The sequence below is a fragment of the Sceloporus occidentalis genome, unplaced genomic scaffold (assembly GCF_023333645.1).
Source record: "Sceloporus occidentalis isolate IW3139 unplaced genomic scaffold, rSceOcc1.0.p SCAF_4, whole genome shotgun sequence".
NCBI lineage: Eukaryota > Metazoa > Chordata > Lepidosauria > Squamata > Phrynosomatidae > Sceloporus > Sceloporus occidentalis.
The window spans coordinates 146,322,306-146,466,484 of NW_028316984.1; the positions used below are offsets into that span (position 1 = coordinate 146,322,306).

The window sequence follows — 144,179 nt, forward strand, 5'->3', positions numbered from 1 at the left end:
TTTGAAGAGGCAAAGAGTTATGAGCATGGAGGCAGGACTTGCCCTAGGCATTTGTCGGTCTGAGGCAAAGGGCAAGATGGTGCCCAGTTGCCTGCGTTCCATATACAGAAGCCAACCAGACTGGCAACTGGATCTTACTTTGACACTGGGAGTGGGATAGCATCCTCAATGACATCTGAAAAGAAAAGACCTATTTATGAGCTTTCCTAAATACAGGAATGTTTGGGGGGCAAGAAGAATGAGTTGGGGGGCATTGCCACTACTTGCCCTCAAACATTTGGTACCTAAGGCAACTGCCTCTTGTCAGCCTAATGTCCAGAGCTTGGGGAAGTTACTATTTTGGATCGCAACTTCCAAAATCCCCCAACCTCCATAGCCAGTGGCCATTCTGGCTTCAGCAGTCTGGGAGTCGTAGTCTAAAAGTAATAATGTTTTGAAGCTCTGCTAATGGTAGGATGAGCCCTGTCCAGAGAAGGGTAAATTCTTTTCTGTTGAGGGCAAAATTCCTTCTGGGTAATCTGTCAGATGCTGCATAATGGTGATGGGAAAGGCCGTCTTTTTCATTCTCTCTCCTCCCAGCCTCCATCTACCAGAAAGATGCCAGGGGAAGGGTGAGGCTACCTTTAGCTCTGGGCCAGAAGCTGTCTAACCTTGGGGCTCCTTTATACCACACAGTTATAGTGCTATGATTCCAGTTCAGTTGTCTTGACAACATCCTATGGAATTCTGGCAACTGCAGTTTAGGAAGGGGAAATCTTCAACCATAGCATTCTAGTGTTTCTCTAAACTGCAATTCCTAGGATTCCATAGGTTTTGGGCAACTGTATTCTGGGGTTTTCTTGACAAGATTTACTCAGGAGAGGTTCTCCATTGCTGTCCTTCTCTAAGTCTGAGAGAGTGAGACTTGCTCAAGGTCACCCAGTGAATTTGTGTGCTTAGATGAGCATTTGAACCCTCATCACTCTGAATCCTAGTCCAACTGTCAAACCATTGCATTCTGTAGTAGTGCAGCAGTTTGAATGTTGGACTTGGACTCTGGGAGACCAGAGTTCAAATTCCCATTTTGCTATGGTGACCTACTTAGTGACCATAAGCAATCATATTCACTCAGCCTTAGAAGAAGGCAATATCAAACCTCCCCTAAATAAATCCTGCCAATAAAAGCCTAGGATAGGGTTGCCATCGGTTGGCATCAACTTGAAGACACATAATGACACAGCAGCATTTTAAAAGTTCTCTGTATCTTGATCAGTGGGATATGTTTATAGGCACGTGTGTAGAACTTAGACATGTTACTTTATGTTTATGCAGTGCCAACTGGTGTCTTCCATATCAGTGGAGTAGTGGCCATTTTTGTACACCTTTGCACCTCCCCTTCACCCTAGCAATATGACAGGAGCTGGATCTTACAGCCTTCAGTCACACTCTTGTGTAGCAATAACAATAGCATCTACATTTCTATATCACTTCAGATGAACTAAGCAGTCTTTAAGCGGTTTTCAATGTGTAAGCTAATTGCCCCCAACAAGCTGGGCACTCATTTTAGCCTGTGGGTGGAAGAGTCGTCATAGGGCTGCGATTCAGCCCTTATGATGGCGCAAAAAAGGAGCTGCTCTTGGTTGCAACGCTGCTTAGTAAAGAGGGACGGCGTTTCACCACCCATCTGTCCAAGACCAATGTTAATAATAATATTCAACATTTGATACTGCCTGCTCAATATTTTGGTTTCTCTTACAAAAATCAAGGTTTGTTCTTTGGAATTTATATATTTTAAAAAATATTTTCATGTTATGACTGGTTGAATCCATGGATAAAAAATCTGTGGATATGAAGGGCCAACTGTATGGTTTTTTTAAAAAGGGGGAAATGTTGCATTATAACTATATAGTTAAGTATTATCTTTTCTCTTTTAGGAAATTCTTCATGAGTGCTCCAGACCAACAGAGGTGAGCAGAATTTGTTGAATGACTATGAACAGCATGCTGCTCAACACTGTTAAAGATGCCCCAGTATATAAATGAATGGCTTCCTCTCTGCTATAGATTTTGAACTTTGCCTTACACTGTGTTCCTTATGTTTCCACTTTCCATCATTTTTAAGCATCTGGTGGTATACATTCTTTTTCCCAAATCCTTGTTGTACTCACCAATAATTGGATAACCCAAAAGGATTTCAATAATCAGATGAGTTACTCACTGTCTGCAAACAACCGGAAGCTACATAGGAGAATTGTAATGAATCTTAATGACCAAAATAGAAGTTCACCTTATTAAATATATCATTTTTTTAATGTGGAGGAGTAAATATCAGTGCACCTCTATCAGAGCTTGTAAAAGTTTATTTTTGGACTGTGATATCCAGAATCCCCTTTCACCATGGTCACTGGGAAATTTGGGAGTTGGATCCAAAAAAGGAACTTTTTACAAGCTCTGAATTCTGTACTTGTGTATTCAGAAGGACTTCCCACTGAGTTCAGTGGGCCTTACTGCTGAGTAAGTAGACTGCAGACTATCCAGTTCGTCATCATTATTCCCTCTCTCCTTTTCACACATATTACTCCATGTAGTAATTACTCCCTATCACCAATTTTTTCTTCTCCATCAGCAACCCTTCCCCTTATGGAAAGCTGCTTGACATCATAAGAAATTGGAGTGGTTTATGTGTGTTCTTAGTTATTTTGTTATTTTCTCTCCAAAAACTATGCAAACTTAGAATCACAGAAATCAAATCATAGGCAGTATCATAGAATCATAGAGTTGGAAGAGACCACAAAGGCCATCTAGTCTAAACCCCCGCCATGCAGGAACACACAGTATTTCAAAGTGTAGTTATATTTGGAGGATGTACATCCAATCCCACACCAGTTATTTACAGAACACCATTCCTAACCAAACCACATTCAATATACCTAATCCTGTCTGATTTTGAAAGCTAAGCAGGGTCTGGTCTAGTAAGGACTGGACCGCAAGGGAACACCAAAGATCTTTAGGTAGAGCTAATAAAAACAAAGTTGCCTAAAACACTGGAGACGTCTTGCTGCCAATCAGAGTTGATAATACTGGGCTGGATGGACCAATGATACCTTCCTATGACTTACTACAGCTGAAACAGGCAAAATTGCCTTTTCCCACAATTATGAAATGTGTTTTACCCCCTACAGTCATTCACATGACAACTGATCTCCTTTGTCTCGTTAACATTTATTACCATGGTTACCTGACCAAACCTCGTAAAAGACATGCAGCAACAAATAGGCTGGTGAATGATTTACCAGTGAATAATAAAGATATGACAGTCTTGTATGTATATAAACCCACCTGTAGCTGTATGCTCTAGAAGTTTTCCAAGTTCTAGTACACAAAGTCCTTCATCTGATCTAGCAAGAGAGCAGGTTTTACCTGAGTATTATCGCAAGCTGGTTGAAAAACCCTATGTACAATTTCTGCTCTAATCTCTTTGTTAGAAAGATGAATAATATTTTAAATACTGTATATATACATATATATCCATATAAAAACTAGGTATCAGAGGCAGAACTCTAAAAAGTTACTTTGGGATATGACAGCTCCCATAATGATCCAGTCAGCATGGCCAACATCTACACTGCTGGGGGTACTGGGAATTATAGTCCCAAACAGTAACTTTTTCACTCTCTGGTCAAGTGACAAAATTTGGCTACCAGTCCTGAGGAATAGCAAAATAAGGACTCAGCAAATGCAAATGGGAAACCATTCAGAGTCAGGGGCTTTCCCAGCAGATAATTGATCACCAATTAGCAGACACTAATTCTCTTTTGCATTAGCCTCCCAGCCTGAGGCCTGCCATCAGCAACAGAACAATACACATGCAAATCACTCCTGCATTCCCAGGCTCACACAGTATATATACACCCAACTTTTTCCAGGCAAAGCATTCTCTGAAGATGCCAGCCACAGATGCTGGCGAAACGTCAGGAAGAAAAATTTCTAGAACATGGCCACATAGCCCGAAAAAAACCACCAAAAAACATGGATGCTGGCCATGAAAGCCTTTGACTTCAAACATGCAAGTTCTTGCCTTCTCCCTTCATGACAGAAATATGTTTTCAACTCCTTCCAGAATGAATTTAAGTGATTACTGTTTCAAAGGCTTGGTTTTCAAGGAGATGACTTGCCCATTTGTTTCTATTTAATGGTTTATGAAGCAGCTTTCAGAAAGATTTACAAACTGAAGTGACTTACTTTCTTAATTAGAGACTGTGTCACCTGTATGGAAGAGAACTTTAAAGAGATTTTTTTTCAAGCCTGCCTGAGGTTAACTATACCTATTCTGTCTGTATTACCTATTTATAGGTTTAGCAAATATTTGTATCATTTGCTAAATGTTACATGTGAAATCATTAGTGCCAGACCTTCTTTGTTAGTTTTTTTTTGTGCTACTTAGTTTAGAGACCTTCTCTCTGTTAGGGAATAATGCCCAAAGTTTTCTTGTTGGGGGAGGTGCCTAAGTGAATAAAAATGCACAGCTTGCATGTTAAATTGCTTCACTAAAAAGTTGTTTTTTACTGGTTTTGATCCAGGAATTTGTCACAGAACTGCTCAGTCGACTGAGAGGTCTCAGGAAGGTGACCAATCCTCAGAAGAAATGATTCAAAACAGCAATAATTCCACTAAATCCATTATCCTGCAGAAGGTAACTCTCCATGGAAATGGAAATCCAGCAGAGACAACCACCCTCATCCTTCACCTTTGGATTTCTGCCTACTGGCAATGATGCATGCGTGTGGAAGAGGATGTAGCTCACAGATGGATCAGATGCTTTGCTTGTCCAGTGTCCCAGATTCAGTTCCACCTGGACATTTTCAATTGATAATCATGGAGCAGGAAATATCTTTCCCTGAAGTTATGCAGAGCTACTGCAGGCCAGCTAAATTGTGAAAAATAGACCAATGGTTGGACTAAATCCCCACTTCTGTCAAGAATCTCAAGGTGCTTTCAGACAATGCATTTGTCTGAATCCTAACATTTCCAGAACTTTATTGAGCTGGCTTCCATTTGTAACCTTTCTGTATTCTCCCACTATTTCTCCTACTTTTGTTCTTTCCACAGAAAATCTGTGAGGGAGATAAGGCAATATCTCTTGATTGGTAGTGCTAGGACCTGTCTGTCTAAAGCAAGAGTGGGCAATTGTGCCCGTTTTTTACCCCCATGCAACTCCTGGGCCTGCATGTCTGTACAGTGGACCCTTGAAATCCACTCAGGTTTGGTTCCAGGACCCCTGGGGATACCAAAATCAATGGATGCTCAAATCCCATTCAGTATAATGGCATAGTGAAATGGTGTCCCTTACATAAAAAGCAAGATTTGAAATTTATAGGTTTTTGGAATATTTTCATCCCATGGATGGTTTAATTCGTGGATATGAAAGGCCAACGGGATTTACCTGGAATCATTGCATCCAGTTTCAGTCACATGGTGGGAGAGATTTGCGAAATATAAGAAAAGGACAACCACTACATTTGTGAGTGGTTTGTCAGTGTTTGGGGGCGTTTGAAGGGGGGAAAGCCACTTTTTAATCGTCTCTGGAGGTGTCCTGGTAGCTTTACGAGACTCAAAAAGGAGTTGGGGACCACAAATTACCTACACAGTCCATTTCCCAAGAAGACTAAAGAGGCAAGAAGTAAATCCTTCTTGAAAAACAGCCAAGGAAAGTCAGCTAGGAAGACTGCAAAATTTGACAAAGGGCTCAGCGTTTCTTCCTCACTTGCCTTTTTACTTTAAATCATCCATCCCCATCCTGGTGACATCAGTCCCAGGTAATATGGTCAATGGCCAGGAATCATGGAAGCTGAAGTATAAAACACCTGGAGGGTACAAGTGGGAAAAATCTAAGATTTGCTTTAAACAGATAAGGCATAGCCTGCAAATAAATACATAGGGTGTGCCATCTTTGTATCTAGTTAGGCCTTTATGTTGCTTTGTGTGTGGGTGTTGATGTGTGTTGTTTACTGTTATTAACCTTTCCAGTTACCTTTGTAAATAGTTCATGACAAGATTCTGAGTACCTTCAGAAATCACCCAAGGTTTGTATTCTCGTTGACGAATAGGAACAAAATAGTTTGTTTTTAGTTTTATGCTTTAACTTTTTCTGCTGCTGCTGTCTAATTCTGCCTCTCTGCTTATCTTATCTGCTTATCTTGCACATCCCTAATGACTGCCTCTGGATAAAGATAACAGTAAATGAGCCATTTCTTATATATGCAACATACCTTGTTTGTAAAAGATGGGCAAACAAGGTATTAACAATGTTTCTCCTGCCATGACTGTTTACTTTATTAGAATTAATACTTAATGTTGAGCTGTGTGAATAAATACAGCAGCTGTGATGATGACTGAAGGAGGAACACTTCATTCTTACTTCACCATGGTCCTGTGAAATTAGTTAGATGAATTACAAAGGTATGTCTTTTGGAAGATCTATGCTCCTTCACCAGATACACTGCAAGAATATTCTAAGCTGCCATTGTTTGTTACCTCTCCAGACCAACTAATAGCCTGATCATATCAAAAGTTTTTTAATGTTTATAAATACCTTCAGACTCACCTGAAAGCCAATAAGGGAAGATGCCAAGTGCTATCCTCTAATTACTGAGAACATTCTATTGATTTTAGCCACCCGCTGTACTTCAGATGGTGGGAACACTTTCAAGACCACTTCAGATGATCTCAATGGACATTGAAAATATATATGCCAGAAAGTGTTTCTGAAGATAGTAGGACATAATGTTTTAGGGATAAAAACACTGAGCCTAGAAACAAGTAACAAGTGCAGATTAAATTTTCTTGATAACTGTTATGCTATTTGCACCTCCCTCCTTCCCATGTCCTGGTCCTGTTTATGAAAAAAGAAACAGACAGCATAGCCACCAATATTTAACAGATGAAAGCCAGGAATACGTGTGGTCAAATGATGCCAGCATGTGATCAAGATTAATGCTATTGCTTGCTATTATTTGGGACCCTCCCTGCCAAATCAGGACAGTTGGAGTTCCCTAGGCTTCCACAACTCTCCAGTAACTGGAATCATTTTCGCTAGTTTTTCAAACCACTTATTGGGCAGCATCCTGTTAATGGCAAACATATGTGTAAGTGTAGGTGTATGTCTTTTTGGACAAGGTGCAGCAAGTTACTGTTATTCCTTTGCTCCATCGAAAGCTTTCCCATCTTGGCATCCCAGGAGAAGCCATAACATTGCTGCTATAGCTGCGTATCAGTGGAAAGAGCCCTGGTGATGCAGTGGTTGAATGCTGGTACTGCAGCCACAAGGTTGTGAGTTCGATCCCTGGGCTCCACGGTTGACTCAGCCTTCCATCCTTTCATAGGTTGGAAAAATGAGTACCACCTTGTTGGGGGCAATTGGCATACAGACTGTAAACTGCTTAGAGAGTGCTGAGTTCACTATGAAGTGGCATAGAAATGTAAATGCTAATGCTAAATGCTAAAGAGGGAAAGGAGAAACGAATTAAGATAATACGAATATGTGGCTGCTCTGGGCTGGAATGAAAGGAAAAGGAGAGTGCATTCCGTCTGTGAGCACAGCATCATTTCTCCCCCCACCAGCTGAAACCAGTTGCTTCTTCAGCCCTCCCTTCCTAACAGGTAAGCAGTAGCAGGGTCCCTCTCAAGGCTTGACAGGCGGTGGGGCATGCAGGGCAGGGAGGACAGAGAACTGCAAGGAAGAACATTATGCTCCACTTGTTCAAGGCAAGATCTCATTCTCCCCAGAATCTTCCACACTGGCCTGTAGGAAAACGCATGTCATATAGTATCCCTATTTTGAGGGGAAAGGACGGGGATATAGAAGAAGAGGAAGAAGAAGAGGAACAACAACAATGTTGTGATTCATCATTTAATGATGGCAACAGTACACCATTCAAAATGCAAACCCACCTAGATTAGTATTTCCAGAAGAATGGATTGAGTGCACAAAACATGGAATAGACAAGTTGTTTTTCAGCAAATGATGGGAAAAGAAGATTGGACGTGGAAGAATGGTTTTAACAGAGCCCTATTATACAATAGTGTGGGTTTTTTTTCTCCTTCTCCGTGGAGAAATATTCTGATGTATTCACATGTGCTCCATTATCAGGGACACCAGAGCTTAGAATTAAAAGTATTTTGGAGTAGAAACATGCAACACATTTAAAAAAATGAAGGGAAAAAGCTGAAAAACCTGAGCTGCTGTAGAAGTGTGAGTATCATTTGGTTGCACACATTCTTTCAGGTAATTACAAGGTGGGGTTTCCTGCCCCTTCATTTCCTATGAGAAGGAATAGACATTGATGACTAAGGGGCTGGGTGTGCAGGTTACTTTTCTTTTTCCAGAACAGTGAGAATTACTTTACCAGACAGCAGTTTAAAATGTTACTTTTTGGTCTACAATTTCCAGAATCCCCCATGGCCAATAGATGGGGGATTCTGGGAGCTTTAGTCAAAAACATAACTTTTCAAAGTTCTGCTTCACCTAAACCAATGCTTCATTTCTTTATCCATATCAATAAATGTGATCCAAGTTATAACAGTTTTCTAACAACTGATGTTTCATTCTCCTTTTCCTAGACATATGATTACTCAGGATACATTGGGAATTAACACTCAAAACTGAATTGGTGTTTCATTGCCATCATTATGTATGTCCTGTTTCACTACCTGTCACAAGAGCCGCATAACGTGTACCATTTCTATGCCACAGGCATGTTCTTTCAAATATCACTCACCAAAGGATTGTGTTCTGTAAATAACTTACCCCTTTCTCTTGGTCTGCCCTGTTCAGTACAATGGGAATGGAGACAACTTCATGTTAGTCCCTTCTGGACTACAATTCCCATTAACTCCAGCTAACATTGGCAGCAGTGAGAGAATATAGGAACTGAAGTCCAAAATAGCAAGAGCAGTGCTTCTTAAGCTATCTGATGTGAAAGACCAGCAACTTCCTACCACTGATATTAACACCAGCCTGGGGCTGTGAAAAGCTATTAGGCAATCTGGGATAAAATAAAGAGGTTTCAATTTCCTTTGTTGAAGAGTAAGGCCACTGTGTGACTACCTCCTTGCGTGATCAGACAAAAAGAGCCTTTATGTTTTGTTAGTCTTTAAGGTGCCACAAAATTATACTTTAGCTAGTGGATATGAATGTCATTTAGAGAGACTGAAAGAAAAAGAAGTGGGAAAAACACAAGAGCCAACATGATGTATAGTGGTTTGAGCATTGAGCTATGATTCTGGAGGCACTCTGGAGATCTGGGTTTGAATTCTCACTGAGTCATGGAAACCCATTGGGTGATCTTGGGCAAATCACATTTTCTAAACCTCGTGATAGATTTGCCTTAGAGTCACCATAAGCTTGAAGGCATACAAAACAAGAAAAACATGTCACATGTGTCAGTGCCCATACCGGAAAAGGTCCCCAACCACACAAGGAACAATGACCACCTCTAAAGCAAAAAATAAAATAAAAAGTTTAGCAAATGATGGAAAGCATTGAGAGCCAGAATGGTGTAGTGATTTGAGGATTGGACTATGACTCAGGGTTCAGATCCCTACTCAGACATGAAAACCCACTGGGTGACCTTGGACAAGTCACTGTCTCTCAGTCTCACAGGAAGGTAATGGCAAACCCCCTCTTAAGAAGCATGCCAAGGAAACCCTATGATCAGTTTCCCTTAAAATAGCTGTAAGTCAGAAACAACTTGAAGGCACACAACACACATTTGCTCCTGTTCCCACTGGTCAATATATGTTGCCTATGTGCCACTGGATCATGACTGGGAAGAATGTGCTTACTCTGTACTTTTTTTGAAAACAAGGCAGACACAAATGTGAAGTTGTGTTAGTTAGGCATGTTTTATGTACCTCTCCTAGCAGCTATTTATACATGTGAACAGAAGTTTGGCTCACTTTGAATACTCCTGGAGTTGTATTCAATCTCAGGAGTAGAAATCCAGGTTATCCACACTATTATTTCGACATCAAAGGAAAATCTTATCTATTTTTTGAGGAAAATGCTGCATGCATACAACATCTGTGGGTAGATTTCCAAACATTCATCCTGTCTTCCTCTCGGTATACAATGTGCCTCTCTGCCATTACTCTCCCCTAAATACCACTAACCGGTTAGTTGTAATGCTGAAATTTAGAGTTTGAATCTGCCAAACACTCTCCACTTCTTTGCTTGCCCTTTTAACGACTCTGTGCAGTCAGTGATTCTTATTCTCAGTTTACAGATGGGGAACTAGGTCTGACATGGAGGTGGAGGAGTAAGTCATGAAAGCAGGGGCTTCAATGACTTATCTCTTGAACAAGTAGCACTAATACTTCACAGAAAAACAGAACTTCAATGCAGTGAAGACAAAAGTGGCTATATAAATACAGTAAGTAAATAGGCAATTTAAGAGCAAACAAACAGCACTTCTCACAAGTTTGTTCTGGATCCCAGAAGATTGCAGTTAATCACAATTGTTCAATTAATAAGGAAAATGGTTCAGGTTCTACTTTCTTCTGTTGCTTAAGGTAACAACTGCTGAAACTACAACCAAGAAAGACAAAAGCTGAAATATTTTGCTTATTAACTGAACTATTAAATTCTGGTTGTTCATCACTTTAAGTAAATAAGTAAATAAATGCACCATGGGAGGGTTTGCTCAACTTTGTGGTCCCCACACACACAAGACCGGGTTGACAAAGAGGATGTGTCCAGCACATTTAGAGGGCATCAACTGCCCTGTAACACAATTATTCCTATAAACTGGAATAAGTACACAGAATTGTTTTTGAAATGTTTATCCATTTTCTAACCAACTCTCTCCAAAACATGTTGTCTGTGTAGTACTGATTTTACAAGTTGGTTGAACACACACATGAAAAAAATGAGCAAACAATGTGTCAAAATGAAGTTGAAGTAGACATTGTGAGCTACAGGAAATATACCCAGAGCTTGGGAAAATGTATTGTTTGCGGACATACAGCTCCTAGAAATCCTTCAGCCAACAATACCAGTGCTAAGCTAGCTGGTGGATTCTGGGAGCTGTACATAAAAAGAAGCAACACATCCAAGCTTTGAATATCCCATTATCAACTGAACCTGATGTTTCCCTGCTTAGGCATGCAGCTTCGTAACAACCTCAGCATGAATGTATTTTACACCAGAGCTTCTCAGGCTAGCTGGTGTGAAGAACTGTGCCATGGACCAACACAATGTGCCCACTGGATACAATTGTCTTCTTTCCTGGAAACTTACCTGGGGCCAGCAGCTAACAGCTCAGGGACTGGTGACAGTCCAAGGTTTATTTTTCTGATCTTGAATTCTGAAGTGAAACCTTTGATGAGTAATCTGATTTACCCTATCCCCTTTCCTTCTCTGTTAAGAAAACTTTCTGATAAAAAGGACTAAACATGCAGAGGGAATGTGGGGGGGAGGGATTTCAAACCAAAGGCAGGGCCCAGAATTGCTAAACATCAAATCTGAAAAACTGGTTATTGAAATCATTCATGGAACAATAAGCTTGATGTCGCATTAACTGTCACTCCCTAGCAGACAGTCTGAAAAACAGAGAGGAGAAGCCAACTTTTTGTACAGCAATCCAAGGCATGAATCTGGTTGATTGTCCCAATTAAATCAGACTCATTTAATTAATAGGACCTACATAAGAGTCAGTCACAATTCAACAATTTATCCAAGGGATCTACCAGTTGGATTCAGGGCTAAATGAACCCCTGCCCCCAACAATGGCCTGACACTATAGTTCGGCTTTCTGTACTATCTTTAAACTGAACTGACGGTATATGGACCAAACACAACAGTGTGGTTCAGCAACTTTTGAGAGAGGTGGATAACTTTGAATGTGTTTAACATTCTTTTTTTTTTTTTTTTTTGCTTCATTTCACAGCAGCCTTCTAAAGTGGTAAACCAGTTTCCAGGGTTATGTTATTAAATGATTTTCTTCCTATGGTGGAAAAGAGCCAATCCCCATCCACTATGGACACGATGTAACATGAGATGTCATACTGGTGTTTTAGAGGAATGATTATGGAATCAGACCTCTGAATGCAGAGTGCAGCACCCTACCTTGTCCCCTCTCCTCTTATGATGGAGAAGACATTTACCTTTGCTTCTCTATCACAAGAAAAGGAGCCATCAGGTGGCTAAGCATATATAACTGGCCCCATATTGTAGACGGAGAACTGAAGCTGAGAAACAGAGTAATGTCCAAAGCCATTTGGGAACCCAGATGTTCCTCAATGGAGTTCACATCCAATGCACAGCAACTGCAATGCCCTGCTTGTTAAATTCATTCTCCTCTAGCCTGCTGCCTGCCTGATGTAGTCCAATAGACTATATTCTTTATCATCTCCAGCCATCTTTGCCATGCTGACTGGAACATACAGTCCCACAGATCTGGGAGGGACCAAGTTGGTGGAAAATATACTAGTCCAAAGAAGTGAAAGCAACATCTCATTTGGCTTCACTGGAGCTGGAGATCAACCAGGTAGAGTCCAATTAACTTACAAAGAACTTTAACAAATACATTATTTTCTGATGATGCATCCCCTCCCCATCTTGATGGATCCTTGTTTCCATCCAGAACTCCAAATACTCTTTCTAAAACCCAGTGACCGTGATTGCTGACCACCTTGGTGTTGGGTCCTGAAGCTCTTCCATTGAATTTTCTAGTTTTATTCAGAAATTTGATCACTATAATCTATTAAATATATTTAGGTAACTTATGACACTACCCAAATAAATAAAAAAAAAACTTTAAAAATAATGTTCATGACAATTTTTTTAAAAAAGAAGAGCTTCCACAATTTCCCATGACAGTGCCATAGATTAAAACAGCATTGTCTAGTAAGTGTTTACTTTTGTTTTAATCTTTCTAATGCTAACACACTACAGCCACAATCCTATTTGCTAACATAACAGGCCTAGTATGGGAGGTGATGCAGGTGGCGGAACAATGACAAGGGTAAAATAGCTACAGCAAGGTGAGAGAATGGCATCTGGAAAGAGAAGGCATATCTTTCAAGAGAGAAACCTGTCCTACCAGTTCCTGAGCTGCTTGGGAGCAATGGCCTTTCTCTGCCCATGGAGACAAGATGGCTTTCTCTTCCATTTCCTGCTAGTGCTGCATATCCCGCCAAAAAGTGTCTCAAATTGGCATAACAAAACATTACACAATCATAGGTCACTGAAAAGAATCTAGCCCATGGCTGCAATCCAAAGTACATTTCCCTAAAATAAGCTCACCGTGCACAGAGGGACTTCTTAATATACTAATTTCAATGATGCATGCATTACAATAGCATTGCTAAGTGCTGGGGTTATTTCCAGTTCTATTGATATACAAATTACCACACAGATTGAGATGTTCTGAATATAACTCTTTGTCTGCTCACACTTGCCTGCCAAATGTCTGGCTTCGCAAAGCAAATGGTTCTTTTCATTTACCTTTGAGGAAGATATGTGAAAAGGGCAACTATTGGATCTAAAACAGTACTGCAAAAAAGATGCTAGCAAATACAGCTCCATTTGTGTGGGGGATCCATTCCAGACCCAACCCCATGAAAACGGAGGCTTGAATAGGGTGCCCCCCCCCCCGTGTGTGCACACCATTAGAAATGACATAGGTCATCCCTCTGTGCATACATGAAGTCGTGAATCTCAGATCTGCAAGTTAGGAGGAGTGACTGTATTACATTTTTGCAGAACATCCTACAACCCTTTAAATTGATTGGTTCATTTCATTTCAATTTAGTTTGTTTATACACCACATTTTGTCAGTGATTGGTGCCCCAAATGGCTTACAACAAACTTTATTAACAAACCATACCATATTTGAGAGAGAGGAAGTGTGGTGCCAGGGGCCACAATGACTGGAAGATTCTGGCAGTTGTAGTACAAAAGCATAAATGTTAAAAGCACTGGTTAGACCAGAGATGACAAAGTTGCTCAAGTATCTGTTCACACAATAAAGCAGTCTGTTCTGTTCTGTTTCAATGACTCTACTGCCCTCAGTTCAGTCATGAGCTTAATCCATGTCGAAGACTGAACTTTGTATGAAGAAAAGCAAAGTGCTAGACACCAGTACAAGTCAATCAATAATCTGCTATATAATTTTATTTACTCACAGTGAGGCCACCATTTGAGTTTTCTGCTTTAGGTGAAAAACATCTTGGTCTTGCCCTTCACACAATTCACAGGAGCAAACTGGGCATAAATGTGGCTAATTTTAATTAAAAAAAGACACTGCTGGTTGTGTTTTACATTGTAATACGCCACAGTGTGATGTGCTGAAATATGTGTGAATCCCTACACTGCTAATAAGCTGTGGTTTAACCAGCCACAAACCACAATTTCAACCCACAGTTTTTTGTTGGCAAATTGTGGCTTATTTAAACTCTGGCTTGTTATGAAGTCCAAAACAAAGCATTTTATCCCAAGTTTCCTTAGCTGTCCACCTTGGCAGAAGTTGATAAAAATGGTGGTGAGAGAACAAACCAGAAACGAGGATGATAGCCATGGTTTGTATGGTTATTTGTTGTGCAATTTGTGGCTTAAGGAATACAAACCACAGGTTATTGATATATAACTAGGCCCAATGAATTCTCCAGAAAGAACCATTCTACCAAAATCTGGCAGCAGAAGCAGGGGTAGTGTACATCTGAAACAAAAAAGTTCTGTTCTGAGTCTGAAGTACTTCCTAAGCCTAAATTTCAACAGACTTTTTAAAATGCCCAGATGTTTTTCAAAACCATTATCTGCTTGTTTCAGCAAAAGACTGAGATAGGGAAAAGAAGACACAAAACCATATTCACTATCAGATTTTGAGATCAAATGCTCTGTCATACTATGCAATTATAGAGCTACAGTATTATGATTCTACTTTAATGGCCATTCTAAGGAATCCTGGAATTTGTAGTTATAGAGGGGTAGTTAGAGGGGTAGTTTGATGAGGTACTAGAATTGCCAGATCGTTCTAGTGCCTCACCAGACTGCAAACCCCATGTTTCCCAAGGGTGTTACCATGGCAGTTAAAGTGCAATCAATGCTCTATGGGTGGATCTATACTAGAAATAACAGTTTGACACCAATGTAACTGCCATGGGTCCATCCTACAGAATCCTGGATTTTGTACTTTTGTGAGGCATCAACACTCTTTGGCAGAGGCTAAATAATTTGTAAAACTACAAATCCCAGAATTCCACAGGATGGAAGTGATATCAAAGTGCACTATAAGTGATGATCAAGTGCATTACTTCTACAATGTAGATGCACCCTATAATTGTATGGGATAAAGGGACCCTAGGTCAACAAAACCACTTTACAGCTATCAGCCCAGCAAATTGTTATTTCATTCGGCCTTCTGCAATCTTTTTTTTTTTGCCCAAGAAAGACAAAACCACTTGACATGTTCTCTAGTAAAGAAAGGACAGAGAGGAGTAGGTTTGGATGTGAACAGCACAAAATCAGCTAGCTAGCAGACTGAGTGACCATGGGACAGTCCACAGGATTAACAGGTTACTGTGAAGAAAGAAAAGCATAGTCATTTCTTTTAGAAGTGCTATAAATCAAGTAACAGTGTGTGTGTATGGGCGGCTGGGGGGGGGTGGGTGGGTTCAAATTCAATTTTTAGTAAAAAAAATGAGAAGAGGAAAAGGAGCAATACAGCTCCTACATTATTCTCGTGCTATAATTTATTAACTTACAATATTATAATTGTTTATCTCTTCCAGTCAGAATCATCTGAAGAAAAAAAGTCCAGCTCTTCAAGCATGCTATTCTTCATACCCTTGACTCACAAAACAAATCACATTCTGTCTATCATTTTTCTTCATAGCAGTTGCCTTGTCCACCAATTTTGTCAGCACTGAGAAGTGGCTGTTCACAATCCAAGAAGCTCCCAGCTCATGTTGCAATGGCAAACCCTTCTTTCCCCTTCTCCTCCTCCTATTTCTCTCATTTTCTTTTTTCATTTTTCTCCATTTGTCTTTTGGCTCATTTGTGATCACGGGAAGGGTGATAACTAGCTGTCCGATGCTCTTTCCGATCGAACTCATCATGGCTTTCTCTGGAAGCCAAAAAAGGAAGCGTAATCCACGTTTAGTGAAAGTTGACCAGGTCAAGCAATTATTATTTATTTATTTGATTTAGATTCCAATTGTCACAATTTATGTTAAAACAAAATAGCTAAAATGATGTGTGGTACAAAAGTTTTTAAAAAGCATTAACAAGCCCCATTAAAACCTTAAATTAAAACAATTAAAACACATGAAACACATATTACAAATTAAAGAAACGGCATAGCTATAGCACATCCTTCTACTCCAGCAGTTAAATGGCCTGTTTAAGTTCTTTGCCAGATGGCAAAAAGAGAACAGAGAGGGGGCCCTCTTACTTTCTCAGAAGGGAGTTGCAAAGTCTCTAGGAGCAACCACCAAGAAAGCTCTCTCCAGTGTCTACATCAGACAAGCCTGTAAGGGTGGTGGAAGAGAGAAAGCCCTCTCCCATAGATCATAATAATCAAACAGGCTCAAACCTTCCATTCATCTGCCTTGGTCCAGGTCTCGGAGGTAGAGAGGAACTGCTGGACCTCTTACCCTTTCCCGCCACCACTCCCTTCTCCTTCTGTGTCACGTCTTTTTAGATTGTAAGCCCGAGGGCAGGGAACCGTCTAACTAAAAAGATTGCATGTACAGCGCTGTGTAAATTTACAGCGCTTCATAAATAAAGGTTAATAATAATAATAATAATAATAATAATAATAATAATAATAATATGGCAGGATTTGGGCTTTCAAACAGTTGGGACCCAAGCTGTATAATGTATGTATGTTTTATCTCACTTTACTTTAAATGAAGTCAGTGCTGTGAGGTAAGTTACACAGGGTGGGAGACAGACAGACCCAAACTCACCCAGTGAGTTTCATGATAACTTGACTTGAACTTGGATTCTCAGGTTCCACTCAAAGGCTCTAACTGCTACAACATACTGGCATAACAATAATGGCAAATAATACTGGTGGAGCTCTCACGCAGTGAAAAAAATTAAAGCAGCAGAGATGGTTGTGTGAGAATGTATGGACAATGTCTGGAGAAAAGTTTAAGGGAGCTATATACCACCTTGTGGAAAGGAGGGGGTGGCAATGCCATTTAAGGTGCATTGCCTTGCAACTTGAAAGCCAGGTCCTGCTAAACAAATGGTAAGGAAAACTTGATTTTACCCTCTGAGGCGACTGCCATTACCTGAAGCATCGCTGGCAGTAGAGGTCATCATCACAACCATGGCAGCGCAAGACAGCATCTTCATTGCATATACAGCACCAGGGCAACTCTTCCTCATCACTGTCTGATGCTTTAGCAGGCAAGATGGGAAGTTTAGCAACAGTTGGAACTTTGGCCTAAAGGAAAGAGTGGAAAAAATGTAACACAATCATAGACATAAACTCTACTTGTTGTATTTTTCTTCAAAGGGCAACTGTGGGGAATAAATGTTTGTATCCCATAAATCTCCTCTGACCCACCCCTGCTATTCTTTAATATAGTAAGAATGATGCTAGTCTTCTTTATAGGACTGTTACAAAGATTACAGTACTATGAATGAGAGTGAAGTCATTTCTGACGTCTGAACTGTCAGCATAAATATTAACATCCTACAGCAGATGGGGGCAACTGCAAAGGGTGACAGCCATTTCCCATCTCCTTACCCCGCTTTCAGCAGGCTGTACCTGCACATTAAATGTGACAGGGAGTGACATCACACCACTTCCAGTTTCATTTTCATCTGATTTTCAACTCACATTGCAGGAAGAGTTACATTTGGGGAATGTGGAGTGGCTTGGAGGTATGTGAAGGGTAAAACTGCTGCATTTTGACCCACTTGCATGATAAAAAAACCACTCCTTTTTTTAAAAATCTGGGGCATCTGGAGGGTTTGGGGGGTGCTTCAGAAGTCGTAAATTGGGGCCCTGAGAATCACACTTTGCCCAACCTTGCCTTACAGCAATGAGAACTAGGAGAAACTATATAGAACTATACATGGAAACTATATAGAAAAACAGAACTGTCTAGAATATGGTCCAAAGTGTGCTAGGAAAATAGGAGCTTTGCTAACTGCAGATAACTATGAACAGGTCTAGCAAGAATTACAGTAAAGGAGAAGCACAATTGAAATACCGAGGGCTTACAAATATCGCCTCAAGTCAGAACAGGAAATATGCAGAAAAACTGCTCATCATTTCACTCATCAACATGAATCATGCTTGAATGTTACTTATTTTCAAAAGCAAACACAAGGTCAACCACCTCTTCTGATTTGCTCACTCCTGGTTGATTCCCTTCCTTTGCATATGTGATCACCATCCCTACATTCTAGAGTGTTGAACTAAAATGTTACAGGATCCCTAGTAATTTTACAAACAGCTAGAGAGCTTTGAATTGGCCAAATTAATAGAGAATGAAGTTACAGACTGTGGGTTCTGAAGTCACATGTATTTTGCTTTTTGCCTCAGTAATTAAACCCAGAGGTAATTTTGATTGTTTGGTCAAATGTAGTCCCATTTGCTTTGTGGGAAAACATGTAAAGGAACCTGGCTGATAATTAGTGAACACTTGGTTACAATGAGCACACAGGTCTGAGACTGCTGCATATCTAGGATTCAACAGGCTGCTCACCTGTGCAGCTTTCTTGGCTGGTTTCTGCTGTGTAGTTAGTGGTTGAGTGGACTGATCTGGGGAGATGTTGAAGCCACTTGCTTCATCCAGATCAGCTTCCTCAGTAAGCTGAAGATAGACAACAACATACAAAACAAAGCCTTATTTCTTTACATAAAAGTTCTTCTTGGCTCTGTTCTGCCCCTTTAATTTTTTGTTTAACAGACTCCAAAATACAGTGCTGAAATATGAACCATGACCAACATGCTTTTACAACTAGCAGGTTTTCAAAAAATCACCAAATACCACTGCTGAGCAAGTAAATATTCTCAGAGGGCCTAGGTTCAAATTTCTACTTAGCCAAAAAGTTTACAGGATGATATTTGAATGGTCATAACCTTAAATGTGCCAAACAGTTACTAGGCGGCGGCAGCAATGGAGGGTGACACGGGCAAACAATCGCTCAGAGACAATGGCAGTGGCACCATAGCTAACACTTATTGGTACTGAATGGAACAGAGCACAGTAAATTCCTTTGAATGTATTTTACTGTGAAAACCCTACAATGAGCCAATCCAAAATACAGATAGCACTAGAAGATAACATTCCAAAGTCACAAGGTGCTCAACAACCTACTGGGGTACAGCAAAGGACAACTACAAGTAGCACTGGGGCTAATGATGCAACTGGACTCAAGTAGAAATGACATCCAGATGTTCCCATGCTCAGAGTTGAAGTCTAAAGCTGCATAACAGCATATTATAGGAACATATTATAGGAAGATAGACATAGGTCGAAAACACACTGCAGAAATAATCTAGTTTGAGACCGTTTTAACTGTCCTGGCTCAGTGCTAGGGAACCCTAGGAGTTATAGTTTATTGTCGCATCAGAGCTCTTTAACAAAGAAGGCTAAATGTCTCACAAAACTGCAGTTCCCAGAATTCCCTATCATCGAGCCAGGGCAATTAAAGCAGTCTCAAACTGGATTATCTCTGTAGTGTGTTTTGGACCATAGTAAAGCAAGAAATGGAATGTACAAACATTGCAATACTCCACAAGCTAATGTGGAGAGGAATGGGACATTTTGAATGAGATAGTCACATATTGTTTTACACAGGAAATGAACATCTAAGAAGACATGCGGTGGCATTAATAGTGAGGAGTGAAGTAGCAGAAACAGTCAAAGGATATAATGCAAAGTCTGACCAAATAATAGCAGTAAGACTTGAGGGAAAACCCATCAATATAACCTTAATCCAACTTTATCCTCCCAACTACAGAGGCAAAAGATGAAGAAATGAAAGATTATGTGCTGGAGTCCAGGAGGAACTTGATCACACCCCAAAATAGGATTTCTTGTTAATCATAGGCGACTGGCATGCAAAAATAGGAAACAGGTCTGACTCAAAGAATGTAGGAAAAATTGGCCCAGGGTGAAGAAATTAAGCAGGAGAGTGACTGATTTAATTTTGTGAGGCCAACTGGTTGTTCATCACAAACATATTCTTCAAACAACTCAAGTACATCACTACATCACTGTATACATGGATATCATCTGATGGAGACTACAGGAATCAAATTGGAAACAGATGATGGGGAAGCTCCATTCTCTCTGCAAATACAAGAAAGACCAAGAGCAGATTGTGTAACAGACCATGAACTGCAGATATCAAAGATGAAAATAAAGCTGAAGATGAACACTAAATCAACCATGGTGTCAAAATGCAACCTGAAGGACATCCCTGTAGAATTAATGATAATGTTAAAAATATATATATTTGCATTATTAAGCCTAATTGATCAGGAGCCAGAAGAACCTGGGCTGAAGATACAGTGTCAGGGACAGTGTCAGGAAAAAATTCAAAACAACATTATCTGCAGCCAAAAAGAGAAGCCTGAATGGATGATAGACAGAATTATTCAAGAAATTAAGGGCAGATGAGAAGCAAAAATAAAAAGTGACAGAAATAGGCTCAGAACACTGAATGCAACTGTTCAACTTCTTGCGTGCAAGAACAAGGAGAACTACTATAATAGTCAATGCAAAGAAATAGAATATAATAACAGAAGAGGGAAAACAAGATATCTCTTCCACAAGATCCAAGAAATCAAAGGGAAATTTAAACAAGTGTAGGGATGCTATGCAACCAGCCAGAAATGCATTATATGATCAAATACAAATAAAAAGACAATGGAAACAATACACAGTAGAATTATATGAAACAAGTGAAAGAGTCATTCGAGGAAGAAGCATTTGAAGATAAACCTACAATTTTAGAAAGCAAAGTAGAAGCTGCACTCAGAGCACCTAGGAGACACACCAGGAACAGATAATAGAATCATAGAGTGGAAGAGACCACAAGGGCCATCCATCCAAACCTCTGCCATGCACGAACTCACAAAGCATCCCTGACAGATGGCCATCCAGCCTCTGTTTAAAGACCTCCAAAGAAGGAGACTCCACCACACTCCAAGTAGGGTTGCCATAATTCTCTACTATAAACCGGGACAAAATGTAGGACAAAATTTAGACCAAAATATAGGACAATTGTAGGATAAAATTCAGCCCAACATGTAAGACATTTAAGAAAAATGGAAGACCTTAAATGTCCTACATTTTGGGCTAAATTTTATCGTACAATTGTCCTATATTTGGTCTAAATTTTGTCCTATATTTTGTCCTGGTTTATAGTAGAGAATTATGGCAACCCTAACTCCAAGGAAGTGTGTTCCACTGTCGAACAGCTCTGACTGTCAGGAAGTTCTTCCTAATGTTTAGATGGAATATCTTTTTCTGTAGCATCCATTGTTATAAGCAGGGCCCACTAAACACAGTGTGCTTAGATTTGTGTTAACATGCATAGGAATTGCACTGAATGATTCATAGCTTATTGACTAAGACTACAATCCCATCTACACCTACTTAGTATATGTCCCACATAATTCAATGGAAACAATAAACTTCTAAGCAAAGAAGCAGTGGATTTCATAGCATGATTTGCTTAATCACAAAAGAGACAAAACCACACTACAAAGCTTATAGACCAATCTGGGGAAGTCTTTTTTAACTGCTCAGAAGATGGAATTACCACACTAACAGTAGGCTAATTGTGCCAAACTACTTGCCTGGGTAGCTGGACAAAAATATCAAGACCAAGGCTAACAATGTAATTCCAAACCTGTTTTAAAACTCTCTGAATGGCTTCCTCCTCCTCCATTTCTTCATCACTGTTGGGAAGTTTGTAGTCATCCAAAGTAACTGCAAGAAAAAGAAAGGGAAAGAGATACCATTCATCAACAGCCTTTCATCAACTTATATCTCTGCACACATGGATAAAATCACACTGAACGATTCACGTAGGTGGATTTTCCTTTCAGATGAAGTTCATGAGGGATGAGCCAATCTGACTTCTCTTCGGAAAGAGTTCCAAAGTTGGGGCTCCTTTATAGAAAAAAGTAGTTTTGTGTTCTCACCAACATGACCTTGTAAGAATTGGTGGTATAAACAGCAGGGAAATCTTTGAGGATCTCAAGTTCTGGGTAGATTCATAATGGGGGTGGTTGCCCTTCAGATATCCTAGCCCCAAATATTTAGGACCTTTGCTCAATTGTTTATGTAAAAAACAGCACCCTGAACTGAGCTTAGAACATTGCAGAAACTGTGCAACTGACCCTAGAGTATCAACCAAAAATCAACAAAGGGTCATCATGGTCAGTGAGGCTAACAACAACAAAAAAGTCATGGTATGTTTCCACCACTACATCCTCAACATGCCATCCAGTAATTATTTCAAATGATGAGGAGCCTGTGGGGATAGGGCTGAAAGAAAACAGCAGAGGGCTGTGACAAGTTTACCAGGTACTTCAAAGCAAAAAGTAGCTCATATTTGCTCAGAACATGACACCATGGCTATTGCAGTTTGAGGACATGTCCAGTGCCCCATCTGATCAGGATTTTTGGGACTGGTTTCAGGTGTTGTGATGATGTGAACAAAACATTTAAAGTGGTCTGTCCCACCACTTATAATCTTGAGCCTTGCCATTTTGGCTAACAAAATATAGCATAGGTGGATTGTTCAGACAAGTACAGGAAGTAGTAAATGCGAGGGAGAGGTGCCAACTGTCTTGAAGAACTATTATGCCCTTTCCTGAAGAGGACCTCTCTGGACCCAGAGGAATGTGACAACTGCCATTCCATTCCTAAAATTACCTGTTGGGGCAAGGTGCTTGAGTGTATATGGCATTCATAAGAGAAACAGATTAATCAGGACCCACTTCAGTCTGGATTTTAAGTGTGGATAAGACACAATGAATGTATTGAATCTTTTTTTGTGGTGGTGATTGGGGGAGGGGGGCTGTTTAACCAAAGAGAGCTTTGTCTTCATAGTTTTCCTTGTGAAAGGAACTCAGAGTTCGTGTTACCAGTCAGTGCTGAGCTGTCTGCTCATATTAATTACCCGTATATACTCGACTATAAGTCGACTTCATGTATAAGTTGAGGGCAGGTTTGGGGAGCAAAATAATGGATTTTGATATGACCTTTGGATAAGTCAAGGGTAAAACTTATGGACATGTAACAAAGGATCTAAATGATGAAGCAAAGGAAAACAACGTCAAAGAACTTACAGAATTATGGCAGGCATAACTATTTTGGCTAAAGGCTGGATGGAAGAGAGAGTAGAGGGAGGTCAGTGCTTCCAGGAAAGATTGCAATCTTGTCTTTCACCAGTGGATGGTTCCCTTTTTAATAATAGTTAAAATATAGTATTTACACTGACCCATGGATAAGTCGACCTAGGTTTTTGGGGTCAATTTTTGACTAAAATTTCTAGACTTATACATGAGTATATACAGTATCTGCTCTGAAAAAGACTGCAGTACCCACACCAGGAAACAAATACATTTCTTGAGAATTACATATTGGACACTATGTAACAATATCCTACTAGTTAACAAATAAAGGTTTACATCTTCCAGAGAAATAATGCCCCTCAGCTTACTCCATTGTTCCTTGTTACACACCTGCATCAGGATCTTGGCCCTTGAGTGTTGCTAATCGCTTGGCTACTTCTAGAATCTTCTCAGCCCTGGTGTTTTCCTCCCTCAGTTCAGAAGCAGCCTCTGCAAGAAGCCGGTTTTTTTCCTCCTCCAGCTGTTTGGGATCCAGATCCATTATGCCAGCAGTACTGTCAGTTCGATTTAAGTCATTCAAGGTCTGCGTCCTAACTTCTGCAAAGCAAAGAATGAATTTGCTCATGCAGATCCAATTTGCAGTTACTGCAACATCAGATAAAGACCTGCATGTGCAAAACAAACTTTGCAGATCAAACAGCAGTTATAAACCTACAGTTATAAAACCATATAAAACTACAATATATTTCAGTAGTCTCAATTCATGCATTGGATTAATACCTATCATGTGATGAGATGCAGAGTGATCCACAAAACTTGTTAGCCCATGAATCTTTGTAACAAATGCAAAAAACTACAAGGCACTGAAAAAATAATATACTAAAAGGCACAATGTAGTAGTCATAATAATATGCAGTAGTAATAGCAGCAGTTTGCAGTATTTATAGCAAACTTTCCCAGCAAACTGTTTATATTCAAGAAACATATTAGCCTTGTTTCATAAGTAGCAATTTTGCAAGTTTTCAGAAGACACCAGTTGTAGATGGTGTCAACGGGCTATTGCCTGAATGTCATAAAGGACTCTGACCACTTGATCCACAGAATAGTTTTGCAATTCTTAAATCATATTTCTTATTAAGGGGGAAATTAAGACAAATGTACACATGGGTGACATTCTTTAAAAGAAGAGGATAATCTCCTTGAAATATAAAGGCAGTGTGGAGTGAGACTGCTTCTGAGTTACAGGAATGTAAATATGACACATGAAATGTGAGACAAAGCTCAGAGTTGAAAGCTTAAATATCTCCCCAGTGTACCATGAAAATGTGGATTAAATTAAAGAATCCATTATTATTTCCCTTATGATATACACATAGTTGTAGTGGTCAGATGCTACAAGTAATGATACGTGAGTTTTTTTGGAAAGTTAATCATTGTAGAAGTTACATTTACAGAAAGAAAAATGCCAACAAAACATTAACACAAGGCACCACAGGCTTTAATTAAAACAGCATGCTTCTATATTATGACTATTGTTATGATACCCCCCACATACACACACATACACACACACAAAGAGATCTATACTTGCTTCTTCATCTACATTCAGAGGATTCTGAAAAACTGAGCCAGAATTTTTTTAAAATCAGAAACCTTGAGGAGTAACTCCTGAACCACCATTCTTGTCAATGGCAACTTCCTCAGCCATCTGGTTCAGCAGGTCCTGTGACTGTTCGGTTTGTGTCCGGGTGTTAGAGAACTGGTGTACCTAACAAGAGCAAGTGAGACACTGAGAAACTCCCATCTTAGGAAAGCGCTGGAAGACTCCAAACTCAGAGCCTGAACATGCCCAGCTATGCAAACTGTCAAATGTCTCATTGACCTGGGGATATGCATACAAAATCCTGAGCATATTACGGCAGGGTTGGGAAAGACCCCTGTCTGAAATCCTGGAGAGGCACTGCTAGTTATGAAAATTTACACTGTGGATAGAACTGAGCTAGATGGACCATTGGTCTGACTCATTGTAAGACATTATTATGTTCTATTTTGTGCTAACACAAGGCATTTTAGCCTTATTTATATAGACCGAGTATCCCTTATCCAAAATGCTTGGAACTAGAACTGTTTTGGATTTTGGCACACTTGCATATATATAATGAGGTATCTTGGAGATGGGATCCAAGTCTAAACATAAAATTCATTTATATTTCATATACACCTTATACACATAGCCTGGAGGTAAGTTAATACACAATTTAGAAAGTAATTTTGTGCATAAAACAAAGTTTGTATACACTAAACCATCAGAAAGCAAAGGTGACACTATTTTGGATTTACAGATAAGGGATACTCAACTTGTAGAGAAGAAGGCTGTTGGTTAGGACCAAAATCTAACAAGGATAGGTATCTACAAACTCTAACTCAGTCAGCACCTCTGCAGTCTGAGTACTATATCCAACTGTGTGCCACTGCCCATGGAAGTTTCTTTTGTTCAGTGATGGCTTCTATAAACAGAAGGCATGGAAAGAGATTTTAATTAATTTACCCTTCCCTCTGCACTATGTAAATTTACTCTGGAAAGATAGTGGCCTCTTTGAGAGTTTTCAAAAACCTTCTCCCTCTTTCTTCTACTTATGGATGCCTTCTGTGAAGCAGAGGACCTTACAGGAATTGAGGGATACAATTTGACATAACCCTAAGACATAAAATCAAAACATCAAGAGACCTGCTCACAACATTCTGTATTCAATAAGACTAAAACAGTAGCACATCACCTGTAGTCAAGGGCTACCCTCTGTGGGGCATGAAACTGATGGGCCTCATCTACTTTTCTCCCCTGGTACACCATTTGATACACCTCTAAAATCTGAAAATAGCACTGATCCCTGGCAGTGGGAAAACAGACATCTCAGCAGAGACTACTGGCAGATAGAAGCATGATGGGTATGTGCATATTGTTGTGTACCTTCAAGTCATTTCTGATATATGGTAATCCTAAGGGACAGGGTTTTCTTGGCAAGATTTGTTTAGAGGGTTTTTTTCATTGGCTCCCTTTCACACTGATAAAGTGTGACTTGCCCAAGGTCGCCCAGTGGATTTCCATGGCTGACTGGGGATTTGAATCCTGGTCTCCAAGGTGGTAGGCTCTATGTGCATGTAGGTGAATGCACATGCATCACTGTGTGGACTATGGACCCTGCTCCCTCAACCAATGGGGAACATAGTCCTGGGATCAAAAACCTTATGTTGTCCTGAACTAGAGGAGAGGGGAAACTGATATCAGCTTATGCTTATATGTCTACAAGGGTGAAAAACCTGTGGCAATACTGGCTAATATTGATGGGAGGTAGAGTTTAATAAAATCTAGAGGGCCATAAGTTACATAAGAAGATCTGTCTCAACTTTAGGAAGAACTGCCTGATGTTAACAACTGTTTGACAGTGGAATGGAATACCTCTGGGAGGATGGATTTGCTTTTACTGGAGGTTTGTAACAGAGGTAGAATGGCTATCTGTCTGCAATGTGTGGAGTCTTGGGATCTCTTCCAACTTCACAGTTCGATGACAGCATGAGAGTAAGAGAGTACCAAGACTGAAGAAATAACATTTGACTTTTATTTTATTTGGTATTGAGTCTTGCCTTCACATGGCAATCTTTCTCAAAATTACAGAAGAAGAAAAAAACCTCAGGCTGTTCCAAAAGGCAATATGTTTCAACTTCACTGAGAAAAATGGCTTTTAGAATCATCACTAACATGTGGAATCTATACTTTCTTTGTATCACCGCTCCCAGAATTTCCCAGCCAGCATGGGTATGAGGGCTAGGGGTTCCTGACAGCAGGGACATAGCTAGGATTTTAGGAAGGGGGGTGGTCCAGACTAAGTGCCACCATTATAATGGGGCTTGGATGCGGCGGTGCAGCAGCACACACCATTCATTTTTCTAATGGAAGGGGGGGGTCCGGACCCCAAGAACCCTCCCCTTGGCTACGTCCCTGCTGACAGTAACAGTACACCAAAAGCGAATTCTCCAAGTCTTGGCTGTATGAGACAACAACATGCTCATTAAACTATTAACATTTCTCTTAAACAAACACGTATATATATTTGGACCTATAATACTTTTAACAGCTTTTGTGGTAAACTCCAAAAAGGCATTTACAAAAAGAGAAAAAGGGAATCTTACTGATTGGGCAGCTGTGGAGGGAGGCATTCTGCCCTGTAAAGCTGCCAGACGGTCTTCCATCTCCTGGGCTGACGGAATAGGTCTTGCAGGGTCATCTTTCAGTGCTGCCAGTCTAGATTCTATCTCAGCCTGCGAAGGAATGGACTCTGCACAATATAAAACAAACGTGTTTATTCATGCTGTCTAAGACTAGCTTATTTCCTCACATTTAAACCAGTGGCACAATAGTAACTTCTGAAGAACATGAGCTTATTCTGTCTGCACATACACACATGCACAGATAGCAGTATAGAATGCACTACCCACATAACTGGTTCAGCATACACCTTAGAGAACAAGCTGTATTGAATTCAGTAGTGTGTGCTTACTTCTGACTTTATACGTTCAAAGTTGTAAACCACACTGAGGCGGTTTACAGACCGCCCCTTTCCCCGATGGATCGGGGCCTCTACTGCCACAGCAGCAGCCCTGAGGCCCCGATCCGCTGCTTTTCCAGGCCGCGGGGAAAAAGAGAAAGGGGCCGCTCAGCCCCTTTCTCTTTTGTGTCGCTGGCGCAGCCATATAAAGGCTGTGCCAGCAACACAAACCCAGGAAGGAACTCCATTTCGGAGCTCCTTCCTGTCCCATGGAAAGGGTGCCCTTTCCAGAGGCGCCCTTCCACGGCACCAGGACGTCACGTCCGCGCCGCTCCGTTTGGAGGCGGCGTCCATATAGAATGGGCGCCGCCATTTTGTACGTACCCTGTACGTACTAGGGTTGGGGGCATCTGAAAGAGACGCCCCCGGGCAACCCTAGTACACACGGAGTACATACTAGGGTGCCCTTCTGGAAAGGGCCTGAGTTTTAACAAAATATCTCTATCCAGCTCAGATGTATCCTTTAGTTTTTCACATGAAGTATGACAGTGAAGCAGGTACCCCTCAAAGAAAACAGAAGGATCCACCCTATTTTTTGTTGTTAACTGCCCTCAATTCAATTTTGGCTCATGACGACCCCATGAGTGAGACATCTTCAAGTCCCACTGTCCACAACAGCTCTGCTCAGGTCCTGTAGGCTAAGGGCCATGACCTCCTTGATTGAATCTATCCATCTAATACAGGGGTAGGCAACCTTTTTGAGCCGGGGGCCGGGTTGCTGTCCCTCAGGCGACTGGGGGGCCAAAGCCGGGGGTGGAGCTTCAACCCTCCAGGGCGGGGCCACATGCAGGGGGTGGAGCTTCCACCCTCCGGGGCGGGGCCACGTGCCGGGGGTGGAGCTTCCACCCTCCAGGAGCGGGGCCGCATGCCGGGGGCGGAGCTTCCACCCTCCGGGGGCCAGGCCTCCCCATCTTTGCTGGCCCCTGACGGGGCCCCATGCCCCATCAGAGACCGGCAAAAAAGCTGGGGGGGGGGGGCCGCCAGCGCTGGAGGGCCCCCTGGAGGGCCCCAGCGACGGGACCAGGCCTCCCAGAGGCCCCCTGCCGCCATCAGAGCCCTCCTGGAGGGCCGCAGCGACAACAAAGGGCCCCCCAGAGGCCCCCTGCCGCCCTCGGAGCCCTCCTGGAGGGCCCCAGCGACGGGAGCGGGCCCCCCAGAGGCCCCCTGCCGCCCTCGGAGCCCTCCTGGAGGGCCCCAGTGACGGCAGCGGGCCCCCCAGAGGCCCCCTGCCACCCCCGGAGCCCTCCTGGAGGGCCCCAGCGACGGCAGCGGGCCCCCCAGAGGCCCCCTGCTGCCCCCGGAGCCCTCCTGGAGGGCCCCAGAGACGGCAGCGGGCCTCCTAGAGGCCCGCTGCCGCCGCGGCCGCCCATCGCAGCTTTTCACCGCTCTGGGCGCCGCCATTTTGGGCGAAAAAATGGCGGCGCCCATAGCCCCAGAGGCCGCTATGGGCACCGCCATTTTTTCGCTCAAAATGGCGGGGAAGGTCGCGCGAGACTTCACCGCCATTTTGCCGCCCAAAATGGCGGCGCCCATAGCAGCGAAAAGCCGTGACGGGCGGCCGCTGCGGCGGCGGTGGCGGCAACAACAGCCTTGGGGCGGTCGCCAGTCCTCCGCGGGCCGCTTCCGGCCTGCGGGCCGGAGGTTCCCGACCCCTGATCTAATATGATGCCTTCCTCTCTTTCCTAGCATGACAGTCTTTCCCGGTCTCTACTGACTGTGCTATTCTGTCATAAACAACAGCTAAACCGCGAAAGCCTTATTATCCACTCATTCTTTTGGCAGGATCTCTCTGTGCTCTGGCAGATAATGTCATTGCTCCACCTCTGAAAACAATCCTAGAGCTATACTGCACTTCATCCTGCCTCCACTATACTGGGGTGCATAGACTTTAGGCCTCCAGGATCTACAACCAGGCCCTGGAAAAAGCAAGGACACTTTGAATGAAAGAACTGTGAGCTCAGCAGTATGTTTTTAAGTATTAAGAAAAAACAGAACTCATAACTGTTCGACAGAAAATCCAGTCCTTAATGTCCCAACATTTTTCAGTTTGACCACTACAGTCGTCCCTTCTTATAAACAGATTTTTTACACACGGATTCAAGCATACACGGTTTGAAAATGTTCAAAAAAAGTATAAATTTCAAATATCAAACCTCGATTTTCCATTTTTTTTATCAGGGACACCATTTTGCTGTATCATTATATTTAATGGGACTTGAGCATACACAGATTTTGTTATCCATGGGGGATCTTGGAACCAAACCCCAGTGTATAACAAGGTTTCACTGTATATCCAAGAATGTGGATGGAAGAGGAGAAATCATGATGTTCCTGGATGTCAGAAATCCTTGTTGCTCTACTAAAAATCACTCAGTAGATCCAGATCTTCCTTCTCCCCATCCTTGCACTACTGAACTAGATTCAGTTGAATAAGGGGCAGAACAGACTGGCATAATACACTGGCTTGGGGGCGGCGTGGCAGCATGGTGTTTAGATGACGCATGTCCTGACGATGCATCCAAGCTGGCATCATGCCGCCCACCTGACCAGACGACAAGCAGCATTGCAGCGCTCCAGCGATGCTGTGTGTATACGCTGCATGTGTGCTGAAAAGGCACTGCCATGCATTTTTCCACCCCAAAAAAGGAGTGGCATTTTGCCACTTCTTTTTGGGACAGAAAAATGCAGGATCAGAGTTTCAGCATGTAACTGATTCAGCCCTGATCCGGTGATCAAAGAGGCAGCGTCAAGCCACCCCTTTAGGGCTGTCTGTACTAGCCCTAAGAAAAGCAGATTTCTGCATCACAACACACACAGCATAATAAATTTTGCTGAGGGACATTAACATAGAAGCCTAAATCCTTTTGTTGGTCCTGACTTAGTAGATTCACTGAACAATTGGATTTACTTTACCCACCATTCAACAGCCAATTCATTGGGTTTACTCTAGTTGGGAGTAATCAAAAGAGTTTTGGCCAAAATGTGCTCCCTCAGAACTATGCCCATTTATTGGCTCTGATCTCCACGTTCTTCTATCTGAATAAAGCTTAAGAAATACATAACAATCAATCCATTGCCTGCCAACTGTGGAGGCAGGTCAAAGAGTTATTCAAAATGCTGAAACTCCACCTGAAAACTCTTCCGATCTGAGTTTGAAGTTTCACATGATACTGCCCACACGTTAAGCAATGTTCTCTGAAACCAAAATGGCTAGATGCCAATTTAAAAAGAAACACAACCCACAACAAACAGAAAAGCTACAAAATACTTCTTACACTATCATGATGTAATTATTACATTCTTCTCCTGTGCAGCAATTCCATGAGTGCAAGATTTATACACAGCCTTGCTATGGATAGTCTAAATATAACATGAATTAGTTAGAAAAACAAAGAGAGTCCTCTGGGGATTTTGTGTCAAAAAAGGGGGGGAGACCCAGAGGAGGCTCTAGCAAAAATAAAAAGAGCTTTTTTAAAAATAAGGAAGCAGAGAAGCCCTATGTGAAAACAAATATAATGGAATCAGAACATGCAACAAAATATCTACTAAATGTAGTAGATATTACAGTGCAATATCAGATGTGTCTATTCAGATGTAATAATAATAATAATAATAATAATAATAATAATAATAGGTTTTATTTATGTACCGCCCAGTCACTGGGAATCCGAGCGGTAAGAGATGTAAGGCTTACAGAATTCAATAGGGCTTATCCCTAGCTAAGTGAAGCTAGGATTGCAACCTAACAGTGTTAAACAGAGCTATCATATAAAAATTATATAAATGCAAATCTAATATAGCATTTTAAGACTGGAATACTGTGAGCAAGGGCTTGTCAGGGACAAAACATGGAAGCACCATTGTAGACCAGCAGCATTGGTCTGCAATAACTGTTGTTTCACAACAAAACTTCCAAGATCAAAAAATCACACATACTGGTTGGGTGTACACCATTACTTTAAAAACTGCCTTCCTTGACTTAGTATCCTTTAGGATTATTAAGATTATAATTTTGAGAACTTCATAAGCAGTACAGAGCAAGCATGTGTCAAACAACAATGGAAATAATAATGTAACATTGTGGAGACCATCAGGTTGGAGGAGGCTGCTTTAAACAAACAGTATGTACAAAACAACAGATGCTTTTGGGTGTGTATATGCTTGGGCATAATATGTATTTGTGTGTGAGACCCATAAGCATGCTGTTCATTCACGGGGTTTACAATCCTGCCACAGTTTCAAGCCCATGCCTAGATCTCAAAAGCTGAGGACAATTCCTCCTCCACATTTCTATGAATGGAAAGAAGGGTAGGAATTCCATTTTAATGTTGCACCTGAAGCGGACTTTCAGCAGGGTTGGATGGGATTCCACAGAATGTTGCAAAACTCACTTGGCCGTGTCTCCTTCTTGAGCCTCTCCAGTCTCTCTGCTAGAACTCGGTCCTCTTTGGACAGATCTCGATATCGGGAGTCTGTTTGACTTTGGGATTTCACCAAGCCCTTCTGAAGGCCCTGTGGCTGGTTCTGCTTAGCATCAAAAGCTGCTATGCGCCTGCAAAAAAAAAAAAAAAAAAAAAAAGGAGGGGGGAAAGAGGACCCCATATGAGTTAAAAAGCAGAACTACAAAACCATTTTCTGTGTGTTTCTCTAAAAAAATGGTTCTTTCTCAAGCACACTGTATAATCACCATAGAATCACTTGAATCATGAAGGCTCCAGCAATCAAATAAACGTAGAGCGGTTAAAATACAAATCCTTTAGCTGAAGATTAAACACATGATACCAAAATTTAAATTAAATTTAAAAATCTGCAGGCATGTGAGTGTGTGTGTGTGTGTGTATATCCAGGGTAGCCATGTTGGATAACGTCCAAAATCCACAAAATAGCCATACCTTTATTGAGCTAATCGAAAATACGCAAATGCACAATACAAGCATTCGAACCTCCATTTGCTTCTTCATCAGGCAAAGGTTTTAAAAATGATACAGAAGAATCAAAAACAATGACAATGTTAGAGAGTCATAGGCCTACATTTTGCAAGACGTTTTTGTTGCTGTCAGTTAAGACAATCTGGAGATGTAGCAATGCAGGCAGAGGCTACGTCTCTTTTTGGCCATGTGGACTCTGGGAGACAAAGAATAAAAAAATCCATGCAATAAAATGTTAACTCCAATAAAATGTTAACTCCTGTTAACAGCATCTTGACAAAATGTAGTCTGTGATTCTCTAACATCATCATTGTTGTTTCTTCTCCTATATGATTTTTAACACCTTTGCCTGATGAAGAGGTCAGTGGAGCTTCAAAAGTTTGCATGATGTATTTTGTGTATTTTGGTTGGCCCAATAAAAATATCACTGTTTTGTGGATTTTTTATGTATATGTGTGTGCAAGCTCAAGGGCAAGCACAACAACTTTAATAAGAAATAAGAGTGGCTAGTTTAGCAGCAGAGTTACTTTAAACAAGGTTAAGAAAGCCATATGAACTTTTAACCTTCTACATAAGCATTTGAAACCTGTCACAGACAAGAACATTTTTACAGATGGTGAATAGATGACCAAAACTATTGGTCTCAGTCTAGCTCAAAACAGAGATTAGAATTTATAGAATGAGAACACGGACCCACACTTTTTTTGCAATGTGTACCAAGGTGGGTGTTGAGGCTATTAAGACTCACTTTTTATAGTTCTGTGGCGGAGACCATTTAGCTGAATTGGATTTTGATGGACCACTGGAAAGAAAATGAGAAATGTGAGAAGGGCAAAGCATGAAGCTTGTATTTATGATATCAAGAGGTGGCCTCAAACCAAGACCCATCTTGCATGAAGTCCTAGGGATGGCACTATGATAAAGTCATGTTACTGCCTGAGGAATACCAGTTGGTGCCCTCTTAACCTTCACAGACAAAAGCCAATTGGACAGGCAGTTGCATCACATTATGGCAAGAGATGTTTGACTGTGGAATAGTCTCCCTCAGAAATTCAGTGGAGAGATAATAACTATCTCTCAGGGATGCTTGAGTCACAGTTTCCTGTACTGGTTGGAAGTTACACTAGTTACACTAGATAGCCCTTGTGGTCCCTTCCAACACTGTGATTCTCTGTTTCAATACTGGCAATAGGACAGCATGCCCTACTGTAACCTATGGCAAAAGATAAGCCTGGGGGCACAGAGCCACCTCACTCTGCCTAATGAGAGGGCTATACCAGACTGTGATATTCTGCCTTCTTCTCCAAAAACAGCAAATGAAGTGGTAAGTCTGCTTCTTAATTGTATCACACTTATTTGCCAAGTGAAAGACTGTGTTGCTGAATGATTCCTCATACATAAAGATGATATGCATCATCTTTTCTCTCAAACCAGGACTCAAGGCAGCTGACAAATGAACACTTACGCATCCTTAAATTGTAGTGGAGTATCCACGTATCTTTTGCCCAATGGCAGGAAGAAATACCAAAGTGCTAAATCTGCTAAATACAGATCAGTATAGTTTGCATCCTGTGCCTTAATAAAAAGCAAACCTGAAAGTATATTAATCAGAGCCATGTCTTTGGTCTTACCCTGTTAATTCCCCATGACACTGCTTGCAAACCTTCTGTTGAGTGTTTCCACAACGGGGAACAATGGCACTGAATCCAAGGCACCCTGAGCAAAATAACCGGCCACAGTTCCTGCATCCACACTGAGAAAGAAAGTAAAGTGGGGAGGGAAAAGGGAAAACAAGCCCTCTGAGCAGCTGGTTGTAGTCATAGGGAAAAGTCTGCAGTTCCTGTTTGTACAGCATCCACTAAGGAGATGCTTCCACACCAAAAATGTTTAACAATATAGTGGAGGCTTTGATTATTTTCTGAATTTTAAGATGTAAATAATACATTTTAATGAAGGGTCTACAAAATCCATAAAGAATTGCATAACAATGCATTACTGTTAATTTGTTCATGAAACCTCCACCCAAAGACATGCACTTTAATTTTAGCCATTTTATTATGGAGCAGTAAACCTGGAGTTGCAACCAAATCTAATGAAGACTGATAGGAACACAGGCACCTCAATACTATATATTATACTGTATACACATGCTTCCAAATACATGTTTGCCTCATATACAAATTATGCATTAAGCAATTCTATACACAAGTGCTCTACAACAGCATGTTCTTCATCTCTCTAATAAACATTAATGATACATTTCAGATAATTAAATCTCTCTTTCTTTCTCTCCCCCCCCCACACTTTTGTTGTTATTATGTGCCTTCAAGTCAATTGTGACTTATGACAACCCTATCATATGGTTTACTTGAGAAAATTTATTCAGAAGAGGTTTGCCATTACCTTCTTCTTAGGTTGAAAGAATGTGACATGCTCATGTTCAGTCAGTCAGTTCATGACCAAGTCCTAGTTGAACACCTCAAACCATGCTCTTTTCTCAATATCTCTTACACACACACACGTACCGAGAGAGAAGTCAGTTATCAGTAATTTTAATGCAGACTATGGGCCAACACAGACGGCCCAATTAAGCTGGCTTCACGCCAGCTTGGGATCGTGGTGTTTAGACATGCCATGCCCCCAAGCCGGACAAAAACCATGTTGGCGATTACACGCTGGCCGGCTTCTATGCAGCTTGGGGGTGTGGCATTTAAATGCCACTCGCCCAGGTGCTGGAGAAAAGCTGGCTCTAGAGGCAAAGGGGTGGCTTTTTCTATCACAAATAGCAGATTTTTTCCACTCTAGGGGCAGCTCCAAGCTGCCCTTTTTTGGCTGTTTGTTTCGGCCCTATATTACACAGTGAAAAGCAACACCTTACTAGCATTGACAAGCTTAAATTCGTTTTTAAATTGGTCATCTTCACTTTGTAATATACACAAATGGTATATGATGGCACACTAATTAATGGTGGATATAGTTCTTCTTAAGTGACCTTTCCTTAAAGAGACTATGAATAGTAATAATCAGTAATTATTAATGTACTTATCATTCTTATCTCACAATATTGACAAATAGTTTATAAAAGGCTATGTGTCATAGAATCATAGAGTTGGAAGATACCACAAGGGCCATCCAGTCCAACCCCCTGCCATGCAAGAAATCACAGTCAAAGCATCCCTTCAGTCAACCATCCTTTAGGTTTCAGAGAGGAAGCAGATTCTATCCATCTTCTCTAGCTCTATTAAGTCCTCCTTAAACTTATACAAAATAGGGAAGTGAAGCTGAGAGGCATTGTCTTGTGCAAGATCCATTCCATCCACTTCCAAATCTCTCCAGATTTAAACTTTATTGTTTAAATTATTGAAAGTGAAAAGAAAGCACAAGTCATTACAAGATTGGAAACTTGGACACTGACAGGCTATTCTGGAATTCTAAATCCTGTTGTTCACATTCACAGGTCTGAAGACAATGATTCAAGTATAATGCTTACATTTCTGATGTATAAGTTAGTAAAGAAGAACTTGCCTGTTTCTTGAAGACACTGAATTTTGATGCACAGCCATAACATCTACTATCCATAGTGTCGAGATAGCACACTCAGTTCTCACAAAAAGCACAAATGGAGGCCCATGATTCTACTGTCTGTACACAGATATCCAAATTGTCTTCCTCTTTCAAAGACAGAACAAACAATAAAAGAAATGTACAGTTATGAAATGTTAGCAATGGATCTCTGAAAACCTACCTTGCTATGAAAGTTATACTCTGGTGCTGATTCAGTTAAATAAAAAGTTAGGTTTTGGACCTTGTTTAACCAGAATAAAAGCATCAGTATTAAATATTAATTTATACTGCAGCCTGGGAGGATTATGTTACTAATGGTTTTCATAATACTTCAAAGGCTCTTCTGTAGAAAATGTATAGGTCTGAAACTTTATTTTAGTGAGTCTTCCAAAGTAAAGAAAAATAGTGCTCAAGTCTCCTGAAATACATAATTTCAAGAAGTGAGAGCCCATGACATTTTGCTGCCTGAGAAAGAGCAGCAAATAGCATAGTCAATATCCATCCCATTCAAGGTATATAGAACTTATTAGCTAAGCTATTTTGGAGCAAGGTAGAAAATCCTACAAGTGCTTCTTCTTTCCCTCCGAGAGGAAAAATACTTAAAATAACTAAGAATGGTCTGATCTTTCATGCTACTCAAAATCTGCTGCCCGAGTCTGTCATCTCACTCCAGTTTTAGTTTTAGGATCCCAGTAGCATACATATGCAGTTTCAGTATCCCATGAAGTCTGAATTTTTGAAACCCATTTACTTTAATCCAACTGTTACTTCCAACCAGAGTAGACCTATTGAATCAATGAGAACATTCCACTAACTCAGTGGCGCTGCTCCACTTGGGACTAAGAACTTTGTTCTCTGTCATCACCATCCATAATGAATGGCAAAGACAGCTCTACTGGCTCCTTCATCAGTCAAAGGTGTTAAAATCATACAGGAGAAAATAATAATAATTTAAAAAATGATGACATTAGTCACAGGCCTGCATTTTCTCAAGATGATGTTGTTGTTGTTGTATTGTTCTTTGGAGAGATATTATGCAGGCGGGTCCCTCCTCTTTCTGGATATGTGGCACTGGGAATAAAGCATTCCAAAGTCCAGGAGATAACCATTAGCAATACAAAAAAGTACTTCCTCTGAGATCCACCTGCAACATGGATCTCATTCTTAGTTCTTAAAGGATACATGTTGCAGGTGGAATTCAGAAGCATATAGCTGTGTTGGTCTGGAATATCAGTATGCAAAAGGATCTTGTAGCACCTTTGAGACTCACTGTCTGAAAGCTTTTGCATAGAGGCAGCACTGATGACATGAGAAAGGTAAACGGGCAATGTACTTTTCACACAGTGAGTCTCAAAGGCACTACATCTTTGCCTGATAAGAAGCCAGTGGAGCTTGTGACATATTTTATGCATTTTGGTTGACCCAATAAAAGTATCACTGTTTTGTGGATTATGGGTGTTACTGTAAGATCCCTTTACATACTGATATTGCAGATAGAAATTTTCCTTCCTCTTTTTCTCTGTCTGAGTGCAGTTATCCCTCCTTTCTCCTCTCTTTTGGCTATACAACAACAATAGCATTTACATTTCTATACCACTTATCCGTGAGCTCAGTGCTCTCTAAGCAGTTTACAATCTGTAAGCCAATTGCCCCCAACAAGCTGGGTACTCATTTTACCAACCTACGAAAGAATGGAAGGCTGAGTCAACCTGGCAGCCCTGGGTACGAACTCACAACCTTGTGGTTACAGTACTGGCATTTAACCACTGCACCACCAGGGCTCCAACACAAAAAGTGGGGAAGGATAAAAACAGCAATGCTGATGATGCAATTTAGGCTCTGAGGGTTGAAATGGAGTGTCACCCCCAGCTGAGTTACTGCTGGAGTCGTAAAAGGAATGGACACACCTGAGCTTAACCAATATCTCTCTACCACAGAGGAGCTGTCCTCCTTTTCCAGGACACATCCTACATTTCAACCTTCTGTCCAGGAAGAATACCAAAATGTCCTCTACTTGGAGCATGAATACAAGAAGCCCATTGTGTAACACTGCGTTTGCTGTTCCCCTATGAGAAATTTGTCTACTTGGCAGCCTGTTCTCACTGCAAATAGGAGGATTGGACAGATTCTTCTCTACCCTTTTTTTCCATAGAGCTAGAGTGACCAGATTTCATAACCCCAAAGGAGGAAAAGGCACCACAAAATGTAGGAGAGTCAAAACAAATCATAGAATCATAGAGACAGAAGAGACCTCAAGGGATAGGCAGTCCAACCCCCTGCCATGCAGGAAGTCACAATCAAAGCAAAGTTTAAAAGCTTTCAAAGAACGAGACTGAAGCAGCAGAAAAGAAGCTTGATCCATCCTCAATATGACATCCCTCCAAATACTTAAACAGGGCTATCATATCACAAATATGAAACGTTCCGAAATAAAAGCTAGAAACATTAATGTAACTATAAATTCATGCTTCATAGTCATGCTCAAAATGGAGGGCATTTTGGAATTCCTCCTGTACAGAAGGCTGAAATGGAGGGCATGTCCTGGAAAAAGGAGGATGTTTGGTCACCCTTGGAGCAGCAGTAGACTAGATTCGCACCCAGAGCTGAGGATGCATTTGTTTCTCAGAGAGGAAAAGGACAGCAGAGGGGTTAGGCAAGGGGCTGCTTGAGGACACAATACAAATGCTGAAAGGGTTTCCCCCTTAATTTCAGCACAACGGACAGGAAATGAAAGGACTAATTTAAATGCAAATCCGGTCAAGGGTCTGTGGTTAGTAAAGCACAATTTCAAGCATTTGTCTTCCTCAGAGTTCTATACAAGTATGGTCCAAAACACACTGCAGAAATAACCCAGTTTGAGACTGCTTTAACTGCCCTGGCTCAGTGCTAGGGAATTCTGGGAACTGTAGTTTACTGTGGTACCAGAGCGCTCTCTCTGACAAAGGAGGCTAAATGTCTCATGAAACTACAGCCAGGGCAGTTAAAGCGATCTCAAACTGAATTATTTGTGCAGTGTGTTTTATATACATATTATATTATATATATATATATATATATATATATATATATATATTGCAAGCCAACAAGGCCCTCTGAGTCCCTATGCTGAGAGAAAGAAAATAAAACTAATAGCAATAAGAAGGCATTGGGGCCGAGTCCATGATAAAAGGCAGCCGCCCTTGTTACGCAGCTGCAAATGAAGGGCAACTGAAGCCTGGTTTTAATTTAATTTGGATGATTTAAAAATCTTTTTTGATTCTTGATTGACAGATTGATATGTTATTGCCTTGTGGCTGGAGAGAGGGAGGGAGGGAGGGAGGAAGGGAGGGGATTAATGGGGTGCGTTTTAATCGCATCATGCTGCATTTTATATTGTCTTTTTACCTGACGCTGTAAGCCGCCTGGATCCTGCGGGGGAGAGGCGGCATATTAAATAGATATAAATATAAAAGGTAAATAAAATTTATTATTATTAATATTGTTGTTGTTATTTATTACATGTTATTAATTTATATTAGGGGTTTTTAGCTTGTGCTTTTTCTTGAAGATCCCCCCCATTTTGTGGCGCCTCGCTGTCCTCCTTTGCTCTGGTGCAGCCCCTAACCAACTACATTTCCCAGAATTTCATAGCATGAGGCCGTGGCAGCTAAAGCGGGATCGAAGCGGGTTATTTCTGCAGTGCGGATGCAGCCCGGGATTAGACCCACCCAAACTGAGGCGCCTCGCTATCGAAACATCATCAGAGGCCAAAGACGGAGCCCAGCCCGGCTCCCTTTTCGGTATTTGGCACTGAAAGCCGCCTGACACTCACCTCTCTAGCGCTCTCCTCACAGAAAGAGGCGCCGGGGAACTACATTTCCCATGACGCCGCTTGGTGGCGCGGTGGCTGCTGGGAAACTCCGGGGGCGTCGCTTCAAAACGTCCGCGTCCGCGCTTTACGGCAGCGTGGGGGTTCGCCGGAAGAGGGGCATGATGGGAATGGTAGTTCGTCTGGTGTCGTTTCATGCTATAGGGAAGTGGAATTGTGGAGTGGAAAGAACTACGTTTCCCAGGAACCGTAGCGCGGTCGAGAGAGACCCTTGTGTGGGAGGTAAACGGAGGGCTTGGACGTTGGAGAGAGACCCCAGAGGAGAGGAGGCGACGGTTGGGAAGAGCGAGGGAAGGAAATGGGGTTGGAGAAGGAGCTGCTGGAGCTGGACTTGTACTCCTTGCTGGGAGTCGGCGAGAAGGCGGCAGATAAAGAGGTCAGAGAGGCCCCGGGAGGAGGACTTGAAGGGAATGCCCTCCAAGCGCCGAAGCTCTCCTGGGGTTCCCTTGGCAGGCTTCCTCCCTTGAGGCTGAGAGAGTGTGGCTTCTTGGGCCCCATGGCTGAGCCCTGGTCTCCAGAGCCTTAGTCCAAGGCCCACAGCCCCGTCCCCCGCTCCCTTCAGGTGCTGTCAAAGCCTAAGAAGCGTAGTCAAAAACTGACCCCGCAAAGCCTGAGCGGAGGGAGTTCTCACCCATGGCCCCTGCAGACACGGCCCTCTGACTCCCTCCTGGAGAAAGGCAAGAGGGTTATTCTGCCCTGGGAGCACTCACCTCCCCCTCTTCCCTCCTCTGCCAGCCTTTAGTCTCGCCACAGGGAAGGGTTGAAGGGTTTTGGCACTGCTTTGCTTTCCTTCATCCATTAGATCCTTGCTTCATATCCCTAGGTTTTGCCCTCAGTTGATCCGTGGGGCATGTCAGAGTCTATCATTTTGGCCCCAAAGCCTTCTCTTGACTTAGACGTGGACTCGACTTATAGACAAGTACATATGGTGACTTCCTATAGCTGTCCCACTGGGTCATGCATAAGGGCAGGTTTGGGGGCCAGAATTATGGATTTTAACATGTCCTGTGGGTAAGTATTTAAACAGGGCTATCATATCACCTCTTAACCTTCTTTTCTCCAGACTAAACATCCCCAGCTCCCTAAGTCGTTCCTCATAGGGCATGGTTTCCAGACCCTTCACCATTTTTGTCGCCCTCCTTTGGACACGCTCCAGTTTCTCAATGTCCTTTTTGAATTGTGGTGCCCAGAACTGGACACAATATTCTAGGTGGGGCCTGACCAGAGCAGAATACAGTGGCACTATTACTTCTCTTGATCTAGACACTATACTTCTATTGATGCAGCCTAAAATCGCATTGGCCTTTTTAGCTGCCGCATCACACTGTTGACTCATGTTCAACTTGTGGTCTACTTGGACTCCTAGGTCCCTTTCACACGTAGTTTCATTCAGCAATGTGTCTCCCATCCTATATCTGTGCATTTCATTTTTCCACCCTAAGTGCAGTATCTTACATTTCTCTGTGTTGAAATTCATTTTGTTAGCTTTGGCCCAGCTTGATCCTGTCCTTTGGGGTATTAACTATCCCTCCTAATTTGGTTTCATCTGCATAACTAAACGTAACCAAATGGAAAGGACGAAGGGGGGGGGGGGGGAGCCAAAGAACTTAGAAAGTTCTGGCAGGTATATCTGTGCTCATTCCAAAGGCTGGATGGATGAGGAGGGATTTTAACTCAGAAAAGCTAACAAACACACACAAATGTCTTATGCATATCCTTCAAAGCTCAATTCCTCTCAGTGCTCCTTTAAGGGGAAGCGCCAAAGAGCTGCCATGACCGCCATTCACAGGATGGCACTGAAGAAGAACCCACTGCAATTGGGGTTTCTCAGCCAGGTCTTTCTATCCTCCCTTTTTTTCCATCCTGTGGCACCGGAGTGGAGAAAGTTGAGGGGGTCAGTGCTTTTTTAGGTTCTCCTTAGATGGAATAAGCTCTCACCTATTGCCACCCTACACAGAGAAGGGGACGGTTCCTTTTTGGTAAGCGTTAAAGTACCATACCTGGACCCATGTATAAGGCCACCCAGGTTTTTAAGGTCAAATTTTTGGCTAACATTTATATAAGTATATACCAGTGGTCTCCAAACTGTGCCCTTTAAGACATTTTGGACCTCAGCTCCCAGAATCCCAGACTATTGGCCAACATGGCTGAGGCTTCTGGGAACTGAAGTCCAAAATCTCTTAAAGGGCACAGTTTGGGGACCACTGGTATATACAGTGCCAGTAATTACTCTTCAACAGAACACTTCAGTTAAATGCATCCTTACCTCAGTCTCTGTAATAATTGATTAATAGTACTGGTTCATTGTGTATGAGCTGTATTGTGGCAATTTAGAAAAAGCTACTAGCCTTTTCTTACTAGCTATTCTGCACATAACTATTTTTAAAAGAAAAACCATTTTTGTAGCGTTGTCCTGTTTAGTTGCATGGAGGGAATTTTCACTCACCGAGGGAAACCACTTACTGTATATATTCATGTACAGTATAAGTCTAGAAGTTTTAGTCAAAAAATGAACCCCAAAAGGTTGGGTTGACTTATCCACAGGTCAGTGTAAGTAATGCACTTTGACTCTGGTAAAAGGAAAGAGTGTAATCTGAAAGCACTGACCCTCTTCATCCATCCAGCCTTTAGTGTGAACACAAACAGTTATGCCTGCTGGGATTTTGTAAATTCTTCAGCATTGTTTTCCTTTGCTTCATCCTTTAGATCCTTTGTTACATGCCCAGGACCTATCCATGGGTCATATCAAAATCCATAATTTTGGCTCCAAAACCTGCCCTCGACTTATACATGAGGTTGAATTATAGCCAATTATATATGGTAAATAGCATTTTGGAAACATGTTTTAACAAATTCTAAGAGCATGTATGAGAAGAGATGCTTTGAACAAATAGTGTTATAACCAGTAAATATGTATTGTAACCTAGTTTTTGCCCACAAGGTGGTGCACAAATACCAGATGCTTTTAGCCGATGTGTTGACACAAATATTTTTCTGTGCCATCTCAAAAGGAGATCCTGCTTTGTAATTTGCCAAGATGGATTAATCCAGTTGCCTATGTTCTATCAATGAAGGTCTTCCACCATCAGTATTTCCATATAACCTGAAGTGTAGAAACCTGGTTGTTTAGTGAGAGGTGTATTTTGTGCTGCTATGGTGTGAAATGTGCAGTCAAGTTAGATTTTGGCAACCATTCATAATTTATTATGGTAATTGGTTGGATTCTGTCACATTTTATCAGTCACCCTTTGACAGAATAATATAATTATTTTAGCTGTTGTTCTTAAAGCTGTTTCTACTCCCTTTAACTATGTTACATTTCCTCATTCCATCCTATTTTTCTGTCTCTTGCAGATTAAGAAAGCCTACAGACAGAAAGCCTTAACCTGCCATCCAGATAAAAATCCAGATAATCCCAAAGCAGGTATTGACAGTCTTTGTGGAAACTCAGTCTTTTCTTAATACTGTCCTCTTGTGGTCACCAGTAGTGATTTTGTTCCAGGAACACACACACACACACACACCACCCCATGGATAACAAAATTGGCAGGTACTCAAGTCCCATTAGATACAATGGCATAGTAAAATGATACCCCATATATAAAATGGCAAAATCAAGGTGTGCTTTTTGGAATTTATATATATTTAATATTTTCAGGCCATAACTCCGTGGATAAAGAATCCATGGATACAGAGAGCTGACCGTATAAAGAATTACATTGCTCTGTGCTGTTTCTTGGCATTTGTGTGATTGTTGGAGAGACATGGAGGTACTGTTTTATGTTGGCTCTGTTCTTTCTTGGAGTGGTGCTCTCAAAGGGTGGTGCTGGGGCATACCTGCTCTACTCCTTGTGCGTTGGTTTGTGGGGTCCCTCAGAGTTTAGTTTTGTCCCCAGTGCTTTTTAACATCTACACCGCTAGGAGAGGTTGCCCATAGTTTTGGAGTAAGATGTCACCAGTATGCTCATGATGCCCAACTCTATCACTCCTTCCCACCTAATTCCAATTAAGATGTTCCTGTGCTAAACTGATGCCTTGCAGCTGTAACAGACTGGATCAGGGCAAATGAACTGAAGCTTAATCCAAACAAGACAGTTTCTGGTCAGTTGAAAGACAGATGTAGGAATAGGGTTCCATCCTGTGTTAGATGAGATTTCACTACCCCTGCAAACATAGGTTCGCAGTTTGAGGAGTATTGTTGAATTCAGCTCTGAACCTGGAAGCCCATGTTTCAGCACTGATCAGGAGTGCTTTGCCCAGTTAAAACTAGTGCATCAACTGCACCCGTTCTTGGAGAAGTTGGATCTGGCCATGGTGGTACATGCCTTTCTTGTATCCCTTTTGGTTTACTGTAATAATCTCTATGAGCGGCTATCTTTGAAACTTCAGTTTACCAAAAGAGCTGCAGCCAGGTTGTTAATAATAATAATAATAATAATAATAATATAATTTATTTCTATACCGCTATTCCAAAGATCACAGCGGTGCACAACAAGCAAACAAAAACAATTAAAACATCATAACCCAATTCCCCAACATACACAATATCCAATTACAAAAAAAACAATAAAACAGTTAACAATTAAAAACAGTTAAAAACAGTTAAAACCATGCAAAACAACCCCATACAAATGGCTGGATAGATGGAATCCACCAATTACATTGCCAGGGGAGGAAGAAAGATGCCAGCAGGCTCATGGGGGAAAAGCCTGGCGGAATAAAAAGGACTTCAGGTTCTTCTTAAAACCATCAAGGGTGGTGACTGTATGGAGCTCATGGGGGAGTGAGTACCAGAGCTGAGGGGCTGAAACTGAGAATGCCCTCCGGGATGAATTAAGTCGAGCATCTGGAACTCCTAAAAGATGTTTCCCACCCGACCTGAGAGTGAGGGGCGGACTGTATGGGGAGAGGTTAATGAGCTGGATATAGGGAGCACCACAACTCTCTTCTTGCAACAGCTCCATTGGCTGCTGGTCAGTTTCTAGGCACAATTCAAAATGCTGGTTTTGACCTAAAAAGCACTGCAGTGCCTCTTCTTATCCATGGACTTGCCATCTGCAGATTTGAGCTTCCACTGATGGCAAGGCCCCGCTGTTTGTAATGGAGGCACATGCACATGGCTGCATTAGCGACCATGCACACACCACGCTACCATAGAAAACAACAGGACTTAAGGTCCCATGTTTTTTGCTCCCCCACGGGCACAAAGGGACGACTGTATTTGGCTTGGCTCCAGTTATTTGAAGGGCCGTATCTCCCTTTATGAGCCCATTAGAGTGCTGTATCATTCAAGAGAAGTCCTTCTCTCTGTCCCACCTCTCCCTCAGGCTTGTTTGGTGGGAGCAAACAAGAGGTAGGTGCTCCCAAGTTCTGGAACTCCCTCTCTAGAGAGGCCAGGATGACCTCATCACTGCTTTCCTTCCGGAGGTGGACTTTTTCAAACTCCTGAGGATAGGGCATTTAAATGCTGTGCAATTCAAATGTCAGTGTTTGTATGTAGTTTTAAATACATTTTAATATTTGTAATATGTGATGCTTTTAACTTTTTAGATTGTTTAATTGTTTTTTAAACTTTATATCTACATTATTTGTTAGCTGCCTTGAGTCCCTATATTACAAGTATGGCAGGATGTAAATACATAAAATAATAACAACAATAACAACTTTTCAGAAGTTTATGTGGCAATTATTTATTGAATTTGTATCCTGCCTCACCTTTCTATAGGACTCAAGGTCGCTCCCACTGAGGTGAATAATAAGTAAAGTTCAGATATCAAAAGACAAATGAATTAATAGTCTATTTTAAAATATTTCCACAAAAAGGAAAGAAAACTCAGCATCCTCTTGGTTAAAAACTCAGTCGTTGTGGCAGTGGTTCGTTTTCAAATGTTACAAAAAGCTTGTCCCATTCTGTAAAATCAGATTTTCAGTTTCATTATATCCAGGTATTGTGTGCAGTCTCCTATGTTGCCACTTTAATTTTTCCCTTTTTGTTCCCTAGCTGAGCTCTTCCATCAGTTATCCCAAACATTGGCAGTTCTAACAGATGCAGCAGCAAGGGTGAGTTATTTAGTTCAGTCTCATAACTGCAAGCATATACTTGCTCTGCCATTGCACCTGAATTCTTGAAGAAACAAAAAAGCACCCAGGCACTTACTTCAACTGCTTTTGTATGGGCCACTACAGATCCACTGGTTGTTTCCTGCTGGTCCAGTGCAAGGGAATGAGTGCCCTGGTCATTTGTAGAACTAAATCAACAAGCTTGGGCATATTTGGATGAATGGAAAACTCTGCTGTTGACAATGATTTTCCCGCACAACTCAAAAATTAATTTTTGAGAACTCCTTTATCTTACAGTGAAATAATGTGACCATAATATGGATGAACTTCTATATAAGAAAGTACGGGGCTTCTTTTACCTATTGATGTCATGTGTAAGAAGCTGGTTGTGCTCATGCTTCACATGAGAAATGGCAATGATAATTCAGTGTTTTGATTTTCTCCATACTATTTTTCTAGAAATAAAAGGAAATCACCAAAGAATTGAGAAAGCCTTATGTTTCAGTTTAATTTATTTAAAATATTTTACACTGCTTTTCTCCTGAAAATGATATCCAGAGGGCCTTAAAAAGAAATAAACAATGTTGATAATAGTTGGCAGCAAATAGCAGGACTATTTTTTTCAAAAACATAATGGCATGCACTCATGCTTTTCCAAATTCTGGTTTTCCCCTTTACTGTGGTCTGTTTTATCCCACCTATAGTCAAGAGTGTAAGTGGTAGCTTCTTTCTCAGCTACTTACGTTATGCTTTAGTTAACTTTGGAGAAGGTTTACACATGCTTTCTCCTGCTTTATTTCCTTAGTTTTAGGATTTTTACTTATGCAATTGCAACTTCAATTTCTTTCAATGTGTTCTTCATTATTTCTCCAGGCAGCATATGATAAAGTAAGGAAAGCCAAGAAACAGGCAGCAGAAAGAACTCAGAAACTTGACGAAAGGAGAAAAAAAGTCAAGCTTGGTATGTAAATCCAGGACATTACTTCCACATAGGGGATAAATGCCAAGGGGAGGCATCCTTATAATTGATTCATGTCTATAATAATTAGTTTCAATAAAGTTATTTAAAAATTGAGATCATGCTATTGCATCAGTATTTTATAACCCACATATGCACTGTTTTCACCCTATTATAAAAGTATTTGTGTTTTGCTGAGTTTGTGAACTTCTTATGCATCAGATCTCGAAGCCCGGGAAAAAGAGGCCCAGTCTCAAGTCAGCAGGGAGGAAGAGATCCATATAACTAGGACTTTGGAACAAGAGGTAAGGCTAGCATTACTGGACAAAATGTCATTTTCTGTTTGAAATGTGAGTCAGAGCAGGTACATGCAATAACTGAGAGTTACTGGATTGGGGGTTGGGTAATTAAATAAATTATTCTGGGATCCCGTGGAGGAAGGGGAATCTAAACTCGCATCTTCATATGTGTGAAGAGGCAGCATAAAGAGATACATTTATTCAAGAGTCGAATGGATATAGCTGAATAGTAGAACATGTGGTTCATAAGCAGAAAGTCCCAGGTTTCAGTCCTTGGCATAGCAAGGTTAGACTCCAGTCTAAAAATGTAGAAATCCTCTTTTGGTCAGTGTAGTCAAGACTAAGCTAAATGAAATAGTGTTCTCATTTCATGTAAGGCAGCTTTTTATCTTCCTACTTACACTCTTGAAAATAAAAACTTTTCCATTTGGCTCTTGTTGATTGTCACAGAATGTAGAGCTAGATCTGCCATCAGCCTACTCCTTGTGACAGTCTTAGTCTGTAAAAATGTAGTATATAAAATGTAAAGATGTAAATTGTTTTTGTAACAGCCATTTTTTTAGGCAACATGGTCACACTTTTGCCTTTCTTTCTAGATTCAACGGTTACGTGAAGAAGGGTCCCGCCAATTGGAAGAGCAACAGAGACTCATTAAGGAACAAATCCGACTTGAGAAAGAACAGCGGGTGCCTGGTAAGAACAAGCACGATCAGAGCCTCTGTTTATGCTGTCTGTGTTTTCTCTTCTGAATACAACCTTCAGTAGTCTTGGCCAGTTTGTGTTTTAGGTTATTGGGATTTGCAAGGAAGAGTGTACAGGATTGTATCTTCAGTTTATAGAATCACTTGTATACCAACATCTCACATATAGGCAATTACTGGAGTACCATATAGCACATCCAGCAACAAACTCTGTCACTTTGTACTCACTCAGAACTGCTTCACTTTCAGAAGTAACTTATACCCTCAAATTAATGCCACTACTATTGGCACTTAGATGGTACCACATTATGCAACTACCTTCATAAGTGACATGGAATTCTTCCTCAGGTCTTGCACACAGAAGCATTTGCTTGAACGGAGTTATACTGATGACCTCTTCATCATTTGGACTCATGCAAAAACAAAAAACAAAAAAATTGAGGCATTGCATTAGAATTACAACCATTTTCCCTCTGCCATCAACCTAAACCCAGAACAATCCACACAGACAAGTTCACTTCAATGCCACTGTACAGATACAGAGGACTACACTATAGTGTAGTGAACAGCCAAACACCACACTGTACTTAAATGCCTCCAATCTCCACCCAGAACACACTATCAAATCCACTTTTTTTAACAACCAAACCATTCAGCATCACTGTGTCTGCTCAGATCCACAAGAGAGAAACTCAAACATTATGGATTTACAATGGGCAAATTTAATGTAGCAGTTCTGGAGCCAAGGGAAAGTGGAAAGAGAAACAGCTGAATTGAGATATATTCACAAATCCCACTCCATTAGCAGAATCATGAATAAAGATAATGGTTTCTGCACTCTCTATGTATGTATACAGGTCTTCACAACTGCACATGTAACTGTGTGCAGGTTCACAGGGATGGCCATCCAATGGATTGCAGTCACCAGTGATGTGCTCCTGTGACTGGGCACAGGGATGGTGGGGGGAACAATTTTTTAAAAGTAACTAGCGGTGCAGCTTGAAGCCGCACAGTGTGGTCACGGCATGTGCACTTCAGGCACTTTGGGAGCCGGCAATGCAGTTGGTGGGGACTCAGATCACTTTTGGAAAAGGCAGCTTCACGTCACTTTTTCCTGCCCGTCTGTGTCACCCCTCAGATGATGATGATGATGATGATGATGATGATGATAATAATAATAATAATAATAATAATAATAATAATATATTTCCTGCCTCTCCCTGCGGATCGAGGCGGGATTACAACCGATAAAATCAAACAATACATTTACACAATACCATACTACATAAAATATTCAATAAAAACATGCCAAAATACAGTAAAATCATTAACATAGCCAAGTCGTTGTCTGTGTCCGTACTATTGAATCAGGTGTAGAAAATTCTGTAAGATCCATTTAGTTTGCTTTTCTGTGGTAGTCTCTTGCTCTAAATAGGCATAATGAGAATATGCATAAGACTTCCTTTTGGGCTTATATCATTGCCAGGATACCTGCCAGCATAGATCTTGTCTACAGAGAAATACTTTGTGGTGGAGGTACATTAGTGTGTCCTTAATGCAGAATTGCTTGAATATTTCCATTTAGTAAAAAGCTACCTTACACTCTCAAAATAGTTTTCGTGGTATAACTTTTTCCCCCTTTTTTCTTTGAGGTAAACAAGATGTGTATGGAGAGGAGGGCAAAGGAACACCCAAGCTCAAAGTAAGACATTCCCCAAAATCTGAGCTATGAAGAAAGATGAGCAACTAACTTATCATTCCATCAGTAGAAGCCACATGGATCACCTCCAGCCTCCCAGAAAGCTGGACTGTCCCTGGCATCCTCGCTGCTTATGAGAATGATCTCTTACTTCACCCTAATGTGTTCCTTGCACTTTAATCTAGAATCTAGGCACTAGGATGAAGGTAATTACATCTGTGACTTGGGATAGTGACAGGTTGCAAGATGCTGCTCGATGTATGTACCAGTTTTCCCATTTTGGGAGAAAGGAAGGATATAAATCAAATAAATAAATAAAAGTTTCCCATGTTCTTAAAATATGGACTCTTCTCTATGTATAGAATTAGTGTTTTTTCATATGTAGTCTAGAAATCCTTTTTCATTTGCCTACAAATATTTACGTATATTTAAATTTTCCTATATCAAACATGTAAAACAAATGCTAAATTCTCCTGTATATTGCACCCAGTTTGCTACCTATGTGAAGCTAATGTGTCAATTTTCTCTATTAGCTACGATGGAAGTGCAGAAAAGAAGATGAGACTAAAGGAGGCTACTCCAGAGATGTTCTTCTGCAAATTCTACAAAAGGTTCTGTTCCAAAATGCTGCTTCTTTTTAGTTAGTCTTGCCTAACACAAAAGAGTAAGTCAGAATTCTGGTGTATCCTGGTTTACTGTGCTTTGTGTTTTTACACACAGCCTATTTGCTTCTACTTGCCTTCTCCCACCACTGCAAGCCATTAAACAATCTAGAAATGGTTTGTTCAACATACCTGTGGAACTTAGGGTCCTGTGTTGTGGCACTCATTGCAACCAGGACAATAATAATAATAATAATAATAATAATAATAATAATAATAATAATTTGTTTTATTTATATACCGCTATTCCAAAGATCATAGCAGTGAACAGCAAGTAAGCTAATTAGCAAGTAAGCTAATTTGCCCCCAACAGTCTGGGTACTCATTTTAGCGACCTCGGAAGGATGCAAGCCTGAGTCGAGCTTGGGCCCTTTTGCTGGTCTTGAACTCGCAACCTTGTGGTTTTGAGTGAATGGCTGCAGTACAGGCATTTAACCACTATAATTTATTATAATAGCTGTATGGTGTTCTGTAGCAAAAGTTCTCAGAGCAAAACTCATTAATACAATGTAAAACTATACAGCATTTTAAAATAACTTACAATTATTTATATCAATTTAAAATCATGTACATTGGGGCAGAACTCAATAATCTTGCCAGGCTGTAATCCCTACGCCCCCAAACCCTGATTAAAAACAGCAACACCATAACATTAACCTAGTGCTGAAACAAAACTAACATCAGCATCCATCCGTTGGCCTCTTAGGGGAGGACATTCCACAGCCAGTGCACCATAGCAGAGAAGGCTCATGCATCCTAGCTTACTTGGGAGCAACAAACCAGAATGCCAGATTGGAAAGTGTGTTGAAGAAACCATACCTGCTCTGTTTAATTGTTTGCATTAATGGGAGGAACCAAATGGGAACAAATCAACTGCATATACCAACACATGACTCATTGGTAAACCTAGAGTATAGTAAAGCCAGGATGGTAAACCAGAAATATAGTGAATCCTGGCTTACTGTTCCATACAAACTTGGTTGTTGTGTAAAAATGAACCAAAAATGACTGATATGAATTTCTTCATAAACCTATGAGGCTATATCCTTTAATTCTTTTTTGATGTAGTAGTTTGAGCATTAGACTATCACTCTGGAGAACAGAGTTCGAATTTTTGCTTGGCCATGGTAACCCACTGGGTTGCCTTGGACATCTCACACTATCTCTGCCTTTGAGGAAGTTAAAAGGAAACCTTTTCTGAACAAATCTTGCCAAGAAAAACTCATGATAGGTTTGTCTTAGGTTGCCACAAGTCAAAAACAATGGATGAACACCCAATAAGAATTTAATAACTTGAAAACTGTCTTAAAGTTAATATATTCCTGCACATTGATTTCTGAATAACCTCTGATACAGAGATGTGGTTTTGTTTCGTTTTTCTCCTTCTTCATTACTATTACTATGTTCTTGATAACTATTCTTCTTCAGCCGCTGATTTTGTCTGGCTAGAGATTCCTCTATAATTTGTGGATTTTGTTGAAATTAATTAATAATCACACAGTTTTGCTGTTCTAATTGGTTTTGTTCCCACAAGTATGATGTATGAATTTCAGTGAATTTTCTGTGTCTCATTTCTTTTACCCTTCAAATTGCTAGCTGCCTTAGTAATATATCTGTAGATGTCAGAATCTGCTATGATGAAATGTCAGAATCTGCCATGATGAGAAACATGAGGGGGTATAGTAGTAGTAATGTAGTGATAACGGGGATAGAGAAACAATGGGGATAGAAAAACAGAGCTATGGTTTACTAGAGGAAACCACAGGAAGGGAAGGCAAACAGCTGAGAGTTCTGTAATTCAATTGAAATGCAAAAATGGTGACAGATGGACAATGGCTGGAGTAGTTAAGATATATGACTCTGTTAGGTCCTGAGTGAAGAAGTGTTTGATGGTCAATAAAGCTTTAGGAAAGATGAGTTGATAAGGACATTAGGAAGTGGAGTAGCCAGTTAAAAGACCTCTTTGATATGTTAGAAGCAGCATGGGCTTGTGGCTGGATAAAGGGGGGGGGGGTCTGAAAAGAGAATTCTGAAAGGTGGGGTGTTTTTGGAGCACCACTTAGATTTGACTCCAACTGGTCAGAAAGAATCGTTGCTTTGTAATCCAAATAAACTGTTGATCAATCTCACTGCTATATTCAATTGGCTTTTCAAATCTTGGTTCGCGAATCATTACAGTAGAATGCATTCATTATAAATTGCCTTTTGCCAGTACTGTTCCCTTGTTCCATTACAGTTTTTCTGTCATCTGTACTTGCAGATTTGTCAGAGCTTTAAAGTTTTAAAATATATTGTTTCTCCTATAGACTTGTCTCTCACTTCTCGTTTCTTCTTCTGGCAGTATGGTGAAGTTCTGAATTTGTTGATTTCAAGCAAGAAGACTGGAAGTGCAGTTGTGGAATTTGCCACAGTAAAAGCTGCTGTAAGTTGCTGTGGGCTTTTTTATTTGTTTGTTTGTTTGTTTGTTTTTAACTTTGGGATTTCTTGGTGCATCACGCTGGACATAGTAGTGCAGGAGGTATCTCTTGTGAAGGACACAGCATTATTATAATGTGAACATTGATCTTGTAAAAGTTATTTGTTTGGGGGCATGATACATTTGTTCTGGGAAAATATATATTGTATGGAAAGGGCCATAGTACAGTCAGCCCTCTGTATCCACAGATTCTGTATCCATGGATTACACCATCCACAGCTTGAAAATAGTCCAAAGACAAAGAAATTCCAAAAAGCAAACCTTGATTTTTCCATTGTATATAAGGGACACCATTTTACTACACCATTGTATATAATGAAACTTCAGCACCCACGGATTTTGGTATCCACAAGGGGCCCTGGAACCAAACCCCAGTGGATACAGGGGCCTGCTGTCTTGAATAGGACAGTTCTTAGCATTCAGTGTTTCTTGAATAAAGATGCAGATATGATTTGTAAATCTGAGTTAATTTACCACTCAACAGGGCATTAAGGTCCTCTGGGAAGAATTTGCTGCAACCTAAAAAGACCAGACAGCCTAAGAAGACCCAGAAGGCCTTCTCATCTGCTGCTCCTAGGCTATGGCGTGACCTGCTGGAGGAGATCTGTCACATTACCACCCTAACAGCCTTTAAAAAGGCTGTTAAGATGGACCTCTTCCGGCAGACCTTTCCAGATTAGCCTCCCCCTTTATTGTCTTACTGTTTTGATACGGATAGCCCCTGTCTACCCCGTGAACACAGATGCTCTTGCTCTAATTTTCTACCTTTATTTTAGCTTATACTTTTTAGCCCATATTGTAAGCTATTTTAGACTGTTTTGTTTTTTATGATTGGGATGTGGGTTAGAGTAGGGGATTATTTTTAAATGTATATTTTGTGTTTATTGTATTTTACTGTTTTTCTATTTGTAACCCGTCTTGATTCCTTCAGGAAAAGGCAGGCTATAAATAAATTATGATGTTGTTGTTGTTGTTAACAAAATCTTGTATATCTTTAATGCAACCTTCTTAGCACAGTATACAGTCATTACTGTACAATCAATCAGTGTACAGTCAATGTACAATTTATCAGATACCTGTATCAATTGGTGCTACATCAGTACATTAGGAAAGATCAGAAGTAAATTATTCAGATGCTACAGTTTAAAAACTTTTTTTGCATTTCAGCAGTAAATAAATGTATACTGCCCTACAGCTAGATCTTCTTGTCTACAGTCCTCCGGTCCTTTTCATTCATAGGCTGACACAGAAATTCAAGTTTTTCTGCTTTTTCCACTCCCATTTGATTTCTTGGCTTTGGGGGAATAATACCAAATGATAAAAATTTCTCTGTGCCTGCAAGAGGAAGTAACTGGCTGTGACCAATTGGTGTACTAACTGAAGGAACTCTAGCTCAAAGTGGACTATGTATCCCCTTCTTATGCTATTTACACTTGACACATGTTCCTTTTTTTTAAAAGCAATTCTGGGAGGTAATTTTTAAAAATTTCCAAATAAGGGGGTTCTCTTATGCTCAGGAGAGGCTATGACACTATTTCTTTTTCTATGGTAAAATGTGGGGACCCTTTTGCCTTCCAGTCCTGTATTGTGTGCCGTAACTTACTGTTAAGCTTCTGCTCCACCTCTATGACCACAATCTCACTCAGCATATGACATTGTATATCATGAAACTTTAGTCACCTGAGAAGCAAAGCTGAAAGCTTGAGGGTTCTTTCCCAAAAGACAATTACAGCCCCTTGCTGCCATGGCTACATCCTATGAAATACTGGGATTTGCAGTTTGGGAAGGTACTAGAGCTCTCAGGCAGAGAACACTAAATACCTCAGAAAACTGCATGTCCCAGGATTCCATAGAATGGAACCATGGCAATTCAAAAAGCATCAAAGGAATATAATTGTATAGTGTGAAAGCGTCCCAGAACTTGAAGCAAGAACTAATTATTGTTGTTCAGTGCCAGACAGGCTAGAGCTATTTTTATGAGATTAATAACTTACATGAAAGCTCATGTTTGTTTGTAGATAGCTCAGTCTGCACAAGTGTGACTATGACAGAGCCATTAATTCATTTTTGTAAGACTAAGGGAAAGTTTAGCTGTCACGTCATGATGAGTTTTACATTTAATTGTTTATTATTCAAGTAATATTTTATTTTTAATTTTTAAAAAAAATCATGAGACGTCATCCTCACTATCCAGTGACTTTACTTTTTAATTCTCCTTATAGTATGTGGCATGACTTTCCTGTTTGGAGAAATCTGGATTTGTTTTACTTACCTTGTTTCTTGTCTCCCAAGCACTTCCTTGTAACAATCTGTATCCTGCCAGTTTGTAGCAGAGAAAGAGAAGATGGCAATGGGGTGAGAAAGAGGCTATGGAATCAAACTGATGTGAACCTAGCTAGGAGTTTGGAAGAGGGACCTGTCCAAGTTTAGATGAAAGGGTTTTCAGGTTTCATCTAGCATTACAGTTAAATTTGGCTATGACTCTTCCTTTGTTTCCTGGAGTTTCATTAGGAAAACATGCCTCAGTTGAATGATAAGGAATATAATTGCAAGCATTTAATTTTTTTTAGGCGATGGCAGTAAAAAATGAAGTTGGACTGATAAATAATCCCCTAAAAATCACCTGGTTAGAGGGCCAACCACAAGGCAGCACATTGTATGCCGATGGCACCATTCAACCACAAATATCCCAGGTAAGGCAGTGCAGATTACTGTTGCTTTGTGTGTGTGTGTGTGTGAGAGAGAGAGAGAGAGAGAGAGAGATCTTTTAACCTCTGCATCCTTTTGTAAACTGTTGGATTTTATCATTTGTATAGACATGCTATACTAGCACATTAGCTGAATTATTGATAATTAAAATTGATTTAGAATAATGTCATCAGTGTTTGTTAGGTTAGATTTGGGTCAATAAAGGTGGATCTGTGCTGTTTATAAAATGCAATCCTGTGGAAAAAGGTACTCTTGTTTTCTGTAAATTATGCTGAACATTGTACTGATACCTTTGACTATAGTCTGGCCTCTTTTTCTCTGTACACATGGCCTGCATATTTCCCCCAGCAGTGCGTAGGTGAGAAGGTGAGAATGTAGCAATTGTGTATTTAATGAGCAGGTGTTCTGGCAGCTTCTTGGGAGAAGCTGTTGTTTGCATGTTCTCTTGTTTTGCTAGCAGGTTTCTTGGTACTTGATTCCAAGTGGCATTTCCTGAGAAACTACCTCTTAACTTCCCTGAGGTTGTGTTGGAATCTGGGCGGTTCCAGCTTGGGTATACTTGCAGCTCTCTGTGAAAGGTGGCTTCCCTATCTGACTACACAGGGCAGGTTGTTTACAACCATAGATAGTCCTGCCTAGAGTGGAGTAGGTAACAGCCTTCTGACTGGATGGGATAAAACAACAACAACAGCAACAAAACCACCCAACCAAAAAAACAAGGTTAATGTTCTCCCTTCACAACAACATAGACAAAGCTGTCACAAACAGGCCTCCGTAGAGTCCTTGGTGTTGTGTCCCTTTGTTAAGGATGGAAGAGCAACTGCTTACTCTAGCCAGAAGCCCTTGTTTGCATTTAGGTGGAAGAACTTTGGCTGCGAGTATTGCTTCTTACTATATCTCTGGCTTGTGACTCAGTGTATCTTGGCTGATTTCCATCACAGCACTTCTGACTGGGAGGCTGTAGTCTGCCTGCTGTACATGATTAGTATATCTTGAGCTGAGAGGTAAACCTGGCAGCTGTGATTTATGTTCATAGCTCTATGATAGCAAAAGGGTTACACCAGTCAAAGAGAGGCCTTCCAGCTTCCTTTGACATTGCAGAAGTTGAAACATTCTGTTCTGAGCGCTTCCATAATTCCATTAGTAGGTTTTGTTCCTTAATACAGAAGCAACTTGGGGAACATACTGCAGTTGAAACAAGCTCTTATATTTAACACTGGTATTTGGTGGGTTGCCAACTAGAATGAATAACATTGGTGCATCGTTCAGAGTGAAAGGAGATAGAAGCAAGTGCTTTTTCCAGAATGAGAGATTTGCCCATTAACTAGTTAGCATAACAGAGAACTGATCCAGCAATATCAACATTCATTAGGGATGAATTAGGGGTGAAACAGACCGCCCCTTTGCGCTGACATCTGGGTGGCCTCAGAGCATGGCGTTTTGACGCCACACACTGAAGCTGCCTGGGAGCCAGCTTCCAGCTGCCCAAGTGCACACACATGGTATGGCTTCCAGGTCTCTTGGGGGCATGGTGGTTACACACCACAAGGTCCCAACTTTCGCAGGCCACAGAAGAACCACTAAAGATGGCTTTTCTGCAGCTGAAATAGGAGTAATTCAAAACCACTCCTTTTCCGGCTGGCACCGCAGCAGATTAAGACTGTCGTGTGCGGCTGCCACAGCCCCAATCTGGCTTTGTCTGGGGCAGTCTCTTTTGTCCCTCAGTTACCCCAAAAAACTGAGATAGATTTGAATCCTGAGGTATTTTTGAAAAACATACTGAATTTTGTGCCAATTCCCAAGAAAACTGAATTCTACAACTTGATTAAGTTATATTTGCCTATAAGCAAATGAGATTATAAAACTTCAAAAGTACTTTGAAAATAAATCCCCACAATTATTCAGAATCTCAGAACTGTGAAAAGATTCATTGTGAGTCAGGCACTGAGTGTGGGGAGTGTACCTTTGTACTTTTGACCTGTGACTGTCAAAGTTCCAGTCAAGCTAACATTTTGATAATGAAAACATTTTCTTGTTGTCCCATACCTGTGAATGTGTATCCCCACCCTTCCTGTGTCTGTAGAATTACTCCTGTGTGACCTCACATTCCTTCCAGCCAAGAGTATACTGTTCTCTACAGAACCCGTCTGAAATTCAGTAGCCAGAATTTGAATCTGCATTTGTTGTTGTTGTTGTATGCCTTCAAGTTGTTTTTTACTTTTGGCAGCCCTAAAATGAATTTGTTGCAGGGTTTTCTTAGCAAAGTTTGTTCCCATTGCCTTCCTCTGAGGCTGAGAGTGTGACTCACCCAAGGTTTACCCAATGGGTTTCCATGGCCAAAAAGGGATTCAAACCATGGTCTTCAGAGTTGTAGTCCAGCGCTCAAATCACTACACACTAGCTCTCTTCAGTTTGTGTACTAATAATTTAATTCTCTGTTTCGCCTACTCTTTTCAAGCTGTATTGTTTGTCTTCATTATCTCTTATGTTAGTATTTATCTCCAGTTACTTCTTTCCTCAAAATGAGAACGGGTCCTGAAGCTAAAAAGTATATTAGTACTAATTCCATTCTTTCCATCTGCCCTGCAATTGTTCTGCTTTCTGTTACATTCACATCACCATATATATTTGCCCTCCTTTTAGTTAATGTCTGTTTACCTGCTCTGTGCTTGAAATCTTGAACAGTCCATTAAAGGGGCAATCCTGTGCTCTCTAGAGGGGAGCTGAGAAAACATGGGATACTTCCAATGTCTCTCTCTCTCTCTCTCTCTCTCCCTCTCTCTCTGGCATTAATCCATTTATCAGGGCTCTACTTAATATTGCATATTCAGTAGCTCTTTTATGTTACAAGATTGACAGATGGACAACTTTCTCTGAAGCTTATTCAGATTAAGCAGATGTTTACTGTACCTGATAACAGAGGCACTATCCCAGGGGTAGGCAACCTGCAGCCCGCGGGCCGGATGCGGCCCGGCGAGGCCTTGGGACCGGCCCCAGCCTGGTCCTGCCACCGATTGCCGCCGGGGCCTTTGGCCTCTCGCGCGCAGGGGCAAGGGGGGCAGTTGTCTATAGACGCCTCAGAAACATGCATTTATATTAACATTTTTTAAAAAATCAGCAAATTTTTTTGCGTGTCCTCCACTTTTTTTTAAAAAAGTGTCCACCATTTGAAAATTTTGTCCTACATTTGTCCTGGTTTATTTATTTATTTAAATTTTTAAAAAATTATTTAGTTATTTATTTTTTGGCTTCAGCCCCCCCAGTTGTCTGAGGGACAGCAACCCAGCCCCCGGCTCAAAAAGATTGCCTACCCCTGCACTATCCTGACACTGACATTGAGACAAAATTGCTGTCTTTTTTCACTTGTGGAAATCTAGCACACTAGTATGTAAAGCAGAGCACACTGTACATTTTGAAATGCTGCTTACCTAAGCTTTTAACCTGAGGCAAGAAACCCTCAGTTCACATCTGATTCTGACTTGTTAGTATTATTCAGCCAGAAACTAAAGCAAGAGCAAGAGCCAGCTTATTAAAAACTCTTGACGTGTATTGGGGTTTTTCCCTTGATGGCACAGTCAGAATCTCAGCTATCCAGATGTGTGTGGGGTTCAGAAATCAATACAAGTATTAGTTCTGTACTGAGACATACTATATTGACACTGGTCATATATTCAAACCGGCATGCCTAACCCAGCTAATTTTATTTTAGAGAAAAGGCCACTGCAGATCCTCTTTCTAGATCATACCCCGCACTCCCTTCTGCTTGTTTGTTTGTTTGTTTTGTTTTGTTTTGTTTTTAAAACAAACATTGCCTTCAAGGGCAAAAAGCACCCAGACACTTTTTTTTCAATAGAAAGCCAGTACCTGAAGGCTACTTTTCCCCCAAAATAAAAGTGGCCAGGTTAATCATGTTTATATTTTGCCCCTGTGATACTAGTGAGCCCAGCATAGTGGGAGGGTATGCCTGGGAATCACTCTTCTGTTTATTCAGGATAGTCTGATATCCAATATTGTTTCCAATAGTGAGCTCCTAACACTACCAGTCAAAGATATTGTGCAGTAGTTTTCATCCTTTCACAAAGCAATTTTTGTGGAGGAAAAAACAGAAGCAATTCAAAAATACTGGAGGGAAGACAATAAGTTTTAGTTCCCCACCTTGGTAAAATTCCACAAATGAAGCAGAAGAGATGAACAATAAAAAGCCTTACTTTAAGTCAATAACCTACTACTGGAGACACTTGATTCTGGCCCTGGAGCATGCAAATTATTTTTCTTGTGGAAGGTCTCTCTTAGACTGTGGAAGAGAAAGTTTTGTTTGCTGAGTTCCTTCAGGACCTTTTTCATGTTTCTTCCCTAGAGGTAACATAGTTGGGCAGAGTCACTGTTGTGTAATGGTTTGTGTGTTAGATTAGGACACTGGGAAACCAGGGTTCAGATTCCCCACTTGGCTATAGAAACTCAGTGGGTGATTTTTGGGCAAGTCACACTCTCACAGCCTCAGGAGAAGGTAAGAGCTTCTAACACATTCTGACAAGAAAGCCCCATGAGAGGTTTGGCTTAGGGTTGCCATAAATCAGAAATGACTTGAAGGCAGACCAAAACAGCAACATAGGTTTCTTTCTTGTTTTTCTGCTGCTAAAGTAATGTTTGTCAATGGAAGTTAGAGGAGTTGATAAGGATGTAGAGTAAATACTTTTAATAAGGATAAAATATACACGCTCTTTCACATTTTACAGTGGAATGCATATTCATCACATTTTGCGGAAGCATTTGTTCTATAGTAAGAGCCCTACCCCCTACCGCCTGGTGGTGAATACAAAACATAACAATAATTGCTTTATGGCATGACTTTCCAATAGCTTAAATATGCCCATTAATTAGAATTAATGTGAGAAAATGTGTACTGATATAAAGGAAGCTAATTGTCACATTCATTACCTCTACTTAACTAGGCACACTTCTAGGCTCCTGCCTTCAGTCTTTGAGATAACCTTATATGAAGGTCTCTGAATTTAGAGGTATTTGATATTTGGGATTGCTGAAATGATCCAAACAAACCTCTTTCTTCCTTAGGGTACTGATCATCTTGTCACACCACCTACTCTTCTGCTCACACACTTTTGTTTTAGGAACTCTCAGTCCAAATGTAGCAAATGTCTTGCCTGACTATGAGGATGAGGTACTCCAACACAGTGAGAATATTCTTAGAAAAGTATGATGAACAGAAGCGGTACCTGTGGTTTCTAGTCAATGGGGCACTCTGCTGATAATGCACTGTGAGAATTCAATGAGAAAGGGGTACATCTTCTTAAGAACAAAATGTAGGTTAGGCTGTTATGTACCAGTGAAGAATAGCCTGTAATCCAGTATGATTCCTTCCTCTGATCTAGCTGGAAAACCAGCTAATTTAATAGCAAATTCTGTTTCCTGAGTGTATGCAGAACATCATCGAGGAGTGAGGGCCCAAAATCCAGCGTGAAGGAAAAAAGGGGGTCTGATGGATCTGGAAGAGGTTTACCAAGCCAGGAAGAGGTATCATAGGGGAGCCAGTTTGTGTCTTGATTTTTGTAGAATAGGTCAGGTGATGTTTGAGTTGCCTTATGGGAGTGATGTAAAGTGATTGGAAAGGACAGGTTTGCAGAAGGGGAATCTGCGTGATCTATTATGTTGGGGCAGCTGGCACTGTCGAGATACAGCCGAGGGGGTTTTGGAGGGGGCTGTGGCTTTGTTGCTAGGTTTTGTTCGCTCTGGCATGATAAGTAGGCAGACTTCCCCTTCAAGTCCCGTAGGAATTCCTTTCGGTTGTACTGTCTAGCATTATCTAATGTTTGACTGTTGTGATTCAAGATAATGACTTGATTGTCCAGCTTCTTATGCCTCCTGAATGATAGACGCTTGAAAAAACCTGAAGACCTGATGGATCCCCTCCGCCAAGTGTCCATAGTGAAGGAAGTCGTAAGAGGGTGGCAATAGTTAACTCCACAGTGACTGTTAGAGGCTTTGGTCCCAAGGGAAATTGAGGCTTTTTACCAGTTAGCTCCTATTTTCTGGAAGAAAGAGAGAGAGAGAAGGGAAAGAAACACTTTCTGCCATATGGATGCATTCACTTTAGCACCTACCTGCATTTTAAAAGCTGTAGGCAAGGGTTACATTAAAAATGATTTTACCAAAGTAGTAGATTTTATTGTTCTGGATTGGTGTTTTTTATTTTTTTAATTCTGTAAAGGTACATTGGGAGTGTTCTTCCCTTGAAATTGGTTTATAATAATAGTAAATAAAAATAAATATAAACACTGGGTAAAATGTACATGTAAGAAGGTACATACAAAAAGCCCTTCAGGTATTGTGAATTTTAAAATCTGTCTTAAGTTTTTGGGTATACATCATGTGTATTTCCCATTTTTCAACTGCTTCAAACCATTGTTTCAGGTAGTCTCTTAGAACACTTTTCTCTTGTTCTGTACTATTACAGGTTTCCATTTACACAGTCTCTTTTACAGTTTTTTATCTGTCTGTTTGCCTCCCTCTCTCTTTCTCTCAGCATGAATTCAGGCACATGCACTACCCTCCTGAAGGGTAGCTTCCCTATCCTCACTTGGTTCCATGACCTCTCCCTCCCACTTGCTTTGTCTTTCTAATGCAGACTGCAAGCATGGCTTGGCACAAGGCATAGTCTGCCAAATCAGCAACAGTTGAAAACCAGCGTAGCCATGCCATTCCTCTAACAAATCTACCCAGATTCTAGAGCACAAGATAGCATCAATATTTTTAAAATATCCAACGTTCCATAGTAAAATTAGCATTGGTCCCTCATTATTAGCCCATTAGCAAAAAGATGCTTTTGAAGAGTTAATAAATCAGTGGTGGGATTTACTAGTCAGCAAAATGAAATGCAAAGTTACTACTTACTGTTAGATGGAACAGCAGGAATGTAGCCAAGAGGAACTCTGAAGGAAGTGTTTCGAACACAGTGACAGCATACCTGTTTTACAGATATCCTGCCTTGGCAGTCATTAAAAAGTCCATCTAATGTATATTTTAAGTTGTCTTCCTCTAGAATACCTTTTCTTCTGTGGTGTTCTTCACTCATCTCAGTCAACCACCTGTATGTTTTGCAGGTGGTAATTGCTTTGTGTGTGTTCTGCGTCAATCCCTTGCTGACTCAGTCACATTAGAAACTGGGATTTACATTATTAGCTAATTGCCAAGGTTGCAGGAAGTAGGTGTGTAGAACTGGAGCACCAGCCCACATGCTGTGCCTCAGGCAAGTTCCAAGCTTCTATGGAGCACTTGAACTACTTTCATTAGTATCAGTTGGAGAGGAAAGGTAGGGAAGTATAATAAAGCCCAGTAACATTTAGTTCAGGCTCCCTAGCTCCAGGTTCAAGAAACTCATTTCATTCTAACTGTTGTTATAAATGAAATTTCCCCCTCATTTTGTGATAAAATACAGAATTCTAGTGCTTGTAACTCATGCCCACCAGCTGGTTAGTAAAGCTGATGGCCCAGAAGCTCTTAAGAGCCACAATGGGACCATCTTTATGTTGAATGTTACTCCTTACACATGAGTCAATTATCCACTAAACTTGCCCCTGGTATTCTTTCTCATGGTATCATAAGGCTAGAGAAGTTTGGACATTCAGTAGCAGCACCTTCAGTTGCTATTTTGAACATTCTTTTGACTTGAAGCATCTGCTTTTTAAACATAAATTGGATCTCTTATTTTGTAAGGTGTTTATAATAGCCCACTTCATAACACAGTGGATTTCTTTTTCCTTCTATTACAGAGACATTTAAAATGAACATTGAATTAAACACTAATTTCCTATCACATTTTGAAGTTCTTACCATATACCGGTAAGCTAATAGAAGGAAGTGATTTCTTGTGATCTTCTGCATTAGCCAGGATTCAGATTAGTTCAGGGAGGTACATACCCATTCAGCTGTGAAGCCCTCTACCTCATAAATTTACTGTAAAGGTGTAATGTAGCATACACAGATCTAAATTCCTTCAAGTCTGGGTGGTATAAAAATATAAATAGTAATTAAATTTCTAGGGAAAGTTGCCTTAGCTAACATTGGATGCCACCTTTTTATTCCTTTTCCCAGATGTGTAAGCATTCAGAGGAGATTCTTCTGTCAGCCTTGTACCCTCACACCCTAATCAGGATCACATACAAAATCTATCCTCTCCTTTTCTGTTATGATTAGGATTGCCCATATCTCATAGAGGTCTAAAAATTAATTTGAAGCCTTAAAAGGCTTTTTCTTCTCTTTTGTCCGGTGCACTAGGTCAAGCAAACAAAAATTCTCAAGATTTGTCAAGCTTGAAAGCAGGCATATGTTCTACAGCAAAATTATATAAACAATCATTGATAAAACAATCAACACAATTACAGTTGGCTCTCTGCACTAATGGATTCAACAATCTAGGGCTTTAAAATATTTCCTTCTTTCCCCCCAAAATTGAATAAGCAACCTTGATTTTGCCATTTTATATAAGGGAAACCATTTTACTACACCATTGTATATAATGGGACTATAGCATCCATGGATTTTGGTATTGACGGGGCATACCAAGAGCCCACTGTATTTTCCTAAGAAATCTCACAGTTCTCCAGCTTTGAGCTTTATAGACAGATCAATATATTAATAAGTAAAACTGTACATAACAATCTAGAAGAAACTTTTTTTCATTTACAGTTTAACAATTGACATTGTCAATTGTAGTTTATATCAAAAAGCACAATTCTAATCATTACTGACAGTTGAATAAGGTCTACATTCTGTGCATAATTTGTTCTGTTCACTATATGTATGTAGCAATTTTTATTAACTCAGTCAAAAAGATTCAGATATGAACTGCTTAGCATGCTGCAGGCCAAATATATTGCCAGCATCACAACTGTCTTAATTGAGTCTGCATTTCTATACACTGCTGTGAGATGCACTCTTTCCTTGCACCTTTGTGGCAGAGGATGATCTCTCTCTCTCTTTTAATAGAGTTATGACTTTTGAAAGAGCCATTCCATTTAACATTAATTGCTGTCACTCTTTCCTTAGGATTCAGTAGTCTCGGAGCGGGATTACGAAAGCCTTGTGATGATGCGGATGCGCCAAGCTGCTGAGAGGCAGAAGCTGATTGAGCAGATGAAACGGGAAGACGAGGAAGAGTCATGCACGTAGTACAAGGAAAAACAGCATTGTTTGGTGCTTTTCATTATTCTTCTTAAATTAAGTCAATAAATATCCTTTTTCTTAAACAACTGTATTTTTCTTGGAAATTTATACTTACTGTCCTAATCAATAGAATTTATATCTTCTGGGAATTTATATGAAGACCATTGATGTACTGCTCAGAATATTTTTCACAAATGATAACCAGTCCCTTTTGAAAGAAGTGCATATGCTGTGTCTGTTGACCATTGTTTCTCTTCCCATCAATGAAAATGTGGGCTAGGGTACTTAAAATTGCAGTTATCTAGAAACTGCCAGAAAATATTTCCAACTCATGGTACCTCCATAAATGTTCATAAATTATACAAATGTCTTATCATTTTTATATGGAGTCTCCTCACTCCACCACTTGGTATGTAAAAATCCCAAGTCATAACTCTGATTTGTTGGGTTAAAGGGGATTTCAGGAGGGAGCATTGATACAGATTAAAATATGTTATATAAAAGAATAAATGGTTTTGTATTGAGAGGAGGAATTCTACACACTTTTGAGAAATCTGATTACTGCTTTAGCATTTACACTGAGTTTTTACAAATTCAGTTATGCACTTGAGAGCCAGCATGGCGGAGTGATTTGAGCGGTGGACTATGACTCTGGCAACTAGAGTTCAAATCCCCACTCAGCCATGGAAACCCACTGGGCGACCTAGGACAAGTCACACTCCTTCAGCCTCAGAAGAAGGCAAAGGCAACCCTGCTCTGATCAAATCTTGCCAAGAAAACTCTGTGATAGGTTTGCCTTTGGGTTGTCATAAGTTGAAAATAACTTGAAGGCAAAAAATAACTGCATTTAATGCATTTTCAAAGGCTACAGTATTCATAACCATATAAACAAAGTTCTGTCCTGTTCCTTCCTGGTTGTCCACACTAGAAGAGATTTGATAACACATCAGTGTTGGCCATATGGTCAACACACCATATTTGCACAGGGAATAGAGGCCTGTGCAGTTCTGATGAAGCACTAAATAAATATCCACGTAGTTTCTTTGATGAAAGGAAAAGCTGCACAATGTCACTGTGCCATCTTGACCCCCCCCCAAAAAAAAAAAATACTGCTTGTAGGTTGAAGAACACAAAATTTTCTAAAGACAATGTCAAGCCTGCTTCTATAAACTCTTTATTATTTTACCAATTACTTCAGGAATGATTTCAGTACACATAATTCAAAACACAGTAATTCCAGCAAGAAAGGGCAACAGGTATATTTATAAAGCATGCTGAGATATTTGCAAGTTCTTTTGTTTACAATGTGCATGTAAATAGTTGAAAATCTACATATCACAGTCTCAGGATTTTCAACAAGGACACCATAGCTTATTTTTCATCTTGAAACCACATTGTGCATAACTGACTAACTTGTTCTTTGGCAACTTTTTATTAAGGCCTTTACAGAAATAACCATCTTCTGCACCAAATAAGGGTGTTACTTCCACTGTGAATTTCATAATGCCAGGTTGTTTCCACTTAGTAGCAACAAATGGGGATAACACCTCATTACCGGCATTCAATACTCAAAAAATCTCTTTATGAAAGTTCCAACCTGACAGTCTTTGGAAGCTAAACTTGGCCACCTTTGTTCCTATAATGTTCTTGAAGTGATTGTTGTTTCAGAATATAGGGTTTTAACTAGCTTTGCTTTCCTAATGCCTAAAAATGTACAACACACTTGAAAAACAATGCCAAACCTATGCTGGGTGGTTTACAGCAATATCTTGGGCAGTCAGAAAATCTGAGTTCTCTGTACTTTCTTTGTGGAGACACCATACCAATGTCTGCCCCACTCCTGTCATGCTGATCACTCGGTAACCACATTTCTCCAGTTTGTCCAAGACGATCCGGGGGGCATCCTGCACATAGTATTCCCAGCTGTTGTAACAAAGATATAGCAACAATGAGAAAAGTGCAGTTTTCCAGGGAACAGGAAATAATCTGTAGCCACACTGATGGGAAGCTCTTTGAATGTTGAAATTCTAACAACGAAATAGCAAGATCTATATCTCAGGTTTTATTCTAAACCTTTATGAAGATTTTGAAAATGGGGCCAAAACAGCCAAGAGATTTGGGGGGGGGGGGGGGATAAGCTATATTTGTTTAAATCCAGACATAACATTTATTATACTGTGAGAGTCCAATGGAAATCTTTTGATGGGGACCTTCCTGATAAAGGAAATAGGGTTAGAAAACAAAGTCATTTATAGTAGTTAAAATGGTGATCCTGTTCTGTGCTTGGTTCAAATGAGATCATCAACATGATTAACTTGTCAGTCTTAGGCAATATATTAAAGTACACATGTAAATAAATTAGTTAAATTGTTAACTATCCTTTTGCATCAAAAAGGGAACAGATCATATTCAATCAACTCTCACATTCTTACATGTTTATATTTAGAGTACTGTTGGGCAAGAGATGTCAGCATCACTATCTTATTGGTATGCTAGAAGAACTCATATTTGTCTGTTATTTTAGAGAGCAGACATTCACCATATTATCTACACAATTTGTCAGCTTGCTTGTAGCATGAAACTTCCCCATTTGTAAATACAAATGAGTTGACCTTGCCTGTGAAATCTTCAGTGTAGGTTTTTTTTCCATTTTAAAGATCATGTTGATGAGGCAGGTACCATGTATATATTCAGCAATTAAGGAAATATAGCTTCATTAAGTATGAAGCCTATCATTTAGGAATTGTAACTGTTAAAGTGATTACAAACAGAATGCAAATTGACTTCTGGTTCTGCTACCTCCTTCCTTTATCCAAACTAATACAGGATAATTAATGCCAGGGACTGAATGTGGAACTTAGACATGGAACGTATGTATTCAACCAGTGGTAACAAACGCTAAGAAAAGCCATCCATTGCTGTAGCCATTAGAAACCTAGCACTTACTAGAGCAGACAATACTGAGCTGGATAGACCTAGTATGGAGCAGCTATCATTATTTAGTTAATTTTGGTGGTGTTTCTGCTAATATGCTCAAAGTTAGTCAGTAAGCTTGTAGCACAAGCACAACTCACACCATGTTTTGGAGTTTAGCGGTAAAGGAGGTTGCAGGTATCAAGTTTAATCCTCAGATTTTCAGCTAGAGCTGTCTTTGAAAACCCATTGGCTAGATGGATTTATTGGATTCTGATTTAAGGCAGCCTCATGCATTCCTACTACCCAGTAGGCCAGTAGCCTATAGAACTATGAGTCTGGATATAGAGTCAGTTCCCCATTCAGCCATGGAAACCCACTGGGTGACCTTGGACAAGTCACACACTCTCAGCCTCAGAGGAACGCAATGGCAAACCTCTCAACAAGTCTTGCCAAGAAAACCCCATGATAGGTTCACTTTAGGGTCACCATAAGCTGAAAATGACTTGAAGGCACACAACACATACACACACATTGGATACATAATGATAAATCCAGGGAGCCTTAGCATGTCACAGTATTAGGTGAACTATACACCTTTCAGTCTTTAAGGTCTTTAATGTGGTGCATGTCCTACATTATTTATTGTTCTTGTTATGGCTTTAAATAATTTTACAGTAGTGCCCCCCCTGTGGATATCAAAATCTGTGGATGTTCAAGTCCTATTAAATACAATGGATAGTAAAATGGTGTCTCTTATATAAAATAGCAAATTCAAAGTTTTTATTTATTTATATATTTTTTATTATTTTCAAGCCGTTGATGCTTGAATCCGTGGATAAAGAATCCATGGATACTGAGGGCTGACTGTATATTGTTTTAAAGTATTGATTTTTTTTCTAAGGGAGTTTATTTAATTAACTTTTCATTACTAATTTTTAATTAATGTACCTTGTTTTAATTCACGTTGTGAGCCGACTTGGGTCCCACCTGGGGAAAAAGTGGGATGTTAAACAAACAATCTTGGGATTCCTCCAGCACAGCAAAAGAAAGAAAGAACTGTATTATCATCAGGCTTCTATTATGCACGTTTAAGTTGTTTAATTCCTTCCTACTGTCTCTGGTGTAGAGATGTGAAGGACTGGTAAAAAACCCGGAAAAATTCAGGGGGAAAAAACCGTTCTTTTTCTGTTTTTTTCCTGAATCATGCCAAAATAAAACATTTCATAATTGATTTTCTTCCTTTTTTTCAATTTTATCTGGTTTTTTCCAGGCCTTCACTTCTCTACTCTGGTGTTAAGATTCTGTATCTCCTGCATCCCATATTATGAGAAAAACAGGGTATGAATTAAAATTGGAAAGATTTTCTGGCTTACTCTAAAAAATGCTGCATTTGTAAAAAAGTTAATCTTTCCATTAGATTCAATGAAATTGTTTTATGGGAAAAGAAAATATTAGGAATAACTGAGCATTCAGTTAACTTTGTTAAGGATATAGCTATAATTTTAGGGTTGTCACAGTGCACAGGAAATATATCCATTTTGAGGTACAGCAAAGTTCCTCCCTTGACATTTTATTAGTTTCTCATTGTTATATCTATACTTCTATTTTGGTTTCTGAACTGACAGCTCTGTGTTCATCTCCTTGGAATGCAGCATTTCGCACCCACAACAAAGAGGCCAAATGCTACATTCCACACAGATTGTTTGGCTTTGTTCTCTCTTGCTGCTTCCTTCTCCTCCTCTTGTTCAATTGCAAAACTGGAGGAGGTTATACATCTTTTTACCATAGCACAGGAAAAGCACCTGTCCACTACTAAACCTCTGATTAAATGGATGGGATAAGAATTAGAACCTGAACTATTTAAATACACATGTGCTGAAGCCTAGCACAAATATTGACAAGAGCGATACTTCTAACAGCAAGATCCAGAGGGTATTGTCAGGATGGAATCTCGCACACTTAAACATGCCTAAGTTAGCCACTTACACATTGCCAAAAAAACAAAAACAAAAGAAGGCACAGATTTCCATAAAATGTGTAAATTATACTAATCTAAAATTGTCTGTCCAAATACAAATATGTCTATATGCAAGTTTGGAAACAACCTGTATAATTTAAATAGAATTCTAGTACATCTCAACATACTGGGAAAGAATGTGAACTGAATAGTGTTCAAAGTGGTATGTGGTGTACTGTGTTTATACCTTGTTTTAAATAAAGTTTTGACTTTTTAAACTTTGCTTTTAATAGTACTGCTGTTTAATTGTTTTTAACTTTTGTTAAATAATATTTTTGCCAACTTCTGTTTTAAATTATTATAAGCCATCTTCGGTCCCTTGTTAGGAGACAGACGAGATATAAATTAAATGAATAAATAAACAAACAAGAGGTTTCACTGTCCCAAGTGATAACTGTTGAGGGGTAACTTTAAGGTCTCTTCTCCCCCTTCTTATAATTCTTAATCTTTTAATCTGAGTATTTGCCTTTTAAATAGAGAACTCTCCTCATCTGAAAAATAGGACACAAGGCCATCCTAAACTTGCTTCATACAAGCTGAAAATGAATGAAAGAATTAAATGTTGGCAGCTGGCTGAAACTGCACGAAACAAAGGCATCTTCAAAATAGCCATCTAATCAAAATTTTGCAGTGACATCTTATGCTGGTGTGCATGCATGCCTAGCCAAAAAGTAGTCCTATTTGTAATGAGATTTGTTTTCAGGAATGTGTATAATGTGATTCTCAAGAGAAAGCTGATTCTCCCAATAAATGCCAGCTTTCAGCACTGAAAACCGTTGATGCCTGCCTATTTGCTGTGTTCCAATTGCCTTGGTACCTTTGCCTACCCCCATTTCCTCTGGACATCTGAACTCTGTTTCTAAATGCTCGACTGAAGTTTTAAGTTACTGACTGCAATGCTAGCGATCTGAGGAATGAAGGAAAATTTCATTTGGGGAGTGCAATTCTGGACTATGCCCTCCAGTTACATCCCTGTCTGCAAGCAACCTTAAGGAATTTTACCAAGTACTGTACATAAAAAAGGTATGATTACGAATAACAGATATATAAAATACTTTGGCAATATTTTCTTCACCATCTCTTATTTCCTTGATCTGTCTGGTAAAAGTTAATGGGGGGAAAATATCCCCTCTTCCTCTTCATATCTGAAGAACCTTCTTGAACTGATTTCAAGGTTTTCTTGATAGCTGTTAAATAATAAATAATACCTGGAAAACCTATCTGTTTGGGGACTCTGTTTAAACCATAGTTTAAGTCTTCATGGCTGCACCCAAACTGTGATTTTTTTTTTGCTCTGCCCCACAAACTGAGATGGCACTCTCTTGAGCTCTCATTTAGGCAGGAAATTGAGTGAGTGGCTAGATATACATCATTCAATGCCTTTGTTGTATCTGCTGTGTCTGTCTGATTTTATATTTTCATTTTAGGATTATATTTTAATGACTGATTTGAACTTTTGGTTGCCAACCATCTGAAGTGGATAAATAAGAATTACAGAGAGAAATATTCAAAGCATGTCAAAGAAAAAGGAGGACTTCCATGTGAAAGTTAAAGCATCAGATTAAGATAAGGGCAACAGTTGGAACAGTGATGGGGAAATGTGTAGGGCTCAAGCAGGAGAAGAGTAATATGTGGAAGAATGGCTGGATCATGGCACTTTTCTGATGGAAATTCTGTCCTTTCATCAACTTGACTTTAGGAGAGCGGATTTCAGTAAACTTAGAGAAGTATTGAGGGTGATCCCATGGTCAGAAATACTAAAAGAGAAGGGAGTTCAGACCGGACGGGAGTTTCTCAAAAGAGATACTGAAGGCACAATTTCAAACAGTTCCAGTGAGAAAGAAAAACAGGAGGTGTTCTCAAGAAACCAGGATGGATGACTAAGGAACTTTCAACCGAGCTAAGTTTGAAACGGAACATGTATAAGAAATGGAAAAAGCGGGAAATCACAAAAAAGGAATTCAAAGAAATAGCAGGCATGTGTAGGGGTAAAGTCAGAAAAGCTAAAGCGCAGAATGAACTCAGGCTTGCTAAAGAGGTTAAGAACAATAAAAAGGGCTTTTTTGGATATGTCCGCAGCAAGAGGAAGAAGAAGGAAACGGTAGGGCCACTGCGTGGAGAAGATGGCAAAATGCTAACAGGAGATAGAGAAAAGGCAGAACTACTCAACACCTTCTTTGCCTCAGTCTTCTCAGAAAAGGCAAAGGGTGCTCAACCTGAGGATAATGGAGCAGAGGACAGAATAGGGGAATTTCAGCACAGAATAAGTAAAGAGATAGTAGAGGAACACCTTGTTAATCTAAATGAATTTAAGTCTCCGGGACCAGATGAACTCCATCCAAGGGTATTAAAAGAACTGGCAAAAGTAATATCGGAGCCATTGGCAATCATATTTGAAAACTCCTGGAGAACAGGAGAGATCCCAGCAGACTGGAGGAGGGCAAACGTTGTCCCCATCTTCAAAAAGGGGGAAAAAGAGGATCCCAACAATTATCGTCCAGTCAGTCTGACATCAATACCAGGAAAGATTCTAGAGTAGATCATTAAACAGAGAGTCTGTGAACATCTAGAAGGCAATGCCATAATCACAAAAAGGCAACATGGGTTTCAGAGAAACAAGTCATGCCAGACAAATCTAATCTCTTTCTTTGATAAAATTACCAGCTTGGTAGATGAAGGGAATGCTGTGGATATAGTATATCTTGATTTCAGTAAGGCCTATGACAAGGTTTCTCATTATATTCTTGCAAACAAGCTTGTAAAATGTGGGCTAGACAAAGTAACTGTTAAATGGATCTGTAATTGGTTGACCGGCCGAAGCCAAAGGGTGCTCAACAATGGCTCTTTTTCCTCCTGGAGGGAAGTGACCAGTGGGGTCCCACAGGGCTCTGTCCTGGGCCCAGTGCTATTCAACATCTTTATCAAGGACCTGGATGACAGAATTGGGAGCACACTTATCAAATTTGCAGATGACACCAAATTAGGAGGAATAGCTAATACCCCAGAGGACAGGATCAAGATTCAAAACGACCTGAATAGACTAGAAAGCTGGGCCAAAGCTAACAAAATGAAATTCAACACAGAGAAATGTAAGGTACTGCACTTAGGGCAGAAAAATGAAATGCACAGATATAGGATGGGAGACACATTGCTGAATGAAAGTACATGTGAAAGAGATCTAGGAGTCCAAGTAGACCATAAGTTGAACATCAGTCAACAGTGTGATGCGGCAGCTAAAAAGGCCAATGCAATTCTAGGCTGCATCAATAAAAGTATAGTGTCTAGATCAAGAGAAGTAATAGTGCCACTGTATTCTGCTCTGGTCAGGCCCCACCTGGAATATTGTGTCCAGTTCTGGGCACCACAATTCAAAAAGGACATTGAGAAACTGGAGTGTGTCCAGAGGAGGGCAACTAAAATGGCGAAAGGTCTGGAAACCTTGCCCTATGAGGAACGACTCAGGGAGCTGGGGATGTTTAGCCTGGAGAAGAGAAGGTTAAGAGGTGATATGATAGCCCTGTTTAAATATTTGAAAGGATGTCACATTGAGGAGGGAGCAAGCTTGTTTTCTGCTGCTCCAGAGAACAGGACCCGGAACAATGGATGCAAGCTACAGGAAAAGAGATTCCACCTCAACATTAGGAAGAACTTCCTGACAGTAAGGGCTGTTCGACAGTGGAACAAACTCCCCCGGAGTGTAGTGGAGTCTCCTTCCTTGGAGGTCTTTAAGCAGAGGCTAGATGGCCATCTGTTGGGGATGCTTTGATTTGGATTTCCTGCATGGCAGGGGGTTGGACTGGATGGCCCTTGTGGTCTCTTCCAACTCTATGATTCTATGATTCTATGAATGTGACACTATTTTTGTTGTTGTTGTTGCTGCTGCTGCTATTGTTGGCATTTGGGCTCCACTTTAGATTAGGTACAAGTTCTGTTAGCGTGGTTTGCACAGCCTGTGTAGGTTCACGCTGAAGCTTCACGCCACGATAGCCACCAAGTAACATGTCACGGAGCCATATGGCTGTTCAGGGATCTCCTCCGTTCCTTCTTGAAGCTGATAAAGCAGACTGAAACAGATGTCTCTTCAAAGAGGCTCTTTAATCTTCAGTTGCTATATTTACAGAATACAAAGCTACTTTCACTGTACATCCACCATCAACCCACACTGTATTCTGAGGCTTGTCCCTTATATACACTTGTGCCACGCGGCCACTAAGTCCAGCCTCTTCCTGCTGTGTCACCTTAGTGCTTTGCAACACACGATGACCTTGCAGTGACATCACATGTCTTGATCCAGCTGAATCCAATTACTTGGTTACCAGGCTGCAAGTGATCCATAGTTACCTTTGTCACCCTTCCCCACATCTGGACATTTTTACTTCTGGCTTATTTTCCAACAAGTTCGGACATTCAAGCCACTCAGACTGAGTGGAATGTGCCAACCATTCTGAAGAATGTAAACAGAGTTGAGCTGAAGGATGATGGTGACAAATACAGTTTGGTGAGGCTTGTCACATATCAGGAAATGTTTTTAACAATTTAATATTGTACATACTGAACTGGTAATTCACCTGGATATGTTATTATGACATTTAATGTTTTGAAAGCATGGATTTTAATATTAAAAATCCCATTTGCTGGGTTCCACAGCATCCAAATATTGACTAAAAACCAAATTAAAGCCAATGTCTCAGCTTCACTCATCTTTTATACACTTAAGTGTTATTGTACAGTTGGGGGCTAACAACTGAATGTGTAAACCGAACTCCTCTGAGTCTGCATCCGCACTGCAGAAATAATCCAGTTTGATACCACTTGAACTTCCATGGTTCCATCCCAAGGAATTCTGTGATTTGAAGTTTTGCTGTGGCACCAGAACTCTCTGACAGAGAAGGCTAACTATCTCACAAAACTACAAATCCTAGAATTCCATCCCATTGAGCCATGGCAGTTCAAGTGGCACCATGTACTATGCTACCACACTACCCATCTTATGTTCATTATTAATAGATATTTTAATACTCTATTTTAAACGTATTATGTTTAATTCTTTTTTTAAGGGGGGATGTTGTGATGTAATATTGTATGTGGACGTTTTAACATGTTTGTTTGCCACTTTCATTGTTTTATTACAGAAAAGCGGGATAAAAATAAAAGTTTTATTTATATTGTTTATTTATTTATTATTTCTGCAGTGCAGATGCAGCCTGAAAAAGCTTGTTTGGCAGGTGGTATAGACATTTTACCCAAAGCAACTGTGATGGTTCTGCTTAGACACTCAAGGTATCATTTGATATGTGTAGTCATCCAATAATAAACATGGATGTATGAATCAGCCATCAAGTGTTTGTGGGGAGAGGTTAGGCAGTACATATATTAAATGAAAAGAGTGGATGACAGGACAGAACCTCCCTTTATCAACCCTTTAGAGCTCTAAGATCTTCTGGAGAAGCCCTTTTCTCTGACCCACCACCTTCTCAGGCTTATTTGCTGGGAACAAGGGAGAGGACTTTCTTAGTGGCAGCTCCCAGACTTTAGAACTTCCTCCCTAGAGAGGCCAGGACGGCTCCTTCTTTACTCTCCTTCCACCAGCAAGTGATAACATTTGTATGCCCTCAGACTTTTAGAAACTAAGAGGATAAGCTTTTAATGGTGTGCTGTTTTACAGTTTATACATAGTCTTTTAATAAATTTTATTGTTTTTAACTTTACATATTGTTTGTCATTTAAATAACATGTACATTTATACTTTTATTGGTACTTTTGTATAGTTTTTAATCTGTATTGTTTTAAAATATGTTGTAAGCTGCCTTGAGTCCTACTATTGGGAGGAAGGCAGGATAGAAATGATGATGATGATGATGACGATGATGATAGCAGCAGCAGCCTTATACTACAAAAATGTGTAGAAAAGGAGAAAAGAAATGAAAGAAGATGCAGAAAGGGAGATCAAAAGGCACAGAAATACTTACAAATGATTTCCTAGCATATTTCTTTTTGTGGCCCCAAGATAGTGCATCAAGTTTGGATCAGAATGCTCATCCCCAACCATTGTGGGTCCAACTTCCTGCAGAGAGAAAGATATAGTTCCATTAGCAAAACTATGCAGCATCAGAACATTTCATTCTGTCCAGCAGGGTTGGGGAACATGTGGTCCTCCCAGTTTTGTTGGACTGTAACTCTCATGATCACTCAGCAATGACAATGCTGGCTATGCCTGATGAAAGTTGACATCCAGCAACATCTGGAAAACTGATCATTTTTCTGAGATAGGCTTCTCCAAACAAGTGCCCATGTTGCCTGGGAATCATGGGAACAATGCTGGGGAAGACTGGTCTAAACTATAGTTAGGAAAGATGTTTGCACTAGATATTTGTCTTGGAAAGTGTTCATAAAAGCATTTGATACATCAAAGACTTAGTTTGGCATGTCAACTGTAGCCACACCTAAATAATGATAATATTGCCACAGATGTCCATGTTGGTAACATCCAGATTATATTGTTGTAATGCAGTGTATATGGAGCCACCTTTGAAGAGATAGTGATCAGATAGTGCAAATGTTATACAGCTACTTAGAGGCCATCCACACCGCAAAATAATCCAGTTTGGCACCACTTTAACTGCCACAATTGAGTGTTGTAGGATTCTGGGAACTCTAGTTTGTTGTGGCACCAGAGCTCTCTGACAGAGAAGGCCAAATATCTCAGAAAACTACAGTTCCTAGAATTCCATAGCATTTAGCCATGGTAGTTAAAGCGGTGTCAGACTGGATTACTTTTCTAGTGTGGACGCAGCCATAGATGCATTCCTATGAATAAAAATCCAAGGTTTCAGCTTCCCCTGCTCTTATTTTGAGCTAATTTGCTTTTCTTTTAGTTTGGCATTGTATTTTATATTATAGTTGCTTGAATAATATTTTAGCCAGCTGGCTGAGGAAAATAACATAATATGTAAGCACCTGAGAAAAAGCAAAATTAAAATAAGTGATCAGAAAGGTAAGAAGAAGAAGAATAGTTGTACAGAATGATAACTAGCTAGTGAACTTGCTTGCTTAGAGTATGATGCAGCCAGAAGGCTCAAGACAGAGGAAGAACGACACCTGGAACAAAATGCTCTGCAAGAGCTCCTTCTACAGGTTAAACAGAGACACCAGAGATTCCAAATGCACCCATTATCTTAGCTGTTTAGTACAAAATACCTAGAGGATCAACGTTGGAGAATTGCAGGGAAATCATGCATCCCATAGTTTATATGTGGAGAACTACCATGAGGCCCTCGGGGGGAGGGAGGCTGAAAACCCCAATCCCCCAAAATATTTTCATTCCCAAATCCCCACAATTACTTTATGTGATGCACCTCTACATTATTTTAGCCATGAAAGAAAAAACTCAAAATTACATTATGGATTTATGAATAGACCAAAGGTGACTGGAACATCATTTCCGGTTCGTGGAAATGACAACAGTGCATCATGAGTAGGATTGGAGGGAGCCAAAAATGATGCTCCCATGGGGTCCGTCCCTGCTATAACAAATATATAATTACACCTACTGCACAAACCACTGCATACATAGAGAACTTGGGAAGATCTTTTGGACTACAGCTCCCAGAATGTTCCAGCCAGCATAGCCACTAGCTTTGCACTGGCACCAATGTTGGGTGGGAAGTTCTAAAAATATGCCTTTTCCAAGCTTTGTGTATATGCATTGCAAAGATGTCAAAAGTTGTATGTTTTACATACAGAGCATGGACTCTTCCATCAGAACTTAGCAGAGTTATTTCTTTGGACTACACCTCCCAGAATCCCCTAGAATTGGCCATACTGGCTGGGGGTTTCTGAAAAATTCAGAAGTTCAAATAAGTAATGGTTCCAGATTCTGTGCATAGGCTTTGTAAAGTGAAGTTCAAGTGTTCAAAATCTGTAGAAAAGGCCTTATTGACTGTGCTGTGACTTATTTAATGTAACCTGAAAGCAACACAGAAACAGCCCTTCCTTATGGTGGCACCAACCCTCTGGAATGGCTCCCCCCATTATTTATGAGGCACCAACAGTACTGTGTTTCCAATGGTTAAGAGGAACAAGCACCTTTTTTTCAAGAAGCCCCTTGCTTTGTTATTGTGTGCCTTCGAGTCATTTCCAACTTATGGTGACCCTAAGGGGGCCCTATCATAGGGTTTTCTTGGCAAGTTTTTGCAGAAAGTGTTTGTCTTTGCCATCTTCTGAGGCTGAGAGAGTGTGACGTCCCCAGGATCACGCAGTGCATTTTACATGGCCGAGCTGGTATTCAAACCCTGGTCTCCAGTCTCCTAGTCCAACACTCAAATCACTATGCCATGCTGGCCCAGTGTCTCACTACTGACACATATTCAATAGTCCTCTGTGTGTTTGCATGCACATTTTATGGTTTCTGATTTCTGTACTTCTGGAGTTGGTTTTAAGATACTTTTTAACACAGTGAATTACTTTGATGTTTCTTATAATAGTGTGGCATAAGTGTTCTAAATAAAATAAACAAGGATACAAGCTGGGTGACAGACATTGCAGACTTTTTGTCTGGTGAAAACATGTTCATTGCAGCTACAGTTTCTTGTTAATTTGTCCAGTAATGAATCTGTACTGAATTTGTACAGTTCCCTCAGTCTCTTAGGAAAAGGTACAGAAAGTGCTAGAAGAACTGTTGCCCAGAAATTTTGCACATCCTTGAGTTTGACAGATATAAAGAAACTGCATTCTTTGAAATCCTGGCTACAGAGTGACAAACAGATGCTGTATTCATACATTTGTCCTATTACAGGGGAAGTGGCTTTGTTTATGCTCCAAGGTCTCTTGAAATTTGGCTCTTTTTCATCTTTCTTGGAAGTAGTCCCTGAAAGAACATTGCAACAACAACAATAACAACGATGTATTATTCAACTCTGCCAGGTATCTAAACATGCTTAGGATTGTGGTTTTGTTGTTGTTGTTGTCATCTATCTATCTATCTATCTATCTATCTATCTATCTATCTATCTAATGACAGGATACAAATACAGCTTTAAACAATTTGAAACTGAAACCAACTAAATAATTTAAATAGACTGAAACATATTGAATAATTTGTCATTAGAAAAGATTAAAAGATTAAATCAGTTTAAAACACATGTACATTTTGGAAGAACTCAATTAAGGCCTAATAACTTTAATAAAAAGGTTTGTTTGAACTTGGTGGTGGAATGCAGCCAATGTTGGCTGGGCCTCAAAGGGATGATCATTCCACAAGCAGGGTGTCAAAGCAGAGAAGTTCCTCTGCCACCTCTTCCCATAGTGAATAATGACTCAATTAAACTTTCTTTTAATCAGGTAAAGCTCTCTTTAAAGTTTACTTCATCATGAAGTGTATCATACAGAGACACAGAAGTCAAAGTTGTAAGAGCAGAACAACTGAAAGCAAAAGATTTTACCTATCAGAGGGGAGCTTGAATTTTTTAGATTGATTTTTAAGGATCATTTTGCCATTTCATTTGCTCTGCTTTGCAGAGTGAAACTACCTGTTTCCATTCATCCGAATTACCTTAATACTCCTCATGAGCATGTTTCCTCAACTCCTCTCTCATCACTTAGTTAACACTTTCTGTGTTATCCTCATCACCTCACTTTAATCATGATTTCCAGACAGTTTGGCAGTCTGGGCTATCTAGCAGAGTTTTCTCTATATTTGCAATATTCTAGAGATGCAGAGAATGGACGAAATGATATAGCCATTTCTCCTCCAAAAGCAGTACAATAGGTCTGCACAAGCCCTAAATCCCTTTGCCAAAATTACTAAAGCTGATCTTAACACACAAAATATGCAGAACAATGAACTAAACACTATTAAGTTCCTAACTCTTAATTTACCTGTCCCAGCATAAAAATGATGCTAGTATACAGCATGTAACACGTATAAATTTGCCATACAATACATCTTCTATTAATCAATGACTGAAGATCTCCCAACCCTTTCAAAGGTACAACACATATCATACAGTTTTGTATGGATGCTAGTTTGGATACTTGCCTGCCTCTTGAAAGCAACACTCACGACATATTCACTGTTGGTCTATTTTTCCTTTTTCCTTTTTCAAAATTTGCCTGCTTTCTCTTTTATTAATATGATTTTTGCAAAAACAAAATACAAATTAAAAAAACATTTCCTACCAGGGAACAAAAGTATATGTGTGCATATGTATATAAGCCTAATTTTTCATTTTTAAAAAAATGTTAATGTATTGCTCTGCAGAAAAGTGCATAAGGATATAATTATACTCATGGCATGGAAACAAGCATTCAAAGATCATGCAAGGCCAATACAATTAGCCAAGCACTAATTTCAATTCTGAAATCACAGCTGGAGAAGACAGTAACAGTTTAGCAATACAGTTATGAAACAGGGCTGTGAAAGAGAATAGACCATCTGTACATATCCAGACAAAACACTGTTATGGCTGATTTTGCAAAGACAGTAACACTATAATGTCTGTTACAAGTTTCTGTCTCTTGGTCACATTTTAATCTATGGAGGGTCCATACATCTGTCATGTACAACAGGAGGAAGAGGGCCAGGCAGGAGAGTATGACACATAACAAACATAAAAACTTATCATTTGTTGCTACTCAGATAATTGCTGATAGATAATATTTGCCATCAAAGGCCTTGTCTGCACAAACCAAAAGACCTGTCCCTCCTGCCCCCTTGTTCTGGTGCCATCCTGTTTGGATGATGCACAGCCCAGACCTCACTTCTGGTGCAAGCAGTCTGGATGAGGTCCAGCAGATTCTGCACCAGAAACGGGAAATAACACCCTTAAAACGGTTTTTCAAAAAATATACCTCTTACTGCAGATCCAGAGCCCTCTGTTCCAGCATCATGGTATATGTCTGTATGGGAACCCCACTAAGCTGCCCAGTGTGTCTGCCACTGCTGCAAGTCGCTTGCTCTAAGGTCAGAATGAGGCACCCAGCTATGAGAACACGGCTGAGCACCTTGTTCTGGCCTCAGAGCAAGCGACCCACAGCAGTGACAGACATGTTTGGCAGCTCAGTGGGACACTGATGCAAACAGCTATCATGGTACAGGAATGGAGGACCAAGTAATAGGAATGTTGGAACAGCTATGGGGTCAGGATATTCTGGGCTGCCCCCGGATTATCCTAGCCCATGCAGAGATGGCCATAGAAGGGTAAGTGACAAAGGGAACAGAATTCAGTTTTGTTTTGTTTTAGTGAATCCATTTTCCCTTCTTAAAGCACGACTGAAAACCTCAACCCTTTAGATGTTTCTGGACTGCAAATCTCAACCTCCCTCGCTATGTTGGCTATCACTGGAGCCGTAGTCCAACAAAGGCCATAATTTTTCATCCCAGCTTTAAAGCTAGCTACCTTTGCTTTCACAGTTGGCTATGCTAGCTACAGATCATGAGAGTTGTTGTCCAGCTGGCAATAGAACATGCTGGACAATAGCTAGAGCGCAGGTGGCATTAATCATGGAGCAAATACAAATTAAGATTGATGAAGACTCTTGATTTTACCTATTATGCAGCAATGGGGTTGGCAAAAAAAGTTATACTGTGCTTCTGCTATTGCATCCTTGACATCTATCCAAGAGAGATATTCACACTGGTGAGGAAGATCCTGTTGTGAGGATGGTCAGAGACAGCAGGAGCAGTCATCTGCTGTGATAAATGTGCTAAGCATTTCAAAGGAAAAGTTGCTTAAATTTACTCAGAACATGATACTCCAGTTATTATAGAGTCTGGGGAAAGCCTCCAAGTGGCTCATTTGGTTAAGTCTGTTGGGATTAGTTTCAGCTGGATGATGTGAACAATACATGAATCAATTCATCCCACATGTAAACTTGACCCCTTGGTTCATCCAGGCTGGTAAGAGCTAGTACAGATGGACTGACTGGGCAGGCTGAAGGGGTGGTCATTGCCGTACTCAGTCAGTGGGTGGCACATGCCACTTTGAAATATGCTATAGCATGCTTGCTCTTTAAGAGGGCACCCTTAGACCCATAGGTATATGAGAACTACCACCCCATTGCTAATGTCTCCTTCTGGAGCAAAGTGCTTGACCATGTGGTAGCTGGACAACTTCAGACCCTCTTGGAGGATACAGATTATCCGGACCCTTTTCAGTCTGGTTTCAGTTTGATACAAAAATAGCCTTAGCTACTTTCACTGATGACCTGTTCCAGGCAAAAGACAAGCTCTCCTGTTAGGACCTCTTAGGCTGCATCTGCACTGACAGAAACGATCCAGGTTGACAACATCTTAACTCAATGCTATGGAATTCTGGTAATTGTAATTTGTTGTGGCACCAGAGCTCTCTGACAGAGAAGCCTGAATGTCTCACAAAGTTACGATTCCCAAAATTCCATAACATTGAGCCATGACAGTTAAAGTGGCATCAATCTGGTTTATTTCTGCAGTATGGATGCAGTCTCAGTGGCTTTTAATACTGTTGATCAGGGGTAGGCAACCTGCGGCCCGCGGGCCAGATGCGGCCCGGCGAGGCCTTGGGACCGGCCCCAGCCCGGTCCTGCCGCTGATTGCCGCCGGGGCCTTTGGCCTCTTGCGCACAGGGGCAAGGGGGGCAATTGTCTATAGACACCTCAGAAACATGCATTTATATTAACATTTTTTTAAAAATCAGCAATTTTTTTTGCGTGTCCTCCACTTTTTTAAAAAAAGTGTCCACCATCTGGAAGTGTTGTCTTACATTTGTCCCGGTTTATTTATTTATTTAATTTTTTTTTTAAAAAATTATTTTTTGGCTTCGGCCCCCCAGTTGTCTGAGGGACAGCAACCCGGCCCCCGGCTCAAAAAGGTTGCCTACCCCTGCTGTTGATCATGATGCCCTACTCACCAGTTCAGCAGGATGGAAGCACTCTTATGTACTGAGCCAGTTCCAGAATAGTATTTAGAGATAGACTGCCCTTAGACTGATGAATGAGCTCTACCTTTCCCACCACCTTTATTTTTACAACAACAAATAATAAAAAAGGAAAAACAGTTTTTACATTTGAAAAGTTGTCTCATAAAACATATTCTAATAGTCTAAAAATTGCTTCTTGCAAATGCATTTAACATAGTTTCAGTTTGCTTCATAGTTTACATTGGTACTTCCTTTCATTAATCTGATCTATAAAAGCATTTTACGTTGTTTTCCCTGACTGCAGATTTAAATAATCATGGATTTCTTTGAAGGTTCTCTAGTTTGTTACTTGCAATCTTTATTGTATTTGACCAGATAGACAGAGCTGTACCTTTTGTTGTCATTTCAGTCAGCAGATGCTGGGAAGTGCCTGGACTGGCGATGCTCAGGTCTAGGAAATGGAAAAGGTCCCTGCCCTGGATGGAGTCACACTCCCATGGAAAAGCAGGTGCATAGCTTGTGGGGGCATCCTAGATCCATCTCTGTCACTGGAGGACCAAGGGGGCTGGTCCACCCACTATGGCATTTCCTGGACATAGCTCCAAAACACACTGCAGAAATAACCCAGTTTGTGACCGCTTTAACTTCCCTGGCTCAGTGCTAGGGAATCTTGGAAATTGTAGTTTATTGTGGCACCAGAGCTCTCTGACAGTGAAGGCTAAATGTCACACAAAACTACAGCATTGAGACAGAGCAATTAAATCTCAAACTGGATTATTTCTGCAGTGTGTTTTGGACCTCAGACAGCAGTCCAGCATCTGCTCATTGTGCTGTTACCCCAAGGCCCTTTCACACAGTGCAATTATAGCACCATGATTCCACTTTCACTGCCACCATTGCATCCTACAGAATCCTGGGATTTGAAGTTTAGGGAGGAATGTACAGTATTTAGAATCCGCAGCCAGAGAGCTCTAGTGCCTCCCCAAATAAACATACATCTCTGCCCCAGGATTTTATTTATTTATTTATGTTATTTATATCTCGCTTTTCTCCCAGAAATGGGATTCAAGGCAGTTTACAATTGTTTTAAAAAGATAAAACGAAAACATCAATTACACAAATAAACAAAAATAAAGTAATACTACTGTAATATTAAAACATTACATTTAAAATGGCATAGGATGCAGCCATGATAGTTAAAAGTGGTGTCACAGAGCTCTAATTCTGCTCTAAACCCAGAAAGAATCAAGCATCAGTGTTGACAAGACAGGAAAACAATGAAACTCAGGCTGCATCCACACTGCAGAAATAATCCAGTTTGACACCACTTTAACTGCTATGGCTCAAGGCTATGGAATCATGGGGGATTGCAGTTTGTTGTGGTGTGAGAGCTGGTGCTGCAACAAACTACAATTCCCAGGTTCCCATAGCCTTGAGCCATAGCAGTTAAAGTGGTGTCAAACTGGATTATTTCTGCAGTGTGGAAAGCATCTAGCTGGGTTTAAATGCCAGCAAAGCAACACACAGAGTGCCTTGAGAGACATTTGACAACTAGGTGCAGAAAGAAAAGCAAAGACTGGGTCAGTAGGCCATAGAGGAGTGTTGGACTATGACTCTGGAGTCCAGAGTTCGAATCCTGACATGGAAACCCAATGGGGGTGACCTTGGGCAAGTCACACTCTCTCAGCCTCAGAGTGTGGCAATGGCAAACCCCCTATGAAGAAACTATTATTATTATTATTATTATTATTATTATTATTAATCACCCCCTCTCCCCCCCCCCCCACAAAGCAGTTTACAGATGATAAAACAACTAATTATAAACATACAAAAATGAACATAAACACAGAATTAAGCTAGAATAGTATTAAAACACTGGCCAAGAAATACCTCATGACAGCTTCATCTGCACTGGGGAAATAATGCGGTATTAACCCACATTATTTTCCCAGTGCGGATGCAGCCAAAAAGTAGAGCCAAGCACAAGCACAGGCTGTTTCCTTCCTAGGCACCAGGGCCAATGGGCTGAAGCCCAGCAGCAGGAACCCTCCCTTCTTCCCCGGCTGCTCACCATGCGGATCTGGGTGCTGATGAGGAGGTAAGGCATGGTCCCTGAGCACTCTGCCAGCTCCAGCTCCAGCTCCAGCGCCTTGTTTTCTCCAGCCCAGTTCCGCCAGTGACGCCTCCTGCCAATCCCGAGCCACGCCCACTCCTGGAAGCAGCCAATCAACGAGGAGGGATTCTGGGGGCGGGGCTGATAGAGGAATAATACTGGCCCCAGGGGAGACATTTTGTGGTGCAGGGGAAGCGAGGAGGACAGCAGCTAGATTAACTCCTCTACACTCTTCAGCTGCTCTGGCTGCCTCCTGTTGCATTCTGGGATTTGGAGTTTAAAGAGGGGCATTTGGAGTTCTCAGCAAGAGAGCTCTTAGGCCCCTCTGAACTACAAGCCCCAGAATGCAGCAGGAGGCAGCCAGAGTAGTCAAAGTGGAATAGCAGCACTGTGAGAGTGTGGTGCTTGGTCCTCCTTTTCCAGGAGGGTACCTGCATTTCAGCCTTCTGTCCAAGGAGGAATTTCCCCAAATGGCCTCCATTTTGAGCAGGGCTAAGAAGCATGGGTTTACGTTTCTAGATGAGTGCTTGTGGCTTTTATCTGGTCATGTCCTATCTTTCAGCTTTCTGTCCAGGAGGAATTCCATAATGTCCTCCATTTTGAGCAGGACTAAGAAGCATGAATATATTGGCCGTTCAAGAAAAATGGAGGAGGTAACCAATTGAGGGGGGCCAGCCTATGCACATGTATGTGTGTGCATGTGTATTTGGTCTGGACTGGCCTACATTTTCAGTGCCTTGTCCTCCTTTGAGATTAGGACATCTAGAATCATAGTGTTGGAAGAGACCCCAAGGGCCACACAGTCCAACCCCATTCTGCCATGCAGGAACTCTCAATCAAAGCATCCCCTGTAACAGATGGCCATCCAGCCTCTCTTTAAAGACTTCCAAGGAAGGAGACACTACCACTCTGCAAAGGGCAGTATGTTCCACTGCCAAACAGCCCTTACTGTCAGGAGGTTCCTCCTAATATTTAGGTGGAATCCCTTTTCCTGGAGCTTGCATCCATTGCTCCGTGTTTTAGGTCCAAAACACTCTGCAGAAATAATGGTGCAGAAATAGTGGTCTCAAACTGGATTATTTCTGCACTGTGTTTTAGACCAATGTTGACGTTTCTCAAAACTCAACAGCATGGAGTGAGTGTGAGAGTTACCCTTGTTTGCTTCAGCATTTGAATATCCACAGTGACAGCTGAATGCAATGTTGGTTGTCTTTTAGCTGGAGCATTCATTCCTCAAGGAAGCAGACTATGGTGTTGTCAGATGCTGTCAGATTTTACATTTAACACAAAAGTGTTGTTGGATGCCGTCAGATTTCTCAGTCATTGGCATTTTATGTGGATCTCTGAACAGCATCCCTCATGTTTAAAAACATCTTAGACTGGGAAAATGAGACTTGCCCGAGATTTCCATGGATGAACAGGGATTTAAAGCTTGGTCTCTAATCTTCTGAACGTCTGGAACGTGCTAAGTGCTCAACCAAGAGTTTATTTTCTGCTGCTCCAAATGGTATAGGCAAACTAATGGATTCAAATTCCAAAGAGAAAGGAAAAAGAGAGCGTTTTCATGTAAACTTTAGGACAAACATACTGATAGTTAGGAAGAATTGTTTTTTAGTGAAACTAACTACATCGGACGATGATGGGCTTTCCTCTGATAGGCATTTTTATGTAGCGTTTGGATGGCCTTCTGATGCTTTAGCTTTGAATTTCCTGCGTCAGCAAGGAGTTGGTTACATGAGCTTTGATGGCCCTTCCAATACAGTACTATGCTTCTATAGTTTTTCCATGGGCTTTTCAGGCTACGTGGCCATGTTGCAGAAGAGTTTATTCCTGACGTTTCGCTAGCATCTCTGGCTGGCATCTACAGATGCTGGCAAAACGCCAGGAATAAATTATTTCTAGGACATGGCCACATAGCCCCCCAAAACTACAAAAAACGATGGATGCTGGCCTTGAAAGCCTTCAACTTCACACCATACTTCTATGATTATAAGACAGGGAAATGTCAGGATTTATATTGTTCCTGGATGTTATATGGATCATGGGAGAGCCAGCATGGTGCAGTGGTTTGAGGGTTAGATTAGGACTCTTACAGACCAATGTTTAAATCCCTGTTCATCATGGCAATTTTGGGCAAGTCTCATTTTCCCAGCCTAAGAGGAAGGTAATGGCAAACCTCTTGTTAGTAAATCTTTCCAAGAAAACCCTGTGAAAGGCCAGCCGTGAATCAACACTTGAAGGCACACAAAAACAACAAATATTGATTATTGAAATTTTGTCATTTGGATTAAGTTTTGACAAAGAACTTCTGGCATTATGTCAAAATATTATACTTTTGGGTTTTTCAGAAATCTTAAGAATCTAATGTTTCAACACTGGATCTTTATTCATCTGCTTTGAAATATATTTCATTTTTCCATGAATGGTTTGGTGCTGCCTCTTAGTCCTCATTCTTACTGCGAGTGCGACTAAACTCCCTAGTTATTCCCTGGTTATTAATGGGGTAATGGCTCTTGTATTAATCACATTTTAATTGCATTTTAATTTCAGTTGCATGATTTTGATGGGTTAATCACCCAGTTTTTCCCGGTGTAGCAAGAAAGTTGTAGGCAGACTCCTAAGAACATCATATATAGTTGAAATAATGTTGATTATTTGGCCACTGTCCATGCTCACTAGGAGATTGTGGAAGCGGTAGTCCAAAATGTAACGTTGCTAAACTCTAGTTGAGTCTTTCTCTATTTACTACTGTGTCAACTCTCCTACCCTGCTTCTTCCTCTTTTTCCCTCATGTCAAATTTGCTGGAGATGTTCAGATGGGGAAAAAAGCCAGGAGTAAAAGGCATACTCCTGGCATAATTGCACAATCGCACTGAAGATGGTAAAAATAATGAAAAAGATTTTCAGACACATTGCTCTCATCCAGGACTTATCCAGTGAAGATCCAGGAATGCTCCAGTAACAAACTATTCAGTCCCATGAATGGTTTGTTGCTGGAGCATTCCTGCATCTTCACAGGATAAGTCCTGGATGAGCATGATGTCATCTGAAAATCTTCACCATAATTGTGCGATTATGCCAGGAGGATGCCTTTTACTCTTGGCTTTTTTTCCCTATCTGAAAATCTCCTTAGTGCTAAACCCTCTTGTCCAGGACCTGCCATAGTAAAGTATCATGTGCATTGTTGCCATTATAATCCTGGAGTTTGTATTTTGTACTTGAAATTTGTAGTTCATATTTAGAATTACAAAAATACTTGTCAGATATCCTATTAGTGAATTACAATGGCATAAGCTGGACTTAAGCCATCACAACTCACTTATATGACTGTGTGGAAATCATTCTGTTCTGACCACAGAACAACCAACCACTCTAAAAACTAATACTCAGTAAGCCCACCCCAAGCAAGCATTTCCATGTTGAAGAGCAGGGGGGTGAGTGGGAATGGGTCCAGCTATTTTCTTGTAGTGGAAACACCACAAGAACTGCTGAAGGTCTTGGTTGACGCCTATTGCAGTGCATCGAGTAACACAAAAATAGCTGGAAAATGGCCATGTTGGGACAGGGGATTGTGCTGCTTGCAAAGTGAGTTTGGGTTGGGTAGCATTGGAAGACTTAGTTATGTGATAAACAAGAATCTCCTGATGCAAGATCGCCACCATATATTTTGTACTTTGGCTATGTCCACTCTTTCTGGCTTGGAGGGGTGGGTGGTATAATTTCCTTTGTATTTGCACAAACTTTTAGCCACAGCCATTTTATTGGAGTTTAATATATTCTTACAAGACAAAAGATCCAGACATATGTTGAAGTTTCAGTAAAAATAAACTTGCAAATATATGTGTCATCAGCTCCTGCTACATAAAAGTTATAGGATTTCAAAACATCCAATTTTACTAAAACTAGGGCACATCAAATGTAATTACATTTCCTTTCTAATATTCTTCTTAATTGTTTAAGATGACCTTGGCTTGGAATACTACCTTGCCACAGTCTCCCTCCTTTGATCCTGCTCCATGTAATGAAGTCATGGCCTTGTTTTCATGATGGAACAATGGTTTTCATTTTGAAGTCATGACTAAAGAATTAAGAACTTTCCTGTTAGCAGGAAGAAATAATATCTAAAATAAGAAACTTCTGGGTTCTCAGTAGAATACTGTGAGAGAAAGTTCCAATAAATAACATTTTATACTAATCCAATTACTAACTATAAATCAAATCCAAAGCAAGAGGAACTGGTCAGTCTATCAAGGATTTTTGGTATTATTCAGCAGTAGAGTACTCAGGTTTGCAAGGATTAGAAATTTGCTAGTCTCCACTCCATTCAAGCACACTCTCTTCTCTTTAACTGATTTTCTCTTTCTTCTTGATCTTTCTCTCTACCCTGCCTTTCCCTCTATTCATTCTTCCTTACTCCATCCCTTACTAGGCAGCAGGTCTTTCTCTCTTTTAATTCCTCTGTCTTTCAACTTTTTTGAGTGGGACTTCATAGGGAAACAAAATTTCACCCTAGATCTCCTTTGGAAAAAATATGATTCCAAGCCTATCTGGAGCTTTATCTCTGATGTTTGGGGAAGTGAGCCACATATACAACTGAAGATGGAAGAACAGATAGAATCTAATTACCTAACATCAATCCTGCCCACTGGGTGGTCTTGAGTAAGTCACATGCTCTTAGCCTCAGAGGAAGGCAATGGCTTCTCACCAAGAAGAATGTGTGATAGGCTCACCTTAGGATCATCATAAGTCAGAAACGATTTAAAGGCCACAACACACACACAAATAATATTTTTAATTTGCAACTCACCAGAGTTTAGTCAATATCCATGTCAAGTTTCAAGTGTCTTAAGTGCTTTATAGTCTTAAGAACTATGAAAGAGTCAGACACAAGATACAACTGACTGTATATGTATACATGTATTTTTTTTTACTGCAGAAGGGCATAGGAGCAAGTAGTGGGGGTATTAATGGTAACTATTCAAAATTAGGAAAGACCCAGTTTTAATTCTTTGCATCTCTGGTGGAAATGATCTCAAGTATGTTTCTGGAAAGCAATCTGCTATGTTGTGGAGAGTAGTTTCTGATCTTAATAGTTAAAACATGATTTATAATAATAATAATAATAATAATAATAATAATAATAATAAATTGTTTATTTATATACCGCTTTTCCTTGTAGATCAAAGCGGTGTACAACATTTGAATAATGACCAATGTCATATTACAATACGAGCAGATTAAAAGCAGTAATACAAATTCCAGTCCAATATAATTATCTAAAAACATGAATTCAGCAGTATTAAAAACATAAAATATATATAATACATAATCAAACAGTTTGGGGGATACTTTTATTACAAGGAATTGGAAGGATAAGCTTGTTGGAAGAGGTAGGTTTTCAATGCCTTTTTAAAGGCTTCCACTGTTCCACTAAGGCGGATTTAGTCTGTAGATATTCCCCAATTTTAGCTAAATTTTTATGGAAAGATGTCTTTCAGGATCCCTGAATATACCTTTTATCTATAGTTTTCAGGGCTTTATCTGGGTTATTGTCTTTATTTATTGTTGTTTTGGTGTACTGTTTGTTGTCATGCTTTGTTTTAGAATGTATTAATAAATTTTAATTAAAATAGTTGTTACTGGATTGATAGATCAATAATCTGACTTAGTATAGCTGTTCCTTTATTCCTCTTTATTCATGATGGGCAGCATAAATACAAACTTTTTCACAGTTGTCAATTTCTGGAAAATTTTGAAATGAAGTATTTTAAGCCATCTTAGTACGTAGTCACACATGATCTAGAAGCCTTGCCACAATTCTAGGTGTGTCAAAATGGGTTGTAAGTCTGAGAGATCAAGTCTATTAGCACTTCTAATAGTGTATTCAGGTGGTGAGCATCCATAGAACTATAGACACAACGGGGCCACTGAGGAACACAATGAAATCTTCATCACAATATTCTTCCATTACTCTGGGATGCAGTTCTAGCTCTGCAGATTTGAACTCATTTAGGTTAGCTAGGTGATTCCTATCAATTCAGACCCTTTGCCAAGGTCTCTGCTGCTTCATGGAAGCACCGTTATCTTTTTGGGAGAAAACTGAAGCAAAAAGGTCTTTAGTAGTTCTGCCTTTTCATTTTGTGATGTGTTAGTCTTTTACCATCCTTACTGAACAGCATCCCTCCTGTCTTGAGCATTCTCTTGCCTCAAATATATCTGGGGGGGGGGGGGGACGTTTTGTTGCTTTTTGTTTGCCAAGCTAGTCTCAGCTCATTTTAAGTTTTAGCTTTCCTTATACCGTTCTCATACACACACGTTTTCCTCTCCTTGCTTGCCAAGATAATCTCAGCTCATTCTGAGTTTTAGCTTTCCTTATTCCTCCCCCTCCTCTCTCTGTTTCTCCCTCTCCCCCACCCTAATATATAAGATTTGTCTCTATATTGCAAGCGTTAGCTCTTTTGTGTTGCTGCCTTTTTGTAAAGCATTTGTAGGAAATCAAGTTGCCTAAAATGTACACTAAAATGACAATCAACATTCTCTCATAGATATTTGACAACTGCGCTGCTGGATTAAACATCCCTCCAGTCCAGCATTCTGTTTCTTCCAGTAAGCCACCAGAAATATCTGGGAAGCCCATGAAGAGGGAAAGTCAGATGGTGACCATAAGGTCTAAATGAGATATATCCACTTTGAAAGAAACAGTTTGCTTAGTCATACAAAATATTTTTAAGCTCTGAGTAATTTCAAATTAAGCTAAACATATGCAACATACTATATTCTGCACCAAGTTCCAAAACATTTTGATCTGTTCTGCTGACATGATAACAGAGAGAACACCACAATAAGATGCAAAGAACTAGTATGACATACTGTATATACTCTGGAAATAGTACTTGCTCTTTATTGGTGAGTTTGTATGTATGTCACAGTCTTTTGATGCTCAACTGCTGCTACTGCATGTTTTTGTGAGATTTCTGTATAAAGTTGATTTAATGGCTTGCTTAGTGTGTACATTTAGGCTACCAAGCTAGAGTCCACCAGACACTGGGTCGTTAAATAAACTGTTGAAGTCAATTTACTATTAAGACTTCATTCATGAACTTTTTAAAGGTTTTTAAAAATCCCCTTCACTCAAAAGCAAATCAGGGAAACAACAATGGCATATGCAACTGGTTTTCAGGAGCATACTGCTTCTGAATTTGAAAGTTTCATATAGCTGTTTTGACTGATACCAAAGGCTGGAAAAGTTCTTTTTGGACTATATTTCCCCAAATCTCCCAGCCAGTATGTCTCTCATATGAGAACAGTGAAGATGGTAATCATAAAAGTAGTTGTTACTATAGTATGATTTCTCTGTAGTGTGAACATTGTGGCTTGGTGGTTTTGTTTAAGGACATTCTGATATCACATGTACAAGGTTGATACTCCCACACTAGCCAAGTACCATAAATACAGTTTGAGCTAGGAACTACAATAGTGTCTAGATAGGATCTTTTAATATCCGTAAAAGCCAGCATCAAACTCTCAGGGCCTTGAGCCCCTATTATTCCTTCCCTGATAACAAAAGACAGAGAAGCCCCATGGCAACATTGTTTCCATTTCCCGCACAGTCTTACAGATTTATCAAATGAAATCTATTCTGTTTGTTTTCACCAAGCTATCTTGCGTCAGCAATGCAGCCTTGACAGGCCAAGAGCAAATTTCAAACAGCACTAGATGGCTGGAAAGCTCATAGCCTTAAGCAATATCCTCACGTCATGATCTGATACTATCTGAATGTGATGAAAACCAAATATTGTTGTCTAGAAACAACAGATTTAGTGACTAGCAAGTATAACGCCTCAAAAGTTTGAACATATTTCTGAAGAAGTGGAATGACTGAGATATCAAACATCATGGGGTGTGTAATATTAGTTAGTTCCAATGGGTCAAATGGTGTACAACACATTAAAATCTTTCATTGCAGCCCCTTTCTGTCCAGAGATGTTGCATGCATTAGATGACGCTTTTTTACAGTATCTGCAAAGGGACATCTTGTGTCATCAAAGCTCTGGACTTTTTTGAGAGTATCAACAAGCATGTAAAGGGATGATCCAATCATGGTTATAACCATTAGAGCTAACCAAGAAGACTTGATAGCCATGTGATATTGATGGATATTCCTCCTTGCTGAAGGCATGTTACTAGGGAGAAGGTCCAGTTGACATCATTTCCATTTATAATCCTTTCTCATGTTTTCACTTTTTCTTTTCTCTCTCTCTCTCTCTCTCACACACACAGTGGAATACAGGTATACCTCAGTTAACAAAGTATCTAGTCTTTAATCACTTCCACAATAAGACAGTGGTCATATGCAGAACTTTGCTAGAAGCTGTACCCCCAAATGTTGCGTATGTAGGCTGGTTTTGCATAGGGAAGCTTATATAAAAAAAGTTCTTCTTGGATCACTTCCAAAAGGGAAAGGCATCTTGTCACAGAGACAGAAATGTGATCATATAAGAGTGTGGCTTAAATTTTTCCAGGGAGAGGATGGCCTTACAAAGATTTATTCAATTACAGTAGGCCCTTCTGCTAGTCTTGGTTCCAGGACACCACATGGACATCAAAATATGTGGATGCTGAAGTCCCATTAAATACAATGGCATAATAAAGTGGTGTCCCTTATATAAAATGGCAAAATCAAAGTTTGCTTTTTGGAATTTATTTATTTATTTATTTATTTATTTGAATATCAAGCTGTGGATGCTTGAATCCATGGAAAAAGAATCCATGGATACAACAGGCTGACTGTTTTAATTTTTTACAAAATGGTTTATTAACCCTAGAAATTAAATTTTCACTTTAATTTAGATAAAAATCTCCCTTCTGGAGCCTCACTGAACTAATTCATTGGTGGGGATCTTATGAGTCTCCAAATGATGCTCAATTACGATTCCTATTGTGGACCACTGGCCATTCTGACTTGGGCTGACAGGAGTTACAGTCCAACACCACCCAGAAAGCCAAATGTTCTAATAATTACTCATCTTCATAACTGTTCTAACAGCCTCTTTTTTAATTTAAAGAATAGTTAAAATGTTTCAAGTGAAAAACTCTAAGCAGGCTCAGAGGCACACGACTTCCCACACATACCTTGTGGTATAGTAAAGCCAGGGCTTGCAGGGATGATTTCATGATGAGTAAGGTCATCCTCTGCCATACCACGTAAAACTCAGATGTATCCTTGCTGGATGAGAATAGGATATTTATTTATTTATTTATTTATTTTACAATACAATATTCTTATAGTTTCCATTATTTTTGTCTCTGAGTATTCAAATATCATACATAAATTTCAGCTGAACTAAATAAACAGAATTATACGCTACCATCCAACATTTCTTTCTTTCTTTTTAAAAAATTTATTAAAAATTATTTTAACCACAAAACATAAAATACACACACATCTTTATATGTCCATTATATTAAATGCATATATTATCCAACACCTATTTTCCTAATACATTTCTACTCCTTAATATATCTAACAGAAAAATTCCTTTCTATCCATACTTCCTACTATCTCTCTCCTCCATCCTTTTAAGTACCATCCATTTCCTTGTCTTTCTTTCTTTTGCCCTCTGCTTTTTATCTGATCTCTATGGACGTTATTAGACAAGGGAAATTGGAAGTATAATCCAATGGCAATCCGAAAGCAATCATGGGGTTTAACGTTATTACGTGATAGACTACCACATGCAATTTTGGGCAATGGCAAGCTATTTTTGGGCAATGGGAAGTCAGTTCGAACGCAATTCGAATTCACATAAATTTGCTGAACTAGCAAATTCACGTGAATGCGTTCTGGCCCCACTTTCTTTTCATTCGAAATTAAGAGAAATTCCTCCCGTGTGATAAACTCCTTTCTCTTTATCTTTTCTTCCTTCTCCTACTTCCTCCTTCTCCCTCAAACACCCTTCCTACCCATTATCCCTGTTCTCTCTTCTCCCTTCTTTCCTTCTCATCCTACTCCATTCCCTACAACCCTTCTCACACTTTCCCATTTCCTCTTCCTTTATTTATTTAAATAAATTATATATATATATATATATATATCCCCTTAACTTCTTACTTATCTGTTTTATTCTCCGTTTGAGCAACTATCTCTACTCCCACCACTAAAACTTCCACCACCAGCACTTTTATGTTTAATTCACTTTCTTATATTACAACGATCATCTACAATTAATACTATTCTTATTCTAAAGAGACTAGGATATTTCCAGTAACAATTTATTGCTGTAAATTACAGTGGGCCCTTGGCATCCGCAGGAGTTTGGTTTCAGAACCACCCACTCCTTGGACACCAAAATCCACGGATGCTCAAGTCCCATTATATACAATGGCAAAGTAAAATGGTGTCCCTTCTCAAAATGGCAAAACCAAGGTTTGCCTTTGGGAATTTATATATTTACACACACATTGATATTTTCAAGGTGTGGATCGTTGAATCCATGGATAAAAAATATGTAGATATGGAGGACAGAGTGTATCCTTGTTGTAGGTCTTGTCTTGAGTTGGCAAGACCTATTAGCTTTACAATAGACCTGCTCTTTGTGGAAATGAAAACACTTAGAAATTTTGTTAGACCTACACAGTTCCTATATTTTTGGACTCTCCCTGCATACGATGCGACAGCTGGGATCCTAGAAAGGGCTTCCACTTCAACATTTAACCACTGAATTCAGATGCCCAGTTGTATCTGTCTCCCTCAGCTCAGAGGTTCATTATCTCCCAGTACTCACAACAGAAGAGTGCATTAAAAAGGGACAGGCGCCTTTCCCTCTTGGAACTAAGCCACGCCAGGCCCGTCCCCTTATTGCTGCTTTAGGGCCACCCACTCCCTCCATTGATTATGGCCTTTGTGGCTGTTGTGTGCCTTCCAGTTGCTGGGGTTGGGGATTAATTAGAAATGTGAATTTTAACTGTATATTGTATTTTACTGTTATTCTGTTTGTTGTAACCTGTCTCAATCCGTAGGGAGAGGTGGGTGATAAATAAATAATAATAATAATTATTATTATTATTATTATTATTCCCAGTTATGGTGAGCCTGTCACAGGGTTTTCTTGGCAGGTTTCTTCAGAAGGGATTTGCTACTGCTATCCTGTAAAGCTGAGAGAGTGTGACTTGCCCAAGGTCACCCAAGGGGTTCCCATGGCCGAGTCAGGATTCGAACCCAGAATCCTCCTAGTCCAACTCTCGAACCACTACCCCACATTGGCTCTTTGATCAGGGTATTTTTTGTCCTTGGCAAGCTTCTTTAGAAGAGGGTTTGCCACTGTCATCCTCTGAAGCTGAGAGAGTGTGACTTCTTGCCCACAAAGCCACCCATTGGGTTTGCATTGCACAGCCAGGACTCGGACCCCGGCCTCAAAAAAGTCACAAGCAGAGAGAGGCCGTGGCCCTGTGCCATGCGTCATTTTGACGCGCCACTCTCTGCTTCTACGTCACTCTCGTACGCTGCTGTGGAGGAAGGGGAGGAGGAGGCGGGGCCTGGCCGTTCCGTTCCGCCGCAGAGCAAAGGAGCAAATCTGGAAGAGCGAGGCGGACGGTGGCCGCGCGAGGACACACCGCGCAGGAAGCGTTGCCGCGAGGTTTTCCTCCCTTTTAGTGTAAGTGGCTCTTCGTTCGTGACCCATGGACCCAGCGGCAAACTCCAACTCCCAGAATTCCACAGCCTTGAGCCACAAAGGAGTTAAAGCGGTGCCAAACCGGGTTACTTCTCCAGTGTGGATGCAGCCTGCGAGAGTGTGACCTAGGCTTTTCTTGGCAATGTTTGTTCGGAGGGGGTTTGCCATTGCCTTCCCCTGAGGCCGAGAGAGCGTGACTTTGCCCAAAGGCCCCCACTGAGTGGGTTTCCAGAGAGATTCGAACCCTGGTCCTAATCCGGCACTCAGATCCCTAGGCCTCGCTGGCTCTGCGTGTGTGTATGGATCACACAGACACACACTCTGCTTTGTGACACTTCAAGCAAAGGAGAGTCACGGGTGCCTTTCTGCTTAGAAACTACACTCGTCTTCTCACACTGCTGCTCCACTTTGGCTGCTCTGGCTGCCTCCTGCTGCATTCTGGGGCTTGTAGTCCAGTGAGGCCTAAGAGCTCTCTGGCTGAGAATTCCAAATGCCTCTCTTTACACTCCAAATCCCAGAATGCAACAGGAGGCAGCCAGAGCAGCAGCACTATAAGAGTGTAGTGAGGCAATCTAGCAGGTCCACTGAAGGAGTGGGGCCTTTTTCTTCCCCCCCTTTAAGTGAGGAGAGGCATGGCGGCATTTCTCCTTGCTGCCATTACTCAGGGGTGTGCTAGTTGTCAAGAAACCCAAGGCGTCTTCCTCTCAGGCGACTGGTCCGTGGGCCTAGAATTGCAACAACAACAACAGCAGCATTTTCCAACCCAGGAGGAGCAAAGTGTGTGTGTGTCTTAGGCTGCATCCACAGAAATAACCTGGTTTGACACCGCTTCAACTGCCATGGCTCCATGCTATGGGATTCTGGGAACTGTAGTTCATTGTGGCACCAAAGCTTTGCCAGAATTCTGTAGCATGGGGCCATGGCAGTTGAAGCGGTGTCAAACCAGGTCATTCTGGTGCCACAACAAAGTACTATACAGAGATCTTGTAGCACCTTTGAGACTGACTGGAATAAAGAAGTTGGCAACATGAGCCTTCATAGACTTCAGTCTGCTTCCTCAGATGCATTTGGTGGAGTCATCTGAGAAAGTAGACTTTAGTCTATGAAAGTTCATGCTGCCAACTTCTTTCTTTCAGTTAGTCTCAAAGGTGCTACAAGATCTCTCTACATACTGATTTTACGGCTATATCTTTGAATTCTACAATAAAGCACCACTTGCAGAATTCCATAGCGTGGAGCAGTGGCAGTTAAAAGGGGTATCAAATCGGATTATTCTGGTGCCAAAACAGACTACAGTTCCCAGAATTCCATGGCATGGACCCATGGCAGTTGAAGTGGTGTCAAACTGGATTATTTCTGCAGTGCGGATGGAGCCTCAGTTCTGCAGCTTGCACCATTCCCTGCTATCACTGAGCAAGGCTTGTCAGGTAGCGTCTCTTCTCTCTCTCCCGCTCAACATCTGTGACATAAAAATGCAGCGTCATTGCCAGTAAGTGACTTGGCCCAGTTATCACATTGTCTCTAGCTGGTGACAAGAGTTTGATGTCCTTTTCAAGCATGCTTGGTAGCTTTTGGCCAGGGTGACCAGATGTCCTCGTTTTTAAAGACATGTCCTGCATTTCAACTTTTTGTTGAGGAATTCCAAAATGTCCTCCACTTTGAGCACAACTAAGAAGCATGAATTTACATTTATATTAGTGGTTTTAGCTTTTATTTTGTAATGTCCTACATTTTGAGGGGTCCTTGTCCTTCTTTACGGTGATGACATCTAGTCACTCTGCCTTTGGACTGTTAGAGCTTGGTTCATCTGGCCTCCAAAACAATCACATAAACACACTGGGAAGCAACAATGGTGCTTTGTCTTACAGTAATGTGTAGAGGGTGAACAATATGAGGAGTGATTTAGGGAGCAGGGCAGTGGTGAAATAGGGGTGTGTGGGTGTGTGGACTGTACTGGATGACACCCCAGAAGAAGGGGGACTCCCACTCCCCCCGCATCTTGTTGCCATGGCCTCATGAAGAGAACAATAATGATGCTGCTGCTGCTGCTGTCTTCAAGAGCCCCACTTTATATTGTTGCTTTATATTGTTTTATTGATATGTGTGTAGTCTGCACTAAGATTAAACAGCGGAGGCTATGAATACACAAGTAAATAAATAAATAAATAAATAAATAAATAAATGTGGTCTGTTTGATTTGTTTCAGATGCATCATGTCCAGAATGGGAGCCTTACGTGTGGGACTTGGTGTGATCTTGGGAGCAGCTGCAGGAATAGGTCTATTCTACTACTTCTACAAACAAAAGAGAAAAAAACCCTGGCACAAAGGAGAACCCAGAGCTCAAGATTTACAGAATCAGAACAGTGCACTAGACCCTCAGGAACATATAGAAATTATGCAGCCTCATAATCAGGGTAGGATGGTGATTGTCATGTTTTATTTTGTACGTTTGTTTGTTTTAAATAAATGTGATAGTTCTTTGTGTTTGTTTCTTTTGAGGAGTTTACTACTTCAACTACAGCTCTATCGCTAACTTTACCAAACAAGCATATATTAAAAGATTTTGATTGTTTGCTGTTTAGCAACTGTCTACAACTTCCATTCCACAACACTTTCTACACATTAAGTTGAATGCATAGAAAAGCAGGAGCAGGCTTGCATAGTACAGCAGCATGATTTCCAACTGGCATGTGTTCTGTTTAATATCACAGAGCAGATTTGAGGTGAATGTGGTAGGCTGTAAAGGTAAGTCTGTTCCTCCAATGGTATCAGTTCTGCTAATAGATATGCACAATTGGATTTCATCCCATGTGCCCAGTTTAGCCCTGTGCATGTCAAGGATATTTTCTGTATACTCGAGAGCCTGGACAACATTTTTATATGAGTGTTTTAAGCTGAATGTGTGGAGGATCCCTTATCATTTACACCCCCATACTAGTTGTTATCATTGTTATTAATGTAAATATGTTTGTAGTTTTATGGGAAATATCTGTATGGGAATGTTTTTGCTAAAGCAGATACACTTCTAAGTTCTTTGTTCTGACTAATTTAAATTGATACAGTATAGCTATTCCTAGTCTAGAGAGGATCATATTGTAGTTGCTATGCCGTTGTAGAGGAAGCTTGACAAACCTAATTCAACATCTGAAACACGGTTAAATATAAATATACAGGGATTTTAAGAGCTACCAGTATCAAAGTCCTCTGCCTGGATGGCTCACTCTGTCATTTTCACTTTCCTGTATTTGTTTTTTTTTTTAATTCCAAGTTGTTTCTATGTGATTTATGAAGAAATCAGTAACTTCTAAAAAGCTCATATATCCCAAGTCTAAAATTCCTTAGAATTAAGCAGCAACAACATATATTGTACCGTGATGGTGAAATAGTCCTATTGTAGCTAATTTCTTCTCTCACTTTAGTTCCGTTGATGAGAACAGGACCAGTAGAGGGTGGTGATAATATACTATATACATCTCTTCTAACACGTGAAGAACAAGCTGAAGTGCTGAACCGTTTGGACTTTCTGCTTAGAAGCCTTATAGATTTGCGAAATGAAGTGGAAGAGCTACGGAATAGCCTGCAGGGTTTAGCAGGAGAGATTATTGGAGAAGTCAGGTTGGTGTAAAGCTACTCTCAGTGACAATACAGGTTGCTGAAGATCTTCCAATCAGAGACAGACTGAACCAGATTTTGAGTGCAATTAATATTTGTCTTACTATTGACTGTAGAGGGTAATTCTTCCAGAGTAAATTTACTGAAGTGCTGCTCAGATAGATACGTCTCTCCTGACCTTCCGTAGCTCCCCAGGGGAGCTATTGTGAATTCCCTAACCCCAAATAAATTCCAGCCCATATGAGGACAAGCCATGGTGAAACTCAGAGTCTCACACTCTTGAGGGCAGAGAAATAATTATGGAAACTTTGATACTAGGAGAATCCTGGAATACTTTCCTATCCCTCCTTAGAACTCAGTCCTCTTTATTAAAGGGATGAAAGAAGAATGAACTAAAATACCCCCTGTCACTTTAGACTTCCATCTGGATATTGTGACAGACATATGGCTGCACACCCATCAATATGGAACTTTATCTTGGAAAGGTTAAAGTATTTTGAGCTGATTTTAGTGGTATAATATGGTGTGGTTCTACTATTGTTCATAACTGAATTATATTGCTGTTTATCTGGTGCAGCAGGAGGGGTTGACGAACTTTGTAAATTTTTGAATTGAATCTTCCTGCTACTTTGCAGATTGCTTTTATATCTGCAAAGTAGCAGGAAGGGACATTGCACTGTCACAGGAATAATACTGAAGCTGTGGAGGTATTGAACTCTCAAAAGCTGTGAAGATGCTTAACACACTTGTCCTTACAAAGATACTTACTTTTCTCACACTCTTCCTTTTCTTTAGCTATTCATAATGTGAAGGCTCTGTCTTCTCTATACTAAGCAGTGTTTTATATTAGAATCCATTCACTCATCTATAATAACAAAACACTTTGTCAATATCAAACATTACTATGACAGCAAAGGAACACTGATATGAAGCAGACTTTAGTATGGGTTAGAATTAAATGTGAAGTTTACCAACAGAAAACCTAATATTGTAGAAAGTTCAAATACTCAAATTAGTGCACTGGAATGCTGCTTGAATAGAACTGTTGAATATCCAGTGTTAAAGTTCCTAGTTTCAGAAGAAAGTGAATTTATACCCTGCTGCTCCTCATAAAACCCCAGAGCAGTTAACACAGTTAAAAATCACAAATTACAAATATTATTTTCAGCATTCCTTCTTAATTGTAGTTGGTAATACAGTGAAATCTTTATATTAAATCATGTAAATATTGCGGTATATGCAACCTTATATGCTATGTATCAATGATTAAAGGTCTCATTTATAGTAGGATTCATTCTAAGTTTTACTGAGCAAGACGGGATGATTTTATTGGTTAAGCAGGGGAGAGTTAAAAAGGACCAAAGAATGAAGTAGCATAACCTTTCACCATATTAACTCCTCTTCCAGGTCCCATCTAGAAGACAGCCAAAAGGTTATTCGGCGAAGACGTTTTCCATATCCCAGAGAAAGAAGTGATTCTACAGGATCTAGCTCCATATATTTCACAACCAGCTCAGGAACAGTCAATACAGATGATGGGGAAAGTGAAGGAGGGTGAGCAAACACTAGTTCAAACTTTAAAAAAAATTGAAGCAAAGACTAATTTAAAAGATAAACCTATGGCAAAATGTATTGTGCAATGTAAATGATCTAATTTTGTATTTATATTGTAACATAGTGGTTTATTCATGTATCTTGTTTTAATTCATATTTTAATCTTGGGTCCCATTCAGGAAAATGCCAGGCTATTAAATAAACAAATAAAGTGAATATTAAGCCTTTTGGGCTGGAAAGTTCAGAAAGAAATGTTTTTCAAGACAGTTATCTATATTTAAGTATGTTATGGTTGACAGGGTGATATTAATTCATAGCAGAATGCTGCTCTGGGTTGTATATGTACCACTTGAACAGCTGTTTTTGCAGATCACAGCAGCAAATTTGCTAGCAGTGAGGAACATCTAGAAGTGCTAGAAATGGGGAGGAACTGATGTCTTGTTTCTGAAGGTTTTGCTAGCTGTGCTCCGTACATTGTTATTTTTCGTATTCATTGTGAATATGTTTAAAAAGCACTTAATTTCCTAAATAATAATAATAATACATTTTTATTTGTATTTTCCGCCTCTCCTTGTGGATCGATGTGGAATTACAGCAAAGAATAAAAACCACAATACAATACAAAATACAATGTTATCTAAAAATACAGTCAATAAAATAACAGCAGTATTACTACCAATCACTAAAAAGGCCAAATCGTCATCAATTTTCCATGCTATCAAGTCAGAGTGGGAATGTTCCATAAAATCAGCTATAAAAGGTCAGGTGGATAGGCCCGCCGGAAGAGATCTGTCTTAAGTGCCTTTTTAAAGGCTTCTAAGATGATAATGAGACAGATCTCTTCCGGTAAGTTGTTCTAAAATTTAGGGGTCGCAGCTGTAAACGTTTTATGGGAAGGTGCAGTTAGTCTAGTTTTCATATGTTCCAATAGTTTCTTCCCTGATGTTCTAAGAGTGCGGGGCGGATTGTGTAGGGAGAAGCATTCCTTTAAGTAACTCAGCCCCAAGCCATGTAGGGCTTTAAAGGTAATAACCAACACTTTGTATTGCGCCCGGAACCTGATCGTCAGCCAATGAAGAGATCTTAATATTGGAGTAATATGGTCAGATCTTGATGTTCCTGTGACCAATCTGGCTGCAGCGTTTTGGATCAATTCAAGCTTCCAAACTTGGTACAAAGGTAGCCCCATGTAGAGCGCGTTACAGAAATCAAGACGAGAGATTACCAGTGTATGTACTACTGTACTACTAAATGCTGTACAAAATTTTAAAAAATTATATAGTTGGGTCTCATCTGCAGGATTTCAATTTCATTTATGGAAGAAGTATCTTCGTGCTTTCCGGTTTTGGAATTGAACTCACCACAGAAATTGATTGAAATTTCAGAATATGGGAGATGTTACTAGCTTGTTTTCTGTGTGTGTTCCTATGCCCATATAAAACAAGAAGCTTGAAGAAATGTAAGATTAGTAATGATGATATCATATATAGAGGTACAATTCTGATGCAACTAACCAGAGCTAGTTGACCTTTTTTTTACTGGATCAGCAGAGATTTTGTTTTTTAAAGCCATGTGAAAGTAAAATGCAAGTGACAGATAAGAGTTGAGATTTCTGCAAAAAGGTCACAATGAGTTGCCTGTAATCACAGGCTTTGGCGAGTTACAGACCGCCCAAAACGGTTGGGCCCCGGAAGTGGCGTCGCGAGGTGCTAGTTGCGTACTCGCGGCGTCACTTCCACCGCGCGACGTCCAGACGCTACGCGTCCGTGACGTCAAAATGGCGGCCCCATGTGGATGGACACCGCCATTTTGTAAGGCCTCAATCCGTACTAGGGTTGAGGGGCGTCAGGAAGTGATGCCCCTTCCTAACCCTAGCACGCCCCTTCGGTGCGTCTGTAATGTGCCTTTGATGACTAACTAAAACCTTGCAATTGCTGAAATTCTGCCTTTCTGTCAAGGCACAGAGTGTTCTCACTGACCTTGGCCTGCACATACAGTGCAAAGTCAGATATATTTTCTTCTGTTTATTATTTTATTACAGTTTCTTCTATAATACAGAGCTTCACCCAAGAGTGGGATCACAGTAATGATTAAATCCAAACTCTGACAACACTTTTCCTCTTGAGCCAATCAGTGATATTGTTGATAGTCTGAAGGACAGTTTGTGTGCAGCCCTGGATGTGGAATGATTTGGCAAAGCTGTGTGTATGTACACATGCAATTTCTTGTTCATCTAGAGCAGGGGTGGGAAGATGCAGCCCCCAGGCTACATGAAAACCCAAACTGTCTTTTGCTGCCTTCAAATCCGCTCAAGTCTTCCCTAGTCACAGAAGCTTGAAACTGCCTGTCACCAAAACTATGTCACAGTGTGTCCCTCTGGTGCAGTTTGCTGGTAAAATTCAGCAGCAAAACATTCTAGCAGTTTGGTGCTATAGTGCAGATGTTTTCAAAGCATCAAGATACTTCATGCATTTCCTAGCTAGCTAACATCCAGACTTCGATGCAAGGATTGTAAGTCCACTACTGCTGTGATTTTATTCAATTACTATTGATTTATTTTAGAATTAGTTTAGAATTATTTTAATGAATTTAATCCTAAATAGTTCATATACATTTAATGAAAAGAATTATCAAAGTTAAGGAAACAAACATCTCCATTTATTTACATACAATGTACATTTGGCCCTCCGTGTCCATTTCTGCATCCATGGATTGAACCATCCACAGCTTGAAAATATTCCCATTCCCCATTTAAGGTGCCACCTGGTACAGCCTCCCCCCCACCCAAGTGATGCCCCTGGTTAATATTCTTTTAAAAAACCTGTTTTGTTGCCCCCAATATATTTTTATTTACATGTCACTAAAATGTAAGCAGTTGCTGCCCATGAATTTAGAGTGATTAAATACTGTTTCTTCTTTCTGTATTTAAGTTAGTATTTGATGGCAAAAAACTTTTAGCTGAGTAATGGGGTCTTAATGCTTAAAATCTTGTGTATTATACCGTACATGTCAAAACTGTGTAACATTACACTGATTAAATTAGAATAAATTGACAAAATGAATGTGCTCCAAAAAAATGTTTTTAGCATGTCAGTATGTGGGTATGATGTGAGACAATAAAAAGAAAAATGGAATTGGCAGTTTGGTTTTGGAATTGGAACAGCTGAGGCTACACTATCTTAATAAATAACCAGTTGGAGAAGCTCCATATAGACTTTCTAAAAATAAATTCTTTGTTTTGTGCTTGAAACTCAAAACAGATCATTACTGCTAACAAAAAGCAAATAGGAGCACTCTGTAGTGTAAAAGGTATTTTTAAAAGTTTCAGTTTGGCTTTGCACATGTATATAATTTAAAACATGTAGGAAAATTGTTTGCTTGATATTTTTAAACCTTCCTCTGCATGAATCTTTCTCTGCATTTTATATTTAGTGCGTAGACACTCCTGGCGTAGTGGTAGCAAAGTAACAAAAGCTATTAAAATTATTCTGTCTCAGTCCAGAATAGACTTCGAAATCTGATACGTGAGTCCTGTCTAGATGAATCTTTTAAACTGATTGGTGATGTGTCTACTGCAAATTAGCCAGACACTTTCCACCTGCTTATTCTGTTGCCCATGTGCCTTTCTCGACTTCATAAATTAATCTTGCTTAACAGGCAAGGTGTTTGTGCATTGGAAAGCTGTTATTTTGATCCTTACAAGTTTGAGAACAACAATTTTGCATAGTAGTAGGGAGCATCTGTGGTAATCCTGACTCTATTTGACATGACTGTGATATTTTCCTTTGCTGCACAGCAGATTGTCCTTACTGGAATGTGCATGCTTTTAATTTCCTTTGTTTAGTTGTGTATGTCATGCATCGGGAAAATGTTTGTGTATTGTCTGTCTGCTTGTCCACTTGGGATTCAAAATTTAAATGCTAAGCAGTTTGTTATTATCCAGAAGTATAGTTAATTATGCCTGACACATGACATCCTTCATGCTTTTTCACAGTTCTAATTGATCTAGTGACTAGGAAGCGGTGTACGTTCTGGGTAAAATCCAAATAATGGGTTCTGCTAATGGAACTACTTCCAGCAGTAGAACTTGAAAGTGAGAGACTTTCTTGCATTCCTACAGATCTTTCTGCTCTGCACAGTTAGACAACTAAATCTTCAGAGGTGAAGGATTATGCGGTAGAGGAGAAATTCCCATCACAAAAGTGGAGATCTACTCATTGGATTTCCTTTAATACCTTACCAGGATGGAATAGCTTTTAAGAAGAAGGCAGAACTGATACTGTTTGCATTTTTTTTTTATTTTGGTATAACAGAAACATGCCTTGATTGAAGCTAATTCCCATCAGGATTAGTCTGGAAGTCATGTGAACAATGCCATTTGGGACTTTGTGAAATGATATTTTCAGAACTGATCAGTTGTATGTTTGTTTGAAAATGGGACTTCATGCCTAGGCTAGCAAGTGGAAGCTATAAACAGTTATTTTCTTAATTATCATTCCTTGTATATTCTTTAAATTAAATAATTATCATTGCATAAATATAATTTTAAAATGTGTTTTTAGGCTGGGTCTCAGATTCATATGGGAACTGAACTGATGACCATGGCTGTGTATCATAGCTCCAAGAGGCAGGGTAGAATAATGTTTGCCTATTTTTCAGATACCGATACATAATTTAGTGCTAAATTATCTGCTTCCTCTGCCATTGATATCAAAGCTGTCTTGCTGTGTCAGATAGTTCAGGCTCTTGCTCTTTGTATATTAGCATTCTATGTCTTAAATTCTGTTTTATTCTGCACAAACTGTTGGCTGAGTTTACACACAAGAATGAGCAGAATTTGTTGGTTCACACAGCCAGTTCATGCATTTTTAATCCTGTCCTTTTAATGCTGCTAATCCTGAAATCTTGGCTCTCCCCACCCCCAACAAACAAACAAACAAAAAACAGGATTTATGAACCAAAAACCAATTTTGGTTTGTAATCTTAGCTTTTTTAAAGCGGAAAGTGGCAGGAATATGGGTTCTCATAATATGGGAAACTTTCATTTTCTGGTTGAGTGAAGATATCTTACATTACAGATTCTCTTCATAACATTGACCTAATTGGTTAGGGCTGATGCACATAGTAATCCCAAATATCAGGAGCACATTAGATTGAAGAAAGATGATTTAGCAGCATCTGCTAGTAGGCACCAAACAGGCACAGACAAACCAAATGCACCAGCATATAGCGTTCACAGTAACTCCAGAATGTCAAGAAACCTAAATGTATATGCAGCCACTGCCATGAATATATAAAGAGAATGAGTGTGTTGTACATTTTGTATTCTTTTGTATCTTGGGTTAAAGGTACACCACAGCTAACGCAGAGTCTGATTATGATCGGGAGTCAGAGAAAGAGAGTGAGGAAGGAGATGATGAAATCAGTTGTGAAACAGTGAGGATGGCAAGAAGGGATTCCCTGGACCTTGTCAATGAGGATGATACCACCTTGACCATGGACTCTGCTGCACAAGAGGAACTTGGTCAGTTACTACAACAAGCAGATCACTTGCACCAGGGGAATGACCAGGAGAAGAGAGAAGGATTCCAACTGCTGCTTAACAATAAACTAGTGGTAAAGTTCACTTTAGACATTTCCCAGAAAAACTGACTTGAACAAACCAACAGGGGACAGCAGAACATGATGTTATGCAAAGTCTTGTCTCTACCACAATTTTAAACAAGACCACTTACCCAGCTGCAAATTGCTTGTGCTCTGTGCAGTTAATTAAAGCCCAGAAAAGCTCCTGAGACTTGGCCTCTGAAAAATTATTCAGTTATATTTTGCCTCTTATACATTGAAGAGTACAGTCATTCACTTAGTCATCTAATGTTGTTAAGTGAAACTGCAGCATCTGTGAAATGGATAATGAAGCTCTCCTGAGATATTTTACCCTGGATAGGCAGAATTGTTCAAGAAAATGTATATGCCAGTTTCTTCTAAAGTGATGTAACAATTTTTCCCAAGCCTGTTAAAGAGAAGAAAAGTTCATCGAAATTTGTTGTGCCTTCATTTACATTCCTCTTGTATTCTTCTACTGATTAAGAAGTACTGTCTACCTTGGCTCTTCTTACTGGGCTACCCCAAGAGCCTTGCATCCCATTAAAACTTTGCCCATCCAACTGCTACAGTCTATTTGTTTAATTTTAAATTGGACCTGCCATCTGAGTGTTGAAGATCACCACCCCAGATAGAGTGGACCCTTCCCATCTATGAGGGGTTCAGCTGTGGCACTCTCCATGGATGTGGGAAAAAGTGGACACTCATGTCCCATATTATTGAATGGGTGGTAGTGTGTGTGTATGTGTTCACATGCACACACCACTACTGAATAATATGAGGCATGGCATTCTGTGGATGATGAAATCAAAGCAAAATTAGGTTAACAAGCAACTATTTAATTCTTAATCCAGGTAGTTGGGTTTCCATTTATTGGATTCATGTATGATCAGTCAGAACAGGTCAAGCCTGAAATCTTCTTGCAAGCCAAGATGATCAAATTGAGGCTGTTATGCTTTAGCCACATCATGAGAAGGCACAACTCATTAGAAAAGACAATCATGCTAGGAAAGTAGAAGGAAGCAAAAGGAGAGGAAGACAGCATGCCATATGGATAGACTCAATCAGAGAAGTCATGGGCCTGGATTTGCAGAAACTAAGCAGAGCAGTGGAGAATAGGGGATCTTGGAGATGTCTCATCCACATTGTCACCATGAGTTGGGGTTGACTCGAGGGCAAACAAACAACAAATAGTCTGTCATGATACATTTCTCATTACTGGAGTTGCAATCCATACTTTATACTCAATAATATCTACTCGTTCCAATTATACTTCTTTGTTGCTTCATATAACGCTATGAAAATTTAGCTGTTCTCTGGTAACAGACATGCTGTTATGAAGCTGCACATTTAATTACTTCTGTCCTGATCAAAGAGTGTTTCTATCCAGTCCTCTGCAGTGCATATTGTGCACAGTATTGTTTGATGTACCACATCTAGTGCAGACAGTGGTATATAGTTGAAAGGCAAGCACAATGCCTCTGTGTAATTGCAGTTATTGTAAGCCTTCTAAAACGTTATTGCTAGTGCAGAGAATCATAGGATCAGGACTAATACTTGGATTTTGGCCTGTGTTCCCCCCCCCCCCCCCCAGGTAGTAGCTTTTCCCAGTAATTCATAAATATACTTGACTTTTGGACTTTTGTTCATATACTACTTTAAAATCAGTGCTGTAGCAATATATTGCACTATGATACTTCACATCAACAGAGAGGTGTAAACAAATTGTTGATGATTAATGAGTTAAGCATAGAACATTTCAATACAAATCTCTACAAAGCAGTTAAGATCTAAACAAAATGTGATTAGTTAGATTTTAGATTTTGTTATATGTTGGAATTGAAAATCATACTTGCCTATAATCTCAAATCACTAGAATACAAGTGAACCTATCTATTCTTTCCACAGTATGGAGACAAGCAAGATTTCCTTTGGCGTCTGGCCCGAGCATATAGTGATATGTGTGAAATCACAGAAGATGCAGATGAGAAGAAATCCTATGCATCTGATGGTAAGAAAACTTTCTGAAATAAGTTAGCTTGGAAAACAGGTATTGCTTATACAATTTCACTACAGGTTGTTCATGCTGATCCAATCCAACAGTTTTATATAATACTTTTAAAAATGATTTAAACTAAATTGTATTCAGAGTACACAGAATTGTCAAGCACTGAAAAATTTACTTTTTAGCACACACTTTAAACCGACAAATGACACAATCAATTAAAATAGCTGCAAGTATATTGAATGCTTGTACCAGGTCGCACTTCTTAGTCATGCCTTTATAAACAGGCTCTTTTGTTCATTCTCAAATTCCTGAGCTTTATGGTTATCTCAAAGCTTCCCACTTTTTTTTCTTCTTGTACCATCTTCTCCTGTCGGTTAGCTACAGACAGCAATAATCTGCTTCTCTTTGTGAATAGAAAGAATATCAACTGGTATTGGAATATTCCAGTTCTTCTACAGATTGTATCCTGACTGCTCATTGCTGTAGGAGTCAAGGCTCATGGGTCACAATCCATAGTTGCTATTAAGAATATACTGCCTATGTTGTTTGTATTTTTCTCCTTATTTTTGAATCTGATTATAAGCTTATTGATTCCTTTCTTCTCTTTCCCTACATTGTGGCATGTTAAGATATGCTGGAGATGAGGTTTAGGCTGTATCTGCACCACAGAAACAATGCAGTTTGACACTACTTTAACTGCCATGGCTCAATGCTATGGGATCCTGGGATTTGTCATTTTGTGAGCTATTTGGCCTTCTCTATCAGATAGCTCTTCGGCCACAACAAACTACAAATCCCAAGATGTCATAACCATGGCAGTTAAAACAATGTCAGACTGCATTATTTCTGCAGTGTAGATGTAGCCTTAGTGCCAGTCTCTTAACATAATGAAGTGTACAACTTGACATTCTTTTCTAGAGGAATATGGACCAAAAAGATAATGGGCTGTGTTTACACAAATAGCAAACTGCCATGTCCTTGGCTGTTTGGCCCTCCTATATGCCATCCCAGCACAGGTAACTTTCCTGAAAAAAATATGTTTTAATGAGCATGTGAAATGTTGTCACACACTGTATAAATCTCCATTTGACAATTGTTCTGATAGCTAGGTGTTCAAAATGTGGTGTGGAAATAAGTTATTTTTGTTGTATTATGTTGCAGGCAAAGAAGAGGCGGAAACAGCTCTGCAGATGGGAGAACAAAGTGCTGAGTGTCACCAGTGGTATGTAATTACTTCCTTTTTAAGGAAATAAAAAGAGATAAAATTGTTCTGTATGTTGTACTTCTGTACATTGTCATATTTAGGAAAAAGAAACATAGTTGGAAGTACTCCAGCCCAAATGAAGAAATTATTTTTCTTAAAGACAAATTTGAATTATGCCTCCCACACAAACACAAATACACAAAAAACACATCTTCATTTGGCACAAGAAATTATGAGTTCAGAGACAGTACTGGTTACAGTTTATCAAAATGGTGTGTGAAGAGAATAGAGATTCTGTATCTAGCAATGGCAGAAGGCTGAGTTTCATATTCAATGGCAGTACTAGGCATTTCTCTTGAGGATGGAATATCTTGTATCTTCAACAAAACAAAATGGAAAATGTACCCAGGGATAGCAGTGTTGGCCATGTCACAAAGTACAATAACATCCCAAATCCTCAAAACTCTGATACCTTTATTGGGCCGAACAGAATGCACAAAATACATGTTGCAAGCTTTTGAAGCTCCACTGGCTTCTTCATGAGGCAGTGATGTTAAAAATCATACAGGAGGGGGGGAAATATGACGATGTTAGTCACACACCTCCAGTACCACCTGAACTAAGAACAGCCACATCTTGACTAAGTGCAGGCTTGTGACTAACACTGTCATATTTTTCTTTCTACTGTATGATTTTAACACCTTTGTCTGATGAAGAAGCTAGTGGCACTTGGAAAGCTTTTAGCATTTATTTTGTGAATTTTGGTTGTACGAATAAAGGTATCACTGTATTGTGGATCTTGGATGTTATTGTACTAAAACAAACTGGGTGTCTGGTGTAGCCTAATTTTTATATAGAATGTCTTTAGCATTATTCCACAAATTTTCAAAACTAGTTCTAATCATTAGTCGTGTGACGGAGGAAGAAAAACATGAACACAGGCCAAAGATAAGGACATGTTTGTGCTGCACAGGATCTGTCTTAATATGCTGAGGCACTGATATGCAAATCCCCAAAAGCCTAACGAAAGAAAAACAATTGAATTCCCTTTCCACTTTAGCGTGCCTGTGGCCACTGCATTCCTTTAAAAGTTACTCTGTGAATTGAGAATCAAGAGAGGGAGTTGCTTGTTTGGCTTGGCTTCAGATTTTGCTGTTAAAAGAAGTGTTGGAAGTACAACAAGAACAGTAGGGGATTTCAGGGATCTCTCTGGAGAGGAAGTTGTGCAGATGCAGAATTGTTCTTTATGTAGAGTAGCTCTGAAAATATTTACTGACAACTTACGAAGTCAAAGTTTGTTATCTGCCTTCTGAGACTGAACCTACAGACTCAGTTTACAAGATAAGTAAGGCTTGCCTCAAAACCTAAATGGAGCTCACAAAACACCTTTCCTTAAAAAGAAAGAAATATTTTATGTACAGAAAAGATGGAGCATTGGGATATTTACAGAAGCAGAAATGTCAAAATTATGTCCCTGTGTTTTTTGCAGTAAAGTGTAACATACATGGGCTTTTCGTTGTGTAACTTTATTTGTGGGTAAGAGCTGCCTAGAAATTTTGAAGGTCAGGTTAATGCTCCATATTGTTTCTGTTAATGAAAGTGCATTGATAGGAAGACTGGTTTCACCATTTATCATAGTACCTTATACACAGTTGTCCTGTAACAGTTACTTTACCTGTTACTGTTAGAGCTGGTGGCCTAAAAGAGATTCACATTTTAGCCACCTTAAGTAGAAGAAAGAGAGAGAATCATAGCTGTAGAATCAGCGGCATCACTAGAGTTGGTGTAGTCCAGTGTGCTAACTCATGGTATCACCCCCCTGGACTTAATAGGATGGAGGTGTGGATGGGGAGAAGGGTCTTGCCCCAGCGAACCTCACATCCTACTGCTGCTGCTCCTCCCTCCCCCCCCCCCAACTGAGACAGTAAAGATGAGGGCACTCTTGTGAGCAAGAACAGTTTTTTAAATTACAAAATATCTCTACCCTCAAGGAATGAGGAATTCACAGCAAACAGCATGCCTTCCCCCCAGAGGATAATAGTGGAAAGGAGCCAAACAGATTGGGAATGGGAGTCTGAAAGAGGGGGGGAACAGAGAGAAACATCTACAGTTTCACCCTCATCCTCACCCCCCAAAGAGGAGTGGCATGCCTAGAAGAGTCCCCCTTTGTTTCCAAGAGAGGGACCTTAGGATGCCTCACTGCTGCTCAGTATCACCCTGTTGATGGTGTGTCACCCTATGCAGTCTGCACCCCCTGTGCCCTCCAGTGACACCACAATGTGGAATAAACACTTAAACACCATTTTGATGTATGTTTACATTAAATTGCAGCACACAGTTGAAAAGAGATTTTTTGGTCATGATGCATAGGTGAGAGAAATTTCTTAGATGTGGTATTCTAAGGGACTTTCCTCATGTTACCAATCCTCCTCCCCAGTGTACCTTTTCCAGTTGGAACTGGGTCTTAGGCATGTATAATCAGCTCATTCTCATCACTATGTAGACAAGTAAATGGTGTGAGGTATGCTGTGTATATATAAAAGTAGGATTATGTTTGTCCCTTGATAGGGAACTCTGGTTTTGGTAATCCACTTCAGTATGAATCATAGAATCATAGAGTCGAAAGAGACCACAAGGGCCATCCAGTCCAACCCCCTTCCATGCAGAAACTCTCAATCAAAGCATACTCGACAGATGGCCATCCAGCCTCTGTTTAAAGACTTCCAAGGAGGGAGACTCCACCACTATACAAGGGAGCGTGTTCCACTGTCGAACAGCCTTTACTCTAAGGAAGTTCCTCCTAATGTTGAGGTGGAATCTCTTTTCCTGTAGCTTTCATCCAGTATTCTGGCTCCTGTTCTCTGGAGCAGCAGAAAACAAACTTGTTCCCTTCTCAATATGACATCCCTTCAAATATTTAAACAGGGCTATCATATCACCTCTTAACCTTCTCCAAGCTAAACATTCTTAGCTCCCCAAGTCATTCCTCATAGGGCATGGTTTCCAGATCCTTCCCCATTTTAATCGGCCTCCTTTGGACACACTCCAGGTTCTCCACATCCTTTTTGAAATGTGATGCCCAGAACTGGACATAGTACTCGAGGTGGGACCTGACCAAAGCAGAATAGAATGGCACTTTTACTTCTCTTGATCTAGACACTATACTATTATTGATGCAGCCTAAAATTGCATTGGTCTTTTTAGCTGCCTTATCACACTGTTGACTCATGTTCAACTTGTATGAACATGAGGGGAAGAGGAAGTCTGAATATGAACCTGAGACCAGCTCATTGTTAATGGATATGAGAGAGTACATCTTTGCTTCTGCAAGTTTCTAAAATAGCTTTTAGCAAGATAACCATCAACTTTAGCAACTTTAAGTGGCTGGTTAAGTGTTTACCATATTAGCAAGATTCAGTGATCGCTGTATGTGGTTTCCATGGGCTTCGTTTTATTTTTATTTTAAAAAACTGTTTCTCTTCTTTTTAGTGCTGGTATAGTACAACAAAAGCCAGTGTGGTGTAGTGATTTGAGTGATAGACTAGTATTCTGGGAGAGCGAGGTTCAAATTCTCGTTTGGTCATGGAAAACCCTGGTTGGTCTTAGGCAGATCAAACTCTCAGCTTTGGAGGAAGGTAGTGGCAAATCCACTGTGAAGAAATCTTTCCAAATCTTTCCATGATAGCTTCATCTTTGCCATAAGTCAGAAATGACTTGAAGGTACAAAATAATAACATGGTACAAATGTTGTTCCTGAATATTTTCCTTAAGTAATGCTTAAAACAAGTAGTCAGATTTTTTTTAAAAAGTATAAATGTATGAATCAGAGCAACTTCTAATCCAGATGTCAAAGCAATTGTTGAAATTTCCTACATCATCTGTTATTCCTTTTTGTCCACCGTATTGAAAAGTATTTTGAGAAATACAATGACTGAGGAAAACAGAAATATGACCAAAGTTAGAATATTCACATGAAAGAAGATAATAGAGCCCTGTCCAACTCAGCAGCTGTATTGCTTTAATTTCTGACTTGTCCTTGTAACCAGTCCCAACAAATCTTTAATATGGTTTGTGAGTGGCTGATCTTTATATATAGCACAAATCTTTTAGTCTTTAAGATGTTACAAGACTTTCTGTTTGAATGTCTTAAGTTGGAGGGAAAACTAGATGGCTGAGTGAATTTAATCTTGGTAGATCTTGTTTAAATAAAACTTCCAAAAAGTTATGTTTGTATAGAGAAGAACTTTGAGGAAAGTGGTTTCCTTATATCCAGCAATCTTCCCCTGGGTCTGTCTCCAGGGAAAGGTTCATTTATAAGTCAACTTGAATTACTTCCTTCACTGATTGACCTTGCAGACAGAATGGAAACATCAAGTCTGCTTTTTGGCTAATGTCAAAACTGTTGTGCAGTAAAAGAAGTAACTAGAAGGAAGGGAAAATAATATTGTTTTGACAAGCTGAACCTTTTGCCGTGTGTGTATGTCTGCATGCAGGACAGCTTTAAATGGTACAAAAAGACTTTGGTAAAGAGTATTGATATTACTGTATATACCATTATATTTGATATATTGTTTAATAGCATTCTAACTATTCATTACTGAGTGGTTCCTAAGTATTTGTCTGTTTTCTGCTTCATGGTTGATGAGAGCTTCAGGAGAGGATCAGCAATGAAATGGTTAGTCCTACCTCAAAATGAGTGCTGCTATTAGATTTCATGCTTTTCAAATGGCTACTTAATAAACATGTTAGGGAAATCTGATCACACTTCTGCTTGAAAGTAATATTGCTTGTATTTCCTCATTTACTATTTCTCAGAAACAACAGATCCACAACATGTGTGTGTGTGGGGGGGTGGGGAATCACTGTTCTAATGATAGATTCATGATGAAAAGAGCCATGTATGCCGCTTTGAAGTCCTTAGGAGAAGGGGCAGAGAAAATATAATATGTAAAAAAAATCAATAGCATCTACCCATACTTTGTAATGTGTAAGGTGATTAAAATTGGTTTCAGCTATGTGATGGAAAGCTAGGGACAATCTGATTTTCTTTTGGCATTTGGAATTTAACTGGATACTATATAGTTCTCTGTAATCTAAATCTATCTATAGCAGATCCAACATGTTTAATGACAAAGTGTTCAATCGTTTTCTGAAACCTACAATAAATTTGAAATGTTTCTCAAATGTTGAGTCCCTTTGCTGTTTGAAATGTGGAAACCATAGTGAACACCCTCTGGGCAGAGATTACACTGCTTTCTCCCCCATATGTCCAGGGCTCAAGTTAAAGTGTGCTATGCAGAGATTTTTTAGATCATATTGAGGATGGAACAAGCTTGTTTTCTGCTGCTCCAGAGACTAGGACATGGAGCAATGGATGCAAACTACAGGAAGAGATTCCACCTAAACTTTAGGAAGAACTTCCTGAGAGTAAGAGCTGTTTGACAATGGAACACATCTCTTTCTTTGGAGGTTTTTAAACAGAGGCTAGTTGAGGATGCTTTGATTTTGAATTCCTGCATGGCAGGGGATTGGACTGGATGGCCCTTGAGATCTCTTTCAGCACTATGATTCTATGATTTTTCTGACTGTTCATTTTCTTTCTTACTGTCTTGTTTCATATTTTTAATATTTCAAGCTCATTTCTTACTTTATTTTATTGTTAAAGTTATTTTGGCTTATTTTATATTTTAGAGTGGACTTGAGCAACCTGAAACCTTCTATGTGTAAAGCTGCTTGAGGATAAAGTACACATCCAACTAGACCCTAAGAGTTTCAATAGTTCAGTCACAGGATGGCCTGATTTGAGGAATGAGATTCAGACATGCACCATTCTCCGTCTCCTTGCACACACCTGCTTTGGCGGGGAGATCTTGATTTATTTTAAACCAGTGCTCCTTGTTAAACATGAAATCAGAATTTCTGCACATAAGCTCGTATGTGAAAATAGGAGGGTACCAATACGTGTATGATGCTCATTCCTTGTACCTTTTCATTGCTTACACAAGGAAGATATCCTGTACATCCTTGCACAAGTGGTCATCTGTTCATTAAAGGGAACATGCCTATGCTATGACTGTTTCTGAACAGATGCCTCCTTCCACCTCACCAGCTCACAACATGTGTAAGTAAACAGCAAGGCTTTTTATTAAACCAACATTACATTGAATCTCAGCCTTAGTTTATTGCCCACTTGTTGATCAAAAGTGGGAAATATAGCTATATTAATTTTTTCAAACAATAAAAAGCATATAGCATAGATGTAGCATGGGGATCAATTTTTGCTTCTGCCTTCCTCCTGTGGGCTGCATCAGCATATCAGTTGTATCATTTCTAAATGCCATTTTCAGCAGATTTCATCTGGAGGTCTGTGTGTTGCAGGGGTAGGGGTTTTGTTCTGGAACAAAGAATTGCCCTCCCCAAAAGTCTCTTTTTAAAAAACAACAACAAGGATTTCAGGGGGCTTTGGAGGTATCCAGGGGAGTTTTGAGGGCTGCAAAAGTGAGTTCAAGGGCTACACTTTCTCCATCCTTGGCATATACAATCAATGATAAGGTGACCTCATGCATAAATCGAGGACAGGGTTGGGAGCCAGAATTATGGATTTTGATATCACCCGTGAATAAATTGAGGGTAAAACCTAAGGGCATGTAACAAAGGTTCTAAAGGATGAAGCAAAAGTAAACAATGCCAAATAACTTACAAAATCCCAGCAGGCATAACTGTTTGTATTCACACTAAAGGCTGGATGGATGAGAGAATAGAGGGGACAGATTATATTCTTGTCTTTCACTAGAGGATGGTTCTCTTTTTATAATTAGAATGAAAGTACAGTACTTAAATTTACCTGTGGATAAATTGATTCTGGTTTTGGGGCCACTTCCCCCCCCCCCTAAAATTTCTAGACTTATACATGAGTATATACAGTAGTTACAATGTGAGGTATGAGGTAGGCAAGTCTGTGGATCTCCTTATAATACTGGGTGGCTGATTCTGTTTTTTCAGCTGTCCATGTTTGGTCAAGTCACATTCTTTCCGCCTCAGAAGAAGGCAAAGCAAACCCCCTATGAACAGATTTTGCCAGCTCCCTGGTTTGCCGTAGGGTCACCATAAGTCAGAAATTACTGGAAGGCACGCAACAGCAACAAAGTTTCATGAGAAACTGTTCAGTTCTGAAACACACAGTGTGACTCCAAGATTTGAGCCCTCAGCATCTACAGTTTTTGAGTTGTAGGTCAGCAGAAGTGGGGGGGGGGGGGGGGAAGATAAATGGACCTCTGACAAGCTCCCCAGTTTTTTTCCCCAAGGAGAGAAACTTAATGTGAACTGCTGGGAGATCTGTGTGGTATTGAGTTCCTTCCTCAGCCTTGCCTGGGATGACTCATTTTCTGATCTCTAACATTCCAATGCACAGTGTGAGTTTCTGCACAGTTTGACATTTCCTGATGGCTTGACCTGGTGTATGTTAACCAGGAAAGGGGGACGGGAAATGAAAGTTATTGCTGATCTGATATATATGTTTATTTAGGACTAAACCTGACTGAGTTCAGTGGAACCTAAACTCACAAAGAACTAAAAAAAAGTGACTTTCTTGATCTACAGCTCCTAGAATTCCTGTTGACACTAGTTGTGTCCACTAGGAAATTGGGAGCTCTAGTCCAGGAAAATAACTTTTCCCAGGTCTGCTCACACATAAAAGTGCCAAGGATTTCAGTTTTAACATTCTTGGAATAAATACCAGAGCTGCCTCTTGAGAAGCTCTGATTAAGTCGTCCAAATTCTTCTTGCTAACCCCAGCAGCAGAAATTGAAAGTGCTGTCTTCTCTGAGTATGGTAGAATTTACAAGCCACTGTGGTGAATGTTATTATGGGGAATAGAGTTCCTAGTGCCTGGTTGGCTTCAGGACAAGCATGGAGAAAATTAACAGTGTTTATTAGAAGGTCTGTGAGAGTTCACATGGCATTTATGTGGCGTTCTCTTGTTTGAACAATCTTGTAAAACTGCATTTTAAAGAGCAAATTAACTTTTAATACTCTTCTAATAACCTTCATTATATAAGCATAATGTTTTATGGAGTTTCTGAGCAGAATAAATTAGAATATGATATGAACCCTTGAACTTTCACGCTTTTGCTTTTGGGCCTCATGGTTTTCCGTACCCATTTAGCAGGGGCTTCTTTGTTTTCCAACATACAGTATTGTAGTGAAATGGAAGCAGAAATGGTAGAAAACAGTAACTCAGTTTCAGAGAACTCTTCTTCCCTCAATATTTCCCTTCTTTACAACCAGGACGGGAATCATGGAGCCTTCCAGATGTGGTTGGACTGCATCTGCCATCAATCTTCTCTATTGATTATTCCAGCCAGGGCTGATAGCATGATTCCCATCAGTGCTCTACAGCTAGCTTTGCCATGTTATGTGGTTGACTGGATCTTAACCTGAGTTCAGTTACAGCACCCAATATTAGTTAGATTGTTAGTTAGCATGTACTTCAGACTTTATTTCTTTTCTGTTCTGTTTAAAGTAAGCCCTTGTAGAAGCTGAGATATAGGGTAAAAATGTTCAGTTACTATTCTTTTGAGTTGTTTCCTGAGAAGCATACCTGTTACTTACTGTCATTCTTCTTCGTGGTCTCTGCGAATCATACAAATGGGTTTCACTGCGCCTGCGCAGTGCTGTTCGGAAACTTCTGGAATCACTGGGCAAAATTCTTCTGAGTGGCATTTTTATAGGCTGGCCCACCCTCCCCCAGTTCCTTGCATAAATGTTGAAATTTTAGGAGAAAGTCCAGCTTTTGGGAAAGGGTCAAGCTGAGGCCTGTTTTCAGAGCTCCCTGTATAAGACAGTGGGGACATAGGAATGAAGAGATAGGTGCTTCTGCAAAGCAAAGTAAAAGCTGCTATTATTAAAAGAACCTAAATAACCTAAAAGCACTAGATTCCTATATGATCTTGGAAGCTAAGCAGGTTCAGGCCTGGTTAGTGGTTGGATAAGAGACTGCCAGTGAATACCAGATGCTGTTGAGGAAGGAAATGGCAAAATTATCTCTTGACTGTTCCTTACTTAAGAAAACCCTATGAAATTTATGGGGTCACCATAAGTTGATAGGCATCTTGAAGGCACATGTGCGCACGCGCACACACACACACACACACAATGTTCACTTCGTTTTTGCTAACTGAGTTTCTTATTACTTCCTGTGACAATATTACAGATGTCTACTAGACCTCCAGAAAAAGAAAACAAGTGAAAATTATCAGGAGAACTAGAGTTCTCCCACTTCTCGATATGGAAGGAAAAAGAGCCACACTTCCCCCATCATTACTGTACTCTCTGCCCCACCTTACCTTCCTCCACAAATGGTCCTCCTACCACTCTCCTAACTCACTTTCTCTGCTTCTCCTCCAGTCGTGTAACAGCACCACTGCTTCCACCTACCCACCTGCTTACCTGGCTTCTGTTTAAATCAGCATTAGGAGCCTTGTGCAGCCATTGTTCTAGAGCAGTGATTCACAAACTCTGGCCTTCCAAGTGTTTTGGACTTCAGCTCCCAGAATCCCAGACCATTGGCCAAATGTCTGAGGTTTCTGGGAGCCGAAGTCCCAAAACACTTGAAGGACCAGCATTTGGGACACTGTTCTAGAAGCAAAAAGCATGCATTTCTAAACTCCTTGAGAGGCTGGGTGCACCTAATTATCATAGAGTCTCAGCATGTAAAAGTTGCTATACCAGCACTAGTTGCCCTTTAGAGAAGAATAAGTTTGATTTGATTAAAAGTTTTGTGGTATGCTTCTATGGAAACAGAAACATGGAAGTGTTACTTTAGCTGTGGACATTAGCAAATAGTAGGTAGGTAGTAGCATAGATAAGCTAGCAGAGATGAACTAATAAACACATGTATTGTGATGAAATTCAGAGCATCCTGAAAAAGGTTTTTCTCTTTTATAAAACACTGTATATTTAATCTGGCGTCTCTGAAGGAAATCATGCCATACTTGTTTCCTGCAATTGCTACTCTTTGCTCTTACTGTCCTCTGCATTTCCCTCTGTAAATCAGATATCTGTGTAACTCTTAGGAACCTCCTATGGTATCAGTATAATTTTTTTTTTTATTATTATTATTATTATTATTATTATTATTATTATTATTATTTGAAAAGGACAAAACAAAAACCCACCAGTGATCTGACAAGAATACTAGTGGAAAAATGTATACCTGACCAAATGTCATCTATACTTTTACTATTGTTATTTTATCTGTGAGATACCAGGGATGCCCATGGCCACTTTCATCATATCCCCACAATAACCTTGTGAATTACTGAGACATGGTTATCTCCCAAAGCCACATGGTAACCAAGCAGGTCTTTGAACTTGAGTCTCACTGTTCCAAATCCACCAGTTTAAACTTTACAATGTACCATTTATCTCAGTTCAATGGCTAATACTACATAAGAATGCTACCAAAGCTGAAACATAGGAACAGGAAAACTGTAATAATTTAAATGCTTATTGTCCAGATTTGAGGAACTAGAGCATAACAAGCATGTGTACAGCCCCAGATCTAGTCTGTTTTTCTGCACCCCTCATAACCTCATTACCACAAGTATAAGTGTTACAACTTACATCATAAGTCTATCTAGACCAATAGTGTCTACTCTGCCATACCTTCATAATTTCTTTCCACTCAATTTCTTTCCCTCAGTTTAGCAATCTACATTTGTCTCAGACTCCTCCAGGAATAGTACATTGCACTTGTGAACTTCTTTGTATCCTTAATAAGGCTAAGCAAAATAGCTTTGAGCTAAATACGCTGACTTGTCTGCTTGAACCAAGTGCTGGACTGTGTCCAGAATTTAGCAGACATCCTGAAATTGGTTTATGTTCAGTTCGTGTTAGCCAAAGGTTATCTGTGTTTATAAAGGGTCTGGAGAAAAGTTTTTCATGAAAAAAGAAATCAAGGTGGTAAAGCAAAGTAGATGGTTGTTTTTTTGCATGTATTTGCTACCTTTGCATTGTTTCTGCTATGCTGTTATCACCACATGAGGAAACTATTGTAATTCAATATACTTCAGCGGTTAGCCTCTCCATCCATAAAACTGATATCTGTTTCCCTAGAAAAGATATTAAGTTTAGATTAAATTTCTGAGCTCTGTATAAGAAAAATAAATACAGCATAAAACCCATATTTGGGAATGATGCACTAATGTTTAGGCTTACTGTAATTTCCAGGTATGCTGTTCTGTGTGGTCAGTTCTCAGAGCATGAAAGTATACAAAAACGCATTCAAGCAGGGCATGATTTCAAGGTGAGTATGACTGCTTTTTGTACATGTTAAAAGAGGTTTTGTTGCAAGGGAAAAAAACATAGGACATTGTGTTAACAAGGTTTGGAGACATGCTTGGAAGAACACCAAGAGGAGTGCAAGTTGTTGTTGTTAGCTGCCCTTGAGATGACTTTGCTTTTCGGTGACTTCATGAATGAAATATCTCCAGTGTGCCTTGTTCTCAACCAATCTACTCAGGTCCTGCAGGTTCAGGGCCATAGCCTCCTTGAATGAGTCTATCTGTATGGTATGCAGTATTCCTTCCTTCCTACTGCTCTCCACATTTTCTAGCATTATTGTTTTAGTGAGTCATGCCTTCTCATGATGGGGCTGAAATACAACAGCCTCAATTTAGTCATCTTGGCTTCCAGGACATGCTCAGGCTTGATCTATTGGACCCATTTGTTTATCTTTTTGGCTATCCACATTATCTTCAGCACTCTTCTCCAGCACTACATCTTGAATAAGTTGATTTTCCTTCTATCAGCTTTCTTCACTGTCCAGATCTCACATCCATATATGTTGATGGGAAATACTATGGCTTGGACAATCCCAACTTTAGTGTTTAGTTTTATATCTTTGCACTTGTCTAGTTCTTTCATAGCTGCCCTTCCCAATCCCATCTAGTCTTCTATTTCGTGAATGCAGTCTCCGTTCTGACAAATGATTGATTCAAGGTATGGGAAGTCATTAAGTATTTCAGTTTCCTAATCTAGATGGAATTCATGTAAATCCTCCATGGTTATTATTTTTGTTTTCTTAATGTTCAACAGTAAGCCTGCATTGACCCTTTCTTCTTTGATTTACTTTAGCAGTTGTTCCAAGTATTTGTTGTTTTCTGCTAGTATAGTGGTGTCATCTGCATAGCTTTGGCGCGTTACAGAGCGCCCAAAATGGGCACTCTACCAGCGCCGCTGGTTGCTGCGTCCGGGAACCGCAGTGGACAAACCACGCAATTCCCGGATGCAGCAAAAATAAGTGCAAAAAGCGGCTTCCTTTTGCGCTCCGGAAGTGGCGGCGCAAGTCGCTATTCATGCACTCGCAGAGTCACTTCCACCGTGCAACGTGCGGATGCTAGGTGTCCGCGACGTCAAGATGGCGGTGCCCGTGTAGAACGGGCGCCGCCAGTTTGTATATGCCAAGCGCATACTAGGGTTAGGGGCGTCTGGAACCCTAGTACGAGCTTGACGCGTACTTTACGCCCATGCGGAACAGGCCTTAGATTGTTGATCTTCCTCTGATCCCACGATAAGACTGACCTCCAAAGATTTCCATCTAATTATAGTCATGGTTTGCTTAAGACTGTTCTATACGTTTATGACCAAGGCAATCCTGACTTGGAGTCTTCTGTACTAGATCCCTCTTTTGCATACACACAAGAGCCATTTTTTCATGATGTTAACCTGAATTTATGCAGAGCATCTATATATGTGAATCAAACATCCCTAGTAGACTGGTTCTTCTGACCCACACAGTAGGTTCTTCTCATACTATTGTTGGATTCACATACACTTTCCAGGAGGAGGTATTTTAAAAGTTATAGACATAAAAGAAAATGCCTTCCTTGTCCCTCAAGAGATGTCAAGACACAAGCTGAGGCGATTTCAGAAAAAAGAAAAATCAGAAAAAAGAAGAGAACTTGTCATTTATTTATATTTGGCGTAGACTGTGGCATTAGCACGTGGTATATTCACAATCTGTTTTTGTTTAAATAAGTACAGTAGAATGGTCACATTTTCAGATCTGGGCTGTAATAGAATTGTAGGTTTTTCTCAAACTGCAGCCTTCTCAGTTTTCTAGGTATGCTTAATGAACAAAATAAGTCTCTTTGTATATCTTTTTAGAAACATGTGGACAAAGCAATCGCTCTGAAACCAAATGACCCCAAATCTTACTATCTTCTCGGTCGATGGTGTTACCAGGTAATTAATTTTCTTTGGTATATTTTTCTGGAATTCACAGGATATCATACTAAATAGGAAATAAGATGCATCTGTAGAATGCCTTGGGATAGCTCTGTTTTTGGTTTTCTGGATTTGTAATTAATCTTTGAACTACTGATAAGATCTTCACAGAAATGGCCAGCTTCATTGACTGGTTCAGTGACTTGAATTATTGCATTTGCTTTGAGACAGATGGATTGCCTTTTACAATGTAATTGCAGTGATACTGTCTTTCCAGTATAATCCTTTTGTGCCACATAGTTGCAGATTTAAAAGACAATTCTGTCCTACAGCTATTTCAGTTTCTTTCTGTATTTTGTGACTGCCAATATAAATGCTTGCATTAATAAAGACAATGTAAGTTATGGGCTAAGAATAAATGAAAGTAGGTACTTTGCAATGAGATAATCTAGGCAAGTGCAGTGGCCCTGTGATAGTAGCTCACATGGACATCTTCACACACATCTCTCATGATGGAGTCCAGTGGCATTTGACATCTTTCAGTCATCAAAAAGTATAAGCACCACAAATCATTTGAAGCAGAACCAAGGACATGACAAAACAAAACAAGGTTCTCTAAGTAGTGATGGATAGTCCTTGTAAAAATTTCTGATATTAGGAAATCAAAACATTTTTGTAACATTTATATACTTACATCCACCCCTAATGATTAACTAATAGGTTAACTCCAATTCTCATGCTCATGTTCCACCACAGCACCACAGGAGATTTTGGTTTGGAGTTTTAAATGAGACCTCAGTTTTGTAAATCTGTATTTTAGCTTGTGTTTTTAAAGTAGAATGGTGATGTAATTGTGTTTTACCTTTTGTAAACAATTAAAAAAATGTAATGGTAAAGGGAGTAGGAACTAGATGTGTTCCTGTGCATTACTTCTTTAACAGAAAATTTGGTACCAGAGGTAGAAATAACATGGAAAGAATGGGGATAAGTTTCTGCATCACAGAAAAAAAGAGCACTTTAACATGTTTTAGCCAACTTTTTATTCCAAAAATTCTGGAGGCAGATGCTGTTTAACTTGCCTATTGTAAGAGGCAGGAAGACACAGCTACAGTACAATAAGCTAGAGGAGAGTCCCATTCTTTTCCAGCTCAAACTTTCTCTCATTGTTTACTAAAGACATGCTTCTGCAGTCTGAAAGTTTGTGTTTCTCCAGCCCTCCTTGATCATCCTCTCAATACTTATGCTGCTAAAAAAAGTTCAGCTAGACAGAAGACAAGGAAGAAAAGTGGGGGTTTGGACAGATGTAAAAAGATTATGGGGAAAAGGAGCTGCTTTGCCAGAGGTTTTGTTAACTATGTACAACTATGATTTTATGCTATCTTGAGTCCTTGGAGAAAGGATGGGATATGAATGTAAATAAACAGAAATGCATAACAGCAGCTTTGTAAAATCTATTGAACATTCTATTGAAATATAACTTATTCTTTGTACCAGTGGATGGCTTTAAATTATTTTCTGTTTCTACATGTTAATTGTGTGAGTTTTGTAGTAGCAACATTAACTTCTTGGTTTAAATACCTTTTTTTCCTCTAAAGAGGAAAAAAAGGATTTTACTGAAAGCAGGACTTTCAAGCTGTGAGAAACCCAAGATGGTAGGTAGTGTTAGTGTTCCTCATTTATTGCTTTGGTCGGTCATTGGAGGTGGGGGAGCAAGGGGAAGGAAGTGGACACAAAGGGATCATGAAAGCAAAGCACTAACTTCATTTTGCTGATATTTTTTACTCCAGTAAAAAAAAAAAGTTGTGCTGTAGACTTTGAAACACACATGGATGTGATTAAAGATTTTTTTTCCAGAACTCCAGGCCTCCTGCATAAAGTGTATCTGTATAATCCCTTGCATGTGTTTTTCATCTGCTCCTTTATCACAAACTGTTTCAGGTATTAGAAAAAGCATGTCATCTGCTTTTTATTTTTCAGTGGAGTAAGTAATGGAAACCTGTACCAACACTCTCTGTTTTGAGGGTGTCTGTAAGGAACAAATAATTTGGTGTTACTTTAGCATTGATGGATAAGTAACATTTTAATTAAAATGAAGCCACCACCATTCAGAGGGATTGCACTGTGGCTTTCACCCTCTTATTCTATTTGTGCAGAGATCCTTCAGTCTGTTTGCATAAAGATCGATTTCTGGGTTAAAGTCTGAAAAATCAGTGTTGAACTGCAGAATCTGGCCATGAGAGTCCTGTCAAAACATTAGTAAGAAACCATTAAGGTTTCATTGGCTGCCAGTCTGCTTCCAGTTCAAGCTCAAGGGTATTTAAAACCCCAAACTGCTTAGGATCTCCATATTGGAGGAAGGGCATATATCCTTGTATACTAAAATGCAAAGATATACATCTGAGCACAAAAATTAGAATCATGCAAGCCATTGTATTCCCTATTACAATGTATGGATTTGAGAGCTGGACAGTTAAAAAGAATATAGGAAGAAAATCAATTCATTTGAGATGTGGTGCTGGGGAAGAGCACTGAGGATTAATCAAAGTTTTTAGACACTAGCAACCATGGTTAGATTTTGACTCACCATCACTAATTACAAACTATGCTACAGAGGTCTTGTTTTATGCTTCTGTTGTTGCTGGCTTTTGTTTAATTGCTGTGGAATTTATTAATAGAGCTTGGGTTGCAATAGTTTAATAAATAAATAATAACACATTTGTCCTTAGCTTTTGCTATAATGAGAAAGCCTTATTGTGTAAGTTGGCCTGTTCTTTTTCAGTGTTGTGCTGGGTTTTTCCAGCTAATGGTAGCAGCTTCACAAAGTACACTAGATTAAAATAATTTTTCACTTATTCAATTCAGAATTGTTGTTGTTGTGTGTCTTCAAGTTGTTTCTGACTTATGGCGAACCTATCATAGGGTTTTGTTGGCAAGATTTGTTCAGAGCTTCCCTTGAGGCTGAGAGCATGTGACTTGTCCAAGGTCATGGACATTTAAATTAATGGTTAATTTTTTGTCTGCTGGACACTGAAAAAACAATCATTACTCTGTATAACATCATTTTTTTTCAGTAGCCAAACATAGATCAAAGTGTATAGGGAAAACAGAGATAAATTAAGAGAACCTATCAGATAAATTCAGATAAGTTCATTTATCTGAACAAAAGTACTGATGGAACTGAAAGGTATTTGTACAGTGACAGAGAAATCAGAGAAAGACCAGGCACTGGGATTTAGGAACATAGGAAGCTTCTCTAGAAACATAGGAGATCTTTGCTCTGGCTCATATTATCTGAGCTGATTGACAGTGGCTTACAATGGTTTCAGGCAGGGGTTTCTCCTAGCTCTACCTGGAGATGCTGAGGACTGCCTCTGGGATCTTTGGCATGCAAAACATGTGTTTTACTTCTGAGCTGTAGCCCTCCCACTTTCCTCTTCTTTAGCTCTCTACCTTGAATGCCAAATGTTTTTAGTTTAGCAGTACTGCATAACAGAACAGAGTATCAGACAGTATAACAAACATCAAACTATTCTTATATAGGTCTCTCACCTGGGATGGCTGGAAAGGAAAACTGCTTCTGCTTTGTATGAAGAGCCCCCTACAGCCACTGTCCAAGATGCACTGCAGAACTTCTTAAAGGTGCTGACAACTGAGTAAAAACTGCCTAGTATACTAACTTTGCACAAATCATGAACAGAAGCAGCAAGAGGTGAAACATTTGCAACAACCTAATTTATTCACCTGATACTGCATCAAGCCTCTGTGAGCAACAGTAAAAGTGGCTGCTGTGTTGTACTTATTCCTAAAGAGGCTCATTTAGGGTAGACCTTTGTGTTACTTCAGCAGTACTCAGTAAGCTTTAATGAAGGGTAATAGAATTCCCAGTTATTAACCTGTTATAGTAGTATATCTGTGCCTCAAAAGGCTAAAAAAATGAACAATTCAAGCTTTTTTTTTAAAAAAAAAATGATTGCTACATTTGTGTACCACAGTGACATTTTAGATTTATTCTATAACTTTGTGGCATCACTACGTAGAGAGATCTTGTATCACCTTTGAGACTAACTGAAAGAAAGAAATTGTTAGTCTCAAAGGTGCTACTAGATCTCTCTCTACATACTGATTCTACAGACTAACATGGCTATATCTTTGAGTTCTACCATTTGTGGCATCAGTAAAGCTAGGGAGTGACTTGGCTAAGCCCCCACATCATAGCTTAGCTACACTGCACTCTCAAGTACTAAAACCTGGCAGTTGAAAATATGCAAAGCTTATTTGCTTTGCAAGTACTTCAGAGCAAATTTCCTTACGTATGAGCTGACATGTTGCTTACCATGTTTTTTTGTGAAACAGCACCTTAAATACTTAAACAAATGTATAATGCCTGCAACAGACCAATAGTTATTCCTTTATGTAGTTAGATAGGCTGGTTAGCTGCATTGATGGGAAGGGCACTGAATTGTGGGGGAGACATGTGGAAGTATGTAAAAATTTTCTCAAAATAATTTGAGTGTCGCAAATGATAGATATAGTTAATGGGGAGAACTGCAATTAAAGTTAACTGAAAATGTCTGTGTCTAATGTTTACTGCCTAGGCTGGTTCGTTTCAAATGTGTACTATGTAGCATGAGCAAAATACAGCATAGGCTTAGTGAAACTGGTTCCCTTTGTAATCTTTCTTCCCCCACTTCCCCCCGCCTTGTAGGCTGAAGAGCTGAACTCAGGTTTTTCAAAGATGGGAAGAGTATACATTACCAAGGTAAGTGTTTGCTCGACCACTGACTAACAACTTGTATTTGCATATTATGTATACTTCAGGTGTTTATACCAGGATTCCTTGCTGTAAACATATAAAGCTGCCTATCATCACACCAGACCTTTATTGATTTAAAAAAACTTGCAGCCCACGCTTCCAGGTTATCTGCATTGTTCAGAATGATCATTAGGCCATTTAGCCCAGTAGTCATTGTTCAATCTGGCAATGGCTATTGTATGTCTTAAGAACATTTCCAAATGCTGTAGCCAAAGATCTTTTTGACTTGAAGATGCTGGGAAATAAACATGAAATCTTCAGCCTGTAGACCACTGATATGGGAGGGAATGTTGGGTCAGGGTTTTGTGGGTTTTATTGTTCTTATATTGTGTATCGTATAAACTCTGTTGTTACCTGTCTCGATCCCCAAATGGAAGAGGTGGGATATAAATAAATATTTTAATATTTATTATTAATATTCCACCACTGATAGAACAGGGTTGGGCAACTTGGGAAAATCCATAACCTGCACATATCCCTGACTGCCCACTTTAGAGGCCACATACTTCCCCTTATTCCTACCTCTCCATTTCTCCCCAGAAAAGGCTCCTCGTGCCTTCTGATGCATTGGGGACAAGTTGACCAGATTTCTCCTTGAGATGCTCTGGGCTTAGGGGAGTTCTTTTTGCAAAACTGTAAATGACCAGAAGACAATTGCGGGAAGTGCAAAACAGTTCAGAAATGCCCACAACACTTCCTAAAGGGCATGAATGGTCTTTCTCAATTAAAAATGTCAATTCCTGGTATAAAAGATGGCTATCAAATGCAACATGCTGAAATAAAAGCAGACATTTTTACTTCAGAGTGATTGAATAATTAAGAGAGAAATTGTTAGTATAAGTGAGTTTAAATGTAGTACATAACAAAAACCTGAGGTGATAGGAGAGGCAAGACAGGTTAAAATTGTGAAGTACCAAGGGAATCAGTTACATAACATTAAGGACTGGATTGCAAGTCACAGAAGAAAATTATTTTCTCCTAAAATATTTTGTTTTCCAGTAAAATCATCTCCCCATGTATGTAATAAATTTATGGATTACATAAATGGGATCCAGCCCATTTCTGTTGGATCACAGAAATACATTCCCACACCTACTTCGTTCACACAAGATGAAACTATAATTCTTTTAAAATAATTATATGACACAAAAATGTGTGGAAGCACAGTATGTCCAAATTGTTTTTCACCAGAATATGGGGGAACAAACATGTGATTGTTCATTTCATAATTTAACTTAGACACACAAAGGCCTGTTACAGACAGCCAAAATAAAGCTGCTTCGAGTCACAGTGGAGGTATGGTGTTTCAATGATGCATGCGTCCTAAGAGTCCAGAAGCCACACCAAAGCCATGCTCCAGTTCTTAGGGATGGAGCGTGGCTTTGGTGTGACTTCTGGACTCTTAGGATGCATGCACCATTGAAACACCATACCTCCACTGTGACTTGAAGCAGCTTTATTTTGGCTGTTTGTAACAGGCCAAAGTTTGGAAAATGTTTTTGTTTGCACAGATTTTCAAGTGCTAAACCTTCTGCAGTGTCCTGTCCCTTTGACCTCAAGTGGCAGCCTACGCATTTTTAAAGCCAAATGACTTTTGCTATTACTGCCAGAGGAGAGGCTAAGCAGAGCTGAATTAGTTCCCTGTGAAATCAATATATTCCCAAAGTTCCAGACAAACTTATTTTCATTTTGAGTGTATAAGTTTCTGTTCTTGCTCTATAAGCTAGTAGAATTTGTAGCTTTCTTACAGTAAAAAGATGTTCTTAACACTGGAATATATGTTCACTGGTGTGTGTGTGTGTGTGTAATTTTGTAGTGATTTAAAAATTGAATACAACAAAATGTAGAAAAGCTTGCACTGATATCAATTTATATTCCTTATTGTGGGCCATTTTGCATTTTGTATATGACACTGCAATAGATATTCTTATCTCCAATACTCAGATGAACACCAGTTTCAATTTATATGTATACTCCCAAGAGAATTACAAGGATTTCCTCTTCTGTCAGTGTTTTTCCTAAATACTTCTCTGTGTCTCCATCTTTCTTCCATTTCAGAAGACAGTTGGCTTTTAATAGAGCTTCTATTGTAATAAGGAAGCAACTGTTTCTTCCAGGGGTGGACAAATTAGTAAAAAAGTGGCATTACATTACATTTAGATTAAATACTTCTTGTAAAAATGAGTTAATTACATTTATTCTGGAAAGGGGACATTTGCTTTAACTATGATTATTCTAATCTGCTGTTAAAATTTACATTAGATTACTCTCCTAAAACCTTACCTGGAAGCAAGTGAAAAATCCCATCCATAATTCTACTGTTCCCCACCTCCTTCCTTTTGTTAGCTTGGAAGAAAAGGGAACAGCTAAAGGAAAAGAGTTTTTTTTTTAAAAAAAATCTTCATTTCTCTCCTGCTGAAAGGAAATGAATGAATAAGGTGTAAAAAAATGCAGGAAACAGTAAAACTTTATCAATCTGAAGCCTGAACCACCTCATTCCCATCAATAAGACCCAAATCCAGATCATTTTTTTCTGAGTCCTATGGCCAGTCTTTTTCTCTCTTTTATCTCCCTGCTGTCTCACCCTCTTAGATTTTCTCACTTCTCTGTGTGTGGACATTATCACACCAGCCTCATGTCTTGCAGCAATTGCGTTATGAACGGAAACAGGAACATACCACTTTGAAAATGTTTCTTATCACACTTCTCTTCTTTTGCATGACTGTACTGCTTTGAATCCGTCCCTGGTGTGATAAGTCACTTCACTGCAGTTCCGGCATTGTGGCAGTCAGTGCCATAAGGGGAATTGATTCTCCTTTTTTTCTCCTCTATCCCTCTCCCATTCATTATTCTAAAGCAGGCTAACCCAGGACCTGCTGGTTTATTTATTTTTAATTTTGCTGTGTTTGCATAATTACAGCAAAAATGAAAAAAAAATTAAATTTTATTATTTTCATGAATTCAGAAACATAGCAATGATAAAAAAAAATAAAAAATCCTGACAGGCACAGAATTAGCATGCTTTGGAATAGTGACTTGTAAGGTGAAAGAGGAGAATCAGGCCCCGTCCTATCATGTGACTACTGTAATGCTGGAATTAAAGTGAAGGGACTTTTCACACTTGTGCAGCTGCAGTATAATAGCAAGACTGACAGTTTGCTGATGGGTTTTGCACATCAGTGAAAAGGTGCACTACAGTAACTAATGGAATGCAGGTGGCAGCAGGATATACATGATGTCATCTGATAAATACTGGCCAAAGATGGCTTTTATCGTGATAAAATTTGGCTTTTTAACAATGGTGGGGTACAGACTGCCAGAAAGAGGCACCGGGGAGGTGCCTCTCCTTGCTCTGCAGCAGCGCTACAGCAACCAAACTGTGCGACGCTGCTGCGCAGCAAGAAGGGAGCACTCATAAGCGGCTCCTTTTTGCAGCGCAGTTGCGACGCCACAAACCTCCAGAAATGTCGGGATGGCGTCACAGCTGCACAGCGCTGTTTGGACACTGTGCAGCTGCAACGTCATACCTGTCTGTGCCATGTAGAAGGCGCTGCGCAGCTGCGATGTCCTCGTCATGTGCAAGGGGTGTCTGGAAGCGCTGCCCCTCGCACGTGACAAGGGTGCCCTATAGAGCCCGTCTGTAGAGCACCTTTGTGTGGTAAAGTCTTCTCTGTCTGTTTGCTCTTTTTTCCTTTCTGGCTTATGGCCTTCTCTTCTAGCTTAGATCCCCACCTGCTCCCCTAAAAAAACATAATTTAACTTCAATACATGCATTCCAATACCTAGTTTCTTCCAATGTATGGTATTGTATGTGTTGCATTGATATCCAAATTCAGTTTATGATGTATGGTCATCAATATGGTGACATGCAGGGTTGCTCTTAACTAAAACTCTTAATATTTTTTTAGTAGAGATGCTTGTGTTTTATAAACATTACAGTTTACATGCAAACCTATATCTCTTAATACATTCCTCTTTTGAGTCTTTTAAAAATCATATGCTCTTGCCAAAGGTGTGTCTTTTTAACTAAGAGTACAACCTTCTGTATGTGTAAATGAAGGATATGCCCTGTTAAACCCAGTTGAATGTACTTATAACCGAATACACACTTTACCTAGCATTATGCAAAGTGAGGCAGGTACCAGCATATTTTTACCATAGTGGAAAGACAACAAATTATTTGGTTATTTACATTTTTTGTTACTTTTTTACTGTCAGGGATGGGAAAAGAGGTTTATGGGATTATCTGTCCTGCATGGCAGAACAACTTGTCGGCCTTAGGTACTGCATTTCTTCACTTTGGTGGGTGGAGGAGGGGGTTCCTCAGAAAAATATCTTGGTCTGACCTGGAAAGGGCTGCATTGTGAGGTTAATAGTGAAACTTCTATCTCTAGGGCAAGACCCAGCACTGGACTTCCATTGATAGAGTAGGGAATCCAGTCGAGGCAAGAGAGATTAAAGCATTATATACTCAGTTGTAAAACCTCAGTTTCTCCTAGTAAACTTCTAAATATCCCCAGTCTATTCTTTCAGACTATGAAAACTCATTCTGGTTACCTACAGCTGTGCTTAGTCCAATAGAGTTTACGCATATACAGGTTAAAAGTGAAAAATCTCATGAAGTGAAGTTGTCCTGCAAAGAGTGAATGAGGCTCAAATTTCCTAATGCCAGAACGATACTGTACAGTACTGTGGCAGTATACTGTTATGTGTATGCCATAATATGTTCATTGGGATTTATTCTCAAGTAAATCTGTGTATAGTTCAGGCCTCAGATAGCTTATCTGTGCTATAGCTAAGCATGATCTTGACAGGAAAGAATCAGAGGCAACGTAGTGAACCTCTGAGTTGCTGAACAATTGGCTGAAAAAAGAAATGATTTCCCACCTGATTTTCTGAAATGTTCTATTGCTTTGTATTATTTGTAACTTTCACCCTTTCTTGCAGTGCTACAAGGAGATGGGGGATAATTCTGCCGCTGCTCATTGGCTGAGTTTGGCTTCAGAGCTGCCAGTTATTACCAAAGAGGTAGTGTTTGTCCTTCATATGAAAGACATTGATTCACTTAAAGAGCAATCCAGCAAGGGAAGAGAATTGAGAAGTGGTGAACAGGCCTTCTTCCTACCTGGCTTATGCTGACAGGATGGAGGGCATCAGGGCCACTTTCCCCCCCTCATTGTGTTGCCTTTCTTTTCCACTGGCTACAAAACAAATCATGCCAGCTCCAGGTATGGCTTAGGGGCTGTACAGACCAGCAGTAAGTGCCTGCTTGGAGGCGGCATGGGGGTGTGGCATTTGGATGATGCCTGCCCCGACACCACCCTCAATCCGACGTCATGCTGCCCATCTGACTGCACGGCAGAAGGCATTATGGTGCTTCTTTGGCACGACATTCACATGCCGCATGCCAAAAGGAGCGTGGAAAAGTGTTGCTGTGGCAGCAAGGGCACATTTTGCTGCTTCTTTTTGGCATGGAAAAACACTGGATTGGGGTCGCAGTGTGCGGTTGCCGCGGCCCTGATCCAGTGCTCAAAAGGGCAGTGTGAAGCTGCTTCTTCGGGACGGCCTGTTTCGCCCCATAGTTTCCCTACTACAGGTATACCTCTGTTAACAAAGTAAATGTTTATATGTGTGTGTGTGCGCACGCGCACACACACACACACATATATACACACATGCATACACACCAGAATTAGAAATAACATGGAAAGAATAGAGTTAAATTCCTACACCATAAAAAAGAACTTTCTTTTTATCCAAATCTAACAATAAGTACGTGTAAAGTGAATCAGCCAGGCCAAGTAAGCCTTGCCTAAGTAAATAAAAACATTTGGAAATCTCCAGCGACCACCTGAAAGCTTCTTCCAAAATACACCCAGGGATTTTTTTTTCTTTCACTGGCCTATACTTTTTACTTTTCTTTTTTATGATTTCCATTCTGGTGGTGAGGCATACAAATCTATGCTTTAACACAGTAAAGGTAAATGGTAAGACAGGTTTATCTGTTCTTCCCTTTCTCTCTTTTTCTGTTCACACATACTCAGAATTCTGAAGGCAATTGCTGTTTACCTCACCTATATTAGGCAATTTCACACAGCTAGAGGAGGACTGTCCTGAGTAAAATCCCATTGTTTCCCAAGCTCAAGCTTATATGACACTGTGTACTGCAGAAATGCTGCTGCAACCTGACAACAAAAGTCTGTATCTTCTCAATGCTGATGCTGCTAAACAAAAACAAAACTTCTAGCTAAACAGGACAAGGTGGAAAACCAAGACTGGATGAGTGCGGAAAGCATTTGTGAAAGAAACTCCTTTTGTCAGAGGCTTTGTTAACTGAGGTATGCCTGAATTTGCTGAGGGCATTATTGGGGGAAGTAGGAGGACTTAAGATCATGGATCAAAAGCATGCTACTGCAATGCCTCCTTTTTGCCCTCTCCAACATTGGCGGGGGGGGGGGGGGGGCTGGTAAAGGTGTGAGCAACTCAAGCTTCAGTTTTGTGGCATTTGTTCCAAAACCTACCTAGTTTTTGTTCCCATCTTGTTTCATACTGGATAGGAAGACTTTGTTTTATCTTCTTGCGTGGACTTTTAAAATATTTTGGTACACATTTGTACACATTTTCTTAACTTATGCTCTTTCCTCTGCACTTTTCACATTGAACTGAGCATATTTGTGCATGTGTCTCATGTATGGTTGGAGGGAAGTAATAGTCCCACTCTATTCTGTTCTGGTCAGGCCCCACAGAATATTGTGTCCAGTTCTGGGCACCACAATTTAAAAAGGATGTTGAGAAACTGGAGCATGTCCAAAGGAGGGCGACCAAAATGGTAAAGGGTCTGGAAATCATGTCCTATGAGGAACGACTTAGGGAGCTGGGGATGTTTAGCCTGGAGAAGAGAAGGTTAAGAGGTGATACGATAGCCCTGTTTAAATACTTGAAGGGATGTCATATTGAGGAGTGAGCTAGCTTGTTTTCTGCTGCTCCAGAGACTAGGACCTGGAGCAATGGATGCAAGCTCCAGGAAAAGAGATTCCACCTCAACATTAGGAGGAACTTCCTGACAGTAAGGGCTGTTCGACAGTGGAACAAACTCCCTCGGAGTGTAGTGGAGTCTCCTTCCTTAGAGGTCTTTAAGCAGAGGCTGGATGGCCATCTGTCGGGGATGCTTTGATTGAGAGTTCGTGCATGGCAGGGGGTTGGACTGGATGGCCCTTGCAGTCTCTTCCAACTCTATGATTCTATTAGTTACATATAATTCCAAGCATGAAAGGAATCTATTGCTTGGAGTTTATTTCCAGTGAGAGGAAAGTCAAAGATATGTGCACACTGCCATTAATAGTCTTGCAGAACATAAAGTAGAAACTTGGTGTTGTTGTTGTTTTTAATTGTCAAGAGTTTTTTCTCCATTCCTAGTCATTTGTCATCTTTATATTGTTTTCCCTCTACTATCTTTGTGGATTCTCCATCTGGAATTCCTTCACTGCCTCCTATGTCTCATGTGTTCATGAAGCCATCTCCCCTAGAAAGCTTCTTCAGTGAAATTATCCACTTAGTGGACCCCACAGTTAACTGAATAGTAATGCAGCTTTGTGCTTTTAGTTTAATTTTGTGTGTTGCTGTAAAAGATATTTAACTGGACTTTAGACTATAGATCTACAGAGTCTTACTCACTATTTGGTGTTATGGAAATCTGACATTGCTGCCATCTCCAGAGCAGTGTTTATCATTGCATTAGCCAATGTTCCACTGCAGACTACCAATACTTGGGGGAAAAGATGTCACATTTAAAAATTCCATTCTTTGAATAGGGCATTTTGGAGCTCAATCCAAAGTTAGATTCATTCAACCAGGCAGCAAAAACTTGCCAAATTTAGCTAAAGAAGACATTTTTGTTTTCAAGTCATACTAGGGAAACAAGTTACACACTCGGGAGAGATGTTTATCCTAAAACTAAGTAGAATGAACTGCCAGACTGGAAACTGAACATTTAGTTGAGAAACTGATATTCCTATAAACTGCAAGAAATCTGTTGTTGTGCAGGTGAGGGGAAAGGCAGACACAACATAAAGGGAGGCAGTAAGTACTGGGAATCACTGCTAACTAATAATATGTTTAAGGACTATGCTTGACTAAATCTGAAAACAGTGCTTACAGGAGATATAGAAGAGAGAAAAGGAAACAGGCTGTGTTATACAGTATTAACAGTTTGAAAATTAACATGGCAGAATGCAAATACTGAAGGGTTCTTCTCTTTTAGTCTTGTCATTACAAAACTGAAGAGTACTGGTCAGTAGGAAAATGTAATTTGGCAAATGGGAATGCTCACAAATTTCTTTTAATTTTTTTCTACAGGATGCAGAAGGCAACAGAGAAATAGAAGAGATGCAAGTAATTTCAGAAGACTAAGCAAGTTTAAAGTTCCCATCCATGCAACAGTTATGTATGAGCAAGGCAAAAGATTTCACAATCATGATTAGCCTCACTGGACCTTTTAAACAAGCCTAAGAAAACAAAAATGAAAACCAAACTGCTGTTTTAGCAGTTTTTTTCTGAAAGATTTCAGTTGGCAATACTATCACAATTGAAGAAAAGTAGTTCAGCTCTCCTCCCTCGCTAAATTAGATAGTCTGGTTAAGTCCCAAGTTGATGGGCATTTCTTCATACTTACTTTGAAGTCTTGCATGTTCACCAACCATTTTAATCATTTCAAGATATATTAATTTCACCCTTCCTGTAATGATGTTTAATCAATATGCCATTTCATATGTTGATTCTCTTTCATAAAGTGTAAGTAACCTGGTGCTCCAGCAGGAACAATCTGGGACCAAGGACGCAGCCAAATTAAAACTTCACTGTTAGACTGGAATGAAAAACCCCTGTTCACCTCAGCCTGGTTCATTGGAGAACAGGATTCAAGCATCCATTTGAATCCCATTGGCTGATGGTTCCACCTCTCTCACAGCCAAGACTGTCTCCTGGGAGAGAGGAAACCAGTGGGTAGCCATGAGGAGGCCACCACTACACGCTTCCACTAAATGGCTGCATAGTAAGTTGTGCAACCATGTTATTCTTAGAAAAAAAAGGGCCATATGATGGTCTAAATCCTTTTGCCATACTAGGAACTAATATGGAAGAATTATGCAGAGGCTAGGTGCATATTAATCCTTGTATATTTTCCTCTATGGGGCAAATAACAGCTTATTTAGGAGAGGGTATTGTTAAGACGACAGTGTGGGGAGGGGAGGGGAAGGCTTATTCCTCTTCATCTAGACATCATAGCCCCAGTTCAGATTTCTCCTGTTACTGCTTTAATTTAGAAGAAAGACCCACTACCACAAGACATCTTGCAGGTAGAGCCCCCATCCTGAATCCAGTGGGAATTTGGAAGTCACAGTAACAGGTTGTGTTCTATAGATCCAGTGGTTTTATTCTAATTGAGACTCAAAACAAGGTCCTAAATTCAGTTCTGTCTAACTGAATACACAAGTTAAATTGAGAGATGATTTCCCCCCGCTAAATTGATTCTCCTCACTATTTGTTTAAATACTACATTTAAACTGTTAGCTGCTGTGTGTACACAACCACGTGTATAATGGCTCGGATATTTGTGGTCAATTTATGGGTTAAAGTGGAGAAACTTTACATGTTAGATAACCATTCACTGACTATTTTTATTTAAAGACAGTGGAGCACTGTTGTTTTGAATTTTGCTTGTGGTTAACATCCAAGTGTAAATTAATAGCATGGCATTAACAATGCAGTTCCAATAAGCTATTACTAAAAACTAAATATAAAAACTAAAGCTCCAATTGACCCCATAGAAATTCATCTTAAAATATTTGGATCTAAAGCACAAACATAACTAACTCCTTTGGGACTTTATTGCTTCTTGACCATGCTGTGAAGGTATTCAGCATGAGCAGAAGAGCCAAAACCAAGGAGCATCTGTCACAAAAACATCAACAGTAATGTTTGGGGACAAAATCACCTGTTTTCAGTTTCTAAACATATTTTGAAAGGAAAAGTAACACCACCAGAAGAGACAACTAAAATCAATTGAAGTTTAAGAGATTTTTAAAAAGAAGAACTTCTTGTCTTTGCTGGGTTTGGCTTTATAAAGCAACATGTGTTGTTGTTGTTTTTTAAAAAAAGTTGTCACTGAAATGCATTCCTTCCCTTCAATCTGGTACATAATCCAGTTTGACATTATATTAATTGCCCTGGCTCAGTGCTGTGGAATTCTGGGAACTGTAGTTTTGTGAGACATTAAGCCACCTCTATCAGAGAGCTCAGAATTCCAGAACTTTGGGCCACGGCAGTTAAAATGGTGTGAAACTGGGTTACTTCTGCTGTGTGGATGCAGCCATTGTAGCTGAGGTATTATAATAAACTTTAATATACACTGCCACCTTTGATATTTTTATAAAATAAGATTAGAAAAAACTTAAGTTATAAGAAGTTTATGATCCATTCTTTTAAATACAACTTTTTAAATACAACTAGGATTGCTTTTTCTAACATTCCAATAATCATTATGGAGCAGGGAACAATAATTTTCATCCAGGTATTTTCTTGTTTCACATTTCTGTCCAAAATATTTGAAATATTTCACTTTGGCCTGAATATATTTCCAAGCAAACAAACCAAAAAAACACATTTTTAAAAGTTTAGCGTTCATCATTATACCTTTAATTGCACTAGTGTCAAAGCACCAAAATCAGAACTTTGAATAGGTGGCAATACTTTCTTCTTATATGGCACGATCCTGCTTTATCCAAAAGCAACAGCAAGTATATTTCTATACCGCTTACCAATGTACTAAGCAGTTTACAAAGTGTAAGCTAATTGTTCCCAACAAGCTGGGTACGCATTTTAGTGACCTTGGAAGGATGATAGGCTGAGTCTACCATTGTTCCTGGCTGGTATTGAACTCACAACCTTGTGGTTTGTGAGTGAGTGGCTGCAGTACAGAAAGCAGAACGAAAGCAAAGCGGGCAAAGTGCACACAATACAGTGTCAAGCTGTGCCACTGGTTAATTTTTTTTTTTGTTGCCTCCTCACCATACATACACATTGTTATAACCTCCAAGTCCCTCCCATATCTGCCGAGATGCCATTCTATTGCATAGCCGCCCCTTTGATAGGTCACACAGTCACACATGTGATGCTCTGCTGTCCAGGACATTAGTACATCACTGTGTGATTGATACATTGACAAAGTAAAATCCTGTCGGTTCCCCATACACGCTCCCTTCAACCCCCTTCACCCATGCCCCCCTGTTAGACTGGTTTTTGTATGTTGTAATTAAATCCATTGGAGTTGTCGCACTTTCATTTTTTTGCTTTAATTTTTTTGCACTCAGATCAGGGCATTTATATGCAGGTGCATAGATGTACATTTTTTGGGCTAAGCTGGCGTATCCATGCTTCTTTTTGCTCTGGTTTTTAGCCCCAGAGTTGGCTTCACTTAATTTTCCACCTGGTTTGGAGGCATGCATCATATGAATGCCCTGCCTTCAAAGCAGCTGGAAGATGCTTTATTTTGCCCATCTGTTTCACCCCTCAGTTCATTATGTAGCTAAAAGAATTGGCCAAAAAGTGTGTGTTCTAAAAGTTCCCTCCCTTAATGCAACTTGAAGTGAGATTACCTCCTATTTAAAGGTTTATATAAACTTACTAATGCTTATTAATTCTTAAGTCCTTTAATAAGTCCTCCCAGCCCTGATGGACCATGATCCAAAATAGGTCTGTCTGCCAATGCAACTGTCAGTGGAATTGGATGATCTTCCATACTCCTTGAAGATCATCCACCAAAACAAAACCCAAACTGTTCTGGAGGACTGTGAAACAGAGCATAGCTGTTGTTGGACAGTTGCAAGGGCTGCAGAGGGTAAAGGAGGAATGTCTTCTACTTTCACTGCATTATGAGTGCAGCATTGGATTTAAGCCTTAAAATCACAAACCACAAGCTTAATTCCTCACATAAAGCCTACTGCACAGCCTACATACTTGCTTCAACAATACTGATGCAAGAGGAGGTTCATGCTGGATCATGTCCTACTGTCCATAGTCTATGTGTCATATTATAGCAAGGTTTGTAGCATTTTCAGTTTGAAGTCTTGGAAAATCAAGTTGTGGCACCTTTCAGGTAGAAATAAACTGTTATTGCTGCCCTTGCTGAACCCTAGTATTTAGCAGAATATACCAGTTTTTACCCAAAATAATTCATAACCAGATCCAAGGTCCTATTTATGAAGTTAAAAAAACAACAACTGACTAGCTTAACAATAGCTTTGTATCTGTAAATCTTAAATAATTTTAAAATACATAATTTAAAAAATAGAGAATATAATCTTGCCAGTTTCACCATTTGCAATTTATTTTCTCTTTTGTAGAGTGTGTGAGACAGAAAAAACAGGGGAGGGGGATGCTGAACATTTAATTTAGATGTCCCTTTTCTGTTCTAAAACAAAATGTACATGTGGATATTTGATACTTGGATTGGACGAGCATTTGTCTGTTCCAGGTGTGAAGATGCATTTATGCACACACAGATCTATGATTTTTGTCAGTTTTAGTCTTGGGATTTTTATAAGTATGCCTTGCAAAGGACCTGTTATTCTGACTCAGTGGTTCCCAACCCCCCACCCCACCCCACCCCATCCAAATAGATATCTGCTGGAGATCTTTACAAATCATTTTAAAAAACATTTCAGCTCTAGAATCACTGTCAAAATCAGTACTGTACTGTTATAATCACAGCACCAACTGCTGAGAAAGCCCCTTTTGATTGGTTCATGTTTAAAGAATAAACCTAATATGGCGCTGGCACAGCTTCATGTAAAATTCACAGGTCTCGTGTCAGGGCTTGTAAACCTGTTTGATAATCCAGCCCTTGTCAAAAGAACTGCAGACCTCAGGTTGATTTTATAAAAAAATTAAGTCAATTACAAATATTCTCCATTATTCCACAGCCTTCCCATGGACCACCTGAATTAAGTTTATGGACAGTGCTTGGGAAAATGATATTTTTACTGCAGCTCTTAGAACAATCTAGTCAGTAGCTGTGCTGATGCCGAGTCTGGAAGTTTTAATCTGAAAATGTAATTTTTTCAGGATCTCATGGACCTCAGCAGTATACAGATATCAGTTTGAGAACCACTGAACTAACTCCATGTATGCATATATCTGAAAGCTAAAAACATGTTCAATCACTGCACTATCTGGACCAAATTTTGACTTTTCATGGTAGGCAGCATCATTTGTTAACAAACCTCTCTTTCCTCCAATGATCAAGAAAACTGACAGGCTGCTCCCTCTTTGAGATCAGTTTTGGCTCAAGGGAACAGAAATTTAATTTTACCAAAGTTCAGTGTCTTTATGTGATATGCAAAGAGAGCCGCATAACTTAATAGGTGTTGACCAAACTGTTTTCTGTAGGTATTAGTTTAAAAAAACAAAAGCTTTAAAAGCATTTAAAAGAAATTGATAATTTGTATCTAAGGCTGAAATCCTATCCCCACTTACCTGTGGGGAAGTCTTATTGAGCAGACTTATTTTCTGAATAGATAGAAAGCAGATTGTGCTGCAGATACACATTTTTCTGCCATATCTTAACATTCCATGTAAATTCTTATTGATGAGAACGTAGAATGGCACAGTATTTTCGGTCAGTCATTTAGAGACCCAGGGACGTAGCCGGGGGGGGGGGTTCTGGGGGTCCGGACCCCCCCCCTTCCATTAGAAAAATGAATGGTGTGTGCTGCTGCGCCGCCGCACTCAAGCCCCATTATAATGGTGGCACTTAGTCTGGACCCCCCCCCCCTTCCTAAAATCCTAGCTAAGTCCCTGAGAGACCAGTTGTTCAAAGTTTGTTCCCCATGTGTGATATTCTGAAACTGTATTGAGAAATCGTTTTAAAAAAACCAACTGTGAACCTATTTCTAATTGTGTAGTGTGGGTAGATGTTTGAATCAAGCATTGTTAATCTAATCATGGTTTATCAAATAAAGCTAGCTAACATGGCACTGAGGATATAAAACTGAGATAATTCAATAACTTAACATAAATTTTAAGGGCGAGGATGGGCAGCTAATGATCCCCTGGCTCTATTATATTTAGTTATTTTTTGAGAAATTACAACATTCCTACTTTCACCCCACCACCATCATCTATGGGTGAATTGCTATAAGGGTACTACATGGGGCTTTCTGAGGAGGAAGAAAAAGCCTTGGGATGGTTGGCAAGCTGTTCATTGCTTGTCCTGAATTTAGAGAACCAAAGAGAAGTTTTCCTTGAAAATAACCCTGCTTTGTTCTGAAGGATTCTTATCCAAAATAATGTTATAATTAATGCCACAGAATACTGGGCTGAAAACTCAAAATATTCTGAAATTGCTTTAAATGACTAAAGTGATATAAGCTTGAATAAAGTAGATAGTAAACCATTAAGAAAGTAGTCTTGGAGCAAGACATTTTTGGGAAGAGGTTGACTGGAGCCTCAGGTGAAAATAAGGTGAGTGAGTATGTATGTAGTTTGGTTGTACAAGTTTTGCTGACTAACTGTGAATTAAGGTAAAAAAAAGACTTTATGAATGCACTGAAGCCCTCTGAGGGTAGACTACTAGGCACTGAAAGTCATATGGGTGAGTGGTAGTTGGGAAAAGGCATATCATGTTATTAATGTGGAAATACTAATTTTCAATATCTGATATGGGGAACAAAAGATTATTCTATTTCCCTAAAAATGCTTTGATTGTGTATTTTGGTTGTTTTTAAAACCAAACTAATATAAGAATTGTAATACTGCGTAAGTGTTCACAACATGATTTATTTGAAATAAAAGTGAAAACACTGTCCAATGTAAGAGTTAAACATTAAAAGACCTTACATTCTTTGGCTATGATTTGAATCCAGAGTTCCATTCATGAGATATTTCCACAGAAAAAGGGAGAGGGGTCATTTTACTGGTTCATGAGCTTTTCTTGCGGGTTGAGATAACTTTCTCCAGTGATGATGTGAACATGTAATGTTGACCAAAAGGGAAACAACTGATAGGAAAACATGAACAGCCAAATATTACTTGAAAACTCATCTCATCTTTTCATAAAGTATGTTTTGACTCTGAATACATAGTTGACAGTACAGTTGGCCCTCCATATTCACAGAGTTTTTATCCACAGATTCAAGCATTTTTTAAAAATATAAATTCCAATAAGCAAACTTTGATTTTGCCATTTTCTATAAGGGACATCAATTGACTATGCCATTATATTTAATGGGGCTTGAATATCCATGGATTTTGGTATCCATGGGGGGTTCTGGAACCAAACCCCAGTGGATATCAAGAGCCCACTGTAGTGATATTGGTACCCTCATCTAGTATTTCTTTTCAAAATAAGGAAATATATTAAAGGGAAAAGTGGTACAAAATCATATTAATAGTAAATCATTGTTTTAATGTAGTCTGTCCTCTGCGACTTTCAGCCATCTGTACCAAAATGGGAGACAAATTATTTCTG

At 39.9% G+C, this 144,179-nt stretch overlaps 6 protein-coding genes across 13 annotated transcripts in view; 3 read left to right on the forward strand and 3 right to left on the reverse strand.

The window, feature by feature from the left end:
• The window catches only part of PPP1R14D (protein phosphatase 1 regulatory inhibitor subunit 14D), a 15,382-nt gene extending 9,099 nt beyond the window's left edge, over positions 1 to 6,283 (forward strand). For both annotated transcript variants that reach the window (XM_089523527.1, XM_089523526.1), the window contains exons 3-4: positions 1,914 to 1,946; positions 4,559 to 6,283. In XM_089523527.1, the coding sequence (XP_089379653.1) occupies positions 1,914 to 1,946; positions 4,559 to 4,627 (102 nt within the window). In that variant the 3' untranslated portion in view covers positions 4,628 to 6,283. The remainder of the gene's footprint in view (positions 1 to 1,913; positions 1,947 to 4,558) is intronic.
• Positions 6,284 to 15,678: 9,395 nt separating this feature from the next.
• On the reverse strand, positions 15,679 to 40,301 carry ZFYVE19 (zinc finger FYVE-type containing 19). 4 transcript variants are annotated; one of them, XM_089521927.1, is made up of 12 exons: positions 40,225 to 40,301; positions 36,375 to 36,520; positions 34,481 to 34,602; positions 33,598 to 33,651; positions 32,313 to 32,473; positions 27,506 to 27,651; positions 24,971 to 25,085; positions 23,708 to 23,914; positions 21,865 to 21,944; positions 18,705 to 18,812; positions 17,277 to 17,431; positions 15,689 to 16,102 (listed from the first exon to the last, which is right to left on the reverse strand). In XM_089521927.1, exons 2-12 carry the CDS (start codon positions 36,426 to 36,428, stop codon positions 16,030 to 16,032), a joined length of 1,275 nt encoding a protein of 424 aa, XP_089378053.1. In that variant the 5' UTR covers positions 36,429 to 36,520; positions 40,225 to 40,301; the 3' UTR covers positions 15,689 to 16,029. The 4 variants fall into 4 exon arrangements, with proteins under 4 accessions (XP_089378054.1, XP_089378053.1, XP_089378055.1 ...); XM_089521928.1 differs by lacking the exon at positions 18,705 to 18,812 and having other exon boundaries at positions 15,679 to 16,102; XM_089521929.1 differs by lacking the exon at positions 34,481 to 34,602 and having other exon boundaries at positions 15,692 to 16,102.
• A 208-nt stretch (positions 40,302 to 40,509) lies between these two features.
• DNAJC17 (DnaJ heat shock protein family (Hsp40) member C17) lies at positions 40,510 to 65,111 on the forward strand. 4 transcript variants are annotated; one of them, XM_089521931.1, is made up of 11 exons: positions 40,510 to 40,657; positions 43,636 to 43,705; positions 46,283 to 46,341; positions 47,215 to 47,302; positions 47,522 to 47,604; positions 48,195 to 48,291; positions 49,952 to 50,001; positions 50,532 to 50,609; positions 53,002 to 53,082; positions 55,707 to 55,829; positions 64,909 to 65,111. In XM_089521931.1, the coding sequence occupies exons 1-11, from the start codon at positions 40,580 to 40,582 to the stop codon at positions 65,029 to 65,031; spliced, it is 930 nt and encodes a 309-aa protein (XP_089378057.1). In that variant the 5' UTR covers positions 40,510 to 40,579; the 3' UTR covers positions 65,032 to 65,111. The 4 variants fall into 4 exon arrangements, with proteins under 4 accessions (XP_089378057.1, XP_089378058.1, XP_089378059.1 ...); XM_089521932.1 differs by having other exon boundaries at positions 49,961 to 50,001; XM_089521933.1 differs by lacking the exon at positions 64,909 to 65,111 and adding an exon at positions 63,633 to 64,542.
• Positions 60,733 to 63,152, reverse strand: CUNH15orf62 (chromosome unknown C15orf62 homolog). The gene is made up of 2 exons (XM_089521936.1): positions 62,755 to 63,152; positions 60,733 to 61,892 (listed from the first exon to the last, which is right to left on the reverse strand). Exon 2 carries the CDS (start codon positions 61,785 to 61,787, stop codon positions 61,248 to 61,250), a length of 540 nt encoding a protein of 179 aa, XP_089378062.1. The 5' UTR covers positions 61,788 to 61,892; positions 62,755 to 63,152; the 3' UTR covers positions 60,733 to 61,247.
• A 1,070-nt stretch (positions 65,112 to 66,181) lies between the features above and the next one.
• LOC149314811 (GTP cyclohydrolase 1 feedback regulatory protein-like) lies at positions 66,182 to 85,016 on the reverse strand. The gene is made up of 3 exons (XM_089521937.1): positions 84,923 to 85,016; positions 75,928 to 76,022; positions 66,182 to 66,948 (listed from the first exon to the last, which is right to left on the reverse strand). The coding sequence occupies exons 1-3, from the start codon at positions 84,956 to 84,958 to the stop codon at positions 66,768 to 66,770; spliced, it is 312 nt and encodes a 103-aa protein (XP_089378063.1). The 5' UTR covers positions 84,959 to 85,016; the 3' UTR covers positions 66,182 to 66,767.
• An 11,471-nt stretch (positions 85,017 to 96,487) lies between these two features.
• Positions 96,488 to 141,025, forward strand: RMDN3 (regulator of microtubule dynamics 3). The gene is made up of 13 exons (XM_089521938.1): positions 96,488 to 96,618; positions 98,843 to 99,051; positions 100,057 to 100,252; positions 101,657 to 101,803; positions 107,152 to 107,419; positions 109,313 to 109,415; positions 110,574 to 110,634; positions 121,846 to 121,921; positions 123,784 to 123,861; positions 127,384 to 127,482; positions 128,549 to 128,602; positions 133,604 to 133,684; positions 137,012 to 141,025. The coding sequence occupies exons 2-13, from the start codon at positions 98,850 to 98,852 to the stop codon at positions 137,063 to 137,065; spliced, it is 1,419 nt and encodes a 472-aa protein (XP_089378064.1). The 5' UTR covers positions 96,488 to 96,618; positions 98,843 to 98,849; the 3' UTR covers positions 137,066 to 141,025.
• The last annotated feature ends 3,154 nt before the right edge of the window (positions 141,026 to 144,179 follow it).

Coding starts and splice junctions, on each gene's coding strand:
- ZFYVE19 (XM_089521927.1), bottom strand. CDS start 36,428: ATGGATAGTAGATGTTATGGCTGTGCATCAAAATTCAGTGTCTTCAAG. Junction 32,474..33,597: donor CCGCCACAGAACTATAAAAA/GTGAGTCTTAAT, acceptor TTTTTTTTGCAG/GCGCATAGCAGCTTTTGATG. Junction 23,915..24,970: donor TTCAGGAGTTACTCCTCAAG/GTTTCTGATTTT, acceptor TTTGCTTTGCAG/AAGTTAGGACGCAGACCTTG.
- DNAJC17 (XM_089521931.1), top strand. CDS start 40,580: ATGGGGTTGGAGAAGGAGCTGCTGGAGCTGGACTTGTACTCCTTGCTG. Junction 40,658..43,635: donor AGAAGGCGGCAGATAAAGAG/GTCAGAGAGGCC, acceptor TGTCTCTTGCAG/ATTAAGAAAGCCTACAGACA. Junction 55,830..64,908: donor TTCAACCACAAATATCCCAG/GTAAGGCAGTGC, acceptor CTCTTTCCTTAG/GATTCAGTAGTCTCGGAGCG.
- CUNH15orf62 (XM_089521936.1), bottom strand. CDS start 61,787: ATGGACACTTGGCGGAGGGGATCCATCAGGTCTTCAGGTTTTTTCAAG.
- LOC149314811 (XM_089521937.1), bottom strand. CDS start 84,958: ATGCCTTACCTCCTCATCAGCACCCAGATCCGCATG. Junction 76,023..84,922: donor TCAGCACCCAGATCCGCATG/GTGAGCAGCCGG, acceptor TTCTCTCTGCAG/GAAGTTGGACCCACAATGGT. Junction 66,949..75,927: donor AATATGCTAGGAAATCATTT/GTAAGTATTTCT, acceptor TTGTTACAACAG/CTGGGAATACTATGTGCAGG.
- RMDN3 (XM_089521938.1), top strand. CDS start 98,850: ATGTCCAGAATGGGAGCCTTACGTGTGGGACTTGGTGTGATCTTGGGA. Junction 121,922..123,783: donor AAGCAGGGCATGATTTCAAG/GTGAGTATGACT, acceptor ATATCTTTTTAG/AAACATGTGGACAAAGCAAT. Junction 123,862..127,383: donor TCGGTCGATGGTGTTACCAG/GTAATTAATTTT, acceptor ATTCTTATATAG/GTCTCTCACCTGGGATGGCT.